General features: G+C 39.4%; 1 protein-coding gene, 1 long non-coding RNA gene and 1 pseudogene across 3 annotated transcripts; 2 read left to right on the top strand and 1 right to left on the bottom strand.

Moving 5' to 3' along the window:
* The first annotated feature begins 48,576 nt into the window (after positions 1-48,576).
* LOC141623287 (kinesin-like protein KIN-14E) lies at positions 48,577-61,548 on the top strand. The gene is made up of 23 exons (XM_074439380.1): positions 48,577-48,974; positions 50,025-50,227; positions 51,113-51,185; positions 51,342-51,473; positions 51,548-51,786; positions 52,140-52,467; positions 53,021-53,114; positions 53,212-53,393; positions 53,490-53,605; positions 53,717-53,819; positions 55,006-55,305; positions 55,430-55,624; positions 56,864-57,028; positions 57,272-57,376; positions 57,452-57,592; positions 57,930-58,124; positions 58,247-58,373; positions 58,785-58,987; positions 59,187-59,369; positions 59,471-59,566; positions 59,725-59,922; positions 60,068-60,339; positions 61,040-61,548. The coding sequence occupies exons 2-23, from the start codon at positions 50,082-50,084 to the stop codon at positions 61,233-61,235; spliced, it is 3,789 nt and encodes a 1,262-aa protein (XP_074295481.1). The 5' UTR covers positions 48,577-48,974; positions 50,025-50,081; the 3' UTR covers positions 61,236-61,548.
* Positions 61,549-62,044: 496 nt separating this feature from the next.
* Positions 62,045-128,708, top strand: LOC141617313 (putative L-type lectin-domain containing receptor kinase S.5; annotated as a pseudogene).
* Positions 63,866-67,354, bottom strand: LOC141623289 (uncharacterized). Of its 2 annotated transcripts, none has more exons than XR_012533284.1 (2): positions 67,223-67,337; positions 63,866-64,066 (listed from the first exon to the last, which is right to left on the bottom strand). It is a non-coding gene; the product is annotated as an uncharacterized LOC141623289 (long non-coding RNA). The 2 variants fall into 2 exon arrangements; XR_012533283.1 differs by lacking the exon at positions 63,866-64,066 and adding an exon at positions 65,387-65,580 and having other exon boundaries at positions 67,223-67,354.
* Positions 128,709-144,179: the final 15,471 nt, after the last annotated feature.

Genomic DNA, 144,179 nt, shown 5'->3' with positions numbered 1-144,179 from the left:
GTAAGTCGGGTTTTATACGGGTTTTGCCGGGTTTTGATAGCAATGCGTGAAATGATATATAAACTACCTACGTCAATTCTTTTTACTTTATTCTAAACCTTTTACAAAGAAAACAAAACTACGTTGAGTCCTTCTCTCGCATTGCTATCAAATCCAAGGGCTAGAGTGGCCGGATTGCAGAGTTCTTTATACTGTTAACACCATCATATTGTGGGTAATATCCTTGTACCGTTTTTATGTCGATTCGTTAGTTTTGGTTAAACCCTAATTGGGTAATTTGGGGGTGTTTGGGAGTATTGTTGATGGTGGTTTGTAATTTAATGATTATATCTGATAGGAAGTGATCTCGTAGAGGAACGCTTTTGATCTGCTGCTTGTGTTGATTTTGGTGATTGCATTCCAGGTAGGGTTTCCTACTCAGTTATTGTATACATGGTTATGAGATGGTTGTTGGTTGCTGGCATTTGATTATATCGTAACTGATTTGGTATTGTTGATATTATAATTGGTTGTGGTTGTTTGTCTGTGGTTCGCGAGGTGCTCCCTCAGCTGAGTGGTGTCACTTGCGGGAGTAGCCTCACGCCCTTGATTCGCCCATTGTGGAATCCGCCACAAGAGGGGATGTGCACATTAAGGAACATGGGTTTTTTCTCGTTAAAGATGAGCGGGGCTTAGGTGGGAATGGCTGCGGTCCCCCACTGGCGGAGTGGATTATTGGTTGCGACTGGTAGTCTGGCAGGGCTAGACCTTCAGGCTAGTCAGATGATTGGTGATGTGACGGTGTTGGAGAATTGTGATTGTGTATCTGTTGTTGTTATATCTTATATTGTTTATGCAGTAACTAACCCCATTTAAATGTTTTAAAAACTGTGGTGATCCATTCGGGGGTGGTGATCAATTGTCTAGCAGGTATAGTATGGATGCGCGCAGGATTAGCAAGGGATAGAGTCACCACGAGTCTAGTAGTAGTCTTCCGCTGTTGTGTCATGACATTTTATTTACTTTACTTGGTTTTTGTTTGGAACAGTTGTATCGTACTTTATAGTTTTGGTTTTTATGTAATCACTTTAAATTTATTTACTTAAAGTACGTTTCTTGATGGTCACTTTTGATTACTATGACTCGGGTAACCGAGATGGTAGCACTTCCATTTGCTAAGGCCTTAGTAAGGCACTTTGGTAGATGGGAATGTTACACGACTTCCCCCTGCCACATGTTGACATCTTGGTGAACAACACCGCCTAGCACGCCCTTTTATCATTCATGGACGGGTATGCTGGGTACAACCAAATCAAGATGGCTGAGGAAGACATGCACAAGACTGCATTCACTACATAGTGGGGTACGTATTGCTACACCATTATGCCCTTCGGTCTAATCGACGCCGGAGCAACCTACCAAAGAACTGCCACCATTCTCCTACACGACATGATGCACAAGGAAGTGGAAGTATATGTCAATGACATGATTGTCAAATCAAAGGAGCGGGACAGCTATATCAGCGCCCTTCAGAAATTCTTCGCTCGCCTTCAAAAATACAACATGAGACTAAATCCTCAGAAGTGTGCATTCGGGTTGATACGGTCTTTATGTACCAAAAATAAATACCTAAGTATAACTAATAGAAGCTAGCGATAAGTAGGGTCGATCTCCACAGGGAGGCTAAGTATCTATCTGTAAGTCCATCTATCTAGTCACAATTGAGGGTTAGTTGTTTTCTAAACTACTGAAGGCAAAGGTCACGAGAAGTAAAGATAAGAGCAGTAAAGCGAGAAAATAAAAGATATATGATCAGATAAAGGAGGTATGTCAGGATTTCGGTTCACAATGGCAGTTCATCGACTCAGTCATAAATATTCTAGACAATCTACTGTGAGAAGGGCAAAGGAAAGGTCCTTCCAGTCCGCTATCCACCCTAGATTACAACTAACTTAACTTCCGTCCTCATTAGAGTAGTCTACTGTTCATAGCAGGTCTGTTCATTCCAATCTTCCGATCCAGGAACGAAATTAACCAGGTTAAAGTTTTTTAGAAGCGTGCATTCAACTAAATATGTTACAGTTATATTGCTATAGTCACATATTCTCACAAAAAAATCGCCTATCCTATTCACAACATCGTCACTTTAGTACCATGGCTCCCCTAATCCTAATATAGAGAATTTAGCTACTCATGCTATCAGATTAAACAATAATAACAATGAATATGCTAAGAGACATGATAAAGCGATTATAAGGAAGAAGAATATACTAATAATGACAATAATAAAGCAAGAATTAAAGAACAAGGAATTAGAGCAATAAAGATTCGATTGAAGTTAAGAGTAAAGAAAGATTACAAAAGAGAGAATCCGGCAATAAGAGCAAAGTAGCAGCAGATATTAAGGGAGTAGAAAGTTATGTAAAACGTAATTAAGAGTGTCAAGAAGTGTTTATGACCTAATGACGACTTCCCTTATATAGGGAAGCGTTTTTATTAACAAAATAAACCTAACACGGAACAATTAACCCGTGTAATCTAGATAATCACTCGATCGAGGCTTTTTATTCCTCTAGATCGAGTGAATCTTCAGCAAAAACCGTTCGATCGAGCAACTGAGGCTCTCGATCGAACACTCCTAAGCTAGCTACCTTCGATCGAGCAAAGAAACTACTCGATCGACCTTCTGAAGCAGCCAAACCACTCGATCGACCATAAAATCCCCTCGATTGAGTGTCTTCCACAGATAACAGCATCAAACTCGTTTGGTTAGCCTTCCAAGGACCTCCCTTCATGCTTCCCGAGGTATGACTCCTGCTCTAAATCTCCGTCTCCTTAAAATGCATGCAAAGTGGGACGACTAAGGCACGATTCCACTACTTTTGGATCCATTTATGCAATTAAGACAAAACAAACCAAAATAGCCAATTCGGGGCATTTTGCAATACAAAACAACGTAAATGGCATAGAAATTCGTGCAATAAGAGGCTAAAACGTCTATATAAATTGCACGTATCAAATCTCCCCAAACCGAACCTTTACTCGTCCTCGAGTAAACTAAATGCAAACTAATGGAACGGATATGAAAACTCAGAGCTAGCTATAACTTGTCCACTTAAACTATTTAATGCAATCAAGAATTAACAGTTATAGCTACAGCAGTCAATACGCAAACGAGTTGTATGATGTCTATAAATAAGCTGACCTGTCGACCTTGCAAGACCATTAAAATCGGACTCTCACGGGTCACTCTTCTCTCACGAAGCAAAGGGTGAAAGTAAATGTATAAGAGAAGAAGAGGAAAACAGTCACTCACCTAAACTGCGACCTACATAACATGCATGCAACAAAAATGACAGACGACTCCAATCACCATACATACATTCCAACTAACAATGTCCGTCACAACCGAGGGCTTACAAATGATATGGGAGAGTGGTTACAGGTAAGAAAAGGCAAAACAGATTATGGAAATGTGGAGGTAAAGCGTCAAGCTAGCACCTAAACAGGACCATATAAGACTATCCAATTCTCAGCTGACTAGAAATCGAACACAAGTGCCCTTCTTTGGCACAAAACTCACTAACCAATACACAATCTCCTCAAAAAGATATAAATAAAAACGGAGGAGTAAGACCGTCACAAAATTCCCTTTTTTAATACGGTCTATTTTTCATTTCCAACTTCTCTTTTTTTTTTCTTGCTTTCTTCTTTTTTTTCTGTTTCTCACGTTTTTTCTCTTTTTTTTTCATTTTCTTTTTCTTTTTTTTTTCATTCTTTTCCATGCTTTTCTCATTTTCCTGCCCGCATTTCTTTCTTTTCTACCAACTCCATATAAATGAGAACAAACCAACTCGCAGCAATAAGAATATACCACAAAAATTACACTAAACTAGCTTGACTGGCAGGCTTAATTTGGGTGTAGTTAATGGGTCAAAAGGCTATTTTTGGTTAATGTGGAGCTAAATGGGAGATATTAAAGAAAGGGGAAATTGTAAGCACCTCCCTGCATGTGACACCGACCACAAACCCGAATATATGCAAGCAAAAGGCAATCGAATTTCATAAAAGTACAAATGTGATAAACATGCTATGCAAGGAGTACTACTCTCAATTCCTACATGAACTGGTCATGAATGACACCAGTTATACGGCTCTAAAAACTTAGAAATTATAAAGTAGTTTGCCAATTTTATCAGGGGTCACCTCCGGAAAACTCCTGGGACACGTCGTCAGCAAAAGGGGCATCGAAATCAATCCTACCAAGATCAAGGCTCTCCAACAAATGCCTCAGCCAAAGAACGAGAAGGAGATTCGAGGATTTTTCGGTCAAGTCCAATACATCAGCCGCTTCATAGCCAAGCTCACTATGATTTGTGAACCAATATTCAAGAATCTTCGCACCTCCGATCACACCGATTGGGACGACGATTGTCAAAAGGCCTTCAACTGTGTAAAGGAAATCATATCCAAGCCTCTTGTCCTCATGCCACCTCAGCAGGGAATTCCCTTATCCCCGTACATGACTGTCACCGACACAGCCATGGGAGCAATGCTAGCACAAACAGTCGACGACGAAGAACGATCCATCTACTACATCAGCAAAAAGTTCATCGAATACGAAACCAGATACACCCAACTGAAAAAGACATGCCTTGCCCTGGTTTGGTCGACAAAGAAGCTGCGACATTACATGCTCAGCTACACAGTTCACATCTACTCCAAGATGGACCTTGTCAAATACATCTTCGAAAAGCCCGTGCTAATTGGAAGGTTGTCCATGTGGACACTCATGCTATCCGAGTTTGAACTCAAATTCGTACCCCTCAAGGTTATCAAGGGAAGGGCAGTCGTCAATTTCCTAGCAGAAAACCCCGTCAACGAGGATTCAACGACCGACACATGGTCACTCCCTGACGAAGACATCCTTTGTGCCGATACTGACGCATGGGACCTATACTTCGACGGTGCATCAAACTTGAGAGGCGTCAGGGTAGGAGTCCTTTTAATATCACCAGAAGGGGAACATGTTCCGATCTCAGTCAAACTAAACTTCGCCGTCACCAACAATGCCGCCGAATATAAAGCATGGCTCATCGGCCTACAAGTAGCCATAACACTTGGCATCAAAAAGTTGAGGGTCCACGGCGATTCCTCACTCATCATCAACCAGGTGTCCGGATTATGGAAAATCCTGTGGGATTTATCTGTATGCATCCCTTTTACTTTAAGGATTATAACGAAATTTATAATGATGAAAACTAGTCATAAAATAAATTTCATAAACAAAAGTAGAGAAGAGATGAAGAATCAACCTTCAGTCCTAGAAAATTCGGCCTAAGAACAATATCGCAATGATATTCGCCTATTAGTTGCACCCAAGATGCTCCGAGAAATGCCCCTCAAATTGCTAGAATGAGATCCCCCATTTTCTGTAAAATATTAGGGTTTTTTTGTGTGTGAATTTTGATGAGAGAAATGATAGGAAAAATTGGGTTAGAAAATGAGTCCCCTCCTCTCTTAAAACCGTGTAGGTTAGAAAAAGTAGGGGGGGGGGATATTTTCTTCCCTTTTTTTAATCATGGCCGAAATATGGAGATTATTCTCCTTATTATTTTCGGTTTTTACAACTACCAAAATGAGGTGATTAAATCTCCTTATTTTTGGTAGTTTCCAAAATGTATATAAAGTGTATAAATTATAAATTGTCATTTAATTTATACCGTATTAATTAGTCTACACACAACAAATTTATAAATGACTTATTAATGCTGGTCTGTAATAATTTATAATGACAATATCGTATAATATATACTTCAATTATAAATATCGCATATTTACAATTAGCTAATTAAATATAACCGATTACATTTAATTACGAATTAACATATTAATTCGTCTAAGCTAACATTATATACATTAATTAAATATAACTTATTATATTCAATTTACGAATTGACAGTTAATTCGTCTCAGCTAATATTATTTAATCGGCATTAAATAATTGTCTCATCAACACGGGGACTAATTGTTTAGTCATGTAAGGCATCAATGTGATTACATTTCCATAATCAGATCTCTCAAACACATCCTTTAGGTGTGACTTTTAGGGACCAGTTGATCACCGCCATCTGTATGATAATAACGTCAAACTTTCTAGCAAGCCAACCGTTATTAGGTAATCGTTAATCAACTGATAAAATACGAAGTATACCCTTGTGAACCTGTAAGAGATTTACAAATGTTATAACACTAATTTGTGGAGGACACAAGCTCAAACAAACTCCCACTTGTCCTCACAAGTGTATGTGCGATAACCGATTCTCATATCCTAAAATTTCTCCCACTCAATGTAAAACAATTTGCAAAATCCGTATTCACAGAGGTCGTATTTTACAAGTGATCTGTATCAAGAGTGGTTTCCCCGACTAGAGAGTAACTTAACTGATAAACGAATCATCATTCGAGCATGGCCATGCATTTCGCCACAACTCCTCGAGTGGCCCTGAGAAATAACTATACCTGATAAAGGTTGGATATTTTCCTCAACTCGAATCCTGCAGATATAAGCACAGTATGAAATGACCCGGAAAAAATCTACTTAGCCTCCGATTCGGTAGACCGTGAGAAAGAAACCAAAGTCACCCAAAAAGGCCTTAATCTCAAGAGACAATCGATAGTCAAAAGAATCGACTCTAGGAACACAATGGATGTCCTATCCACGACCTGGCACCGAATGTTTTAAAGATTTAGGACTCCATTACGTTGTCACAAAAATTTGTCCTACGAGGTATCGTTATAATCTCGCATCTCGTGATCGATCGATCAACCGTTTGACTTATGGCTCGTTGAACCCACCATCAATCGATCGCACAATATAATAGCCGAGTTATCACTCATTAAGGCGATTACGGACCAAAACAAATATAATGTAATTCATTCACTTTGTATGCGTTCAAAGTTGTCAGTACAATCCACATGAAAAACAAAATATTATATTAAAACGATGAAGTTATAAATAGTATATGAAAAAGATGATGTATCAAATTCATAATCGACTATTACAACTTAGGAACACGTTTAATTCCCATGGAGATAACGTGCCCTTCATGCTTATCATAATTCAAAGAGTAGAATGCTACAACATCCTGTTTAGAATTCTTCCACTGACCGCAAAGACCATTAAGAGTGAAGACGAACCCGGATGAGATTTTGAATCATCTCGATCCGATTGAAGCTAGCATCTCGAATCGGTTGCGCATAGCTTAGTATCTCCTCCATAAGTCAATACCCAATCCTTAGTCCTTCGTAGGTACATAGATTCTTTTGGTACCGACTCGTCATACTCAATGCATATGCCACGTCTGGACGTGTGCATATCATGGCATACATGATTGATCCTATTGCAGATGCGCTCAATCCCTTCAGGCGTCGTGGGTGACTGAGACTTGCTCAACTGCATCCCAGACGTCATTGGAAGGTTCCCCTTCTTGGAGTTGGTCATGTTGAACTTCTCAAGAATCTTATCCAAATAAGACTCCTGACTAAGTGATAACGTCCGTCGTGATCTATCTCGGTAGATACGGATTCCCAATATGCGTTGTGCCTCACCCAGATCTTTCATCTGGAAATGGTTCTTCAACCATTCTTTAACCGAAGATAGGAGAGGAATGTCATTCCCAATCAAGAGTATGTCATCGACATACAATATCAAGAATACAATCTCTCACTCGACTTTATATATAAGCATGGTTCCTCGACTGATTGAGTGAAACCATGTTCTTTTATCACTTGGTCGAAACGATGATTCCAACTCCGAGAAGCTTGCTTAAGTCCATAAATGGAATGCTTAAGCTTGCATACTTTCTTAGGATGTTCAGGATCTATGAAACCTTCGGGTTGCACCATGTACAACTCTTCCTCCAAATAACCGTTTAAGAAGGTGGTTTTCACATCCATTTGCCAAATTTCATAGTCATGAAATGCGGAAATCGCTAAGGTTATCTGAATGGAACGTAGCATGACTACAGGTGCAAAAAAATCATCATAATGCAATCCGTGCACTTGAATGAAACCTCTTGCCACTAGTCGTGCCTTATAGGTATCTGGTTGCACATCTATAGAACGCTTTATTTTGTAAAGTCATTTGCACTATAGAGGTTTTACCTTATTAGGTAAATCAACAAGATCCCATACGTCATTCTCATACATGGAGTCCATCTCGGATTGCATGGCTTCGAGCCATAGCTTTGAGTCGGAACAGGTCATAGCACCTTTATAGGTAGCGGGTTCATTACTCTCTAGGAGTAAAACGTCATTCTCCTCGACCATACCAGTGTATCTGTCCGGAGGATTAGAGACTCTACCCGACCTCCTAGGTTCCTCAGGAATATTAACCGTATCATCAGTTGGAGGATCTACTTCCTCCATCTGTTCCTCGGTCGTTGGTTCTGGAATCTCCGACAGCTCGAAGTTTCTATTACTTGTCTTGTTCTCGAGAAATTCTTTCTCTAAGAACGTCGCACTAGCCGCAACAAAAACTCGATGTTCGGTAGGCGAATAGAAGTAATGACCAAATGTTCCTTTTGGATAACCTATAAAGTATGTCTTGACCGATCGCGGGCCGAGTTTATCCTCGTGTCTCCACTTGACATAAGCCTCGCAGCCCCAAACCCGAATAAAGGACAAGTTAGGGACCGTTCCCTTCCACATTTCATATGGAGTCTTGTCGACAGCTTTAGTCGGACTTCGGTTAAGTATAAGAGCAGCTGACAAAAGAGCAAAACCCCATAATGAATCAGACACTACCATGTGACTCATCATGGATCGAACCATGTCAAGTAAGGTTCGATTTCTCCATTCGGACACACCATTTTATTGAGGTGTTCCAGGTAGAGTTAACTGCAAAACGATTCCACAGTCTTTTGTTGGAATATGTGTCCTCCAACAATAATGCGATCACAACTGTTGATCATGATGATCACATGTTTAAGTCTCATTTTAAAGAATACAATTGGGAAGTAATATTTTATCACAATCGGTCCACACATATCGGTAATGATTGGTGACTAGAGTTTGACATTATCTTGTCGTGAGACGGTGGTGACCAGTTGATCCCCTTAGGTTATACCTAAAGGGTAACACTCTTAATTGATCATTTAATTGATCGTATGACGATACGGGTCAATTAAATTTCTTAAAAATTGACGGACGATTTTGGAAGTAAAATTTACGTATCTCATTATAATCTGATTAAATAAGATACGGTCTAAGTAATCGAATTGTTTCATTACTTGGATGAAATTATTGTTTAAGGAAACAATTGAAATTGAATGAATTATTATAAATACAAGTTATTGTGATTTATAAATTTGTAAAATATTTTGGTACAAGCAATTATGAATTTCTAGGTCGATTTTGTATATGACGTATTTTTATTAATACGTTGATTTTTAATATGTTAAAAATACATAACAAATTTATGTAACATATGACATGTGACATAAGACAAATTGACATTTTGACAAAGATAATATGGAGTCCATTTTATCTATGTAAACCGAAATTAAGGGGAGTATTAGGAAGAATTTGTGTTGATTATGTTAGTGGTAAACATAATCATTTCCTACAAAACTAGCCATGCAAACCTAGTGGTCATTGTGAAGACAAACTAGTGCATGCATTGGCTCCCTCTCTTCTCTCCTTCCACCGGTTTTGAGAAGACAATTATAGAGAGTTTTGCTCTATAATTTATCTTATACACTACCTCAAAAACCTAGTGCATTATCATTCATTTTTCATTCATCTAAAATAAGAATTTTAGAGAGATAAAAAGCTTCCTTTTTCTTCCTCCTCTCAACCGAAATATAGAGAGACAAAATAATATTTTGGGTCAATTTTTATACAAAATTAGTATTATTCTAGTAATAATAATATTAATTTATTAATATTGTTATCTTGGGTATTTTACTTTGGGAGGGATTCTACTCTTGGATCCTAGTTCATCCATTAAGGAGAGCACAAGAACAAGATAGAAGGAGAACTCTCTTGTGCCCATATAAACCGAAATACCAATATAAGATGAAGATTTCTTCTTTAAATTGTTTATTTTTTTGCATGCATAAGATCACCATTTAATTTTATGACTAAATTAACAAAAACATATATGAATATGTTAGTAAAGAGATCTAGATTTCTAACATCTTTAAGGTGTTGATCAAACGCATTTGAAAGATATTCGCCACCCCGATCTGAACGGAGTGCTTTAACCTTTCTACCCAGTTGGTTTTCAACCCTGTTCTGGTATTCCTTGAATTTCTCAAAGGACTCACTTTTATGCTTCATTAAGTAGACATATCCGTATCTACTCAAATCGTCCGTGAAAGTGATAAAATATCTATAGCCATCTCTAGCGGTAATTGACATAGGTCCACAAACATCAGTATGTATGAGTCCTAAAAGGTCACTAGCACGCATTCCAACACCTTTGAAGGAAATTCGAGTCATTTTGCCAATGAGACATGATTCACACGTGCCATATGTAGAAAATTCGAATGCGGGAATAGTCCCATTATCGACAAGTTTCTTTACGCATTTCTCATTTATGTGTCCCATTCGACAATGCCATAGATAGGTTTGATCTTTGTCACCAACCTTTAATTTCTTATTATTCACGTGTAATACTTCTGTGGTTTGATCTAAGATGTAAATTCCATTCATGGAAACTGCTTTGCAATAAATCATTTCATTGAAAGAGAAAATACAGCTATTATCCTTTATTGAAAATGCAAATCCGTCTTTATCGAGTACGGAAACGGAAATGATGTTCTTAGATAAACTAGGTACATAGTAACAGTTATTTAAAAATAACTCAAACCCACTAGGGAGCTGGATTACTTATGTTCCTTTGGAGACTGCAGCAACTCGTGCTCCATTTCCAACTCGCAGGTCCACATCACCCTTTCCGAGAGGTGTGATGTTCTTTAGGCCCTGCAAATGATTACACAGATGAGAACCACAACCAGTATCAAGTACCCAAGTTTCGAAACTTGCATGGTTAATCTCAATCATATGAATATAAGATGACATACCAACAGGAACGACGCGGCCTGCTTTTATGTCTGCACGGTACACGGGACAGTTACTCCTCCAATGTCCAGTCTTGTGACAATGGTGGCACTCAATGTCACCGCCCTTGCTCTTTGCCTTGCCATGTGAGCCACTAGTCTCACCGGACCCACTCTTACCGTTTCCTGGCTTCTTTAATTTTGGCTTACCTACAGTCAGGTCGCCTGGAGCTTTGCCCTTACCTTTACCCTTATTGGAAATCGTGAGAACATCCTACTTCATGCTCCCACTCAATTTCATATCCTTCTCGGTCTGTACGAGAAGGGAGTGTAGCTCATGAGGACTCTTTTTCAAGTCATTCATGTAGTAGTTCGCCCTGAAAAGGGCAAAACCATCGTGAAGAGAATGAAGCATTCGGTCAATGACAATGCTCTCACTGATTTTGCAATCAAGTGCCTCCAATTTCTCGACATTCTCAATCATGTTAAGAATGTGTGGGCTAACCGGTTGGCCCTTTTGGAGTTTCGCATCAAAGAAGCGACAGGTATGCTCATAAGTAACGATTCTCGGTGCTTTTGAGAACTCGTTAGTGAGCGTGGTGAAAATCTTGTTCGCACCTTGGGCAATGAAGCGTCTCTGCAAATTGGTTTCCATTGCAAAGATGAGTACGTTCTTTATCGCACCCACTTCCATAACGAAATCACTATAAGCAAGTGACTCGTTAACTCCCGCATTGGGGCCTGGGTTTACCGGTATTGGCTCAGTTAAGTATTTGAGCTTACCATCAGCAATGGCAGCATTCCGTAGTCTTTGCCTCCCGATCCCGCAAAGTTGGATCCATCATTCTTCAGTCGCGTGTACTGATTCATGTTGTCCATAAAAACTTTCAGCCAGGACTCGCGACCAAGTGTGGCACTTGGCATTGGGATTTCGTTATTTCCAGCCATTTGTTGTAACAGTAAAATAAACGTGTTCTACACTGCGAAAAGAAGAATAAATAATAAGCATGTGCATTGATTTTAATTTAAGTCTAATGTAATACTGTTATAACGCGAAGACTCATGCATTTATACAATTGACCTTCCTCAAGAATTATATAAATGATCCCAAGACTCAACTATCTGTAAATTGATAAGCCAACCTTTTGGCTAATTCTACTGTTAGAATTCTTGGTCGATAAATTTCTGTAAATTCTATCTTTAGTCCATCATAATCACGAGAAACTCTTCGGACTATAATGTTGAGATAAAATAAGTCAACACAAACTACTTACCCAACGTAGAAGGGGTCATATTATGCCTACCGACGAAGAAGGGATTCATAGTTGTTTGCCCTTATAAAGACTAGTCTCAATTTCCGTTTTAGAGGAAGATCCCATCAACTTTATTTTAATTCATTTAAGTGAACTAATATCTAGCATGCGTGAATGAATAAACTAAGGTGATGGCTTAATAACATGTGACATCTGTATGTCTATGAAAACTAACATACAACCTATATGTGTCAATTTTCATGCATTTTAGTAGTAGGTGGTTTGGTTTTAGGCGGAAAATGATGCATAAACTATCATGTGAATGAAAAGCAATAGGAATGAAAAACGTAAAAACAATAATAAAGTCCTAGTGTGGCCTATCCTATCAAAATGAACATTAAATACAAATTTGGAATCCATCCTTGGACCCGAGAAGCTTGTCTCGATGTTCCATCTTGATCCATGTAGCGGGAGTGAGCTCCAATCTCCATCTTTAGTCTTCTTTGAAATTACATTAAATAAATTACAAAATAAACCTATTTACATTCTAATTTCAAAACCCAAAAACTAAAGAAAAATAAAGGAGATTCGAGATCTCATAATTACATAAAAATTATGTTTCCTTCATTACGAAAACATAATTAACTAAGGCCACACTAAGTATTACAAATTACAACCGATTGCAAAAATACGTAAATAAATTCATTCAACGATTCATTCAACAAAAGAAAAGCATCAACTAAAAAAAATTAAACATGCAAGACATAATTCTTTAATTATGTAGATTAATTTTATCCAAACCACCTATTTCATTGATTAAATTAAGTGATAATTCCTCAATTACTCACTATAAATTTAATCTTAATTCACATTAAACTTGTAATATGAATTTAATCCATCAATATTTTAAACTTCTTTAAAATAATTAGGTATCTTAAAATTGTGAACCGTTTCACAACAATTAATCACACATTGTAAATGTAATGTATAATTAATATTGGCCAAAAACAACAAAGAAAAAATTTTCTTTAAAATTTATCTCGGTAAAAACCGAAACATCCAAAAAAAAACCTTTCTCGGTTTTTCAGCAAAAACCAAAAAAAAAAACATAAATTTTTTTATTTTTTTATTTTTATAATTCTGCCAGTACGTGAACAGTAACAGAAACAGAAAAAAAAATATTTTTTTTACGGCTAAAAAAAACGAACCCTAATGCCTCTTTTTTTTCTTTTGCGGCAAAAATGCCCTAAAACAAAAAAAAAACCCCCGATGAAGAAAATCGTTTATAGTTGCTATTAGAACATGATTAGCATATGAATTAATGAAACATGATTAACTGTATATGCTAAAAACTATATAGCAAAACCAATTTTTATATCATCAACATGACGATTCCATTTAAATTTTAACTTAATCTTCATTAAATCAAAATCTACCAATTCTTCATATGATAATTTTAACTGGTTAAAACAACAATATGAAAAACAAAAATGGAAATAGATCATCAAACAAAGGAAAAAACGAAAAACAGACGGCTTAAAAAAACCCTCTCGGCAAAAAAATTTTCAGCCGAAACCTATTTTTTTTTTCAAAATTCCTTTTATTGTTTACATCCATTTTTTTATGAAAATCATCAAAATAAAATTCGTGGCCTTAGCTCTGATACCACTTGTGGGATTTATCTGTATGCATCCCTTTTACTTTAAGGATTATAACGAAATTTATAATGATGAAAACTAGTCATAAAATAAATTGCATAAACAAAAGTAGAGAAGAGATGAAGAATCAACCTTCGGTCCTAGCAAATTCGGCCTAAGAACAATATCGCAATGATATTCGCCTATTAGTTGCACCCAAGATGCTCCGAGGAATGCCCCTCAAATTGCTAGAATGAGATCCCCCATTTTCTGTAAAATATTAGGGTTTTTTTTGTGTGAATTTTGATGAGAGAAATGATAGGAAAAATTGGGTTAGAAAATGAGTCCCCTCCTCTCTTAAAACCGTGTAGGTTAGAAAAAATAGGGGGAGATATTTTCTTCCCTTTTTTTAATCATGACCGAAATATGGAGATTATTCTCCTTATTATTTTCGGTTTTTACAACTACCAAAATGAGGTGATTAAATCTCCTTATTTTTGGTAGTTTCCAAAATGTATATAAAGTGTATAAATTATAAATTGTCATTTAATTTATACCGTATTAATTAGTCTACACACAACACTTGCGATGAATGACTTATTAATGCTTTGGTCTCAGTAATAATTTATAATGACAATATCGTATAATATATACTTCAATTATAAATATCGCATATTTACAATTAGCTAATTAAATATAACCGATTACATTTAATTACGAATTAACATATTAATTCGTCCAAGCTAACATATACATTAATTAAATATAACTTATTATATTCAATTTACGAATTGACAGTTAATTCGTCTCAGCTAATATTATTTAATCGGCATTAAATAATTGTCTCATCAACACGGTGACTAACTGTTTAGTCATGTAAGGCATCAATGTGATTACATTTCCATAATCAGATCTCTCAAACACATCCTTTCGGTGTGACTTTTAGGAACCAGTTGATCACCGCCATCTGTATGATAATAACGTCAAACTTTCTAGCAAACCAACCGTTATTAGGTAATCGTTAATCAATTGATAAAATACGAAGTATATCCTTGTGAACCTGTAAGAGATTTACAAATGTTATCACACTAATTTGTGGAGGACACAAGCTCCAACAAATCCGAAACGATAGCTTAACACCCTACCAAGCAAAAATCAATCAAGAGACCGAATTCTTCGACCAATTCGACTATTTCCACTTGCCACGGGAGGAAAACCAATTTGCTGATTCCTTAGCAAAACTTGTCGTGCTCGTCAACATACCCGACGACATGACATCAATGCCCCTATATGTCGAGACAAGGAGCGAGCCAGATCACATCTACGCCATCAACAACGACAAGGAAAACCATGTCGAACCTTGATACCAAGCCATCCTCAACTACAAAACCAAAAATAAATCCCTCCCAACTCTGATACAAGAGGACAAAGAGCCATCCGTTTACTTGCATCACAATTCGTGATAAACAAAGAACAACTACACAAAAGAACACCCTAGGGGATCCTTCTCCTTTGCATTGATCACCACAAAGCCAAAAAAGTCATGGGAGAGGTCCACGACGGAGAATGCGGCCCACACATGAGCGCAATGATGCTGGCCCGAAAAATCATGCGGTTAGGCTACTACTGGACCACCATGGAAGCTGATTACAGAAGCTACGTCAAATATTGCCACAATTGCCAAATCTTCGGCAACATCCAACACATACCACCATTCCTTTTATACACCATGACATCACTCTGGCCTTTCTCAACCTGGGGCATCGACATCATCGGAAAAGTCAACCCGATAGGCACCAAAGGACACTGCTTTATCCTCGTTGCAATTGACTACTTCACCAAATGAGTGGAAGCACAATCTTATGCAGTCTTTACCGCCAAACAAGTGGCCAAGTTCATCCAGGACAACATCATCTGCAGATATGGAGTACCCCATGAAATCATCAACGACCAAGGCTCCCACTTCCGGGCCGAAACACAAGCCTTGCTAGACAGATACAAAATCAAACGACACTGATCATCCCCCTATCGTCCCTAAATCAACGGAGCGGTAGAGGCAGCCAACAAAACACTTGTCACCATCATCAAAAAGATGCAAGACAATTACTGCGATTGGCCGAGCAAACTCCCATTCGCACTCTGGGGATACCGAACCTCCATTCGAAAACCAACAGGAGCAACGCCCTTCTACCTAGCATACGATATGGAGGCAGTATAACCAGTAGAGTTGGAGGTTCCATCTCTACGCATTCTACTAGAAAGTCAAGTCCCGGAGGCGGAATGGACAGGTCAAAGGTTTGAGCAACTCACACTCCTAGACGAACGGCGACTCAACGCCTTGCACAACGTCCAGTTATACCAACGACGTATACAACGGGCATTAGACAAAAAAGTCAAACCCAAAAATATCAAAGAAGGCGACTTGGTCCTCAAGTGGTTCGAGCACCATTACCCGTCGATCCGAGGGGGAAATTCAAACCCAATTAGGCCGGGCCATACCTGGTCAAGAAAATACTTTCGGGGGCGCAGTGAGATTGAGTAACCTAGACGGGGAGGATTTTACAAACCCGACCAGCCTAGACCAACTCAAGAAATACTACCCTTGAACCTTAGCAACCAACAAACCTTTTCCTAGTTTCACAACTAGTGACCACAATCTCCCTTTCAAGTCAATTCCGCAACACGTTCTGATTTGAAATTGCATGTTTTATCGAGTCTAAGTTACGGCACCTTGCCGTGTTTCAGTTAGCCTTTGATCTGTCAAAGGCAACATCCATTTGCACTCAAACACCTGAACTACGAGTATGGTTCGACTTCTCAAGTTACAAACTGACGCGTATTTTCGACCTACCGATCAAAAATACTAGCCATACACATTGTTTGGTACCGTCATCGTGCATTAAATCACTTGACCGACCATTTCGACCAACTACACAATCACTAAACAAAACAACACTCTTTACTTTGCTAAAACGGTTTTCAACCGAGCTTTCCGACCTAACAAGTTTTTACACTTCCGTCGATTTCTCGCCAACAATCTAGCATGTAAGTATGAGGGTGTAATTTAACCTCTTCTTTCATGTTCTTTTATTTGTTTTCATGACCTTAACATGCTTAAAACATGCATAACATGGGCCAAAATATGATTCGAATGAGCCAAACCGAGTTTTGACCTGAAACAGAAGCCCCTAGTCACAACTAGGTGGCTCGGACCTATACTGGCTGTCGAGGTCAGAACTCAAACGTGTTTGAGTTCATTCTTTCCATTTTCATTTCATTTTACAATCGGTTTTTACCGTTTCAAATCATTTTTATGATAAATATTTTTAACCATAAATTATGTTCACCCTTGGTTCCTTATACCATGACGGTTTAATCCGTGTTTTGGTGATAATATTTGGTTAATTACATTTTAAAGGGTATTTTAAAACCTTTTATTCATTTGTTTAAATTTTCAAAACAACCATATTAGTCATACATGCATAATCAACCTTGGTTCCACATACCATGTCGGTTTAATCCGAGTACGAAGATGAACATTGACTAATTACAAAACAATGAACTTAACACAATTAGTTTATAATAAACATTTTTGCATCTTTTCTTACAAAGCTATTCATGTAAAGCTTGCAAAACCAAACCCGACATCGAATATTATCAACATAATGATGATTATTCAAGTCCCGTTCTTCATATTAGCACAAAAGCGGTCTAAACGACCTTTTCAACAAAGACGGGTTCTAATACCCTTTTACAAACAATTTCATAAAAATTTTAAACAACCAGGAGACACCCCTTTGGGTCGCCTGCTGCCTCGCACCTAAACAGGCCCTCTGATGTCCAGTTTTTAAACCTGGGCAGGCTCTTTTCCATCGCCCTAAGGGTCGCACCTCAATAGGTTGTCTGATGCAGGTCCTGTTTCCTTTCCAGCACTCGTCTAGGACGATCCCGATTTCGGTTAACCCGAATACAGGATGGATCAGATTGACAAGTCCGCATTTTACTTTGCATTTACAAAACGCTTTCCAAGACAAATAGATCACGTTATGCACCATAAACCTAACTTGGTACATGGATGTTTAATTTCTGTCTTGCATGCAAATCAACACTAAATCCAACTTGACATCAATTACTTGATATTTGGATAAACAACCAACATATCAAACTTCACATGTTAGGTTTAAGCTTGTGGATGCGCATTCATACATTTACCCGTTTTATCAACTTTTGCATTCAACCAACCAAGATCGATCAGTAGAGGCCGCTACCGCGGGCAGGATTAGGTGTCCGATTAAAGAGCTTCCCAATACGTACCTTCACCTCTTACTCAGAAACTTTGGATATTGAACGACCTTATCCAGGGTGAACGAGAGTCATTCTAGAGATATGATGCTAAAGAGGGACAATTCCTTATCTTTAGTACCTATGTCAAACAACCATTTTTGCCTTAATTGACCTAGGTATAAAGTAGATTCGAATGGTTTCCAAGCATTCCACAATTGCTTGGTGGCGACTCCGAACATCTCTAACATCGTTTCGAGACCCTTGCTGAGACGAAACCGACCGATCTAAAATGATCCGGTCAAAAGCATCTAATACGCCACCGAGCGTGGCTTTCCGACTGCTGCACGTCCACAGATTGGCCTGGCGTGTAGGTGGCCCATGTCCACAAATGTTATAGATTTGGTTTTGGTTAGCAAGTGTAGCTGTGACTACCGTCTTAGCCTCACATATCCATACGTGCTTCGGCACAATCCATTTCTATACCCTCGCCCATCAACTACCTGTATTATCCTTGATACATGTACTTTTATCTATATTGTGAATGCGTATTAGTTGGAGAAATTTCTATCACATTAGATTGCATGCATGTTTCATAATTTGAGTGAGTGCTTCTATTTCTTTCTATCTTACTTAGGAAGCAAATCACAAGGAGACAAGGTAAATAAAAGTTCACTAAGCAGGGGACAAAAGCACATGGGCTTGTCCCATGTTTGGCTTACAGTTACAATGAGATGAAAAAAAGAGCGGAGCAAGAAGAGATGTAATAGCGCAATTTTCAGTCAGCAGTCCAGGCGACTCGTAGATTGACGCGTACGACTCGCCCGTGTGGCTGCAATTCGAGAGTCAACTTTGATGTCTTGTTTCCGTCTTTTCCTAATCTCATTATTCTATGATTATTTTATGATTATGATTATTATTATTATTATTATTATTATTATTATTATTATTATTATTATTATTATTATTATTATTATTATTATTATTATTATTATTATTATTATTATTATTATTAGGTGAAGTATTAAGTTCATATTATCATTCATACTATTATTCATTCAACTTGTAATTGGGAAAAGACTCTCTTAAAACCCTAATTGCTTTTACTTAGAAATTATGAGGTATTAATCCTCCCTTTCTTGGATCGATGAACTGAAGCGATCTTCAGATTAATTGTGAGATTGTTCTTTCTCTCTTTTATTTCTCAAGTATTGTTTATGTCCCTTGCTCTTATTTTATGATTATTGCTTCTCTTGCTAATCTGATCAATTAGTAATTGCTTTCATTAATCCATTGCAGGTTTAGATATTGAATCCTTAATTGTTCAATTAATCTAGACTAAAGTAGCTAACTTTACCCTAATAATTTGTATGTGTTTCACCATTATTAGGACGAAGTAGAGACTAGACATATAATTCGAATCGTTAACCGCGTGTGTTAAAGATCGTTATCTTTATTGCTTCCTTGGATTGTTAATGCTGCTGTTGGATTAAATCTAGATGCGTGGATTAGATTGTTCAATGATTAGGGTCTTCTAATATCGCGTTTCGAGTTAGTTGACTAAACTTAAGAGGGAGAAGGAAATTTGTATTTCCACTATAAAGTACTTGAAAGTAATTGAATTAAATACAATCGAAGACCAATTAGTTTGTTGATAGTGGATTTTTGTTGACTCAAGACCTTTTAATCAGCTAAATTCACCCATCTTTATTATTTGTTTAGTAGTTTATTGCTTATTCAATCTCAAAACCCTCAATATTATTGTTACTTGTACTCTTTACCTTCTACACATTAATTACATCGCCTTCCCTGCGGATTCGACACCCGACTTACCTCTACTATATAGTTAAGGTAATAGGACTTTATTACTTAAGTTTAGGAGCATACGACTTCGGCTCACTAAATTTTGGCGCCGTTGCCGGGGAAGGCAATAGTTTAATGTTTGTGTATTAGTGTAGAGTCTTTATTGTTTTTTAGTTATTTTATGCATCGTTCTTCTAGCCTAAACCTCGAGCCTTTCGACCAAGAGATTGAGCATAATCTTTTCAGGTTACGGAAGAACAAACGAGGTGCAATAGTGGCTATTCCTGAAGGCAGTAAGTTCGACGATCTGCATTCCGATTCTCACAATTCTGAAATTTTTGAAGAATCCGAAAAGTCTTTGAATATGGCTAGAGAGACCCGCACATTAAAGGAGCTCACAGCTCTAAATCTTGTTGTTCAACTACTATGCATCACTTTTCCAGCATTGGATGATGGAGTTACTTTTGAACTGAAATCTCGTTTGATACATCAATTACCAAGTTTCAGTGGGACGAGTATTGAGGATCCGAATAAGCATCTTTCAGACTTTCATATTGTGTGCACCGGTATGAAGCCAGTTGATGTCACAGATGAGCAATTGAAATTGAGAGCCTTTCCTTTCTCCTTGAAAGGCAATGCGAGAGACTGGTTAATAAACTACTTACCACCGGCGAGTATCACTACTTGGATAGGTATGAAGAAATCATTCTTGGAGAAGTATTTTCCTCCTTCTCGATCAGCTCAACTGAAAAGAGTCATCAGTAATATTGAGCAGCAAGACGGAGAGACTTTGTATGAGTACCGTGAAAAGTTTAAGCAGTTATGTGCCAGCTGCCCCTACCATGGTTATTCCGAACAGGATCTTATCATATTTTTGTGGTGGGCTGAACCAAGATGACCTCCATATGATTCATTCTGCTTGTGGAGGAAATATAGCCAAAAAGAATCCAGATGAAGCTTGGGAGGTTATCATAGAGCTAGCTGAGACCTCTAGACAGTTTGAGAGAAGACCTTCACGGAGTGGGGTGAGTGCTATGGGTTTTAATCCTGGCTTGGAGGAAAAGGTTGATAATATTGCTTCCACACTCCGTGATATGTTATCTGGCAGACAAATGGCTGTTATTTGTGGTATATGCTCTATTGAGGGTCATCCTAGCGATTTGTGCCCTCAAATACAAGAGGGTGGTTCTCAGACGGTGAATGGTGTATGTGAGAGTATTCTAAACAAGAAATGAGATCCATACTCTAATACTTATAATGAAGGATGGAAATATCATCCCAACTTCCGTTGGGGAAATTCTCAAGCTAGCCCATCATCTGGCCCTCCTAGAGGTCAGTTTATTCTGCGATCACAAGAGCAACCCTTTGTACCTCAGGCACCACCACAAGCTACACCAAGTTCATAAATGTCTACTAAGGATATGATTCGGGCTCTTACCATCAGTATCACTAAAGATAGAGCAGAAAATAAGCAAAATTTCAAGAATCTTGAGAATCAAGTGAGTCAATTAGCTACTGCGATGAATCGTTTGGAAGCTAAACAATCGGATGCTCTACCATCTCAAACAGTCCTGAATCCCAGGGAGAATGTGAGTGTCATGTCATTGAGAAATAGTAGGCAATTGGTGGAGATTGAAAAGCCAAAAGCTAAGCCTAAGGTGGTGATTATCCAAGAAGAAGAGGAGTTAGTGGTGGAAGATGATAAGCCAGTGAAAGATGGGGGGAAGAAGATGCATCTAATTCAAAGGAGGTGACACCATCCATGCCTTCATATGAGCATCTCCCACCTTTTCCCGAGGCTTTAAAAGATACCAAGAAGAAGGAGCATGACACGGATATTTACGAAACCTTTCGTAAATGCGAGGTAAATATTCCTTTACTTGAGTTGCTTAAGAGTGTTCCTAGGTACGCAAAGTTTTTAAAAGAACTTTGCACAATTAAAAGAAATCAAAAGGAACGTAGTTTGAAGAAGCCAAAGGGAAAAGCTAGTGAATTTGTGTCGGCTTTGTTTAAGAGTAAGACCCCTCCCAAGTGTAGTGATCCGGGTGTGTTCGCTATACCCTGCACCAGAGGTGATACACGGTTTAAAAGAGCCATGTTAGATCTAGGGGCGTCGATAAATGTCATTCCCTTCCATATTTATGAGTCTCTTAAACTTGGTCCTTTAAAGAGTACTAGGGTGGTAGTCCAACTTGCTAATAGGTCTAGTGTTCACCCTAGGGGAGTAGTAGAGAATGTAATGGTTAAGGTAGATCAGCTGGTTTTTCCAGCTGATTTCTATGTTTTGGATATGGCACAGGAGGTCGATGGAGTCCCAATTTTATCGGGTCGACCATTCTTAAAGACCCCAGGAACCCGAATTGATGTTCCAAATGGTTCCTTGACTATGGAGTTTAATGGGAGGGTGGTTAAATTTGAAATTAATCCACCTAATTTGACTAACTTTGCGGTTTATTCTCTTTGTGTTATTGCTACTAACCATAATTCTATGAGAAGCTGGAAACCACCACTTCCAAGCAAAACTTGTAAAATTTTGCAAGACTCTCTGCCTAAAGTGAAAAGGTGTATCCTTCTATGGGAGAATCTTAAGGATGCTGAGGCTGGTAAAAGAAAGGGTAAGACTTGGTTTGATAAACTAATTAGCCGGAAGGGCTCCGGTAAAGCAACACAAGTCATATATATCAAATCAAGTAGTGCTCACCCCGTTCCATTGGTAAGGTAACTTTCTAGACTCTTACTTAAGTTGGGTGGCTTACCACTCCGCGAGATGTTGAGCCAACAATATAAAACAACAGCGCTTCTGGGAGGCAACCCATAGATTTGTGTGTGCATCTTTAAAAAAAACGAAACAAAAAAAAGCAATCGGAACAACCTTGATTTATGGTGTTTGGCGACATAAAAAGGGAGACAAAGAAGGTCGGATGGGTAAGACATTGGCTAAGGTGTGGAGAAACCGCGGTGCGTTGTTGTGGGCACCTTGCTAATACGGTTAGATGGATTGTTGATTTGGTGTAGAGGAGATTAGGATTGACCATTTAAGCTCGGAGTTGTAGAAGTATTTTATTTATGTGCAATCTGTTGCTGGCACATATTTTATTAGAGCTAGTTGGTCCTTTGATTAGGAACGGAGTAATAAGGGGTGTAAGTCTTCTTTGGTTACTCTTGTCTTTTGTTGGCCTTGTTGTTATTGTACTTTATGGAGGATGCTAATGGCCAAGTGTGGGGAGGTGATGTGGTGCGTGGATTACTCTGTTCCATGGGGTGTTGAGAATTGACATGTCTATTGAGTCGTCTAGCGTTTTATCCATTGAGGTTTGTTCTCCTTTTCCCTTTATTGTGTCCTTACAACATTGAGGACAATGTTTCATTCAAGTGTGGGGAGGGTGAATCGTTCCGATTTGTAGTCATTTGTACTTGTGTGGTGTGTTTATTTCAGATATTTATTTCAGGCAAAAAAAACACCAAAAAGAAAAAAATTGAAAAAGAAAAAAGATGAAAAAGGAAAGAAAAGTATCCTGGCTAGGTGAAAACCTGAAAGGGCGCCTAGGCAAGATTGGGATGTGGCCGAGGATGGAGTGAAAACCCGAAAGGGCGCTCCGGGTAAAATGAAGAATCGAGTTGTGTGTCATTGAGAGTAGAGTGAGATGAAAAAAATGATAAGCTAGAGTGAAAACCCGCAAGGGCGGGCACTCTAGGCAAAATGAGAGATTTAGGTAAAGAAAAATTCTTTCGATACTATTTGATCTCTCGTTGCTATGTTGACGACCGTCTGGTACAAGCGTTGTAAGTCTTGTTACCTTCCTTATACTTCTGTGGATCGGTGTTGGTTTGAGCTTGTAATGAGTCCTTTGAGTTTACTCGAGGACGAGTAAAGATCTAAGTGTGGGGAAGTTGATAAGACGGGTTTAATACGATATAAGAGTGTTGATATAGGTGAATAATTGGTAGAAGAAGAGGACTTTTACATGCAATAATTATATAGCTTCTACTTTGTGGAGTATTCAGGAATAATTTGGTCAAGGGATAATTTTAGTAGTTGTTAAGAATTTGATGGGCTGAGAATGGGTTATTAGTTTTGTATGGATTTTGCGCAAGGCAAAATCAGGTCAGCGTAAGTCTAGGTGGGGTTAACTAGCTCTGATCAGTCTGTGAATCAGGTTGTCAGGGTATAATGTAAGAAAATTAAAGTACGATAAAAGAATAAAAATAAGACAAAGAATTTTGTACGTGGAAAACCCTTAAATGGGAAAAAACCACGGGCACCAAGCCAGGAGAGGATTTCACTATTATATGGAATATTTAGCACAAATGATCGTAATTAACTTAAGTATTGTAAGAGAATATTGTATGCTTGTCTATGTCTTGTTCTCCTCCTCGAATGATTTTCAAGTGCTCCTTATATAGTAGTGCTTAACGGCTTGATTATCTCATCATTAATGCCAAATATTCCGTCTTAATTGACCGTAATAATGTCCATTATTGCGTCCTTAATTCCTGCCTTTAATTGCAGAATCTTTCCAATTAATGTTGTTAATTACTGCGCGTATATTCTTCTTATAATATGACTTCCTGGTCGAATATCGTCCTGATATTTTGACCGTTGTCCTCTCCATGGTCTGGCGCCTATCTTCATGTGTCCTGGTAGCTTGACATCCTGACACCCTGGCAGTCAGGCCAAGATAAGATATTGATCAGGGATATCTGCGGATTTTCAGGCCCAACAATTGCCCCTTGTCTCCTTATTTTCGATGAGTCAAGACAAAAATAAGGAGATAACTTCCAACTATGGAAAACTGCTCAATGGTTGGACCGTGACTAATCAGTTTCTGTAACGGCTAGTTGATCAGTTTATGACGCATGTTGCACTTACTGCAACCTCTTCAATAACTACTCTTCCAAGTTGCGGTTGAAACCCTAGTTTCACCGACTATAAGTACTCTTTTACTTCATTGAATTGATCTTCACCAAAAAAATATGCTTTATTCTCTTCTAATAATCTTCTTTTTCAAGTTCCTTAATTTCCAATTTTTAATCTTCGATTAATTTTTAACAATCCTTCAACAATGGCCACAAAAAAAGAAATCTTCCAGGGGGCGGTGTCTCCTGGAACTCCACTTGTCCAAAACCCTGAAGAAACTACTTCTGAAAATCTCCCTTCATCTTCTGTTGCTCAACCTCCGGTGGTTGATAAACCGAATGATTCTCCTCTCGAGATGATTTCAATTTTCCATGGTGATTTCCAATTCAAACCCACAAAAGCTCTGAAAGATGATTAGTCTCTCTCAAATCGCCTGAAGCCTGAATTTGAAAAGGTGCTGAAAGACAAGGGAATTATTCCTGTTGATTCCGAAGTTTGGATCCATAAAAATTCTCCTATCAGAGCTGACTGGGCCTGTCCTGGTTGGTTCTGTATTCATGGCTGGGCCTTCAGGGCAGGTTGTAAGCTTCCTTTCTCTCCTCTTATGGTGGAGGTTATTAAAGAAATCGGTGTCCCTTCTTATCAACTGATGCATATGGTATGGAAAGTAGTCTGCTTTGTTGAGTATCTCTGCAAAAAAATACAATATTTCATTTTCCCTTGATGACCTGAAGACCTGTTATGCTGTCAAGACCAATAGCCCTGGCCATATAAGCTTCAAGGTCAGGCCTTCCACTAGTCCCCTTCTCAACAATCTGGATAGTGGGCATGACAAGAACTGGGCTGCTGGGTATATGTTTATTAGGACCAATTCTGTGGGCCCTGATCTGGCATATTTGAACTATGAAGCTTGCGTTGCTGGTGAGTACTCTGGATTTTCCTTTTATCCTGCATGTTTATTCGTTAGTAAAAAAATAAAATTATATTGAATCATACCTCCTTTGTGCGCAATTGATTATTGGGTTACTGAAACTGAGTACCCTACTACAAACATTCCCACTTTTCTTGTTATTCCTCTGTTTGAGAGGTCTTGGCCTCTCTGTTGCGGGGCTGGCCATCTTCCTCGCTGCCTAAAAGCTGATGGTGCTACCAGGGTGCCTAAGCCTTCGAAGGTTGTTAGTGCCTCTACTTTAGGCAGTAAGTCTATCTTGTTTTCTTTTTTCTTCCTACCTTTGGCTCTTCCATGATAGTTAGTTTTTATTGCTATGTAGTGTTTCGTATTATAGCCACCAGGTCATCTACTCGCCTTGCCAGATTTGGTATGGCTGATCTTTCAGCCATACTGGCTAAGATTAAGGAGGAAGGCTCCCAGGAAGGTGGTGATGCTGAGCCTGTTATTGATTTAACCGAGTTGTCTGATGCTCCCAAGGTTTCTACTGTTCCTGCTGCCTCTGCTGAGGTAGCTCAGAAGAGAAAAATAGAAGATGTTGATATGTTTGCCCCAGTTAGGGAAGTGAGAGCCAGGGTGGATAATGTGGAGGTTGCTAAAGTAAAAATCAGGGACTATGCTGCTTCCAAGTTAAATGTCATGCTCACCCTTGATGCTATTGAAACTGCTACTCAGGCAGTTGCTTCAGTAGATCATTTTGTCAGCCTTTTGGCAAGTGCCTTGGTTGCTATAAGGGAGGTACGCTATTTTTATTATTATGTATATTTCGTAATATGTGCTTTTTATTTGGAGGTTTTTATTATTATGACATAATATTTATACTATTCTTTTTGTTTTTGGTTAGGGTGTCGCGGCCTATCTCCACAATGCATATCAGGCTACTTCTCTGGTAGCCAGGATTGATCTTATGAGGTCCGATCATGATAAGCTGAAGTCTGAACTGGATTTTGCTCGGGCGAACCTGGCTGCTGATTTGGCGAAGGCGCAGACTGAGAGGGATGCTGCTAAGGCTGAGGCATGCTCAAACAAACAGTTTTTACAGGAGGCGTTGGACAGGAATGAAGATCTTACCCTGGAGAGGGATGATTTAGAGTTCAAGATTGATGATGCCTCCTTGTATTTTTATATTAAGGGTAGGGCAGCTGCTATGTCGGAGCCTGTGGAGGCTAAGGCGAATTGGAACCCTGAAGCTGAGATGGCCTTCGCTGCCTCTAAGTATCCTGATCTGCACAACATGGGCAATGAACAAGAGGTCGATTCTCCAGGGGAGCAGGATGTTGATGCTGAGGCTAGTCAGGCCAAGAGTAGGAGTGTTGATGTTGTTTCTAAGGAGAAGTAGTAATTTGAATTTTCTTTGCTGGTATTGGCCCATCCAGGGGGGATGTCCCTGGACAAACAATTTTATTATCTTTGTTTCTACGTGGGTCAGGGAGATTATCCCTGGCTTAATGAATATTTTGGTGCCTTTGCCCCAGGGGGTAAGGACTTTATTAATATGATAGTAATGGCCTTCCTTGGCTAATTTTGCTTATTTCCTGATATTTTGTTTGCTTTTGAATTTTTTGAACCTGTGAACTTTGTTTTTCCAATCCTGTGGACCTGTCAAAATTTTTATTTTGTTAACCTGTAAGACATTTTTGAACTTGTCCTGTCATTTGAACTATCGTGAGTAATTCAACCAAGTATGGTTTTTGCCATAGTGGTTGAAGGGGTGGGAAAACCGGCATGACAGGAGGGCTTATGTCCCCTGCCTGACCGGGGGGCTTGGTACTCGGCCTGACAGGAGGGCTTTTTAGACTGATGGTCGATGATACGTGCATTTTATATAGTCTTTTTTGGCCTATTTTATGCACGTATTTCTATGCTTTTATCGTAGTTTTATGCTACGAAATGCCCCGAATATGCTACTTTGGGTTATTTTGTCTTATTTGCAGGAATAAACCAGAAAGTAGTGAAATCGATCCATTTATCGTCCGTTTTGCATGCATTTGGAGGAAGAGTGAATTTGGAGCGGAATTATTGCTGTCTTGGGATGCGTGAAGCTGTTTCGGGAGCTAAAAGGACAATTCAAAGTCAAACTAACGAGAATTATGAGTTGCTGAAGTTAGTTTCACTCGATCGAGTACTTAACTGGTCGATCGAGTGGTTTTAGGTCAAATAATCAGTCGATCGAGTACTTTAGTTGGTCGATCGAACTGTTTCATATATGGATTTAGTCGATCGAGCACTTCTTTTGGTCGATCGAGCAGTTTGAGCCTGAGTTTGCTCGATCGAGTAGTTTAAAACCGCTCGATCGAGTAGTTTAACACCACTCGATCGAGTGGTTTATCCTACGGGCTTGGGCTTTTTAGGTTTATTTCCGTCATTAGGTTAAATAATTCCTATTTTCTTATAAATAGGAGAGTTAGGACGTCAGTTTAAGGGGGCTTCTCCTCTCCGATTATTTCGAATACACTGTTACTTTTGTTCTTCCTTATTTCCGGATCATTAATTCAGTAATTTAATCTTTCCCTTTACTCTTATTTAATGCTTACTTCTTCTCTCTTTATTATTTATGTTCTTTATTTAATTATGTTTAGCTAATTCCCTTAATATGTTAGGACTAGGGAAGCCGTGGTAGCAATATGTTAGGATTGACATGATTAGATTAGTTTTGCGATAAGAATTGTGTTAAGCAATATAATTGTTATTAGGTTGAATGAATGCATGCAGGAGACCGATTTATTCAGTTACCCCCGACCTGGATCGAAAGATTGGAAGGGAAGGCTTGCTTAATTACAATAGGTGATACCTAATTAGGGCGAAAGCTAAATTAGGGAGACCCTAGGGCGATTAGAGACCGAAAGGGTATAATCGTAGGTTTAAGGACCGAAAGGTGATGACCTCGCTCTTCTTATCAATAATTTAATCGACTCAGTTGACTCGATAGTGTAGCTGCCACGGTAGACCAATTCCTAGCATATTTCTCTCTTTTATCTGATTTACCCTTGCTTTACTTCATTATTTCCTCTTATTCATTTCTCTCTTGCTTTAATCTCTTTAGTCTAGTCAAAACATTTCAAACCCCCAGACTGTGACATTAGACAGATAGAATAGACAAGTAGATAGTAAACCGCCTCCCTGTGGAGATCGACCCTACTTACCGCTGACTTCTGTTAGTAGTAGCTAGGTATTTATTTTTGGTACAGAAACGACCGTATCAAATTTTGGCGCCGTTGCCGGGGAGGCAACTATTTATTTATTTATTTGTTTAATTCTGTCTGTTTTTAGCCTCAGGGGATTTTTCCCTTGAGGCCGTTCTAATCTTTTTCTTTAGTGCTGTTTTGATAGGCCTTACAGGTACTACCTAGACAGTTCTAGGTGAAAGATCGTCAAAGGGAAGGCTTGAGTACCTTTGACCCATCACCTATGTCCCATTATATGGCGCAACAGGTGATTTACTGCGGGAGATGTGGTTCTGCTGAGCACAATGCAGTTCTTTGTATGGCAGAAAATGACGCGGTCTACGAGTTCAAGCGTTGGGGACGTGTTAGCCATTCCCCTGTAGTTGTGCCGCCACATCTACCCCATCAATGGCCACCGCAACAAGATCCTCCTGATATACAGAAAGAAGAGATTGCGGAGCTGAAATCTCTGTTGGAGACACTTGCATTCCAAGCGCAAGAAAATGATAGACGCACCTTTTCGCTATTTTATAAGCTCAAGTCTGAAATAGCTCAGCTAGCTGCTGAGTCGGATAGTTGGCAACCAGAAGAGGTATACTTTACTGAGAGCGGTTTTTCCCATGAAGAAACCGTGTTGCCCAATGCTGAGGATGAATTTTATGACTCGGATGACGAATTTCTATCATATTTCAATAGTTTACACGAAGATTTCAGTGCTGTACAGAAAGAATCACTCGATCGAGTGACTTATATTAGTCGATCGAGTGAATTTCCAGAATAAAGTTCTCGATCGAGTGATATTTCTACTCGATCGAGTGAAATGCAGGAGGAAAGTACTCGATCGAGCAATAATTCTGCTCGATCGAGTGAGTTGGCCAGTGAGAGCATTGATACGTCACTTGGGTTCATTCTAGATGACGATTTTGATGGTGATAATGGTTACGGTGAATCACCCATTTTCAAGGCCGAGTTGGATGCACTTGAGGCTGAGATTTACGGGATGAAATCCACTGAGGAGGTTGACGAAGAAGCAGCTGAGTCGGTAATTGCTCCTAGCACGGAAGAGGTAATAAACTCTTTTATCTATGATTCCATCGTTGAGAGCAACCAACCGGAGGTAGTTAACGATAATTCCATTATTGTTTATTTGAATAATATAATGCCTCGTACTACTCATGCTTCGTATTTCAATAATATACCCTCTCCCAGATGGTTAATTAATTTAACTGTCTTTCACCGTACTTGTCATGTCAAAATTGCTAATCTGAATAGGGACCTTAATTTATCGTCTACTGCTCCCGCGCTCCTATATTTTGTGGATAAATTTAGGAGCTCTCATAGGAAATTTGTTAGACTTAAATGTTTATATACTTTTATTTCCTATGCTTGTATTCCACTTTGATGCTACTTATGCTTTTGTGTAGCACATGCGCAGATTTACGATCTCATGCTGCGCGCTTTGAGCTGTTTTGATTATGACTAATTAGAGAGGCTCGAAGAAAAAGAAGGTCGAGCTGGGACCTGACTAAAGTTAGCGCTACCCGGGAGGCAACCCGGAGTTTTTATTTTTCATTTTTATTTCATTTCAGTTGTAATAAATGGTTTTCATACCATAGACTATATCAGTTAGGCTTGTTTTTGTTAGTTTGCGGGCTGTTTTTATTGCGTTTTGCAGGAACACACTGAAGATCACTCGATCGAGTACTTTTTGTACTCGATCGAGCACTTTTGCTGCTACATCCACTCGATCGAGTGATTATTTTACTCGATCGAGCACCTGCAAAGAGAGAACTACTCGATCGACTGCTATTCTTATCGATCGAGCAGTTTTAGACGCCCAATTCACTCGATCGACCACTGTTCGACTGCTATCGAGTGTTTTTGACTTGGATTAGTTTCCTGTGATGGTATTCCGGGCCTTTAGCAACCTCCCATGTTCATGGTCGGTTTGGGGAGGTCCCTTATTCTCGCAATCTTGTAAACTTTCCGCATTTACTCTCTTTCTTCCTTTAGTTTGCATTTCTTTTCCATGTTTTGGTACAATGGGGGCATTGTACAGTTTGGTTTGGGGAGGTTATGCATCCATATCTGTGTCTGCATCTTGTTTTTATTTGCATTTCTGTTATCACGTTTAATTTTAGTATGCATTGTTGTTTATTTTTCATATAAAATTTAAAATTCCACAAAACTTAAAAAAAATTGAAAATTCAAAAAAAATTCACGTTTATTTTAGCATATAGGTTGAGTCGGAACGGTCGATTTCGATGATGATATTGCACTATAATTGTCTTTTTGCTTAAGCCTTGCAATAAACTATTATCTTTTAGCTTTGTCTTTTGCATATCTACGAGTTAATGTTAAAATTTAGCTGAACGAATAGACTTGACCTGAAATTTTGGCAACCTACTTATAATTTCTAAGGATTAGAGCCGTATAAACTGGTGTCATTTGTGACCGGTTTCATGTAGGATTATGAGTAGTTACTCCTTGCATAACATGTTCATTAATTTGCACGTATATGAAATTCAATTGCTTTTTGCCTGCATACATTCGGGTTAGTGGTTGGTGTCACATGCAGGGAGGTGCTTACAATTTCCTTTTCTTTCATTTTTACCCATTTAACTCCACATTAGCCAAATTTGCCTGTTGACCCTTAACTACATTCCAAATTCAGCCTGCCTTGTCAAGCTAGTTTAGTGTATGTTTTGCGGTATATATTCCATTGTGCCAAGTTTGGCTTGTATCTGTTGATTCGGAGTTGGTAATCTATGAAGAAAAGGAGGATGATGAAAAAAAACGTGAAAAAAGGAAAAGAAATGAAAAATGAAAAAAAAAAAAAAAAAAAATAGAAAAAAACGTGAAGAAAAAAAAAAGAAAAAGAATTTGAAAAAAAAGAAAAAAAGAAGAAACCGAAAAAAAAATAGAAGGAAAAAGAAAGAAAAAAAAAAAGATGTTGTTTGATGAGACGGTTTCACTCCTATGCTTTATCTATATCATTTGAGGAGTATCTTCAGTTCGGTTTGGTGAGTTATATGCCAAATGAAGGGCGCATGTGCTTAATTCTACAATTGCTTAAGAAATGGATGTTATCACATGGTTTTGTTTAGGTACTAGCTTGATCACCTATACCTCCACATTCCCATAACATGTTTTACCTTTTCTTACCCATTGCCTCACTTTACCATATTTTTGTAAGCCCTCGGCTGTGACAGGACCTTGTTTGGTTGGAATGTGTGTACGGTAGCTAGAATTGTCTATCATATTAGTTGCATGCATGTTTATGTGGGTCGTAGTTTAGGTGAGCGACTATTTTTCCTTCTCTCTTACATATATATGTGTTCACCCTTTGCTTCATGAGAGAAGAGTGACCCGTGAGAGTCCATTATTTAAGGTCTTGCAAGGTCGACGGTTCAGCTTTATTATAAACATCTTACAACTCGTTTGCATTTGACTGTTTTGCTATAAGTGTTAGTTTGCTTACATTAAATTGGTTTAAGTAGGCATTTGTAGCTAGCTCTGAGTTATCTTTTCCGTTCCATTAGTTTGCATTTAGTTTACTCGAGGACGAGTAAAGGTTTGGTTTGGGGAGATTTGATACGTGCATTTTATATAGTCATTTTTGGCCTATTTTATGCACGTATTTCTATGCTTTTATCGTAGTTTTATGCTACGAAATGCCCCGAATATGCTACTTTGGGTTACTTTGTCTTATTTGCAGGAATAAACCAGAAAGTAGTGAAATCGAGCCATTTATCGTCCGTTTTGCATGCATTTGGAGGAAGTGAATTTGGAGCGGAATTATTGTTGTCTTGGGATGCGTGAAGCTGTTTCGGGAGCTAAAAGGACAAGTCAAAGTCAAACTAACGAGAATTATGAGCTGCTGAAGTTAGTTTTCACTCGATCGAGTACTTAAGTGGTCGATCGAGTGGTGTTAGGTCAAATAATCAGTCGATCGAGTACTTTAGTTGGTCGATCGAACTGTTTCATATATGGGTTTAGTCGATCGAGCACTTCTTTTGGTCGATCGAGCCGTTTGAGCCTGAGTTTGCTCGATCGAGTAGTTTAAAACCACTCGATCGAGTGGTTTATCCTACGGGCTTGGGCTTTTTAGGTTTATTTCCGTCATTAGGTTAAATAATTCCTATTTTCTTATAAATAGGAGAGTTAGGACGTCAGTTTAAGGGGGCTTCTCCTCTCCGATTATTTCGAATACACTGTTACTTTTGTTCTTCCTTATTTCCGGATCATTAATTCAGTAATTTAATCTTTCCCTTTACTCTTATTTAATGCTTACTTCTTCTCTCTTTATTATTTATGTTCTTTATTTAATTATGTTTAGCTAATTCCCTTAATATGTTAGGACTAGGGAAGCCGTGGTAGCAATATGTTAGGATTGACATGATTAGATTAGTTTTGCGATAAGAATTGTGTTAAGCAATATAATTGTGATTAGGTTGAATGAATGCATGCAGGAGACCGATTTATTCAGTTACCTCCGACCTGGATCGAAAGATTGGAAGGGAAGGCTTGCTTAATTACAATAGGTGATACCTAATTAGGGCGAAAGCTAAGTTAGGGAGACCCTAGGGCGATTAGAGACCGAAAGGGTATATTCGTAGGTTTAAGGACCGAAAGGCGACGACCTCGCTCTTCTTATCAATAATTTAATCGACTCAGTTGACTCGATAGTGTAGCTGCCACGGTAGACCGATTCCTAGCATATTTCTCTCTTTTATCTGATTTACCCTTGCTTTACTTCATTATTTCCTCTTATTCATTTCTCTCTTGCTTTAATCTCTTTAGTCTAGTCAAAACATTTCAAACCCCCAGACTGTGACATTAGACAGATAGAATAGACAAGTAGATAGTAAACCGCCTCCCTGTGGAGATCGACCCTACTTACCGTTGACTTATGTTAGTAGTAGATAGGTATTTCTTTTTGGTACAGAAACGACCGTATCAGTCGGGATAGCACACCCTTCCACCGTCTTGCTGCGTCCAGCCGGTTGTAAATATGTGCAGTAAACCTAGTCAGGTCAGGCAATTATTTCATGCCTGATTGGTCCTGATATTTACTGTATCTGGTGATGGTTACCAACTCGTTAGGCACAATTAAGTGCAAAGTTTTGTTTCAGAAATTGATATATAGTAGAGTAGCCCTCAATCCTGAATATTTATGCATATAAACATTTATCATGTATAATTGTTCAGGATTCAAAAATAAGAGAAATTGGGTTAGTTAAATAGACATGGATTGCACATAGAGCATATGAATCACGTAATTTTTCAGATAACATGTCAGGTTGAATCACTGATAGTAAAGATAAAGTTTTTTACCTGATTTTGGCCTGACGTTGGTTTTATACCTGGAATAATTTCAAATGTGTTACATTCCAAGATCTTGGGATCATTTCTCCTTCTAATGTTTGGAGCCTGTATGCTCCTTGTCCAACGATTGAATCAATTAAGTAAGGGCCTTCCCATGTGGGGGCGAGCTTGCTCTTGATTTTTCTTTTTGTTTGGAAAAACTTTTCGTAGGACAAGGTCTCCTTCCCTGAAAACTCTAATTCTAACATTTTTGTTGTAAGTCCTGGCTACTGCTTGTTGGTATGATGCCATCCTGATTTTGGCAGCGTCTCTTAGTTCTTCTGTCAGGACCAAGTTGTCTTGCACCAGGTCTCTATTTGCTCCAATGTTGTTCAGGCTATATCTTGATGTTGGCACCCGTACTTCTGCAGGAATGACAGCTTCGCAGCCATACACCAAAGAATAGGGTGTTTGGTCTGTTGATGTCTTTGGAGTCGTCCTGTCTGCCCATAGCACTAATGGAAGTTCCTCAACCCATCTGCCTCGTCTTCTCTTTAGTTTCTTCTTTAGGCAGCTTATGACTACCTTGTTACTGGATTCAGCCTGGCCGTTAGCCTTTGGATATCTAGGAGTTGATGTTACCAGGTTGATATTCCATTCTTGGCAAAATGCTTTGGTCTTTTTCCCCACAAATTGGGTTCCATTGTCATATACTATTTCTGATGGGACTCCATATCTGCAAATAATATTCGTTCTGATGAAGGATATTACTTCTTTTTCTAAGGTTACTTGCACTCGAAAGAGTCGCTTCATCCATTTGGAGAAATAATCAGTCATAGCCAGCATGAATACTTTCTGTCCTGGAGCTACAGGCAACTTTCCTACAATATCCATGCCCCACTTCATGAATGGCCAGGTTGCAGAAATTGAGTGAAGGAGCTCAGATGGCTGATGTATTATTAGGGCATGAACTTGACAGGCTTCGCACTATGAAGAGTATTCCAGGCAGTCAGCCCTCAGTGTAGGCCAGTAGTAGCCTGTCCTGAGTAATTTACTTGCCAGGCTCTTTCCTCCTTTATGGTTACCACAATGTCCATCGTGTATTTCTTGAAGTACTTGTTTGGCTTCGTCAGGCTCCAAGCATCTCAAGTATGGTCTAGCCTGTGATCTCTTGAATAAAGTGCTATTGATAATAGCATAGGTTGAAGCTCTGATTTTAAAAGCCCTTGCTTCGTGTCTTCCCTGAGGTAGTATTCCTCGGAGAAACCAATCATAATAGGGTTTGGTCCAAGAATTACTATCCTGATTGACAGGGTTGACTTGTTCAGCCTTGTTGATAGCCGGCTCTAATAAATGAACAATTGGTATTTTATCGAAAACTGCGGGGGTAAAATTTGAACCTAGGCTGGCCAAAGCATCAGCCTGCGTGTTCAGGTCTCTTGATATTTGATCTAGTATATCAAATAAAGCAAATTTAGCGGTAAGGTTTTTTGCATATTCTAAATACGAAATAATTTTTGCATCCTTGGCCGTATAAATTCCCTTTATTTGATTAGCAATTAAAAGTGAATCAGTTTTTACCTTTAGGTTTTGAACACCGAGGTCTAGACATAACTTTAAGCCTGCTATCAGAGCTTCATATTCCGCTTCATTGTTAGTAGCTTTGAATTCACAGCTTATAGCCTGAGCTATCATGTCTCCCTGTCGTGATTTCAGCACTAATCCTAACCCTGTCCCCCTGGCATTAGATGCCCCATCTATGAACAAAGTCCATTCTTGGTCTGGGGTTTTGTTTTCTAATTAATTAACCTCTTTTATCAGGTCAGGTTCTAGGTTATGGCTGAAATCAGCCACAAAGTCTGCTAAGGCCTGCGATTTGATCGCTGTCCTGGGTTTGAAGGAAATATCATATGTACTAAGTTGAACTGACCACTTGGCCATCCTACCTGATAATTCAGGCTTGTGTAGGACAGATTTTATGGGTAAGTTGGTCCTAACTATAATGGGGTGGCTTTCAAAATAGGGACGTACCTTAGTACATGATATAATTAAAGCTAAGACATATTTTTCAAGTAGTCCATACCTCATCTCAGCATCCAGCAGGCTCTTACTTACATAATAGACAGGATGTTGTTGGCCTTCCTGTTCTTTTACAAGGACTGCACTGACTGTTGTGTCAGTGACAGATAAGTATACTGACAGAGGTTCTTCCTTCTCTGGTTTAGCCAGTAAGGGTGGAGATGATAGATAAGATTTTAGATCTTGAAAGGCTGCTTCATGTTCATTCGTCCATTGGAACTGCTTGTTTCTTCTGAGCAGATTGTAAAATGTTTTACACCTTTCAGAGGATCTTGATATGAACCGGTTCAGGGCGGTTACCCGGCCTGTCAATTTCTGAATATCTTTGACGAACTTGGGTGACTGGAGTTCCAGGATAGCTTTTATCTGTTCTGGGCTGGCTTCTATGCCTCTCTTCGTAACCATGTAACCAAGGAACTTACCTGCAGAGACTTCAAAGTGCCATTTTGCAGGGTTGAGCTTCATGTTGTATTTTTCCAATATTTGGAACGCTACTTCCAAATGCTTCACATGATCTTTTGCATTCTTAGATTTTACCACCATGTCGTCTATGTAGGCTTCCATGGTATCACCTATTTGATCTTTGAACATCACGTTGACCGACTGGCGTCAGATGTTGCCCCCCGCATTCTTCAGGCCGAAAGGCATGGGCGTATAACATATATGCCTCGATGCCTCAAATGAATGCAGTACTCTCCTGGTCAGCAGGGTGCATTTTTATTTGATTGAATCCACTAGAGGCATCCATGAATGTTAGCATCTCATGTCCTGCTGTTGCATCTACCATGGCATCAATATGAGGCAGGGGGAAAGGGTCTTTAGGGCAAGATTTGTTCAGGTCAGTGTAATCTACACAGACTCTCCATTTTCCATTCTTCTTCTGCACAACAACCACATTAGCCAGCCACTTAGGGTACATTACTTCCCTGATCATTCCCATATCCTGGAGTTTTTCCACTTCCTCGTTGATTATTGCATTTCTTTAAGCTGCAAATTTTCGTCTTTTCTGTTGTACAGGCTTAAAAGATGGATCAATATTAAGTTTGTGTGTAATTATATCAGCACTAATTCCGGTCATATCAAAATGAGACCAAGCAAACCAAGATGATTTATTTTTAAGGAATTTTACCAGTTCTGGCCTGATATAATCTGGAGCATCAGATCCTACTAAAACATACCTGTCAGGGTACTCCGGGTCTAAGATTACTTGATCTGTTTCCATTCTGGGAGGTGCCACATTGGTACTCCTGACAGTGTACAGTAATTGCTATGCGAGGGACTTACCTGCCTTGGAGGGTTTCAAGGCTGTTGTATAGCATTCTTGGGCTGTCTTGTGATCCCCTTTGATTATGGATATGCCCCAATCCGTTGGTATCTTAATACACTGGTGATAGGTCGATGGCACAGCTTTGACATTATGAATCCAGGGTCTGCTCAGAATTGCGTTGTAGGATGACAAGTAATCTAGGACTCCAAATTTCTCATAGGATGAGACTCCTTCAATGTAGGTTGGGAGATGGATTTCTCCCAATGTGCTTCTGGTTTCTCCACTGAATCCTACCAAAACGCTGAATTTTTTGGTGATTTGATCCTCATTGATTTTCATGGCTTTCAGCACGTCAAGCATGATTAAGTTCACTGAGCTGCCTCCATCTACTAGGATCCTTCTTACTGTGGCGGTTCCAATCTGCATAGAAATTACGAGGCCATCATGATGAACATCAGGAATGCCTACCAGGTCACAATCACTGAAAGTGATTGTTGGGAGGTGATCCGGTTTATAGGGTGATGCAATCCTGGGCGTCCTGGATATCTTTTTTGCTGCTGAATTGGTCAGGTCGCAAATTTCTGATCCACCAGATATGAACTTTACTTCATAGATTGGAGGTGGTGGAGGAAGGTTGTGATCCTGCTTATGCTCCTGGTTCTCTTTGCTCTAGTCTGCATTCCTGCCTTTCGTCGTGATCAGGTCTTTCAGGTACCCAGATTTCAGCAGGTAAGCCACTTCTTTCCTCAGGGTAAAGCAATCATCCGTCGTGTGTCCAACGTCCATGTGGAATTCGCACCATTTGGAGTTATCTCTCCTAGGGTTAGGATTTTCCACCTTTCTGGGCCATCTGACTACTGGTCCCATGTTGTCAAGCCTCTGGATTAACTGTGACACCCTCATTTATTGCGGAAAAGTAAACACATAATTCTAGATAAAAACTGCATGGATATGTTTGTAATAGGTTCATTTGGGTAAAAACCTGTAATTTTTAAAACCTGAACCTGTCATAAAAATATCCAAATGGGAAGGTGTCAAACATGCAAGGTCTAAAGTAAATCTCATAAATGAAACATCGCTAAAGTCGCGAAACGAAGTTATACAACCCAAATATGAAAAAGGGAGACATATGTCCCTAAAAAGTATATGACATAAAAAGTGTTTAAGGGTCACAATAAAATAAAGCCAATCTAGGTCCCAAGGTTACTTTGCTCGCTAGCTCGTCCATGTACCCCATATATGCATCACCTACCTGTCAATCGCATTTTTTACAAATACGAAAGCCACGGTCAGTGGGGAGTAACTCCGAGTTCTTCCAGCCACGAAATGTCATAATTAATATAACATGTAAACATAAGAATATGAATATGAATAACACATAGCCTTAACATATAGATGCTAGACAATCGTGCTTATCATGTGAACAACAATATAACAACACATAGTCCTAGCATGTGAATACTAGACCGACTCATACTACACTATCAGGTGAATCACATAACATCCAGGAATCCAAACTCTATCAACCATAGCCGGCTTGCATCTCACCTTCTATGATTCATAGAATCATCAAACAAGAAAGGACAATATATCTAGAGACAGGCATAAGTTCTTAGGACGGTCAATAGTCACTCTGTAACTCGAGTCTATACAACGAGGTAAGGTAAACACCCTAGTCCTAAACCTGCGCAGACCTAGCGACATGCGGAAAACTACCGCATCCAAGACCCATGATATCAACACATGAGTACCCCTAAGGAATCCACCAAAGGGTTGGCTAGTACTTAAGCTGACCACATACTTCTAAGAGTACGTCAGGAGGTCATGCCCTAACTTGGATATAAACCCACCAAGCTAAGACACAAAGGCTATTAAGCCGCAAACATACACTCGTCAAAAACTATAATGGCCTATCTATGACGAAGGCCGAAATACTCACCTAGGACCTAGTCCCAGCTTGAATACTTTAGCCCACGCCACACAAGACAAGCAGGACACCCAATTAACCATAAGAGGGGCAAAGAGTCCAAACTTGCACATACAAATGATCATACACACCCTAGCATATGAAAGGCTACGCAAGAGCATATTCAGCTGACAATCCAACAATATCTCCAATATCAATAATAATCCAAATTCCAGCTAACCAACGGTACCATAATCCATGAGAACAAGCTAAAATGGCAAAGAGGCAACAAGACTCAAGCATAAGGCATCCAAAGCATCCAACAACCAACATGTGAAATGATAATTACAAATATCAAGGCATAACGTAAAACATCCAATAACAACCAAACTCACCTCAAAGACAAACCTTCGACCCGAGTCCCGCGACGGGTCATTGGTCAAATCGAGGCTGACTGGTTTAAAACCTAGTTTGACCAAACTCATTCGGTCAAACTGGCCCAGCTCAGAGTCTTGGCCCATTTTGGCCCAAATCACAACATTCATTACAATATCATTCTCATGCAATATTCCAATTTCTATCATGTGAACACTATCAACATAAAGAAAACATTCCAACTCACAAAATAACTAATTCCACAAAATTCTCGCATAATAAAATAGCATAAATAACCGTCTCACACAAGGGTAAACTTTTCTATAAATTTTTAATCGATAAAACGACGCCATTTACTCATACGGACTCCGAATTGAGTGATTCAAGTGGCTAAACCACCTAATTTTTCGATGCCGTTCAATATGTCATATTTTTGGAAACATTGAAACCGTCTCGGTCCAAGATCTTGACGCGTTCAGCCAAAACACGGACTTGTCACAACACATAATTCCTCATCCAAATTTGTTCCAAACAATAATATACAAATGGGTAACATAAATTAAACATAAGCATACTCATCTTACTCCATTCATTCATTTATCAACAAGATCATCTCAAACAACAACAAACGACAACAAACAACAACAAACAACAAATACAACTACTAATGTGACATTAATTCGTCTAGTGACTCAGAATAGTTACCTTAAGCTAGAAAAGAGACAAGTAATAACTTGAGAAAGCTTCTAAAACCCAAAATTATGCATCATCTTCCACAATATATGAGTCTCCTAACTCATCTTCATATTCTTCACCTATAAGAACAACAAAAACACAATTATTAAGCTTAAATTTGAAAACCCTAAAAGATGAGTCTTAAAACAAAATTGGGGGAAATGAAAATAAAGCTTACTAGGAGATGGGGATTGAAGAGAGGATTCCAAATATATAATTTTTATGAGATTTGGTGGAGAAATGAAGGATTTATGGTGGATTTAGAGATTGTAAGGAGGATTTTTGAGATGAATTTGGTGTTTGATGAAAGGAAGAGAGAGAGTGAATTATGGAGGAAATGAGAATTGAAAGAGGGGACAAATGGGGGTAGGTGGTCGATCCAAATGGTGTGGGAAGGTGGTCAATTGTTTACGTTTTGGGTTCGCTTCGACGATAATTAGAAATATTCGTCGAACGCGATTTCCGAGAATATTAAAGTTCTTAAACACGATTTTACTAAAAGATTAAGTACTCATATGCCCAATATCTAAACTCGTTTACCCAACGACCGTAAGAAATGGGAAAATCTCAATTTTACGACTTTTATCCGAAACCTATTTTATCAAAGGAAAAAGGTTTAAATATAGTTTAAATCACTTTTAAACATTTCTAAACTATCAAAAATAATTACATTTCTTCAAAATAAAATAAGATTATATTTTATCAAATAAATTTTATTTCAAATAAATTAATATAAAATTAAAATAGATTTAAAATATTACTTTTAAAATATAATAAAGGTCTTCAAATTTACGGGGTGTTACATTAACCCTGCAATATCAACACTGAAGTTATGCTTAGAAATAGGTGGGAAAACTTTAGCCTTACCTTGATATTCATGTGCCAGGTTGACTTCTGAATGGTCCGGTCTGGAATATGGAGTAGGTCTGTAATTGTTTCCTTTGTTGCTTTTCCTATTGCTCTTTTCATAGTCCTTTGGTCCACTGGATGATTCGACTTTGTAGCTCTTGTCTTCTTCCAGCCTGATAAAAGCAAGAGTTTTGGCCTGGACATCTTCGAAGGTATGGCAGGGATACTTAGTGAGCTCATTGTATAAGTCACTATGAGGTAGTAACCCCGCTGAATGCCTCCACTTTCTTTGTTCCCAACGTCACACCTGGGAATAGACACTTTTTCTTTGTTGAATCTGGTGAGGAATGTCCTGAGAGTTTCATCAGGCTTCTATGTAATCCTGTAAAGATCACTGGATCGCTTCTCCAAATCCCTGCTACTCCCAAACTTCTGGTTGAAGTTGTTGATCAGGTTGGCAAAGGAATGGATGCTCCCAGTTGGCAGGTTGATGTACCATTGTAAAGCAGGTCCGGTCACGGTTATTCCAAATCCCTTACACATGCAAACTTGTCTGAACTCACTGGGAATGGATGTAGCTAACATTTTCTATTTGTAGAGGGCCACATGAATCTGTGGATCCGTAGTTCCATCATAGATTTTCATAGACGGAACCACAAACTTTTTTTTGGCAAGTCCACTTTTGCTATTTCGTCTATGAAAGGCGAATCAGCATAGCTGTCAGGGGCAACCTCTTCTAAACTGGCAGGTACTCCAGGTATCTTCTCGAATTTCTCATTTAGCTTCTTGATTTCCTGGACCACTGCCATCATGATGGTTGTTGCAGATTCATCCGGTTTTTCATTGTCATTTCTTGGCTCACCATCGTCATCAGCATTGACGAACTTAGAATCACTTGGGCTCCCAAAACTGAAAAAATCAATGTTTTTGATAATCGATGCAAATGGTGTTCCTGGCTGGAATCTGGAGCCTGCTCCCTGGGTTTTCTCCAATTTTTGTTTCAGAGCTGACTCAGATTCTCTTAACTGAAGGATTTCAGCCTCGGTTAGGGCTACTTTTTCTTTCAAGCTTTCCAACTCAGCTATTTGTTGGAGGGTTGCGTTCAATTGTTCTTCAATGGTAGGCTGGGACATTTTTGTAGGTTATTTGGATTTTTATAAGATGAGAAAAAAGATTTAAAGAGCTAGATGCCCCACGGTGGGCGCCAATTATTTTGTATGGATTTTGCGCAAGGCGAAATCAGGTCAGGGTAAGTCTAGGTGGGGTTAACTAGCTCTGATCAGTCTGTGAATCAGGTTGTTAGGGTATAATGTAAGAAAATTAAAGTACGATAAAAGAATAACAATAAGACAAAGAATTTTGTAGGTGGAAAACCTTTAAATGGGAAAAAACCACGGGCACCAAGCCAGGAGAGGATTTCACTCTTATATGGAATATTTAGCACAAATGATCGTAATTAGCTTAAGTATTGTAAGAGAATATTGTATGCTTGTCTATGTCTTGTTCTCCTCCTCGAATGATTTCCAAGTGCTCCTTATATAGTAGTGCTGGACGGCTAGATTATCTCATCATTAATGCCAAATATTTCGTCTTAATTGCCCGTAATAATGTCCATTATTGCATCCTTAATTCCTGCCTTTAATTGCAGAATCTTTCCAATTAATGCTGTTAATTACTGCGCGTATATTCTTCTTATAATATGACTTCCTGGTCGAATATCGTCCTGATATTTTGACCGTTGTCCTCTCCATGGCCTGGCGCCTATCTTCATGTGTCCTGGTAGCTTGACATCCTGACACCCTGGCAGTTAGACCAAGATAAGATATTGATCAGGGATATCTACGGATTTCCAGGCCCAACAGTAATCAAAGTTGGGTCGGAGTTATGAAGCCAGAATGGAGATAAATGAACTTAGGAAGCAAATTACAAGGAGACAAGGTAAGTAAAAGTCCACTTAGCAGGGGACAAAAGCACATGGGTTTGTCCCATGTTTGGCTTACAATTACAATGAGATGAAGAAAAGAGTGGAGCAAGAAGAGATGCAATAGCAGAGTTTTCAGTCAGCAGTCCAGGCGACTCGTAGATTGACGCGTGCGACTCGCCCGTGTGGCTGCAATTCAAGAGTCAACTTTGATGTCTTGTTTCCGTCTTTTCCTAATCTCACTATTCTATGATTATTTTATGATTATTATTGTTGTTATGATTATTATTATTATTAGGTGGAGTATTAAGTTCATATTATCATTGATACTATTATTCATTCAACTTGTAATTGGGAAAACTCTCTTAAAACCCTAATTGCTTTTACTTAGAAATTATGAGGAACTAATCCTCCCTTTCTTGGATCGATGAACTGGAGCTATCTTCAGATTAATTGTGAGATTGTTCTTTCTCTCTTTTATTTCTCAAGTATTGTTTATGTCTCTTGCTCTTATTTTATGATTATTGTTTCTCTTGCTAATCTGATCATTTAGTAATTGCTTTCATTAATCTATTGCAGGTTTAGATATTGAATCCGTAAATGTTCAATTATTCTAGACTAAATTAGCTAACTTTACCCTAATAATTTGTATGTGTTTCACCATTATTAGCACGAAGTAGAGACTAGACATATAATTCGAATCGTTAACCGCGTATGTTAAAGAACGTTATCTTTATTGCTTCCTTGGATTGTTAATGCTGCTGTTGGATTAAATCTGGACGCGTGGATTAGATTGTTCAATAATTAGGGTATTCTAATATCGCGTTTCGAGTTAGTTGACTAAACTTAAGAGGGAGAAGGAAATTTGTATTTCCACAATAAAGTACTTGAAAGTAATTGAATTAAAGACAATCGAAGACCAATTAGTTTGTTGATAGTGGATGTTTGTTGACTCAAGACCTTTTAATCAACTAAATTCACCCATATTTATTATTTGTTTTGTAGTTTATTGCTTATTCAATCTCAAAACCCTCAATATTATTGTTACTTGTACTCTTTACTTTCTACACATTAATTACATCGTCTTCCCTGCGGATTCGACACCCGACTTACCTCTACTATATAATTAAGGTAATAGGACTTTATTAATTATTTTTGGGAGCATATGACTTCGGCTCACCAGTATTCATTCAAATCTCTTTTAATATTCGTTATTTATCTCTTATGTCTTTAGATATGTTTGTTGTTCATATTATTGTTTTTGTTCATATTATTGTTGTTATTCCTTCTAGTATGCGTAGCTAATTTCCTTATCTAGGGTGAAAGGGGATCTAGGTTGTTAGAAGGGGGTTAATAATGAATTGATTGTTAAACTGCTCTTAATTGTTGTTCAATTGTGGTCTTACTTCTAATTGATTAATTACTGATCAGAATTAGTTAATTAGTCTTGCAAACTAGGTTTTTCACTAATCGGGCTAAGACTAGTATATGCTGCGACAATTGAATAGACTGCCTTAATGATATCGACCGCATATTAAGTTTAGATCTAAAGGACATAATAGAATCGACCGATCTTATGGCCTTAAACAATCTAATTGCTCAATCAATGAATTAAATCTCACCCCTGGATGACTGACCTAGTGAACCCGATCCCTAGACTCTTTAATATTATTGAATTTGTCTTTTAATTTATTGCAATTAGTTTAGAAATCAACAAACAAATCTCTTCAAGAAAATTGTTACCTTAAGACAGATTAATACATTAGCAAACTAGATAATTATCACCTCCCTGTGGATTCGACCCTTTCTTGTCATTAGCTACTAGTTAGTAGTAATTTAGGATTATTTTGATATAGGTCATACGACTAAATCCTTGTTATATGTTACGGCTTTATGTATCGCTATATATACGGTTGTATCATTTTCTTGGAAATCATCTAATACAATATAATCTATTCTCTCAATTCTTCATGGTATCATTGCCCTGGTAATTTTTTTTTTCCACGGCGGCCTCGATTCCTGATCCTCACGGGCCATCAAGCCCCTCCTCCAACTCAATTACTCCTCCGTCTCAAAACTCACCACCTCCAACTACCCTCAATGGAAACTCCAAGTTAACTCGATCCTCACCAGCTACTCCCTTGTGTCGTTCATAGATGGAACGCCGCCTCCATAGGAAACGATCGACACCGCTGACAAGAAAACTACTGCCAATCCGACCTATGGTACCTGATTCTTGCAGGACAAACTCCTTTTCGGATCTCTCGCAGGCACCCTTGACGATACAGTCGCTCCCCTCATCAGCAATACCCGTGTCGCCTGGGAATTGCTTGCGGACACTTTTGCACTTCCATCACGCAGTCACATCAAACAATTGTAATACCGTCTTAAATCCCTTCGCCTTGACATGTCCTCCATCTCAGATTACATGACCAAAATTTAAGACCCTCGCTGACAAAATTGTTAGCCTAGCCGCCCCAATAGATGTTGAGGACATTACTAACACGGCTATTGATGGCCTCGACTATAACAACCCGACCCGCACCGTCGTAACACAACCCCAATCAGATGTGATGTGTACTTTTGGGCCCATTACTTTGCCTCACTTAAGCCTAAAAGCACAAGGCCTTGTTACTCAGTGGTGGGTGAAATCCCTTATAAACATATCATAAGCACCATATTTTCCCGATATGGGAAAATATCCTCTCAATCTCTTGGGGTGTTACAAACTCCCCCACTTAAAGAACACAACGTCCTCATTGTGCCTCAAACTTAACCGCAGCCAAGCCCAAAATCCTCCCTGCTAGGTGGGTGACCCGGGTACGCCTGACCACAGACTCACCACATAGTCACAGAGTTGTTCTGATACCATTTATAACAACCTGACCCGCCACCGTTGTAACACAACCCCAATCAGATGAGATGTGTACTTTTGGGCCCATTACTTTGTCCTCACTTAAGCCCAAAAGCACAAGGCCTTGTTACTAAGTGGTGGGTGAAATCCCTTATAAACATATCATAAGCACCATATTTTCCCGATGTGGGACAAATATCCTCTCAATTTCTTGGGGTGTTACATTGAATCCCGTTACCACTCTGTCATCGAGGCTGTTCAAGCTCGTGACAACCCAATCTCTTTCCCCAAACTACATGAAAAACTAATTAATCGGGAACTTGCCATCCAAATTGAACAATCCACCACCATCCCTCTCTCCCCTACCGTGGCCATGGCCACCACCACTCGCTAATTCAGCCCCTTCACCAACCCTCGCCATGCACCTGCTTCCCAGTCATCAGCCTTTACCCAACCCGCCAACTCCACTCCTATAAAGGACGATGTCAGTGGTGTAATATCCCCGGCCATGTTCTTGGCGTTCAGGTTGTCCCCACCTCCAAAGGCCTCTTCTTGAAACAAAACCGCTACACTCTTGACCTCCTCCACCGTGCCCAGATGCTTGAAGCTCGTCCCGCCCTTACTCCCCTGGATGCCTATGAAAAGCTTAGACTCTCCGCTGGCACTCCACACTCAAAATGTCACTGAGCTTTGTGCTCTTGTTGGGTCATTCAGTAGTTGTCGTTGACTCGGCTTGATGTCGCATTTGCAGTAAACAAACTCTCTGAGTTTATGTACAAGCCCACTGATCTCCAATGGATGGCCCTCAAGCGTGTCCTTAGGTAATCTCGCTGGCACTCCCTCACATGGACTTGCCATTCATCGTGCTTCACCGCTCAATCTACATGCCTTCTCTGATTCAGATTAAGCTGGGGACGGTGACTCATATACGTCCACTTATGCCTATCTTGTCTACTTGGGCCATAATCTGATATCCTGGAGCTAAAAAAACAAAAGACAGTTGCTCGGTCCTCTACTGAAGCCGAATACCGTTCCATTGCTAATGCTGCGGCCGAACTCACCTAGCTCACTAACTTGCTTGGGAACTGCGTGTTCAACTTCCCGAGCCTCCTCATGTTTATTGTGATAACATTGGCGCCACTCAACTCAGTGCCAACCCGATGTTTCACTCTCGTATGAAACATGTTGCTCTCGTTTTCACTTTATTCGTGAGCGCGTCTAGTCCGGTACTCTTCATGTAATTCATGTTGATCAAGACGACCAACTTACCGACCTCCTCACTAAAGCTCTCCCTCGCCATCACTTCTGCTCTCCCCCGCCATCGCTTTTGCATGCTCCTTCCCAAGATCGGTCTCACTTCACCGTCGTCCGTCTTGTTGGGGATGATAAGATACGCAACCACCATAATATCTCGTAATCTTTGTATCTTATTACATTGCCCATATTTTCCTATTCTAGTCTTATTCTTAGCTTGTATGGTAAGGCTTTATGTATCGTTATATATACGGTTATATTATTGTATTGCAAATCATCTAATACAATATAATCTATTCTCTCATTTCTTCATTTACTAGCCCTCCAACTCGACTACTAAATACAACACACTCGATTATAGTTGTATTCAACATTCCAACATTGTAATATTACATTTTTAAAAGTAATAATTAAGCAATTTTTAATTTGCATGAAATGTATTTTTTTTAAAATTATCATTTATTTTTGGTGCAAATGAGGGGCGAATCCCGAAGCGTAATTAGCTATTACACGGGGAATAGCTACCCTGAGAATGTCTTCTCGTAAAATAGAACATGACTCCATAGATGGATGGTCACGATAGTAATATCAGTACTTGACACTACTCCTTGATTTGCTAGCCAATCTTGTCAGAAATAAGGGCTTTGCATTTGTTAACCAACCCACGAAGATAAAAGCAACCCAAATACCCATAACAAGCAAGCAACTACTCCGTACATTACATTTTATAGTGACAATTATGGAAAAAATCTCTTGACAATGGTGTTTTTAGGGGAAAAAAAAAAATTTACAATGACAACAAGAGTGTTGTCGGCTCCAAATTAGACATAGTAAATGGGTAAACCTGAGTTCGGGTTAGTCTATTCGGGGCAAGCTGATTCAGGTTTTGTCGAATTCGAGTCAAATTGGATTGAGTCATGTCATTTCGGGTTTGAGTTATTTTCGCATATGTTATTATCAAATTATTTGGAGATAATGGGTCGCGTAGAACAAATGAACAATAAACATTTAGATCGAGTCTTATTGATTGGGTGAATTCAAATTACAATTATGCTCGGTCCATATTCGAATGTCGGGATGAGTTTGGGTCGATTTGGGTCAACTTGGTGAGTTGTGGCTCCAAATCTTCAATTCCCATCTCTCCCTTCAAAATTCAGCAAAACACAAACAGTAGACCAAGTACAAAGTTGTTGATTGCAGTAAATTTTATACACAATTTCTCGTGAGTCGTGACTGTCACTCTTATTTGTGATTTCTCTATATCTCTCTTTTATTTTCCATTTTCCATTATTATTATTATTAATTATTTCCATATTTCATTCTTCTCTTCTTCATCTGCCGCCTGAATATTGTCAAAATCCCTCTTCTTTTATCGCCATTTTACAAAAGATTCAATCTTCCTCCACTATCTTCTTCTGCAATTGATCTGGTATTTAGGTACTTTTCAATTTTTGATCCTTACTTAGTTTCTTGTCATTTTTTTTTTGCATTTTCTCCTGTTTTTGTTATATGGGTCTGCCTCAATTTTTCATTATTGGTTCAAAGATCTGACCTTTTTTTAGTTTAACTCTGTGCCATTTTTGTTTGAGATTTGTTATGATATTGTGGAATGTGGATGTTGTTCATTGTTTTTTGTATTATTGTATTACTAGTCTTAAACCCGTGCATTTGATTATATACGTCTTTCTAAATATGTCAGTTGAGTTTTGTAAAATGTATACAATTAAATGGAAAATAGCACTTAGTTTGTTATTTCGGAATTTCGTATACAATCAATTGGAACAGAGGAAATATTAGTTTTGTTAGCTTCATGAAGCTATGATTTTAGCTCAGCTGGTTTTTAAATTGCTTCCCAAGCATTTGATTTTGATATTTATTAATTCGAGAAGTTTCCCTTGGAGTTGTGGTAATTTTTAGCTATTTGTTCAGTTTATTTTTTGTAACTTATTATTTTGATATTTAGAAATATTTGAAAATTGGAAGGGGGTTGCAAAATGCAATGTCGATTGTGGTCCATCAACATGGTAATTACCTTTAATGCTTTTGTGGGGTTCATTTCGAGCTACATGTCGTTCGTGTAGTATATCCACCCGTTCATGTTTTCTTTTACCATATGCTCACACAATTCCCAAATGTTTATGATGTAGTCATTTATTTGGTGTATTGATTGTAGGATTGCTTTTGTGATGCTATTGAGTTGACTTACACTTTCCGTTTTCATGTATTGTGCTCATAACCAATGCCTTGTTAATGTTAACAAGTTATTGTACGAGACCATTTCCTATGCGACATAGTCCTAGACTCCTAGTTACTCATGATCAAATGATGAATGTCAAATTGGGTTGGTTTCAAGGTGTGACGGTCTTGTACAAGGATGACCGATGAATGTTTTATTCTGTATTTATTTAGCTTGTGCAAATTATTGTTATTTTGACTTGGCGTTCTTTTGGATTATGACATAATTGAAGATGTTTTCTTGATTTTTAGCAAGTTGAGGCCATATACGAAGGTTTCCCCATCTAGCTTTTCGAACTTGATCATGAAATGACAATTGAGTTGATCTCGAATATGGCTCATAGTTCGAGATTTTCTTCAATTAGTGCTAATGGCAATGGGTCTCCTTCCCATTCAGAAGCCTATTCAAATGGAGACGACTATGATAGTGATGGTGCATCAAATTTCGCTCCACCGTGAGTTTCTTATTCTTCATTGACATTATGTCGCACTAGCATTGCAAGGTTTCTCTATGCGTGGGTGTAACCAATGTGAACCACCTCAGTTCATGTTAAATAAACTCAGTGATAGCATGGTTTTATATATAAAGCTGTGTATTGCATTGCATTAGATTGTGTGAAATTTTTGTGTATTTCCACTTGCACTGCCGCTTTTTGCCTCTAGCTTGAAGTAATAATGTAGAATATCATATCATGTCACAAGTCTTGCCGTGGAAGCTCTAATAACTTCGTCTGTATTTCCCATTGCTTCCTATCTAAAACGCTTTGTTTTTCCCAAATTTTTTACTAGAAGAATCCTTGTGCACTGCTACAAGGTTGTATTACTATGTTGTTCGTCCATCCTTTCTATCTTTGCCAACTCTTGAAATAGTAATTTGGTGTCTGACTTGTTATAGTTGTAAAGACTGGAGAACTGTTTTTCAACTTCTATGTGCACATTGATAATTTTTCAAAGCAATAAAAAATAAAATATTAAAATGTGTCTAAGTTGACATGTGGTTAATAATTTCACCAAGGCATTGTTAAATCAATTAAACTAGTTTCAACTGATTCGCCAGAATTCTTCAACTGATTTAATGGAGAACTTTTTATGTGTTGTAACTTGCAATCAAAAAATAGTTTGTTTAGTGATATCGGGGAAGGCATAACACGAAATTTTGATGTACAACAATTAGAATTGTTGTATTAATATATATCGTGCTCCAATATAAATTTCTGCTGTTTTGAGTGCCTGTCAAACTATTTCAAAAAATTATACTCTGTATATTTTACCGATTAAAAATGCAAGTATATATATCTCGTTTTGGTACTTCATGACTCTGATTCTTATAATATTGACAGCACACCGATGACCCTATCAATGTCGATTCCTGCTGAACTTGCAGGGGCGATTCCCTTGATTAATAAATTTCAGGTGAGATGATCTTTTTCCCACTATTTTTCTCTCTGTTATGACGATTTCAAATGAATATTTTTTGTTAGCTGATCTCAAAGCCCTATTCTTTCCTTTAGGAGGCTATACTTGTATAAATCTCTCTAAAATTTTGTCGATCATACTCGCCACTTTCAGGTAGAGGGATTTTTAAGAGCTATGCAGAAACAGATACAATCATCTGGGAAACGTGGCTTCTTTTCTAAAAAGCCCTCTGGTACTCAGGGTCGGGAAAAATTCACCTTTGAGGATATGCTTTGCTTTCAGAAGGTACCATGCTTATTTTTAGTGTATATTACTTAGCTTGCAAAGTCTTAGATTAAGACTCAACAAGAACTTGGCAGGATCCAATACCAACTTCACTACTGAAAATCAGTACTGATTTGGTAACTCGCGCTACAAAGCAATTCCAGACTATTTTGAAGTATATGGGAGTTGACTCTTCAGATAGAGTTGCGCCAACAAGCATAGACGAAAGAATTGAGCTGGTTGGCAAGTTATATAAGCACACACTGAAGCGCCCAGAGCTGCGAGACGAACTCTTTGTACAAATTTCAAAGCAAACCAGAAATAACCCAGACAGGTGCAAAAAACTTTTCCAATTGCTACCTCTCCTGTGCATTTCTTGTTAATAGTTACTCCCATCCAAATTTAGTATTTCGCTTTGACTTTCGTTGTCAAACAATGTCAACTTTGACCAATAATTTCTACAAACATATGTGGAGATAGAAACGTGAAATTAGTTACGTTTACTTTATTGAAACTACCGTTTTCATACTATCGATTTTTAGGTAGTTGTAAGTACCTATTGTATATTGGGAGAAAATAGCTGTCAAAGTCGACATTGTTTGGGAGCCAAGTCAAATATGGGACAACATGAATAGTATGAAGGGAGCACTTAAGTAGATTCTATCTTAACTTATCTTTGTATAACAGGCAGTATCTAATCAAAGCGTGGGAATTGATGTACTTATGTGCATCCTCTATGCCCCCAAGCAAAGAAATAGGCGGGTATTTATCTGAATATGTCCATAACGTAGCTTACAGTGCAAGTATAGACTCTGAAATCCAGTTACTAGCTCAAAATACTTTAAATGCCTTAAAGAGCTCTATCAAGGCTGGACCCCGGCAAATCGTTCCTGGTCGAGAAGAAATAGAAGCTCTGTTGACAGGTAGAAGGCTTACGACGATTGTCTTCTTCTTGGATGAAACTTTTGAAGAGATCACATATGACATGTCAACAACTGTAGCAGATGCAGTTGAGGTATGTCTGAAAATCCAATGTTTTCATACGTTCCATTTCTGGTCATATCAGATATATGAACTTGAGATTGAGAAAGAGTAATGCTTACATGCACATACTAGGCTTTTCAGATACTGGTCATATTTTGACGGAGTATGCAATGGTATTAAATAACATAGAGGATGTTTCAGCTCGACCCATGATGAAAACTGCCATGAGACTTGCATCAAGTGATTTCTATTTCACAATAAAAAAGAAGTGAACCATCTAATGAGCCTCTTTATTTATTCAACTTAATCCAAACCAAAGAATAGTGAGTCTTCGTCTCCATTAGAAGGAATATTACTATTTTGTTGCTTGATACTCTTGTGCAGCCCCCCTTTGCCCCGTAATCTGCGAGAGCCTTTGAGGCTCTTGGTTAATTTTGTTGTTGCTATTGACTTATTGCTACATACCCTAGTGCGAGAAACAAAATCTTTTTAATGAATATTTGGATCTATAAAGTGGCTCAAATAAATTAAACTTAGAATATTGCCTCGACTAACGAATGTAACGATGTTCTTACGTACTTCAGGAACTTGCTGGAATCATTAAACTGTCTGCTTATTGTAGCTTCAGTTTGTTCGAATTTCGCAAAGTTGTCACTGCTGCTAAATCAAATGATCTTGGTATGGGTGCATGCTCTTTTTTGGTTTCCTGTACTCGTGTTTCATTATTTGGTTTTCCTTTAGTTGCTAATCTTCCTTTATCCATGCTGTCAAACAGAGGAGTACATTGGTTTAGATGAAAACAAATATATCGGTGATCTTCTGACTGAATTCAAGGCTTCAAAAGAGCGTAGTAAAGGGGAGATTTTGCACTGTAAATTGGTGTTCAAGAAAAAGTTGTTTCGGGAGTCAGATGATGCTGTAACTGACCCCATGTTTGTCCAGCTGTCATATGTTCAAGTAATTGTCCAAGTTCATGTTATGTCAGACTTTTATTATAATGTCGTTACTATTATGTTCTTGTGATTCTTATATGTGCCGTGTGAACTTTCGTAGTTGCAACATGATTACATATTGGGCAACTATCCAGTTGGGAGGGACGATGCTGTGCAGTTGTCTGCATTACAAATTTTGGTTGAAATTGGTTTTGTTAGCCATCCGCAAATGTGTGCGTAAGTATACTATTCTCCTAAAGATCTGGACACCTTACTCCAAGCCATTTAAATGTCTAAATGAGTATCAATTTTTTAAATAAAATTTCTTGATTGACAATGTACTTTCAGTGATTGGATTTCCCTCTTGGAGAGATTCTTACCAAGACAGATTGCGATAAGTCGGGCACAGCAGGATTGGGAGGAGGATATTGTTTCTCGATATCAGTTAATGGTATAATCTAGATTTCAATTTCATTAGTTAGGAGCGAGTCACATATGAAAATCAATCCATGTTTTACCCTGTAAATAACAAGTTATAAGAAAATGTTCTCCTTTATATAGATTTCAAGTTTCCATAATCGCTTGACCGCTCCTTTGCTTATGCTTTTCCAAATAAAAATGTAAACAACTAGTTGAATAGGAGAGAGTATTTGATTTTGTTCATGGAGTCCTTTTTATCTGATTTACTATTAATGTTGAAGTCTATAGGATCTGTACTCTGTAGTGGAACAATAAAAAGTATTTGTGTTAATTTTAGTAGACATGATGGATGTTGTTTCATTAAAACAATTTTGATTATAAACAAAATTTTGTGTAACAAAACCTGGATACATTTTTCTAGCTGCATCTTGGGTACAATGCATGTACATGACGTGTTTTGAGTTTTTTTGGCAAATGTCTGAGCGTGCCTTTTAAAACTAAGCTAAGGGGGAGTTTTGTTTACGTAAGGGAAAGAGAATGAAATTAAAAAAGGGAAACAAGGGTAAAAGAAATGGATTACTGACAGTAAACTCTAATACAGTATTTGGTTCAAAATCAGGAGGGAAAGAGAATCATCATCATTCATTCACTGCTCTCCAAACCAATATCCACCACATACATCCATCAGCAACGACACAAACCACCTTCTGCCACACCCACAGGCCTCCAAAAGCGTCGCTGGCGCCTCACTTCATCGGGGATCCTATCTCTGCATCCCGTCGCACAACCACTTACACGAACCTAAACAACACACCTGCACTAGGGAAACCCACCCCCACCCCCGAAACCTCCTCCCCCACTCCCACAAACACCTATGTTTTTTGGAGGTGTGGGAGGAGGTTTCGGGGGTGGTGGCGGTGGTTTGGATTTGGGGTTTGTGAGTTAGGTAGTGTTAGATGGTGGTAGTGAAAGTGAGGGTGAGTGTAAGGAAAAATAGACTAAACAACACCAACAAGGGAATGAAAAGCTTTGATTCCCTTATCCTTGGACCCCCAATCAAACAACCCAGGAGTAGAAATGAAATAAATATCTCAGATTTGTACTTTTCTAGTTACTTTTTCAAAATGATTTCATTAATTTGTTTTCCTGTTATCATAGCTAACAATTCAAGATAATTATTTGTTTAATTCTTTAAAATTATTTCCGTTTTGTTGTAGGAAAAGTTGACTAAGGAGGATGCTAGGCAGCAATTTCTTAGGATCTTGAGACTGCTTCCATATGGCAACTCCGTTTTTTTCGGTGTCCGCAAGATTGATGATCCCATTGGTCTCCTTCCTGGGAAGGTCAATCTTGGCATAAACAAGCGTGGAGTTCATTTTTTCCGACCAGTCCCCAAAGAGTATTTGCATTCTGCAGAGCTAAGGGACATAATGCAGTTTGGCAGCAGTAACACTGCTGTATTCTTTAAAATGAGAGTTGCCGGTGTACTCCATATCTTTCAGTTTGAGACTAAACAGGTTAATCCCCAACTTATCGTTGTAATCTTGTGTGTATAAAAATGAGGCTTGTTATAAAAGTACTTCACATTATGGAACTATCCTGATAACTTTGAGAACACTAACTTTTTTTTTGTGCCTTTAGGGGGAGGAAATCTGTGTTGCTCTTCAAACACACATAAATGATGTCATGTTGCGCCGCTATTCTAAAGCAAAAGCTATTGCCACCAATGGAGATCTTCCGAATAATTCAAAGCCAATGCCTCCTGTAGAAGTTAATGAGAAGCGTGTTCAAGATTTGTATAAAGCTGCTGAAGATTCACAGAAACAAATTGATCGAGTAAGTGATTGTATTTAGTTCCTTTAGAAATGGAAAGAAAATGTATAGTGACAGAAAAAAAAAAATGCAAGTAATTTAAAGCACAATGGAAACTTGTCTATTTAAGCACTTCTCTGCTTTAATTAAGAAACTGTGAAGGCTGTTAAATTTCACTCATCTTGCAGTTGATAGCCCCATTGATAATGTGTTTTTTTAGAAAACTTCGTAATCTATGATAATTTACTATGTAATCTCAGTATTTAACAAATAATTTATACTGTTTTAAAGTTAAGAAGATACTATTGTCATAGAAATCTTCATGCTCAAAGTTCATCGATATCATTGTCATCTGACCGTGGGAGTAAGGAGATAAAGCTCTTTACTAGTGTTTCGAAGTTACATGTCATTCTTGAGGCTTGCTTGGGATGAGAGTAATTATTAAGGGAGTAATGGGAGCTAAAATAAGAAGAAATGGGAGGAGATTGGTGCGTTGTGGTGGTTGTGAGGGTGGAAAGAGGCGGTGAGGGAGGAATTATTACCTCCCTAGGGAGGTAATGCATTACTTGAGGGGGAGGTAGGTAACAATTACTCCCTTAATGGAGGGACTTTTACACTATATTTTCCCATTTCTATCTCCAACCCCCATCCCCCCTCCCTCCATTTTTTAGTTCATTTTAGCTCTATTACTCCCTTAATAATTACTCCCATCCCATGCAAGCCCTTAAAAGGGAAAAAATGGCACATAAGCATAAATATATGTACCACGAGATTGACATTTCTCTTCTGTTGGCTAAATTAGCGGTAATGATTGATTATCATGAGTCGCTTTTGGAGTCTAACAACTTTTTGCTCTTGCTCGAAAATTTGTAAAACACCCAATTTACCTTGTCTTAGACACTTAGAGTTACGTCTTTAAGTTTAATCCACCATTTTGAAAAGCTGTTCTCAGAATGGATGCTAAGAAAACTGTCAAAGTCCCATCTTTCTATATAGATGCACTTAAACATGCTGATGACATTCTATTATGAAGGCTATATATCGGTAGACTATAACTTTCGCAAATTTTGTATTCACATTTTATCTTTTATTCACATTCTTCGGAAATTTGCATGCCAATATATAATAAGACTTTCAGTATTTTATATTCACATAAAATACTCACATTCCATTACTGATAACTAATGCAACTATATCTTATACTCCATCTTTTATCGTTTCTGCCAGCTACCGCGGACTAATTAATTTGCTTTTTTCATTTAGTTATTGGAGGAGTTGCAGGAAAAGCAAAAGTTGGAAGACAAGTTGCAAAAAGAGTTGGAGGCATTGAAAGAGTCTACAATGGATGAGAAACACAGTTTGAGAACAGCTACAGACGAGCGTGACAGACTACGGTCATTGCTTGATGAAAAGGAATATGCTCTTCAGGTGGGCAGTTTGATGTGATTTGATCCATGACCATTTGTTCTGAAATTACTCAATCCAAACTCATTTTCGAAACGATCCAATAATAATGTACCCAAACCCCAAGTAAACCCGATCCACTCAACCTAGAGCAAGTAATATTTAAAAACGACCTCGACCCACACTCGGCTTAATTGGCCCATTTTCCAGAATTATTTGTATATACATTTTTTAGTTTTAAATTCTGCAAGTTTTTGAACTTTTCAGGCTACTTTGTCGGAAAAAAATAGCCTAGAAGCAAGACTGTCAAAACTGAATGATCAGATACCTGAGCAAAATACCAAGAGAGACTTGTCTGATGCAAATACTCAGGTTATATACTAACTATAGTTACAAGTTGCTTTCTCTCATCCTGTGCTTATTAATAAACCTATTAAATCATAGCAGGCATTGCGCAAGATACAAGATGAGTTGAGAGTGCGGAGTGAAGAATTGCATTCTGCTGAACAAACAGTGAAACAACTAGTTGAAGAAAAGCTGACATTGGAACAAACTATTCGAAGGCTGGAAAGAAAACATTTAGAAGAGGTGATATTTTTGGTGTGATTATTCCACATGTCCGAACTTATTATTTGAATATTGGATACTGTCATACTGATTATTATCACTCTCAATAGTTTGAATTACCTTTTTTCGGGTGTAAATATCAGTTTCATTTTCTTAACAAATATTTTCACATTTTATGATTTTCTTCACTTTATTTATATATTGAATCCAACTCCGTATTTGTTATCATATTTTCTTCCTTTTTTCTTCAGTATTTTATCTGTCATTGACGATTCATGTCAACAGACAAATAGACAATTCAGGATCAAGACTCTTTCGCTGTTGTTGCATTCTGACTTTATGTTTGTATTGGATGTAGATGGGTAATGCGGGTAAAGATTTAGATAAAGAACGGCATACCCTAAAGCTTCGCATATGTGATCTTGAGAAGACATTGGAAACAGTAAGAAAAGATTTGGCTATCACCGAGGCTAAACTTGCCGCCAAGGAGTCACATATGTCGTCACTGCAAAGTAGTTTGAATGAGTTAGACGAACTGAGGGAAATGAAAGCAGTAAGTACTGAATTCCATTGACTAGATAATGTGCCCTCGAATGTTTTTCAAGTTAGGAATTTTGCAACTCTATCTCTGCTAGAAAAATTCGTTTCGTGTAAATTTGTATTACTCGGTTTCAGGATATTGACAGGAAGAACGAGCAAACTGCAAGTATATTGAAGATGCAAGCCACTCAATTGGCTGAGTTAGAGGTCCTTTATAAGGAGGAACAGTCATTAAGGAAAAAATACTTTAACATGATACAAGGTTGGTTTTTTCGACTATCGAGAAATCATGCACATCTAAATCATCACTCCCTTCACAAAGATTTTCGTTTTTGGCAACATCATAGTGATTTTACCCCATCATTCATTTCCTCCTTTTGTAAAAGTAATGTAAAATATTGTCCTAATTACAATTCTGATATTAATAAAAATTGTTATTTGATAGCCGACTTATCTTACTTGACTCATCTTACTTGCTCGAATATTTTGTTCTATTAATCTCAATGTACAAATATTGTTTCAATGTTGTATTTCGTAAATCTTTTGCAAAATCAATATAAATCATTGTAAAGGGGATGAAGTAGTTTCTAAAAGTGGAATTCATTTTCTTCTAAAATTATTATTCTTTACTAGTGGTTTGAGAAACTAATGTGCCATTTTACTTGTCTTGTAGATATGAAAGGCAAGATTAGGGTGTATTGTCGTATACGACCTTTAAGTGATAAAGAAATGACTGAGAATGAACGAAACATAGTTATAAGTGCTGATGAGTTTACAATTGAACATCCATGGAAGGATGATAAAGCTAAGAAACATGTCTATGATCATGTTTTTGACGGAACTACGTCCCAAGAAGAAGTATTTGAAGACACGAAGGTAGGTTTGATTATCTATAATTGTAAGCTAGCAATAGTTGATCAAAAGTCATTAATTGGCGAAACTCGTCAGTATCAAACAATCTTTGCACCTCCTTTTACAAAAAGAAAAGAAAGATAAAGGAAACATTTTCTGCATTCATATTCCTATTAAGTATCAAATCCATGTCATTAATTTAATGATGTTTTCATTTGTACAGTATTTGGTGCAATCTGCCGTTGATGGCTATAATGTTTGCATATTTGCTTATGGTCAAACCGGTTCAGGAAAGACATACACCATTTATGGTAATGAACGTAATCCTGGACTTACACCACGTGCCACATCAGAACTATTCAAGATTCTTAAGAGAGATAATAAGAAATATTCATTTTCATTGAAGGTATAGTCTTGTAGTAAACTTGTAATAGTTTTAGTAAAATTTGCATTTAATATACTATTTTTAATTTATGTTGCTACTAATATTTATTTTGATAATTACAGGTTTATATGCTCGAATTATATCAAGATACATTAATGGACCTTTTATTACCCAAAAATGCAAAGAGATTGAAACTAGACATAAAGAAAGATTCGAAGGTGAATTTACTAAGAATCAATATTGTTGAATGTTTTGTTTATTTATGTAGGAATGCGTGTAGCCAAGATATTATCTTTAATTAATTTGTTGAAACAATCATTTTTCATTGTGTTTTGATTTTCATTTATGACTAATAGTCGGATGATGTTGATGCTAGGGAATGGTTACGGTTGAAAATGCAACTATTGTGCATATTTCCACTATTGAGGAATTGAGAAGCGTTATTCAAAAAGGATCTGAGCAAAGGCATATATCCGGGACTCAAATGAATGAAGAAAGTTCTAGATCGCATTTGATACTTTCAATTGTTATTGAAAGTACTAATCTTCAAACACAATCATTTGCAAGAGGCAAGGTATGTTTTTAATTAGTTAAACATGGTTATTTATTTTTGTAGTTGACATAATTAAGTTATTAAAGTTACAGCTATGTATCGCTTACCCTAGATTACTAGAATAAATTATAATTCTTCTCTTATAATGTTTTGTATACCAACGCAGTTGAGTTTTGTGGATTTAGCGGGTTCAGAACGGGTGAAAAAGTCCGGTTCTGCTGGTAGTCAATTAAAGGAAGCACAAAGCATTAACAAATCACTTTCAGCCCTTGGGGATGTAATAAGTGCCCTATCAACTGGAGGACAACATATACCATATAGGAATCATAAATTGACAATGCTTATGAGTGATTCTCTAGGCGGCAACGCTAAGACTCTTATGTTCGTGAACGTGTCTCCCGCTGAATCAAATTTGGATGAAACCTACAACTCATTAACGTATGTGTCACCTTTATTATTCTCTTTGATTTGCACTGTTCGTATTTGAGCGTCTTTGAGCCATATTTTAGCATGCATCAAAGTGAAAATAGCATCACCCAGTGTCTCCATGGTTCTCGCTTATGGTTAGCTAAGGAGTAAAATGTACGCTGCCTTATCATTTTGTGAATAACACTGAGGTCCCACAAAACTACTGATGAAAGTTTTGTTGCGACGAATATTTCACAATAAAAACAGAGAAAAAAGTTTAATAAAAGCCAGTCATTCTTGGAACGATAAGACAGTGACAAAGTATTTCATGTTGGAATACCTGAGTGGTGAAACCTTTGTAGATTTACTCACTGTCCATGGTGTTTGTAGACATTTGATAGGGAAATTTAGTAGGGAATCTAGGGTTGGATGCATAAATTTAGTGTACGAGGCTGACATTTAACCGGGAAAACCCATTGGACTGTTGTTCACTGTCTATGGTGTTTGTAGTTGGACAAAAACATATGCGAGAACGAGACACTTACATGTAGAGACTAACTCATTAAAGATTTCTATAATTAGACAAGGAATAATATGGATATGGTTGGTGCTCACACATGAGACCGTCTGATCATAAGGAAATGCTTTGTGGAAATGTGGCATCTTCTTGTTCCTGGTTGTTTCTCCATTTGAGAACCTTGTGTACTAAATTTATGAGTTTCATTTCTAGATATGCATCAAGGGTCCGATCTATCGTCAATGACCCAAACAAAAACGTGTCCTCAAAAGAAGTTGCTCGTTTGAAAAAGCTCGTCTCTTATTGGAAGGAGCAAGCCGGGAGAAAAGGTGATGATGAAGATCTCGAGGAGATCCAAGAAGAAAGGCCTCCAACTAGGGATAAATCCGATGGTCGTCATTCTATGTAGGCTCATATTTTGTTATTTATTGAAGGTGTTTCTAGTCCCTGGTGGTGCATTAAAAAGCCTAGGTTTGTAACAGCACAAAATCCACGTGGTTGAAACCCGTTGAACAGCCACTCTTCAGAAGTTCACGGTAACAATGGTAGTTTTGTGGATGGTCGGCTTGTATGGGCAGAAAATGAATACTTGTGTACATGGTATTTACTCCACAATTTTCATTTACTAGATACTGTACTGTCTGTACCTTTGATATCGCTTATGTTATGTAGAACAAGTTCCTATCTAGTAAATGAGGACGAACACACGCAAAGTTGAATGATGTTTTCAGATAGTTATGTTTGAGAAGACTTGCCTATAAAGTATGTCTATCAAATGAAAGACGCGGTAGCAGGATGCCAAATTGTCTTGTAGATGATGTATTTATTAAGTGGTTGAATAAGTCATTATGTCCGGATCAGTTGTCTAATCTATACTTCATGAATTCCTCTGTTCATTACATACATACATACATACTCCAATTTAGCACACTGATTGCAAAACTGATGACTTCGCCATGGGCAAGATACATTTGTCCAGTTTTCTCCCTTCCTATTTTCTTCGCTGCAATAATATCCGCCATAACGGCCGATGAGAAAACCAAATACTCAAATTATACGTTTGGATTTCCCTTTGACCAAACACTTGCTATAACCGTTTTACGGTTAAGTACCCGGCAATGATAAGCAATGTGGTCATAAAAATAACCCCAGACTAGGCCGGAAACTACTCTTTAGTGAACCGGTCCGGTCGAGCTGTTTTAAACGAACCTTTCCTATTATGGTTCGAAAGTCGCCTCGTTCAACACGACTTTCATAGTAAACTTCTACCGCATCAACAACTCTGACTACACTCCGATAACTCCAGGAGAAGGCATAGCTTTTGTTATCCTCGCCAAACCTTGATGTACCTCCGGCGAGTTACAGTGAGTTTCTCGGGCTCTCTAACGCCACGACCGATGGTAAAGTGTCTAACAAGTTTCTCGCAATTGAGCTCGATTCGTACAAAAATGGAGAATTCGATCCGGATTCGAACCATATCGGACTCAATATCAACTCGATTAAGTCGAATAAAACGGTGAGCCTTTCAGAATTCAACATCACGCTTGTGCCTAAACTACAAGGTGTGGATAAACTACAACGGTGGAGAAAGAAAGCAGCTCACCGTGTACATCACTGATCGCTGATTGATACGCAGCGGCAATTATGCCTCAAACGCCGTTGATGAACGTATCAGGCATCGATTTAAGCAAAATCGTGAACCAGAAGTCGTACTTCGATTTTTCGGCGTCCACAGAAAGTTCGACCGCGGAGCTTCACTGTGTATTGAGCTGGAATCTCACTGTCGAAGTAATTGGAAACCATGACGCCACCGTGAGCACCGCCGTGTACGTCGGCCTTGGAGTTGCTGCGGGGGTTCTTGTGTTGATAATAGGGATGGTGAGCAGGTGGTATTGGAAGAGGAGAAAATACGCGTCCCAATCTGACCCGAATATATTAGGGGCATTAAAGAGTTTACCGGGTCAGCCTAGGGAATTCGAATATAAAGAATTGAGAAAGGCGACGAATAATTTTGATGAGAAGCATAAGTTAGGACAAGGAGGGTATGGGACGGTCTATAAGGCCGAGTGAAAATGTGGAGGTTGCACTTCAGAAGTTTTCGAGGGATGAAATCAAGACTAAAGATGATTTCTTGGCTGAGCTTACCATAATCAATAAGTTGCGACATCGAAATCTTGTCAAGTTTTTAGGTATGTATGTGTTTATATCAATTTTGATTCGATTTTTGAACCTGATATCCAAATGCTAAAGGATTTTAAGTGTCATAGTCTAATAGGAATCCGACTTCATCTGAAAATGTTTACGGTTTTTTCCTATGATACCCCCGAACTTTGGCGGATTACACATGGTACCCCTCCATTTAGCTTTCTACATATGGTGCCCATTAATTTGACTTTTTCCTTCCCCAAATGTCCTTACTATGCTTGCCGTCATAACGCCATGAGTGTATTTCATTTGGCGCCAACAACATAACCAACACACACCCTTATTTGTCTTTATTCTACCCTAAACACATACTAAAAACCTAAATTTCATTCTCTCATCATCCTAAATAAAACCTGTTCATCTTCCCAAACAAAATCCCTAATTTCCCCCCAAATTATCCCAGTAAATTTTCCAAAACCCTAACCCCAAACAAAATCCCTAATTTTACCCCGATATCCGAAAGTAATCTCCTCTTTCAAGCTTCATCTGCGGATTTTCGTCCTTTAAAAGTTCAAAGGTAATATCTTTAAAAATTATCTTTATTTTTCAATTACCTTCATAAAAATTGTTTATTTAGATTCAGTTAAGTTATATGAAGCAGTAATATGTGTTGCATGTTAGTATTTATCAAATTTTTTTTCATGAAATTAGGGTTTTGTGTTATATTTTTGATTAACTTTCATCATTGTGTCTAATTATAGGATGGATCCTGCAATATGGTTGGAATTTAACTATGGGGGTAAGTGTAACACCCCCATATTCCAAGTGCCTACCAGGACCACTTAAGGCACGAGAATGCTACCATCTCGGTTTTCCGAGTCAATGTATATCAAATAGATAATAACGAAACGTACTTTAATAAATAAATTTAAAGTGATACACAATACCAAAACTGTTAAAGAAAATACAACTGTTCCAAAAATGCCAAATCAACTAAGTAAATAGATGTTTAACGACACAGCGGAAGACTTCTAGACATCTCGTGATGACTCAACCCAGCTATCCATGTGCGTCCATCTCATACCTGCTCAATAACTGCTCGCCACCCCCGAATGGATCACCACAGTTTTCAAAACATTTAAATGGGGTCAGTTACTGATTATACAAAAACAATACAACAGAAACAATACACAATTATCCAATCTCCATCATAACTCCACATACCTAACTACACACTAAAGTGTGTAGTCTTGCCAGAATACTCATCGCAACAAGTATTCCACACTGCCAGTGAGAGACCGTAGCCGTACCCACCTAAGCCCCGCTCATCTCATCCGAGCGATAACCCATGTTCCTTAATGTGCATATCCCCTCATGTGGCAGGTTCCACAGAGGGCGAATCAAGGGCGTGAAACCACTCCCGTAAGTGACTCCACTCAGCCGAGGACGCACCTCGAGAACCACAGACAAACAATCACAACCAACCACATTATACAACAACAATTACCAATAACCAATTCCAACACGATATAAATCAACAACAATAAACAACCATCAACAACACTATGTAATCAATAACCGAGTAGGGAAACCCTACCCGGAATAGGCAACCACAAGACCATCACAAGCAGCTAATCAGTAATGCTCCTCTACGAAACCTCCTCCTATAATCACATATTCATACAATTACCATCTAATCAACATAATACTCCCAAAAACCCCAATTCTACCCAATTAGGGTTTTAAACAAAATCAACAAAACAATATAAAAACTATACAAGGATCTTACCCTTGACACGACGAGCTCAACGGCGTAAAGAACACGACAATCCGACAACCGTAGCCTTTGGGATTTGATAATAACGCGAAGAACAATGCAACATAACTCTTTTCTCTCTTTGAAAGTTTTTAGAAAAGTAATCTTTGAAAGTTTTTAGAAAAGTAAAAATGATTAAGAAAGATGACGGAACCCTTAAATACTAATCACGCGTTATTAACAAAACCCGGCTAAAACAACCCCTAAGACCAACTTACTCGATCGAGTAAGTGACTTACTCGATCGAGTGCCCCTTACTCGATCGAGTGTCACACGTACTCGATCGAGTACCCATCATGCAGACTACTGTTTCGAATAAAAACATACTTACTCGACAGAGTAAACCCTACTCGTTAGAGTACCTATAGACATAGAAAACCGTAGTATTACAGTCTTCCCTTCTTAAAACGAACTTCGTCCCCAAAATTCAAACCCAGCCCATAAAACATGAACTCTTAACACCAACTCCACCAACTATGCCTACCTCCACAACATGGCTCACGATATCATATCCACCTTATTATAGTCTGTCGACACTAACTCCATATGTAACACCCCTGATTTTCGGCTAAATTAAAACTAACTTTTACATATAAAACTCGCCGAAATACAGAGATATTATAATTAATATACAAAGTTTTTCTTACAAAATGTCTCTTAAAAATAAAAGAACACAAAATGGAACCGAAACTTTATAAAGTCTTTAATAAAAATCTTCTCTTGAAATAAAATCCTTTTTGAACTGCAACGGAAGACCTGAAAGCAAAACCAGAAGACAGAAATGACTACCCCCCTGACGAGTAGCCCAGAAGGGAGAAAACACGTCAGCCGGAAAGCTGAGTAACAGATAATACCTCAATATAAACAGCTTAATTTTGGTCATGGCGTGGAAACACAGACATGTAAAAATAAAATTAAACAGAGAGAATAATAAAAACACTCCCCGTTAACTCATCTTATACTCAAACCTACTCCATAATATAATACACTCTCTCGTCCTAATAATTAACCAAGTTTCATCTCATTGCTCCGTCTCACTCATTACTCCGTCTCATAATATAATACTCCAACTGCCTCATATCGCATTCTCATCGTCGATCCTAAGACCAGGACAAGGGATGAGTGAACTGGCGGTGAAACCGCGAAACAATATTTCCATCTCAATGTCAATTTCAATCTCAGAACATAACTCAATAACCATGGTCGCACTGGACCATAAAAATAACTCAGCTCAAAGGCCCCATAACTCATAACTCAATACCAGGGGCGGATCCAGGATTAAAATTTACGGTGGGCTAACAAATTTACTCGTTGGAAAAATTTTAACGTATTTTTCGTGATATTTGAAGCAACAATAATTTTAAAATTATGAGATTTTTAAGACATTATACTACGGATTACTTTAATTTTTGTGCATTAAATAAAGTAACTATGATTATGGGGTACTGGGGTGGACATTTTGTATAAGAAGTATAAAAACCTCTAGCCCAAGTAGCAAAAAATGTAAGGATACCGTCATACAACTACTACACTCTACAACAAAAAATAAGTGTAAAAATAAGATAGGTATAAATACAAACAAAAAAGTTGGAAATTTCTCCGAGTTGGGTTTCGAACCTTCAATCAAAAGAATAGGAGACAAGTATTCTACCACAAAACCAAGTGTATCTTCATGCTTTTATGTTACACCTTGTTATATATATTTTTATTTCTTCAGAAATGAGGTTGGGCTCCAGCCCATATAGCCCTTGGGCTGGATCCGCCCCTGCTCAATACTAGTAACCAATTTTCATCTCAATTTCAATATCAATATTGTCAAATATTCCATTAAAGGAACTGCTCAACACTTAAATACAAGACTTTAAGCTACTCACCCACTAGACCTGATCAAAGGGAACAACAATTCGAACACAATATAATCCAAATATAAAGCCTCGATATAACCATGATCACGATTCACTACTAAAGGCCAGTGAGATTCTTCGCATACAATTACCAGTAACCACCATTATTCCATCATACCATTGCTAATTCAACATCACGCTGCACACTAGAGATTACTAATTCAATGGATTCATTTATTGTGTCATAAGCCTATACACACGCTACATGAGTACCATACAATCATCTTGCTCATAATTAGCCATATAACACGACCAAAATTGCCATATTGCCCACAACTATTTTAATTCCTCCGTAATTAGCATAACTTGGACTTTCATTACTCATCCCAAACCTTTTAAACCAAAAAAAAAGACCTACCTCACAGACGATAGTTATAACAACATAAAATATATTCACTTATATTATAAGTAATAATAGACATCACAATTTGCCATCAATTATCAATTTAACAATTAAAACCAAAATAAATGCATATTGACATATAACCCCGAATAATAATAGTAATAATAGGATCGGTAGAATAGTGTTACCTTAGATGAAGGGCAAATTGACGAACAAGTCACATAACTACGAAGAGAAGTGGAAAGGAATGACCAATATGAAGTAATGGCACACAAATATAGGAAAGCCACTAGATAATTATTGATCAATTCAGTGAGAGTTTATGATGATCCCTGATGGCAAAGTGATAAGTTTTGGCCGCACAAAGGAATAACAGAAGGGGATGATTGGCTAGATATTAGGTTTAACTAGTATGATTAGAAAAGAAGGGAACAGTTGAGCTTTTATAATCATGTTAAGGCTTCGGCCCAATTTGGATATGATTGTTCTCAAAATAAAATCAAATAAGTGCCTAATAGAAATAAAACCGAAAGATTTAAAAATTAGATTAAAGAAGTAAATTAAATTATAAGAAAATATATAAATATTTGGGGTGTTATAATCTTCCCCTCTTAAAATGAACTTCGTCTCCAAAGTTCGAATTTATAAAATAAAACAAAGTTAGAAATTTGACTAGTATTACATTCCATCTTATTGGGGTTGTGTTACGACGGTGATGGGTCGGATTGTTATACCATACACTTCCAAATACCATCCACCAACGTCGCTAGCTTCGTCTCACTACATATTATCCACTCTCATAAACATCAAACGGAATGTTACATTCTACCACCCTTAAAAGAAACATTGTCCTCGAAGTTTACTCCCACTCATGACATCATCATCCAACTGTCAACACTATCGAAGTATTCTCACACTCCTAAACATCACACTAGTACAAGCACGACCATGACCTTTTAACAATATCAATCACAATACAAATCCATTCTTTATTCTCCTCCAAGACCCCAACTTCCAAATCTACTACAACATGTACAACCATCGAACTCTCTTTGCCGCATCCTACTCCTCTTAAGATAAATGTTACGTCCTCGTAACTCACTAATACTAGATCCTTAGCTATATCTTCTCATTATTCTCATCACCACCGCATGTCAAAGATAACCGCCTATAACCTCAACAACTATAACCATTCCTATTTTCAAGGCTCTCTTACTTAAACAGTTCTCATACCTCAATTCATTCGGCACACCACCTAACCTATACCACAAAATCCTTAGCATAACCAATCCTCCAATTCTTCCACATTACCGTAAAACGACATACTCCTCTATACAAAGCACCTATCTCCAAAGGCAAAACTCACAATCCACACTTATTACACACACTCACACTAGATTCTCAAGTTCTCTCTTTTACTACCACAAACTCATCCACAACTTAACATGATACTAATTTCCAACACCTTATACTCACTGTCCCAATAAAAATTATGAACCATTTTCAGCTTCAGATCAGTACAACACATGTCCCACTAATCACTTGCCATTACTATGTCAACCAATGCCTCGTCTAAAAGAACACCACAAGTCCTCCAACAACCTCTCGCAACTGTGTCCCATCAATAGGATATAACTATACCATGACAACAACGGAAACATACACAAATCTCTTCCATATCATACTCTACCCTCACTCCCAGGCTGAAACTGGTAAGAAACATCAATAAACAAAACAATAGTCTATACGTCCAAACGAAACTCACAAGAAACAGCAGTAAACAAAACAACAATCTATATAACTTGTATACTCTTTCGAAAACGTAATCATCCCACCTACTCCACCACAACCGATGACGGCATCGCAACACCGCCACCAACAGCCACACCGCAGCGCGAAAATACCCGCATCACAACACGAAGTACCGTTCCCGGATCACCACCCGAGATACAAAAACCACATAACCACTGACTCATATAACTTCCTGGATAAGAAAACTTACTCAAAACCGCTTTACTAGATCACAACGCAACATATTACACGGATTAAACAAATAAGAACCTCATGAATATCATCCCTACCATTTCACGGAATAAACATATATCATGAATACATATACAAGTATAACTAGCCATGTCAAATCACCTAAACTATCACTTTTGAATAGGGATGTCAATGGATCGGGTTCGGGTCGGGTGAAGCTTCACCCCCATCCATCCATCACATTAAAAACATCATCCAACTCATCCATCATCCGCGAAACATATCATCCATCACCCGTTCATCCATAATCCGCGGATGAAACGGGTGGATTTTGTGATAAATGGATGATGATTTAATTGTGTTTATAAGCCTAAAAATTTATTAAATATTATCTCACTTAAAAATATGTAAGGTAAATTAGTACTCCCTCTGTCCCGGTCATTTGTTGTCCTTTTCAATTTTTGGGTGTCTCAGTCAATTGTTGTCCTTTCTATTTTAGGATTGCATTTGATGAACAATTTGGTCATTCACACTCAATTTCATCTGCATGTCATTTAGTAATTGACCCTCTGCTCTTTCCTTGGTCTTTGTGCCAAAACCAAAGAACAACAAATGACCGGGACGGAGGGAGTATTATATTAAGTGCTTTAGAAATATTGTAACTTAATGTTTGCTTGAATAATATAAAAAGTAAGTAGATTAACATTGACTATCTTAAATTTTATATAAATATGTATTTTTTTCCAAGAAAGGAAGAATATCGGGTGGCGGATGGATGACGGGTTGGATTTAGCTTCATCCATCATCCATTTATTTCATCCATCAACCATCCATCATCCATTTATTTCGGGTTTTCGTCCATCCATTTAAATCGGGTGGATGGATATTTAGCGGGTGCGGGTGAGATTGACATCCCTACTTTTGAATATCATTCCATTAGGTTACCGTACCCAACATATATTAAAGAACATTCAGATGATAACTTTATAACTATCACACCATACCACTTCTCGTGAGATCAGAACCTCACACAAACATTTATACCCATCATAGACCCGTAATCACATCCAACTAGTCAATCCTGATCACATAAGTTACCACTTGATAAAGGTTACCTCTCGCCCGAGCTTAACTCGTATGCCCCTCATAACACATTCTACCATTCGCATAACCATCACCTCTTACCCAATCTAATCATACAACTAATTATACTTAACTAATAGTAACCGCCTCCTATGACTACATCTTATACTTCCTCACAACCGTACATATCAATCCAGCTTCTACAAAATCAACCTCTTTACAATTGCTATCTTTCTTATCTATCGTCACCCTTAACCACTAGTGACAACACCCCAACACCACCACTGTTCGTATAACAAATCTCTTACACTCACCTCTAAATATAACAGTTCCTTTCCTATCTTTGGTTAACATTCCAAATAACAAACATCAAACCCACCAACAAAATTTACCTCAACATTCTTCCCAATACTATCCTTAATTGTATCGTCATCTAACTCTCCACCAAAATCTCATATCGTGCAGATACTCTACCAACTTCTTACTCCCTTGATTCCTCGAAACTCGTGACTAACATGTTGTCCTGAAACTCCTATATACCCATTAACTCTCATCCTTATGATAGTATCATAAATCTCGACGATTCCTTACTTCTATATCACATAACTACGGTCAACATTCTCCTAGTTTACTCCCCTCATTCTTTTCCTTTTATACTCGACAAAATCAATTAACAATTCAACTCCTTATTGCTTCTACTTAACTCTTTAGTGCTCCAGTTACCTTCTCATTTCTCCAAGACTCAAATCCTTTTATTTCATATCAGTACCACCTCACTCTTTCTTACCATGGATCTTCTCTCATCATGCTATCACTCACACTTGTCACCAATCCGTCCACACAAGCAAAGTTTACTCTTATTTTTTTTTCCTAGAAACTAAAACTCATTTCGTACCGTTAATTGCCCAAGGAAATCACACACTAGTTTCACCTCTTAATCAACCAAATTCCCCAAACTCACTCACTATCTACAAATCCACGTCACGACATAACTCAATCTAAGCTCTTTATACATCATTATTTTCCATCTATCTTCAACGACCTTTCCATTACTTATATACTTAACCAACCCAGTTATAACTACCTTCATAATCCTTAAACATCCCAAGTTACCACCATTTGCATCCCTCATTTCAATCTTTTCATTCTCACATTCCCTAAACTTACATCACCCCTTGCCCATATACACTTACCTCATATTATCCAAACTCGCAATTATATCACTCACCACATCTCACAAAACATTCTCCCTGTCTCGATAAGCTCATCCATCTTCCTTTCTTTTTCCACTATTCATCACAACCATATATAACTCATGTCTTCCCCACCAAACTCATACCCATTATAAGGTGCCACTCCCCTCATCATAAGATTGGGTAACTTATGCATCAGGACCAACACATATGTAAAAAAATGCATAAAGAAGCAAAAGGGCAACTTTCAATTAAACATGATATGCGACGAAGTCAAAAGATAAGCATATGACCCAAAACAGGGGTCACTAGATCGAGTACAGCCTACTCGATCGAGTAGGTGAAGGTCAGAAGCACGTATAATAAATTACCAGGGCTACACGATCGAGTAAAGGGTACTCGATCGAGTAACAAGAGGTGCACTCGATCGAGTAAGGGCCACTCGATCGAGTACCCTACGCGTTTCTCAACACTGTCTAGTTTTCGTAAAACAGTCATATCTCACTCGTTTCTTGGTCATTTTGGGCGTGTGACCTGTCGTTAGAATTTTAAAAGAATACGCTATCACCTCCAAGTAGAATCACATCAAAATCATATATACATCTCAAGTTATAACAGTTTAAAGACAACTTCTTTGTATTCGGACAACATAAATACTTCATTCTTTCTTCCAAACAACTTAAACAACAACAAAGTAAACAAAAACAACTCAATACTCATAAAACCAATATCCCTAACCACATGTTACTATTTAAAAAAGCCAAACAATAATATCCATCATGATCATATAGTATTCAACTTACCAATCATGTATTACCCGCATGTTTTTATTCTATAACTGATACCCGTCGTTGTGAGCACCAAAAATAAAATTTATAATTCCTATTAAAACTAACCTAGGCTAGTGGTAACAGGGTCGAACAACAAGGAGGCGAATGTAATTAAAAGTTGTCTAAATTTAATCTAAGGTAACAAGTGTTGGGGGTTGATTCGATTTGGTCTATAGCTAATAACAATAAAAATTAAACTAAAGAAATATATTAAATCAAATATAAAGAAGGGTACTAGGATGGTCGGTTCACTATAGTTTCGGCGGCAGCAAACTAAGTCGGTCTAAATCAAACACATGAGGCGGGAAACAAGAGGTCCTCTCGGTCCACTCCTTACAGATAGCATCTTTCGATCTCGCTATAAGTCCCTAATATCACTAATACTGACTCTCGTCCTGAAAAGTGACTAATAATCTAAACTTTACCTATCTTTCGATCTCAGCATAGTTTAGTCATTTTAATTGGCGGTCAATCAACTGTCCCTATCTCTCGATCTAATGGGACAGTCACATCCTAAACATTCAACTAGTCGTGTGCACTCGATTCGTCGAATAAAGAATTAAAACAATTAAAACGAAGGTAAAACCTCACGTGGTCAGTCGATCGACCAGGTATGGCAGTCGATCGACTGACACGCGATTCAGGCCGTGTTCATTCTACGCCGCCTACACTATAATTCCCCTACATCCTAGCACGAATAAATTAGCTACTCACACTAAGACTGATAACAACAATAAGATTGACTAAATAAACAGAAGAATTCATGCTTGAAATAAAAGAGCAAACGATTAACATAAAACGAGGATTACGGTTTCGGGAAACTAACTAGCAATTTCTATACTATCAACGCAATAAAGATGAACTGAAATAAGAGTAAGGGAATACCGAAATTGCAGAAGGATTGTAACGGAATGATTGAAAGCACAACGAAAATCCAATGCGAAATAATATCCCGAACCCTAATTATTTTATTAACTAAAACTCAATGTAAAACGAGGTAAAAACTAGATAGATATTCTGAAAACTCATGCTACGTTATATAAGAAAAGTACGCAGCTATTATTCCTAAACCTAATAACTCATGGGCTTGATAAATCTCGATCTTTTAATTCTCGTCTGGTAGCGGCTGGTCGATCGACCGAGGTAACCGGTCGATCGATCGCTCTAAGCTGAACAAGAGCTTCGATCCTCGGGGATGGTCGATCGACTAAGGGTGCCACGATCGATCGCTTTAATGGTACTTGACTTCTATAATCTCGTGGATTTGTCTTTTGGGCCTTGAAATGCGCACCAAGCTCGTTCCTTAAGTGAATACTTCACGTCAAATGCAATGCGCAGATACTCGGGACGGATTTAGCTTGATTTCCGTTGAATTCTTCACATTTCTGCAATAATGTACAAAAACACGAAAGTAGACGGAAATAGGGGAAATGGTAGCTTAAACTACACAAATGAGCTCTGAAATGCGTGTAAAACAGGATGTAAAACATCATATAAATGACACGCATCAAACTTCCCCAAACCAAACCCTTGCTTGTCCCCAAGCAAGAACTAGACTCGATCTAATGACCTAATGGAACGAGTTCAATCTCATAGCGAATTACAACATGTAAAGCCTAAACCATTTTAATGAAATAACCAACAATCAATTAGCAATTATGAATCATGCAACCGAGTTATGAAGTCGTTAAAAAACTGCTGAACCATCAACTATAGAGACTTATCAAATTGGACTCTCACGGGTCGCTCATATCACACATAAGAACGGGTGAATATATAAGAGGATAGAAAGAATTCATTTTGTAAAGACTCTCACCTAACTACGACCTATAAGAACATGCCTGCAATCTAATATGAAAACAATCTCTATAACCGTACATATGCATTCCAACCAACAAATGACCATGACACATGTCGAGGTAAATATGGATAATGTGAGGTATGGGTAAGAAGAGGCAAAACATTTATGGGAAAGTGGAGGTACAGGTGATCAAGCTAGTACCAAAACGGAACCATATGGCAACATCCTTCTTCTGTCTCATAATCAAACGAAACGGTGCTATAGCAAGCACAAAACTCACAATCTCCAGTATAAAAGTAATCAACTAACTCCCCATAAGATACTAATGCAACACGGGAGCAAAAATCGCCATAAGATAAGGATTTTGAATTTATGCGAATTGATTTCTTCTTTTCTTTCGAATCTCAGTCGATCGACCAGAATTGGCAGTCGATCGACTGCTTTGAACAGTACAAAACTCTTTTTTCTTTTCCCGAATCATTTTTTTTCTTTTTGTTTCTTTTTCTTTCCTTTCAACTTCTTTCCTCCTTCATTTCATCTTCCCAACAAAATCTCAAATAAGAGCAAATGCTACCAAAAACTAAGTAACAATCCCAAGGACATAGACTACTAGCTTGACAAAGGACAGGCTAAGTGTAGGATGTAGTAATGTGACAAAAAGGCTGTTTTTGGCAGTGTGAAGCTTATGGGCAAAATGAATAAAGGGAAACCTCTACCACATGTGTCAACAAACCACAAATCGAATGCACACAGGTATTAAGCAGATTAAGTTCATATTTATGCAAATTTATGTAACATGTCTCATAAGGAGTACTACTCACATCCTAGATAAACTGGTCATAGATGTCACCAGTTATAAGCTCTAAACCTCAGAAAATGATGTAGTTTGCCAAAAATCAAAGTCAAGTCTCAAGCTCAGCAAGAAATTTAACGAAAACTCGTAGATTATGCATATGTGATTCTACTAATAACATGTTAATTAAGCACGACTTAGACAAAAACAGCTGAAATTGCAATGTCATCATTGAAATACTACCGTTCTGACTCGACCTAAATGCTAAAATAAACGTGCATTTTTTGAAATTTTGATGAAATTTTTCAATTTTTTTGGTATTTTGTATATGTATGAAATGAAATAAACAATGCAAAACAAAATGTAAACGTGAATGCAAGCAAATAACATGCGACGCAAAACCCTTCCCCAAACCAAATCGCACAATGTCCCCATTGTGCAAAATCATGTAATGAAGAAAAGAGAAACGAGAAATTGCGAGAAAACAAATGAATACGACAAGAAGTAAAGACTTAGAAACTCACAAGACTTTAAGCGCAGCAAAGGAAACCTCCCCAAACCAGCGTAAGCTAGGAGGTTTCAGTAGGCAGCAGTGGTACCAATAAGTACCTGAAAGACAAACAAAAACCACGCATAAAATCGAGAAGACAATAATGAAGCGGCAATTACGTGCACAATTAAGAAAAATAGAAGAAATAAATAATTTGACGGAAGATAAAGTGGAGTAGAAAACTCCCTCAAGTCCGCAAATCGACCAAACACAGCAGGGGAGAGGTCGTGAACAAGTACAAAAGAAGCAGGGGTGGTCGATCGACCATATCACTCGATCGATCGACCAAGGCGAAAGGAACAAAGAGCTCCTGGAACTGGCACACGGTCGATCGACCACATAGACCCGATCGATCGACTGAAATATCGTAAATTCGATTTCTTCGTATTTGCTTGATTACTTGAGCTAATGAGGTCTAAAAACCTGTAAATGCACAATAATAAGCGCCCAAAATTGCGCAAAACCCAAAGTAAAGTCTAAAGTACTTAAAAATCCTAAGCAACAAAATAAATGCGAAGTCTCGCGCACACAAAAGCAATAAAAAAGAGAGTTTGAAAAAAACAATAAAATGTTGGTAAGGCATGTGATCAACTAATAGTTGATCAAGAACGGCCACGGTATGGCCCACTTCGTCAGCTTCTGGCTACAAGAGGTAGCCTCAACGGTGCTCATCTTCTCAGCTGCACCTTTCTCAACTTCAAGATCCGTAGAGCTTGACGGATCAACACTTTGTCATCTCCCAATCAATGACCTCTTCCGCTCATCAAAATCCAAGTCGGATCGTCTCACTTTGGTGCTCATCTTCAAGCTCCTCATCAGTGCCATAACTCAGGCATCCAAGACCGCCTCTCGAAACGATTTGCTCCTTCACAGCTGGAGCAACCCGTGGCTCTTCCTTCCCCAAACCAGTTCATGCAATGTCTAAAACAATAGAATCTTCCTCCTTCTTGCTCCCAGTCTGGGGCGAAGGTGTTATAACAGGAGTAGGAATAGAGACAGGCATATCAGGAAGCACAAAGTATGATTTCTTTTCAGAAACCGTATTACAGGTGACAGGCCACATGGGGTCTTTCTTCCTAGCTGTTTGGGAGAAGACAATATAGAATGCTTCCCCACTTTGAAGGTCAGGGTCCCAGAACCAACATCAATAACTGCACCAGCAGTGTGCAGAAATGGCCTACCTAGAATGATAGGTATGTGGGCATCCTCAGGCATATCTAGGACTACAAAGTCTACAGGGAAGAAAAACTTCCCTATTTGCACAGGGATGTCCTCTAGGACTCCTATAGGCTGGACCACAGATCGGTCAGCCATCTGAACGGTCATGTTCGTAACTGCAAACTTATTCAATTTTAACTTTCTAGCGAGACTCAAGGGCATGACGCTAATACTCGCTCCTAGGTCACATAATGCCTTCTCAATGGAGAAGGTACCTATATTACAAGGAACGGAAAAGCTACCCGGGTCCTCTAGCTTATGGGGTGCAGTGTGAGTCAAATAAGAACATGACTCTTTAGTGAGTGCGACAGTATGCACGGTTTCAAGTGACCTCTTTTTAGAAAGCAATTGCTTCATGAACTTCATATAAGCGGGCACTTGATTCACTAATTCAAGGAAAGGTACTTGTACGTTAAGACTACGAACAACATTTTCAAATTTATTGAAAGATACCTGTTCCTTTGTCGGCACTAGTCTCTCTGGATATGGGGCTGTAAGAAGTAGCTTAGCCCTTTCCTCTAAATCACGCATGCCGACATCCGTGGACTTAGGCTGAAAGTCCACCACCTTCTCCTTATTGAAGCTTGAACCCTCTTCAGACCATCTCAAATGTGAGCCATTGACCGACATTGGGTTGTACTTCGGAATCGGGACGGACCCATCAGCACTCGGGTCTTGCCTCAACACTTTCGGAGTTGTCGAACCCTGAAATAAATGATCCCTCAAGTTGTCGGGCATTGGAGGACGAAATTTCTCAATATCAGCAGCGGCCTCAGTCGATCGACCACCTTGCTCAATCGATCGACTGAGGTCTACAGTTCCAGAAGCTCCTGTAACCCGCACTTCAGTCGATCGACCGGGTATATCAGTCGATCGACTGATATACCTAGTAGACGCCTTTTTCTTTGTATTACTCGTTATAGCTTTATTCTGACTCGGTTTTGCCTCATCTTTTGCAGGGGCATCCTCGACCATGGCAGGACCCTCCAGGGTAGACCCACTCCTCAAAGTAATGGCATTTAGGGTCTATTTATGGTCAGTTTGAGTCGGTAAGTGTCCCGGAGCTCGAGTGGTAATCTTGCTAGCCAATTGAGCAATTTGGCTTTCTAAAAGTTTCATTCCGGCCTCTCTAGCTTGGGACTCCTTTTGCAACATATTCTTTAACTCAGCAAAGTCAGAATTTTGAGATTGTTGCTGCTGCGGCACATAGGGAGGTTTTTGATATTGTTGTTGCTTATGATGAGGGGGCACATAAGCTTGCTGCTGCTGCTGCTGCTGCTGCGGAGGTGGAGTTGGATTTAGGACATTCTGGCTACTCCACCTCAAGTTGGGATGAACATTAGGCTCATAGTAGGTGTTTGTCTGCCTATAATGTTGAAAGGCAGCGTAAGACTCGAAGGGACTGGGACAATTTTCTGAGACATGTCCCTCGGCTCCACATCTTCTGATTTAAAGGACCGTCGACACAAAGATTTACTTGGTAAATACCTCCTTTTGAAGCTCCTCCCGCCATACTTGTCAAATCTCGCAGTGAGAGCTTCAAGTGCGGCTACTGAAGGAGATTCAAGACTCCTCCTTTGATTCCCCCGGGAATTCCCATACTCAACCTTGTGGGTGGCTAAGTCATCAATGATCTTCCACCCCTTAGTCTCTCCCATATTCTCAAAAATCGGCCATTGGTCAAAAGATCCAAAATAGCCCTCGATCGTCATACACCCGTTATAGAACCGATTGCAAAGACTCCATTTTTCGAACCCATGGTGCGGTATGGTTCGCACCAACTTCTTGAAACGGACCCATGCTTCATGAAAATTCTCATCCGGCCCTTGTTTAAAGCTCGTGATCCGAGCTCTAATGGCATTCGTCTTCGAGGCGAGAAGTACTTCTTGTAAAATGCCGGGCTAAGGAATTCCGTCGGTGATCCCATGAGCGGCTCGGTCCGGATCTCCGTACCACTCCCTTGCACAAGATCTCGGAGTGAGAATATAAACATAGTCTCCTTTATCTGGTCTTAGGTCACACCGGTTGATGGGGGTATAGCAAATGAGTGAATCGATAAATATCTCCATATGCTTAGCCGCATCTTCATTTGCAGCTCCCAATCGAATCGTTCCTCTCAACTAAGTTGATATAGGAAGGCTTCGGTTCGAATTTCCTATCGGCTCCGGTAATTCGAATCCCTTTTAAAGATTTTTGGTCATCGGCTCGAATGACTTGCTATAGTTGCTTCTTCACCATGACCGGAATTTCGGAGAAGTGACTGTCTCAGCTGAAGAAATAGAAGCAGGAGATGTAGGTGGATCTTCTTCGAACAGAGCGTTCTCGTAGTAACTTGACAGAGTACTCAGCTCTTCCTCTGTCGGCAACACCCTTGATGATCGTCTCAACTCGCGCAAGGATTTCTCAATCTCAGGATTGAACGGTACTAGTTCACCACCCTGTGACCTGCGCATAAGAAGAAACTACAAAAAGAATATAAGAAAAGTTTAAGGAACAGATGTCCCTTAAACTAAGAAAGACTAAAAATAAACAACTAAAAATTAGAACAATTGCCTCCCCGGCAACGGCGCCAAAATTTGATACCCGTCGTTGTGAGCACCAAAAATAAAATTTATAATTCCTATTAAAACTAACCTAGGCTAGTGGTAACAGGGTCGAACCACAAGGAGGCGAATGTAATTAAAAGTTGTCTAAATTTAATCTAAGGTAACAAGTGTTGGGGGTTGATTCGATTTGGTCTATAGCTAATAACAATAAAAATTAAACTAAAGAAATATATTAAATCAAATATAAAGAAGGGTACTAGGATGGTCGGTTCACTATAGTTTCGGCGGCATCAAACTAAGTCGGTCTAAATCAAACACATGAGGCGGGAAACAAGAGGTCCTCTCGGTCCACTCCTTACAGATAGCATCTTTCGATCTCGCTATAAGTCCCTAATATCACTAATACTGACTCTCGTCCTGAAAAGTGACTAATAATCTAAACTTTACCTATCTTTCGATCTCAGCATAGTTTAGTCATTTTAATTGGCGGTCAATCAACTGTCCCTATCTCTCGATCTAAGGGGTCAATCACATCCTAAACATTCAACTAGTCGTGTGCACTCGTTCGTCGAATAAAGAATTAAAACAATTAAAACGAAGGTAAAACCTCACGTGGTCAGTCGATCGACCAGGTATGGTAGTCGATCGACTGACACGCGCTTCAGGCCGTGTTCATTCTACGCCGCCTACACTATAATTCCCCTACATCCTAGCACGAATAAATTAGCTACTCATACTAAGACTGATAACAACAATAAGATTGACTAAATAAACAGAAGAATTCATGCTTGAAATAAAAGAGCAAGCGATTAACATAAAACGAGGATTACGGTTTCGGGAAACTAACTAGCAATTTCTATACTATCAACGCAATAAAGATGAACTGAAATAAGAGTAAGGGAATACCGAAATTGCAGAAGGATTGTAACGGAATGATTGAAAGCACAACGAAAATCCAATGCGAAATAATATCCCGAACCCTAATTATTTTATCAACTAAAACTCAATGTAAAACGAGGTAAAAACTAGATAGATATTCTGAAAACTCATGCTACGTTATATAAGAAAAGTACGCAGCTACTATTCCTAAACCTAATAACTCATGGGCTTGATAAATCTCAATCTTTTAATTCTCGTCTGAAGTAGCGGCTTGGTCGATCGACTGAGGTAACCGGTCGATCGACTGCTCTGAGCTGAACAGTAGCTTCTGGATCCCGTGGGATGGTCGATCGACTAAGGGTGCCAGTCGATCGACGGCTTTAGTTGGTACTTGACTTCTATAATCTCGTGGATTTGTCTTTTGGGCCTTGAAATGCGCACCAAGCTCGTTCCTTAAGTGAATACTTCACGTCAAATGCAATACAGGATACTCGGGGACGGATTTAGCTTGATTTCCGTTGAATTCTTCACATTTCTGTAATAATGTACAAAAACACGAAAGTAGACGGAAATAGGGGAAATGGTAGCTTAAACTACACAAATGAGCTCTGAAATGCGTGTAAAACAGGATGTAAAACATCATATAAATGACACGCATCAATAACTTTACGTAAACAAAATCACAAATATATAACATCAAGTCCCCTATTCACAGGTTACTAACATAACAACAATATAAAATCACTTCCATCATACAACATGCTTAATCATAAATCATATTATCATGGAACGAATATTCATCTTTTTCCACCAATTCATTCATCATATCACATATTCATCCACCATATTCGTTCAACAAATTCATCCAACATATGCATCCAACCTATTCACCCAACATATTCATCCAATCTATTCACCCAACATATGCATAAGAACAATAGTAAACATATAGTGATCCCTATGACACCCCATAGTGACCGGTTCAAATTATTAGGGCGAGTTCGCGACTTTAGGACGTCTCCCAAGACTTTGCATTAGCTCCTAACAACTCCTACCCGGGTTCATTTTATTTTGACTCCCTAAATTCATTGGGTTCATTAGTTACAGGTTCCAAAATCGTCGCTCTAATACCACTTTGTAACACCCCCATATTTCAAGTGCCTTACCAGGACCACTTAAGGCATGAGAATGCTACCATCTCGGTTTTCCGAGGCAATGTATATCAAATCGACAATAACGAAATGTACTTTAATAAATAAATTTAAAGTGATACATGTCCAATACCAAAACTGTTAAAGAAAATACAACTGTTCCAAAAATGCCAAACCAACTAAGTAAATAGATGTTTAACGACACAGCAGAAGACTTCTAGAAATCTCGTGATGATTCAACCCAGCTATCCATGTGCGTCCATCTCATACCTGCTAAATAACTGCTCACCACCCCCGAATGGATCACCACAATTTTCAAAACATTTAAACGGGGTCAGTTACTGATTACACAAAAGCAATACAACAGAAACACTACACAATTATCCAATCTCCATCATAACTCCACACACCTGAATACACACTAAAGTGTGTAGTCCTGCCAGAATACTCATCGCAACAAGTATTCCACACCTAGGCCCCGCTCATCTCATCCGAGTGATAACCCATGTTCCTTAATGTGCACGTACCCACCTAAGCCCCGCTCATCTCATCCGAGCGATAACCCATGTTCCTTAATGTGCACATCCCCTCCTGTGGCGGGTTCCACAGAGGGAGAATCAAGGGCGTGAAGCCACTCCCGCAAGTGACTCCACTCAGCCGAAGACGCACCTCGAGAACCACAGACAAAAAATCACAACCAACCACATTATACAACAACAATTACCAATCACCAATTCCAACACGATATAAATCAACAAAAATAAACAACCATCAACAACACTATATAATCAATAACCGAGTAGGGAAACCCTACCTGGAATAGGCAACCACGAGACCGTCACAAGCAGCTAATCAGTAATGCTCCTCTACGAAACCTCCTCCTATAATCACATATTCATACAATTACCATCTAATCAACATAATACTCCCAAAACCCCCAATTCTACCCAATTAGGGTTTTAAACAAAATCAACAAAACAATATGAAAACTATACAAGGATCTTACCCTTGACATGACGAACTCAACGGCGCAAAGAACACGACGATCCGACAACCTTAGCCTTTGGGATTTGATAATAACGCTAAGAACAATGCAACGTAACTCTTTTCTTTCTTTAAAAGGTTTTTAGAAAAGTAAAAATGATTAAGAAAGATGACGAAACCCTTAAATACTAATCACGCGTTATTAACAAAACCCGGCTAAAATAACCCGTAAGACCAACTTACTCGATCGAGTAAGTGACTTACTCGATCGAGTGCCCCTTAATCGATCGATTGTCACACGTACTCGATCGAGTACCCATCAGGCAGACTACTGTTTCGAATAAAAACATACTTACTCGACAGAGTAAGCCCCACTCGATAGAGTACCCATAGACATAGAAAACCGTAGTATTACAGTAAGTGTTTTGATTATCCAGTATATGATGTTGATTTAATGCAATTACTGGATATAATTGGTGAGCTTGGGGATATGAGTTTGAAGCAGAATGTACTCATACCATCAGTTTACGACTTGTTTTATAAAAATGCTAGGGGTCAGAAAATATATATAAGAAATGATAATGATTTCTTGAGCATGTTTGCTCATTTTGTAGGGAACAATGTTATTAAGGTTTGGTTGGAGCACACTGAACATCCTATTAGTTTGTTTAGGTTGGCCGAGGGATTGAAAAAGGTACAAAGAGAGGCCGAAGAGAAAAAACAGAGGGAAGAAGAAGAGAGGTCTAGAAGGCAGAGGAGGCAATAGAAGTGGAGCATTTGAGCATTGAAGTGCCTGTGGTGGACGTAGATACTAATGACACTGAGTATGTAAGAATTTACACCTCCCAAGAACTTGCTGATGAAGTACCACTAACCCAACCCACTGATCAACAATCTACTCCACATTCATAACCTACTCCTAAATCTCCTCCACAACCTACACTTAAATCTCCTCCTACACAGCCTACACCCAAATCTCCTCCACAACCTACTCCCAACTCTCCTCCAAAACCTACTCCCAACTCTCCCAAACCTGTAACACAAATAACTCAATCATCACAATATCCCACTTCTGATAGATTCCATTCACAACCATCACAACCTGTTTCTATGTCAGTCCCAAGAAGGAGTCAGCAAACATCAAATAAAAAGACCCTCTCCAGAACCTGTAACACAAACAACTCAATCATCACAATGTCCCACTTATGATAGATTCCATTCACAACCATCACAACCTGTTTCTAAGTCAGTCCCAAGAAGGAGTCACCAAACATCAAATAAAAAGATACCTAAAACCTCTGCCAAGAGGAAAGGGGTATATGCTCCAAAGGCTAAGCAGGGGACCCCTACTGAGGTTGATGGTGTTGAAGACATGCCTAGAAGGAATAGAGTACCTCATTCATCTATGGAGGTGGAGGATGACACTGATGAGGACTATTATTGCAGTGATGGTGAGGATAATAGTGACAGTGATAACATTGCAATAATTGAAGAGCAAGAGATTGAGGAGTTGGATCATAATGAGGCTGTTCATTGATTTGATGTTGGGATCAGTGTTGGACTTAATGAAGAGGATGAAGAAGATAATGAGCAGAGTTTGAAAATGTACAAGAATGGAAGGATGTATACACCAGCTGGATGGGGTCAGATTGTGTTAAAGCCATGGCTAATGTTCATGTCTAAGGGGGAGTTTCTGTCAGTGCTCTCTGATTACCGTGTACAAGAGGGCTTCAGTGTCATTGTGTTAAAATATGATAAAAGAAGATATACAACTGAATGCAGTGGGAAGTTGTATACTTGGAAGCTTTATAGCGCATGTTTGCCTGACTCTGTTACATGGGCTATTAAGACTCTGACAGAGAACCATAAAGAGTGCTTTAACTTGAAAAGGAATCCTATGGCTACTGTTCCTTGGATGGCTAAAACGTTAGAGACTGAATTGAGAGCTCATCCTGAGATGCCAGTTAAGTCTATGGCAGATTTGTTAATGAAGGGTTATGGCATTGATGTATGCCTAAGGACAATGTATAAGGTCAGAATTGCTGTGGCTAAAATGGTGTATGGGGGATTTGAGGAGAGTTACAATAGCTTCGCAGCTTATGGAGAGGTGATAAAACAGACTAATCCAGGTTCTTGGGCTTTAATTACCTGGCATAACCCTCAAACCGGTCAGACTGGTGGTCAAACTAGTGGTCCAGTTCACTTCAAAGCTATGTTTGTGAAAACTTTTGAGAGGTTGTGGGCCCATCATTGGTGTTGATGGGTGTCATCTGAATGGGAGGTATATGGGGATGCTGTTATCTGCTATGAGTTTAGATGCCAACAATAATCTGTATTGTATTGCATATGCAATTGTGGGGAAGGAGAGCACTGAATCTTGGAGTTATTTTTTCAGAATTATAAGGTTTGCATTTCAGAGTGTTGGATGTTCCAAATGGGATTGGACATTTATTAGTGACAGAATGAAGGGAGTTGAGAGGCCACTTGAAAAAGAGTTTCCTCAGTGCACCAAGAGGATTTGTGCACAACATTTATATTCCAACTTCAAGCTAAAATGGGGAGGGCCTGCATTCCATGACCTGTTTTGGAGGGCAGCCAATGGAACCTCAACTCATGCATTTTACAAAGCAATTGAGGAGATAAATAAGTTGTCCAGGCCAGCTACTGATTATTTGTTAAGTGTTGAGGACCAATGGTCAAAATCACAGTTTAACCCAGCCATTGCTTGTGACCATAACACCTCCAATTTTGTGGAGTCATTCAATGCATTTATAAATGATTTAAGGGAGAAGCCTATGATGACCCTTATGGAAGGAATCAGAACTGATTTCATGGAAAAGATGGCTGAAAGGATGGAAGTGGCAGATGGCTTGCAAATGCATGAGCCAACACCTTATGCTATGGAGATATTGGAGTACAATATCCATGGGAGTAACCAGTGTATAGTTATTAAAGCATGCGGTGGGGAGTTTGAGGTGCTGTAGATACCTCATTTCTGCACCTCCCGCAAACCACCCGGTGATGATTGGGTCGCATGTTTGGTATACGGAACGATTTGTGACAGTTCGTAAGTTTATCGTCAAGTGATCACTCAAACACTTGTGTCTACCTATTAATTGTTATCTACGTGCCGATACGGTCGTTTTGGCAGTAATTAGAGTACATTTGGAGTCCGGGTCAAAAACCGTCTTCATTTTCTAATAACCGAGTCAGAATGTTCTGGAATGTTCCAGATATTTCTATTCCATATTTTCCAATCTTTTAATCTTTGGTAAAATATCTCCCGTAATATTCACACAAAATATTAAGGAAACGAGATTAATCCGCTATTCCATAGTAGAAACGCGTAAATCTTTCTTCCGCAGGAGGAAACCACTGAGGAAAGGACGCAGCAAGTGCTGCGCCTCTTCCAACAGACGAAGTGCCTGCCGCGCCTCTTCCTCAGTCCTTTTCTGCGTATTTTCCGTATCTTTTCGAGATTCTTTTCCAAAGTTTCTCCGAAAACCCTACTTCCTCCATGTGATTAGTATAAATAGAGACCTTCGGTCTCACATATTTCTCACGCGAGTGTCCGCCCTTCTCTTCTCCCTTTGCATTCTAGACCACGTTCTTACTTTTTGGCGTCTACTTGTTTGAACTTTCGACCACGTAAGCTCGGATCTTTCTGAGTACCAGCCTCGTTTTGCATGACCGACCAATTTGACCAACTCCACATCAATCAACATTAATCAATCTTATTCGTTTTCCTCTTAGAGGGCACTTTCGTCGTACATTCGAGTCGAACATCACTAAACGTTAACTTAGTTCATCTCGTTTCGTCAAACATGTAAGTCCGAGGGTGTAAATCCTTCTTTTGTTTATTGTTCTTTATTATCATAATCAATATTGTAAGATTTATGTCGAAAGTATTCTTAAAACCGATTTGTAAAACCTTGTTTAAAAACCCTTTTTACGGATTATCAGAGGACAACCGTCGAGAAAGGACGCAGCAACTGCTGCGCCTCTTCGAAGGGACGCAGTACCTGCCGCGCCTCTTCGTGAGGCTGCCGCAGTTCCTGCTTCCTTTCTTTTTCCTTCGTCTTTTGATAATTCGATTGTTTTGTTTCGTTTTCAATTGTTCATCTTTCTTTTAATCCGATAATTTGAACATAATAATTTTAACATGTAAATAAATTATCATTAATTAATCCATCATTAAATCCCGACTTAAATCCCTTATAATTCATATTTTGCGGGTTTTCATCATTGAAATTAATTCGGGTTTTAGAGGTTCGATTTACTCATATTGAATCTCTGGAATTCATCTTTGATATACTTGTATCTGTTATTTACCGTCACAATCGTTAATTCATCATTAATATCCTGTTTAACCTAATTAATTTGATTAGTTTGTTAATTTGTAATTAATAATCTTATTAATCTTGTAATATTTCGTTCTAATTAGTTTCATTCATGCTTTATCGTTTTTATGACCTCATTCACATGTAAATAATATGTTAATCACTTTCATCCGAGTAAATTATCCATTAATCAAGAATTAAAATCACCAATGAGCATTAACGAGTTGCGGTTCCGGCTTCACAGCCAGAACTCAACCCAGGAACAGACGCAGCGACTGCTGCGCCTCTTCCAAGAGACGTAGCTCTGCTGCGCCTGTTCCCGGTTGACTTCTGTCTCTGAATTCCCGTTTCTGCTTTGACCTAGTTTATTAATTACGTGTTTAATTTAACTATTACTCGTATTATCACCAATATCTGTTCGTTTATTCATTTATTCTTTCTTTTTTAAAATTATCCGTTTTAAATGTATTTTCGACATAAATCATTAAATCCGATGTAATTATTGTAATTTTCCTTTATTGTATTTTTAATGTATTTGTTTTATTATATTGCTTATATGCTTCACATGCAATAGATCTAAATCTCTACCCCGACATTAATTGTATTTTAAATTACATGTTAACCGACTTAGTTAATTCTCACATGCTAGGATTAATTTATTGGATGTTGCATAGCATGCATATAATCGACAATATATCGAGTATAGATAATTTCCTTAATCATTAGTAGAGGCCGCTATCAAGGCGGGCGGGATTAGGTGTTCGATCAAAAGAGCTTCCTAATACGTACCCTCACCCCTTACTCCAGATCTCTGTGAACATCCGTGTTCATTGGCATCCACGAGAGTCATTCTAGACATAGAATGCTAAGGGTGACGAGTGCTTAGTGTTCATGTCATTACTTTGTGTCTTGACATGACACGAGGTATTCGAACGGTTTCCAATTTTCCACAATAAATTTGTGGCGACTCCACAAATGAAAACAAACCAAGAGAGGAAAAGCTTGCTTCGCTTTTCACCCCCGTGGGCTCGCGTCCACAGTTTGGCGACTCCGCTGGGGATAATACACTTACGTGTAGCCAAAAGGGTGAAACTTGAACAAGGTTAGGGAATAGTTTGTACAAGACAATTGTCGGTTTTCATAACTCGGTCTCCCTAGATCGTTTTATTCGGCCTTCCTAGGCCCAACCCCACCCATTCGACCAATCGTCCCGTCTAAATGGTCCTAATTCTTATTTGGGCCTAAGGATGGATCGCGATTGATGTCATCAATACCATTGTACTTACTCTTGTTTGTATCAAGGACTTTCACTACTTGAGGAAATGGACTAGGAATCGGTCTTACTCTTGTTTGGTACGAGCCTCTCCACAGACCCCGAGTTTGATTGTTCGGTATGGCAACCCACCCTTTAAAGCCAAAACCCTTCTAAATGCACTCAGCATCCCATTAATGCTTGTATAATGTTTGTACCATATGTGATCACCATTTCTAAACAAAACCATGACGATTTTTGTAAAATCAAAATCCCTTTTAAAATGTAAATTTTTTCGAAACATAGGCCTAATATTAGCGCAAAACCAGTTGAAACTCTGTCCAATTGTCGAGTCAAAATTCGGGCCTCAAAACCCATTTCAAAACCTCACTTCGAGTCCACTCCAACAACTACACTAAAGTTGACTAGGACCAACATCTTCAAAATTTGTCATTTCGTCAAAACTCAATTGACACAAGTGGCACACTCCCACTTCACGAGTCAAAACATTTCTTTTCGAGTAAGTGTGCTAGAATGGTCGATCGTGTTTTGATTCGTCGTCGATCTCTTATCCAGTTTCCAAGATGCCTGAAACAAGCGACGTGAACTTCAACCAACTCCAGAAGGTTAATGATCAAATCCTAGCCGCACTAGCTCGTCTCCAAGTCACTCAAGACCAAGTGTATGATCGCCTTGAGTCAATCGAAGGCCGAATATATGCCGTGGAAATGAGGATGACTCCTCGAGAAAGTGAAGTGTCTGATGAATTTGTGAATAACTTCGGGCACGAAAACCCTCCCATAGGTATGACTACAGCTGAGAAACGACTCCAATACTTGAAGGAACAATTGATGTATCTCAAAGGGGATGACATTTGTAGGGAAAATAATCGTAAATATGAAGCCGTGAGTTCCAAGTTGCTAACCAACTCAAACATGACGGATATCCCTAAATTCAAGGGGCATAAAAACCCTTTGCACCATATCCGTGCTTTCAAGGATTACATGTCTAACAAAGGCATTAAACCCGAGATTTTCTTAAGGAGCTTTCCTTCATCTCTTGACACCATCCCAAAACAATGGTTCTATTCTCTAGAGCATAAGAAGATCGCTACCTGGGACGATGCCGCAATTGAATTCGCCAAGCAATATGCGAATAATGCTGAAATCCAAGTCAACATGCGCACTTTAGAGGTTCTTACCCAAAATGACAAAGAAGGTTTCACCGACTTCCTAAGTTGGTGGAGGAAGACTAGTACTCAACTTGTTGAACGTCCAAATGAAGCTGCCCTCGTGGAGAAGTTTGTGGACAACCTAAAGCCCATCTATGCAAGTCATTTGAGGTACCAAAACATTAAGACCTTCAAAGACTTAACCGTACTAGGAACAAGGATCAAAGATGACATCCGCAAAGGGCTCTTGTCCAAAACGGTAGGTCGTGAATATCAAGGCTCAACAAGTCATTCTTACGGCTCTACTTGCAAAACTGATGATGTTAACCTTCTGACGTGACCATAGTTTGAGCATATTTAGTCCCCGAATTAGCCTTGTTCCCATGCTTTTTAGTGCATATTTGGGTCATTTATTGTCTTTAGTCCTTTGTTTTGCATATTCTTTGAGGTTTTGATCCCTTGGTAGGAAAGGAGTGCAAACCTTGCATTTTCATGGCAAAATGGAGCTAAATTGATTGAATTCAATGACCAAGCATCAAAGAGAAGACAAGACTAGAAGGTCTTTGTACATACTATAGTAGATGGGCAATGATGAGAAAAGAACCTTGCATCCCCGAGGAAATCCTCAAGGATTTTATGAAGAGAAAGGAAGAAAAGAAGAAAGGAAGAAGCTGACAGAGAATCCGAGCGGATTGACCACAATCCGCCCGTCCAGCACATGCAATCCGAGCGTCTTCCTCAGCTGGACGCCCGTCCAGAACCACCACAATCCGCTCGTCCACCCCGCGAATCCGCTCGTCCAAAACACCCACAATCCGCCCGTTCCGTGCCCTAGACGCTCGGATTGTGTGACAACTAAATTCGTCTTCTACTTGTTCAATGAAGGATGCGCATATTTTTCAAAGACCGGCGAAAAGGAGACCTGAGTCTCTCTTGAGACCGGCGATTCCTCAAGGACTTAATCGTCATTTAAGCCCTTAGTAAACCCTAATTTATGTACCTAATTCCCACAATAAATACCCCATTAGTCTAATTAGATTATCATGTTCTTTTTAGCAATCTCTAGTGTAGTTTATATCAATCAAATCTCTCTTTAATCTTGTAATCAACTTTTAATCAAGCTTTAATACAAATCTCATTTCCTTAATCTCTCTTTTGTTCATCTTTCGTTTTGGGTAATTGAAGATTATTTGGGTTATTATTGGAAGATTGACAACCTTCCAATCAATCATCAACTACGTCTATTATTCTTTGTTTTATTATTGGAATCATTAGTAGATATAATTCTCTTAATCCCTTTTTAATTATTGTTAATTATCTTCATTTATTCATCATGTTTTACTTTGTTGGTATGATTGACAACCTTGCTAACATGTTCAACATGATAATGAGTGAGTAGTTTCCTTAGTTAGGGTTAGTGGGTAATTAGGGGAAACCTACATGGGGGATGATTCATGCTTAAATTAATATGCTTAAATTTAAATTTTTGTGAAACCGTCTACTTGGGAAGCTTGACAAGTGTATATAGGCCCTAGTAGATGCTTTTTCTTCTTAAGACTTTGCTTGTTAGAATACTTGTAAAACACCCTAGGATGTGTCATGCTAGTATCCTTTGACCCATGGATTAAGGCCTAGTCAAAAGTACCTTGTGGTGTGATAACTCCTTGGCTACCGTTTATTCCAAGGTGACCCTTGAAACCATGCATCCAGCATCTATGTTCTACCACATTTTTATCATCAAAGGGAATGGGCACAAAAAGAAATTGATTTGAGTTCAATGAAATGAAAAGTGAAAGAAAGTTTGCAAAATGCATCAAAAGAAAAGAGGAGTAACAAAAATGAAAACTCATATGCTTCAAATATAAGCCACCTTCACTACATATGGGGTGACTTTGAAAATGTTCAAAAAGAAATGCAAAAAGTTGAAAAGTTGTCAAGTATCGAAATGCCAAAAATCAAAAGAATTGGCAAAAGAAAATGTTCTCAAATATTATATGCCACAAGAAATTGGGGGGAAAACAAACAACAAAAGCAAACTCCCAAAATGAAACTCGAATACTATCGATCCCTTTATCTATCGTATCCATTTTTGTGCATGGTAGAGAGGGGACGACCCTTCTTCTTGTCTAGGCAAGAGGGGGAATTCCGCGATCCTCCAGTGTATCTAACACCATAGGGAGTCCACTCTTGACAAAAGCATTTAACGATTGAGGACAAAGGCACCCTAGCTTGACACGATTTGGACGTGATTTATTGGTATCCTTCTAGGCTTAGTAGTTTGAAGAAATTGCATCTATGAAGGAGTGTGTACCCTTGAATTGCTTCCCCTTTAGATAATTTTCGCCACTTAGATGAGGAAAGTGGCTATTCTTTTGTAGATGCATCCATTACTTGATTTTATGAGCTTTAAGGCAAGACCACCTTGCCTTGCAAGAAGGCATCCTACCTCATGGTTGTCTTGTTGTGAGTTGAAGGGGCGAAGTGAGACCCGCTAATTATCTCATATCGGCTATGCTATTAGGCTAGTTTAAATAATGGTCCTAGTCTTTATCACCTCTTTACTCGGGACGAGCAAATGTTCGGTTTGGGGATATTTGATGTGACCATAATTTGAGCATATTTAGTCCCCGAATTAGCCTTGTTCCCATGCTTTTTAGTGCATATTTGGGTCATTTATTATCTTTAGTCCTTTGTTTTGCATATTCTTTGAGGTTTTGATCCCTTGATAGGAAAGGAGTGCAAACCTTGCATTTTCATGGCAAAATAGAGCTAAATTGATTGAATTCAATGACCAAGCATCAAAGAGAAGACAAGACTAGAAGGCCTTTGTACATACTATAGTAGATGGGCAATGATGAGAAAAGATCCTTGCATCCCCGAGGAAATCCTCAAGGATTTTATGAAGAGAAAGGAATAAAGGAAGAAAAGAAGAAAGGAAGAAGCTGACAGAGAATCCGAGCGGATTGACCACAATCCGCCCGTCCAGCACATGCAATCCGAGCGTCTTCCTCAGCTGGACGCCCGTCCAGAACCACCACAATCCGCCCGTCCACCCCGCAAATCCGCTCGTCCAAAACACCCACAATCCGCCCGTCCTGTGCCCTGGACGCTCGGATTGTGTGACAGCTAAATCCGTCTTCTACTTGTTCAATGAAGGATGCGCATATTTTTCAAAGACCGGCGAAAAGGAGGCCAGAGTCTCTCTTGAGACCGGCGATTCCTCAAGGACTTAATCGTCATTTAAGCCCTTAGTAAACCCTAGTTTATGTACCTAATCCCCACTATAAATACCCCATTAGTCTAATTAGATTATCATGTTCTTTTTAGCAATCTCTAGTGTAGTTTATATCAATCAAATCTCTCTTTAATCTTGTAATCAACTTTTAATCAAGCTTTAATACAAATCTCATTTCCTTAATCTCTCTTTTGATCATCTTTCGTTTTGGGTAATTGAAGATTATTTGGGTTATTATTGGGAGATTGACAACCTTCCAATCAATCATCAAGTACTTCTATTATTCTTTGCTTTATTATTGGAATCATTAGTAGGTATAATTCTCTTAATCCCTTTTTAATTATTGTTATTTATCTTCATTTATTCATCATGTTTTACTTTGTTGGTATGATTGACAACCTTGCTAGCATGTTCAACATGATAATGAGTGAGTAGTTTCCTTAACTAGGGTTAATGGGTAATTAGGGGAAACCTACATGGGGGATGATTCATGCTTAAATTAATATGTTTTCATATTTTATTTGCTTGCTTGTTGTGATCTCAACTTATGCACATGTTATGTTTGATGAAATGCGAGCCTATGAATCCTTGCATTTTTTACCCATCACCTGTCTTTTCAATGAGACTTGTAAGACAAAAACCAACTCGAGTCTCATTAGACCATGCATATAGTTGAGTAGGGAAGATTAATTCGACTTATAGGTGTTGTACAATCTAATCGATTCGGCTCCGGGACCCAAACTTTCCTAGGATTGTAAGATATAAACCAACTCGATCCATCACAACAATAATTGCTTGCTTATAATTCGAGAATATGTTTGTATGATCAATTCCCATGAATCCCCTATGACCCCATGACACCCTAGTGCCTTTTATCAATTGTTTACATCCCTTTTTAATCATCTTGCTTGTTTACTTTTATTGCTATTTAGTTTAGTGATCTTCTACTTCAAACTCCAAATTGTGACACCCCTAGACACCACTAGTTGCAATTGAAAATCTCATCTCAATTCCCGTCCCTTGGGATCCGACCTTTACTTGCCTCTTTACTAATTGTAGAGTTATTTGTGGAGTTATAAATTGTGTTTTGGTCTAGGTGCTCCTAACGACAAGTACCGAAAACTAAACCTCCAAGTGAGTCCGACCAAAAATGGCGCCGTTGCCGGGGACGGTGTTAATTTGATTTAGATTTTCTTAAATTGTTATTAGTTGTGTCTTTCTTTACTTTGAGGAAGTAAAACTCCTCAAGGTTTATTCTAACTATTTTCACGTTGTTCGATATTTTGCAAGATAGAACTTATAGATTGTTTTGTAGAGGACCACTTAAGTATACCTTTTTTCAAAGACCCCATGCAAGCATTGGAAGCCTTGGAAGCAAGTGAGGCTAAAAATATGTATTGGGAATTGGAGGTAGATCTTTTTGAGGCCGCTCTAGCCAACAAAAAACTTACTCATGAGAAATCCAAATTAGTACATAACATCCTTGTGGAAGCATACCAACCTATAGAAAATGAGGAATCCATCCTAGAAGACATCTTACAAGCTCAAGAACAAGAAGAATTCGTCATGGAATTCGAGTGTGATGAGATTGATGAGAACGAAGAACAAGTTGAATATGCTATGAGAATGGAGTGTCTAATGGAAATGGAGAAAATTCTCAATGAACCTTCAAAGGAGGAAAGTGAGGTACAAACCCCTACTTTAAAACCCCTTCCTTCAAATTTGAAATATGCTTACCTTGATGAATCAAAGACCAAACCCGTGATTGTTAATGATAGACTTGATGAAAACAAATTAGGAAAATTGCTTGATGTGTTAAAACAACATAAAAAGGCTATAGGTTATAGTCTAGATGACCTTAAGGGGATAAGTCCCAACTTTTGTATGCATAGAATTCATCTAGAAGAGGACCATAGACCTACCATCCAATCTCAAAGGAGATTAAACCCCCACATGCAAGAAGTTATCAAGGGAGAGGTTATGAAATTACTTGATGCGGGAATCATATATCCCATATCGGATTCTTTGTGGGTTAGCCCCGTTCAAGTGGTACCTAAGAAAGGAGGTACCACGGTGGTGACAAACGAAAAGAATGAGCTAATACCCACAAGGAAGATCACCGGTTGGCGTATGTGCATTGACTATCGAAAATTGAATTCCGCAACAAGAAAGGATCATTTCCCCCTACCATTCATTGACCAAATGCTTGAGAGGTTAGCCTCCAACAAATTCTTTTGTTACCTTGACGGGTATTTGGGATTCTTCCAAATCCCCATACACCCGGATGACCAACATAAGACCACCTTCACATGCCCTTATGGTACTTTTGCATATAGGAGGATGCCTTTTGGCCTATGTAATGCCCCCGCCACTTTCCAAAGATGCATGATGAGTGTCTTCTCCGACTACCAAGAGACCATAATGGAAGTTTTTATGGATGGTTTTAGCGTTTATGGAAAGGACTTTGACTCATGTTTGCATAATCTTTCTCTTGTATTGCAAAAATGTGAAGATGTTAGTCTTGTTTTAAATTGGGAAAAGTGTCACTTCATGGTCAATGAAGGAATTGTCTTGGGTCATTTAATCTTGGAAAAGGGCATCGAGGTCCATAAAGCTAAGGTTGAGGTGATAGAGAAACTCCCACCTCCCGTGAATGTTAGAGGGGTGAGAAGTTTTCTCGGTCACGCGGGTTTCTATCGCCGTTTCATAAAAGATTTTTCAAAAATAGCGAAACCCCTCACTCAACTCTTATTTAAAGATGCCCAATTCCATTTCACTGATGAGTGTGTTGAAGCCTTTAATAGAATCAAGGAAGCACTAATCTCGGCACCGATCATTCAACCTCCAAATTGGGACCTATCGTTCGAGATTATGTGTGATGCTAGTAACTACGCCGTTGGAGCGGTTCTTGGCCAACAGGTAGGAAGAGCTCTTCATGCCATCTATTATATAAGCAAGACTCTTGATCCCTCCCAAGTGAACTATGATACCACCGAGAAAGAGCTTCTTGCCATTGTCTATGCTTTGGACAAATTTCGTTCCTACTTGCTTGGATCCAAAGTGATTGTCTTTTCGGATCACCGTGCTCTCCGACACCTCTTGATAAAGAAGGAGGCAAAACCAAGGTTGTTGAGATGGATTTTGCTTCTTCAAGAATTCGACTTGGAGATAAGAGACAAGAAATGAGCCGAAAATGTAGTGGCGGATCACTTGTCAAGGATCCGGTTTTATGATGAACCAGGAGAAACGCCGATCAATGACTCATTTCCCGACGATATCTTGATGGCCATTCAAACACAACTTGAAAGGCACATCACCCCATGGTTCGCCGATTATTCCAACTATATTGTTGGAAGAGTACTCCCTCCAAACTTGAACTACAACCAAAGGAAGAGGTTCTTATTCGAAGTAAAAAGGTACTTTTGGATGACCCAAATCTCTACAAAGAGTGTAGTGATGGGCTCTACCGGAGGTGCATCCCTCAATGGGAAGTCCAAGGAATCTTGGAAGGATGCCACTCATCACCCTACGGTGGGCACCATGGAGCAAGGAGAACCATTGCAAAAATTCTTCAATCGGGTTTCTATTGGCCTACGATGTTCCAAGACACAAGGGAATTCATCATTCATTGTGATGCTTGTCAAAGGACGGGGAATATCTCTTGGAGAAATGAAATGCCATAAAGGGGCATACTAGAGGTGGAGATCTTCGATGTTTGGGGGATCGACTTCCAAGGGCCGTTTGTGACATCCAATGGGAATAAGTATATCCTTGTGGCTGTAGACTACGTCTCAAAGTGGGTGGAGGCAATTGCCACTCCAAACGATGATGCAAAGACGGTCACCAAGCTCTTCAAGAAAATAATCTTCCCAAGATTCGGAGTTCCTAGAGCAATCATAAGTGATGGAGGAATGCATTTTCATGAAAAGAAACTCGCATCCCTTTTGACCAAGTATGGTGTTCAACATAGAACCGGCTTAGGATATCATCCTCAAACAAGCGGTCAAGTTGAAGTTTCGAATAGAGAGATCAAGCAAATTCTTGAGAAAGTTGTAAACAAGACCCGAAAAGATTGGAGCACAAAGCTTGATGACGCTCTTTGGGCTTATAGGACGGCCTATAAGACTCCCATAGGAGCCTCCCCTTACAAGCTTGTCTATGGAAAAGCATGCCACTTGCCAATTGAATTGGAGTACAAAGCTTTTTGGGCAATCCGAGCCCTTAACCTTGATCTCAAATTAAGTGGTCAAAAGAGGATGATACAAATTCAAGAGTTGGAGGAATTCCGACTACAATCTTATGAGAATGCCAAGATCTACAAGGAAAGGACAAGATTGCTCCATGACAAGAGGATCAAGCAAAAAGCCTTGCACAAAGGGGATAAAGTCCTTCTACTCAATTCCCGCTATCGACTCTTTTCAGGAAAATTGAACTCTAGATGGATGGGTCCCTATGTGATCACCGAGGTTGGGAAATATGGGGATTTTGAAATCAAGGCGGAAGATGGAAGTAAATTCAAGGTAAATGGTTAAAGATTGAAGCCATATTATGAGGGAGCATTTGTTGGAGAGGTCGAGGTCACCTACCTCGGGCCTCCTCATCCTTGAAGGAATCATCAAAGGGAGAGTTTGGTGGAGTCCTCCCTAAACCACCACTTGTAAATATACTAACCCCTCTAACTTGTATTTATAATTTTGTTGCATTCCTTTTATCATAAACATAAATTCTTTCCATGAGAGTAAGTGAGGGAGGGTCACTAATGATTTTTGATGAAGGAAGGAACTAATTTTCAAGTGTGGGGAAGCTTTTATCGGAGTTAAGGAAATCAAAGGGAATCCGCAGCAAGGAACCCGAGCGTCCGAAGAGAGAATCCGCTCGGTTTGTACAAAGACGACGGTCTTGTTGAGAATACGCTCGTCCGGCAGGAATCCCAGCGTCTGAAGATGAATCCGCTTGTCTTTTTGCTGCAACATCTTAAGAAAAGTTCCTGTAACAGAATCCGCTTGGCTCTGAGAAAAGACGCTCGTCTTTCTCCAGAAAAGACGCTCGTCTTGTGCTCGATCCGCTCGTCTTGGCTGCGTGAAATTTTTGCAAAAATTTCGCTGTAAGAGAATCCGAGCGTCTTCCCTGGAATCCGCTCGTCCCAGAATAGAATGACAGAATCTGAGCGTCCCGAGCCCGAGTCCGCTCGTCTTTCTGCGGTCTTCACCCCCGATTTTCCCATCCCAATTTTATTCCTCCCCACCACACAATTTGTGACACATCACCCTTCCTTCCACTTGTATTATAAAAACCCACCTCCTTATGACTTCAAAGCATATCCCAAACACTTTTTTATTCCACAAAATCAAAAAGCCCCAATTTCTAGTGTTTCAAAAGCAACATTCAATCCACAAAGAGCATCTTCATACTTTGACAAATCAAAAAAAAATCCAACTTAACAATAAAAGAATGGGACCAAAGGGATCTTCCTTTAGGGATAGAAGAAGACCAAGAGTAAGGGGAAGCTCTTCTACCTCCCACATCAACACTCTAAGGAGGGAGCATGAAGAAATTGTGGATCTTACAAGGCTTGATGACTTCTCAAATGTTGAATTCGTCAATGATGTGCAAAGGCTCGTTTTTCACCGGCTTCTTCATAAGAACATTCTCCCTACCAAGTTTTTATGTCATAGAACTTTAAGGAAGCTTGGGATTTACCATCAAATGGAAGCCCTTTTTGAGTTGTTTAGTCTCTCTACCCTATTCCACATGCACGAGCAAACTTACCGATCCCTTGTTCTTGAATTTTTAAGCTTCTCGAAAATCACAACCTTGAATAGAACGATATGCATAGAATTTAGGTTGGAGAGTGTTTCAAGAATGATGACTCTAGTGGAATTTGCTAATGTGATTGGTCTCGATGTCTCGCCTACCCGGACATCAAAACCGAAGAGATATATTGTTGCACCCCTATGGAGGGCCATGACCGGCCGAGATTTCATGTACATCAAGGAGTGTCTAGCTTTCCACATTCAAAATCCTATTTTGAGACTTACTTACCGGTTCCTTTCCGGCACCCTCCTTGCTCGCCGAGACCCGACAATAGTGAACGAACTCGACCTTGTGTTCATAGAGTCTTACCTCGATATCCAAGGAAGGGGTGGGTACCACTTTAATACGCCTCTTGTGCTATTCGAGAAGTGGGCCAAGTTCAGAAACGGTGATGATGATGGGATGAAACACATTGTTAATGGAGGGCTCATTACAAAGATTGCAAAGCATTTCAATCCAAAATTTAATGAGAATAATGAGCACACTCCTCTTTTCGGGAATACAAGGATAAATGAAGACCTTCTTCTTGTGCATCATCATTGGATAACCCTTGAGGGGGTTGATAAAAGGATCAAGTGGATAACAAAAGGAAGTGATCCAATCTACCTACCAATGATCGGACTACCAAGAATCTCACCAAGAAGGGGACCTTTATCACCAATCCCATCCTACCTCATCCCTACAAACCCATACCAAGCAAGGCAAGCACCACCACCTCCAAATCCCCAACAACAACAAGAGCAACAACCTCAAGATGAGAAAATCAAGATACCTCCCTACCTTTTTCAATATCAACCGTACAGCCACCCTAACCCCTTTATCCTCCCCCGTGATGACTTTGTAACGAGAATTCTTCAAGATTTGCACTTCCGACAATATGAAGCTACCGTGGACAATTATTATGCACTTTACCCTCAATACCACGATATGATTCAAAGGGGGAAGATTAGTGAGGAGGGATCATTTCCCTCTTGGGCACAAATGGATATACTCTTTCCCAATTCGGATAGAGCAAATGAAGGGGCAAATGGGCGACAAGATGAAGGGAGCGACAAATCTTGCGGTGGGGACACGGTGGAGCTTGGTAGCGAAGAGGATGAGTTCATGGACCCTAATACAAGTGATGCATCCAAGGAAATATGGGATAGTGACCTAGAGGGAGATGACGATGATCTCTAGAGGATCTCTTCATAGCTAGATGGAGCGGGCATGAGGCACCCATCTCAAGCTTAAGTGAAGTTTCCTCATCTCCTCTCTTTATTTTCAATTTTTCATGAAAGAAGTTTATATTTTGTTAACTTGTACAATATTTGACTTTGACTTGGTTGGAGAGTCCTAGCAACATGAGGACTAACACCCCGGCCCCATTGAGGTGTTCTTTTATTGTTCCCGTTTGAAAAATCCAAAATGACATTATTAGTTTCATGCATTGCATCTTGTGTGCATGAACTACCCCATAATTCAAGACATTAGAAATAATGTCTATCTCGGTTTGGGGAAGTACATGCATACGCAACGGGAGGTAATCTAAATTACGCTCTCCGTCATAAACAAAAACCCATGCATCATATAGTGTAGCTTAGTATAGCTTGCATTTAGTATAGAATTCATGCATCATACTTGCATAATTTCCTATCATATTGGCCATTGAGGACAATGCCCATATTAGTGTGGGGATGGGAAATTCTAACTTAACTTTTATTCAAAAAATTCGAAAAAATCAAAAAATTTGAAAAATTTGAAAATCCAAAAACAAGTTCATTTCCTTTGTAGTGTAGACTTGTATATATTGTTGTATATATTGTGTTTGTTCTATCTTTGTTCACATTGATTGACTACGCCACATCCGAGACATGAGGATATTGAAGACCGCATGGTATGATCTTTCCAATCTCCTTTTCCTCTCTATGTTAATGACTATGTGGCTTTATTTTGATTGATGCGGTATAAACAATGTGAATTTAGGATTACATTTAGATTATTTGGCATACTAGTTGGTAGAATCATATGCATTAGGATGTATAAATGTTAGTTGCATCATGGCATGTAGTTTGCATGTTAGAAATTATTTTTTGTGAAACCGTCTACTTGGGAAGCTTCACAAGTGTATATAGGCCCTAGTAGATGCTTTTTCTTCTTAAGACTTTGCTTGTTAGAATACTTGTAAAACACCCTAGGATGTGTCATGCTAGTATCCTTTGACCCATGGATTAAGGCCTAGTCAAGAGTACCTTGTGGTGTGATAACTCCTTGGCTACCGTTTATTCCAAGGTGACCCTTGAAACCATGCATCCATCATCCATGTTCTACCACATTTTTATCATCAAAGGGAATGAGCACAAAAAGAAATTGATTTGAGTTCAATGAAATGAAAAGTGAAAGAAAGTTTGCAAAATGCATCAAAAGAAAAGAGGAGTAACAAAAATGAAAACTCATATGCTTCAAATATAAGCCACCCTCACTACATATGGGGTGACTTTGAAAATGTTCAAAAAGAAATCCAAAAAGTTTAAAAGTTGTCAAGTATTGAAATGCCAAAAATCAAAAGAATTGGCAAAAGAAAATGTTCTCAAATGTTATATGCCACAAGAAATTGGGGGGAAAAGCAAACAACAAAAGCAAACTCCCAAAATGAAACTCGAATACTATCGATCCCTTTATCCATCGTATCCATTTTTGTGCATGGTAGAGAGGGGACGACCCTTCTTCTTGTCTAGGAAAGAGGGGGAATTCCGCGATCCTCCAGTGTTTCTAACACCATAGGGAGTCCACTCTTGACAAAAGCATTTAACGATTGAGGACAAAGGTACCCTAGCTTGACACGATTTGGAGGTGATTTATTGGTATCCTTCTAGGCTTAGTAGTTTGAAGAAATTGTATCTATGAAGGAGTGTGTACCCTTGAATTGCTTCCCCTTTAGATAATTTCCGCCACTTAGATGAGGAAAGTGGCTATTCTTTTGTAGATGCATCCATTACTTGATTTTATGAGCTTTAATGTTTGGATGTGTCGCCATTTTGGCAAGACCCACCTTGCCTTGCAAGAAAGCATCCTACCTCATGGTTGTCTTGTTGTGAGTTGAAGGGGCGGTGTGAGACCCGCTAATTGTCTCATATCAGCTATGCTATTAGGCTAGTTTAAATAACGGTCCTAGTCTTTGTCACCTCTTTACTCGGGACGAGCAAAGGTTCAGTTTGGGGATATTTGATGTGACCATAATTTGAGCATATTTAGTCCCCGAATTAGCCTTGTTCTCATGCTTTTTAGTGCATATTTGGGTCATTTATTGTCTTTAGTCCTTTGTTTTGCATATTCTTTGAGGTTTTGATCCCTCGGTAGGAAAGGAGTGCAAACCTTGCATTTTCATGGCAAAATGGAGCAAAATTGATTGAATTCAATGACCAAGCATCAAAGAGAAGACAAGACTAGAAGGCCTTTGTACATACTATAGTAGATGGGCAATGATGAGAAAAGATCCTTGCATCCCCGTGAAAATCCTCAAGGATTTTATGAAGAGAAAGGAATAAAGGAAGAAAAGAAGAAAGGAAGAAGCTGACAGAGAATCCGAGCGGATTGACCACAATCCGCCCGTCCAGCACATGAAATCCGAGCTTCTTCCTCAGCTGGACGCCCGTCTAGAACCACCACAATCCACCCGTCCACCCCGCGAATCTGCTCGTCCAAAACACCCACAATCCGCCCGACCCGTGCCCTGGACGCTCGGATTGTGTGACAGCTAAATCCGTCTTCTACTTGTTCAATGAAGGATGCGCATATTTTTCAAAGACCGGCGAAAAGGAGACCGGAGTCTCTCTTGAGACCGGCGATTCCTCAAGGACTTAATCGTCATTTAAGCCCTTAGTAAACCCTAATTTATGTACCTAATCCCCACTATAAATACCCCATTAGTCTAATTAGATTATCATGTTCTTTTTAGCAATCTCTAGTGTAGTTTATATCAATCAAATCTCTCTTTAATCCTTTAATCAACTTTTAATCAAGCTTTAATACAAATCTCATTTCCTTAATCTCTCTTTTGATCATCTTTCGTTTTGGGTAATTGAAGATTATTTGGGTTATTATTGGGAGATTGACAACCTTCCAATCAATCATATAGTACTTCTATTATTCTTTGCTTTATTATTGGAATCATTAGTAGGTATAATTCTCTTAATCCCTTTTTAATTATTGTTATTTATCTTCATTTATTCATCATGTTTTACTTTGTTGGTATGATTGACAACCTTGCTAGTATGTTCAACATGATAATGAGTGAGTAGTTTCCTTAGCTAGGGTTAATGGGTAATTAGGGGAAACCTACATGGGGGATGATTCATGCTTAAATTAATATGTTTTCATAGTTTATTTGCTTGCTTGTTGTGATCTCAACTTATGCACATGTTATGTTTGACGAAATGCGAGCCTATGAATCCTTGCATTTTTTACCCATCACCTATCTTTTCAATGAGATTTGTAAGACATAAACCAACTCGAGTCTCATTAGACCATGCATATAGTTGAGTAGGGAAGATTAAGTCGACTTGTAGGTGTTGTACAATCTAATCGATTCGGCTCCGGGACCCAAACTTTCCTAGGATTGTAAGATATAAACCAACTCGATCCATCACAACAATAATTGCTTGCTTATAATTTGAGAATATGTTTGTATGATCAATTCCCATGAATCCCCTATGACCCCATGACACCCTAGTACCTTTTATCAATTGTTTACATCCCTTTTTAATCATCTTGCTTGTTTACTTTTATTGCTATTTAGTTTAGTGATCTTCTACTTCAAACCCCAAATTGTGACACCCCTAGACACCACTAGTTGCAATTGAAAATCTCATCTCAATTCCCGTCCCTTGGGATCCGACCGTTACTTGCCTCTTTACTAATTGTAGAGTTGTTTGTGGAGTTATAAATTGTGTTTTGGTCTAGGTGCTCCTAACGACAAGTACCGAAAACTAAATCTCCAAGTGAGTCCGACCACCTTCTCGAGCCATCTAAGAAGAGTACCCCACCAAGGAAATTCACAAATCTTGGGGACATATATTCCAATGCTCTAAAAAGGTTGATGAAACTGGGTAAACTTCAACCCATAGGCCCTACATCTGAACCAGAAAAGAAATCCAAGTTCTGGGATGAAAATTTGTACTGCGAATACCGTAGAGACAAGGGACATGATACAGAAAAATGCTACGAACTGAAAAATGTACTTCAAGACATGATTGAAGACGGTCGCCTACCAATACCACCTGGAGGTAAGCCTAACAACACTCAGAATCCTCTTGGAATTCTAGTGATTACAAGTGAAGAATCTATCATAGGTTGTTCACACCTCATTTCTCCAGTCGAAGATGAAATTCATGCAATAGAGAATGAAGAGAACTACTCTACCATTTCCCCAACCATCACCGATTTCATTGCATGGGCATAAAGTGTGAATAGGCAAGTCATGGAACTAGAGAGTGCAGTGGCAACCATACGTGATCCCAACGCAACATCTAAAGAACGTGCACCACTAGTCTTCTCTCAAAACACTACAATGCAAGAAGTAGTAGCCGTGGTTGATGAACTACTCGACCAAATTATCCAATTGGAGGCCGAAATCATAAGAATGAGGGAACTTGCTACTGTCAATGGAATATGGGATGATGATGATGAAGATGAGTATCTCACTGAACACTACCTAGTCAAAATCAGTGAGCAAATAGTCCAAAATCGTGAAGATCAAGATGTAGACCACCTTACTCGTTCGGGACGCCCATACCAAAACACTTCTCAAAATGGTCCCGTAGCGAACGGTCCAACCAATATGGTCACACCAAATGATAATAAAAATGGCTCCACCGACCATTTGCTAAAGCAACTACAGAAGACAAAGGCTGATCTTTCAATCTGGCAACTAGTGGCAAGCTCATTCCCACATCGCCAAGCTTTACTGCAAGCCTTGGCCAAACTAAATGTGGCACATAACTCCACACCTGATGACGTAGTCAACTTGGTCTTCCAAGAATCACCAAAGCTAAGTAATTCTATTACTTTCTCGGATAAGGATTTGCCACCCTTTGATGCTAGTCATAACTTGGCTCTTTATATCACTGTCATTTGCTTAAAGAAGAATGTGCCAATGACTTTGGTAGATGATGGCTCCGCAGTCAATGTCATACCCTTGAAAACGGCATACAAGTTGGGCATGAAAGATTCGGATCGGACCCCTACGAACCAAGGTGTTCGCGAATATGATGGTACACGACGAAAGGTATTAGGACTTGTTAACCTAACCATAGCCACAAGGCCGATTGAACGAAAAGTTAACTTCCAAATAGTGGACATTGAAGCATCCTTTAACATACTTCTGGGAAGACCTTGGATTCACGCTTCCAAAGCGGTAACATCCACCCTCCAGTAGCAAATCAAAATCCCACTACATGGTAAAGTGGTGACGATCACTTCGTCACCCATCAAGGCAATAATCGAAAAGAAGTCAAGTAATCAAGTCCTTGCGGATCCAGCACATGAACTTGGGGGCTTCCATATCATAAATTTCATAGAAAGTGAGTTGGAACCCTTATACTTCAATCCCTACTCCAACTTGGTGGTCAACCACATACTCAAATCCCAGGGATACTTCTCGAGAATGCCTTTAAATCCTATTCGAAGGAACACTTTTTCACCCTAAAAAGAAGGCAACTCACAAAGAATACCCCTTGGACTAGGATACAAACCCACTAAAGAGGAAGTTCTCGAGATGCTCGCTCAAGTTCAAAGCCGTAAGAATGTGGGAATCCAAATGCGACCCTACCTCCCACCCTAAATGGATACATCGTTAGGGAAGGAAGTCAAGATATCTTTCACGGATTTCCCGAACCTTGGCACTATCTCGAAAGGAAGCTAGCCGGAATCGAGATCTTTCACGATTGCCACTTCATTCCACCAGAAACGGTTCCTACCATCAAGACTCGTCTAGCACCTTGTTTATACGAACAAGCTGTTAGTCTAGTATTTGGAGAAGATCGATTCGTTAGAGCCACGCAGGATAAGATCATTACCATGATACTTCAAGACGATCACTTCAACCTTACCGCGTTAATCACAGAAACCAACACCAATCAGCAGAAAGGATGGAGAAATTCGATCAAGTGGACAAACAAACAAGGAAGACTCTTCAAGCTCACCACTGGAGAAGGAGATATGTTCAAAGGAGAACTGGAAGACGATGAATTCGAGTCAGAGTCAGAGTCAGAGTCTAGATAAGTTCCTAGAGAGTCTCCTCCTGTCGTCATTCCCACTCCCCTTGTTTCTCCTAGCTTAGTATAGAGTAGTAATAGTAGTTCGGGAAATGTCCCAACGGCTGTCCCTTTACCGCCACTGACTTCTTTGTTTCAACTGTTCTCAAATTTTAATATGAATAAATCAAGTTTTGCTTACTCTTCGTGTTATCTTGAATGCAATTCTGTTTACGATGATACTGAGGATGACCCAGACCCAGACTCGATCGAGATACCTCCCCACATAGCCAAAGAAATACTACAAGAGGGGGAAGGGGGACCTGTAATAGAAAACACTGAACCCATCAACGTAGGAACCGAACTAGAACCCCAAGAACTTAGGATATGGACGACCTTGAGCCCTACCGAAAGGGCCAGTTTCATAGACCTCCTGCACGAGTTCAAAGACATTTTTGCTTGGTCCTACAAAGACATGCCATGGATCGACAGGGACATCGTAGAGCATAGAATCCCAATCAAAACAGGTTTCAAACCCATGAAACAGAAGCTTCGTCGAATGAGGACAGAATGGGCTCTCAAGCAAACAAGAAGTCGATAAACAGTTCAAAGCCGGGTTCATCAAAGTTTCCGAGTACTCAGTCTGGGTAGCTAACATAGTACCTGTACCCAAAAAGGATGGGAGAATCCGTGTTTGTGTTGATTTTAGAGACTTAAACAAAGCAAGTCCTAAGGATGACTTTCCTCTACCACATATCGACATATTGGTGGATAATACAGCAGATCACGCGTTACTATCCTTCATGGATGGATATGCAGGATATAACCAGATCAAGATGGCCATAGAATATATGCATAAGACCGCCTTCGTCACTCAATGGGGAACCTATTGCTAACGGTTATGCCGTTTGGGTTAATTAACGCCGAAGCTACATACCAACGCACCGCAACTACGCTCTTACATGACATGATGCATAAGGAAGTTGAGGTATACGTAGATGATATGATTGTCAAGTCCAAGGATAGAGAGGGGCACATTGCGAACCTTCACAAATTCTTCTCAAGGCTACGGAAGTATAACATGAGGCTCAATCCCCAGAAATGCGCACTCGGAGTAACATCTGGTAAACTCCTGGGATACGTTGTTAGCCAACGAGGAATAGAAATAGACCCTTTGAAGATCAAAGCTCTAATCGAAATGCCGTAACCTCAAACGGAGAAAGAAGTTAGAGGATTCCTAGGCAAGGTGCAATACATAAGTCGATTCATATCGAAACTCACCATGATCTGCGAACCTATCTTCAAGAAGTTAAAGAAAACAGATCACACCATGTGGGATGATGACTGTTAGAAGGCTTTTGACCGAATCAAGGAAATATTAGCCAAACCACCAGTGCTCATGCCACCTCAACGAGATCAACCTCTTGGTTTATATCTCACGATAATCAAAATGGCCATGGGCGCCATGCTAGCTCAAACCGTAGGGAAATAAGAAAGAGCTATCTACTACCTAAGTAAGAAGTTCTTGGAGTACGAGTGCAGATACACGCCACTCGAGAAGACATGCCTCGCTCTTGTGTGGGCAAGGAAGAAGCTACGCCATTACATGCTTAGCTACTCCGTCAAAATATACTCCAAAATGGATCCTGTCAAATACCTCTTCGAGAAACCCGTTCTCAATGGACGCTTAGCAAGATGGACTTTGATGCTCTCAGAGTTCGATCTCAAGTATGTACGTCTGAAAGTTATAAAGGGGCGCGCCGTTGCCGAATTCTTTGCAGAAAATCCCATTAATGATACACAAACGATAGACACCTGGTCGTTTCCGGATGAAGATATACACCAAACCGATGTAGACTCCTGGGACCTTTATTTTGATGGAGCATCGAACTTAAAAGGATTTGGAATAGGAGTGTTGCTCATTTCTCCTGAAGGCAAGCATACACCAATCTCTGTCAAACTCGACTTCGAGGTGACAAATAATGCTGCAGAATACGAGGCTTGTCTCATTGGATTGTAAGCGGCAGTAGGTTTAGGCATCAAGAATCTTCGAGTGCATGGGGATTCATCTTTGATCATCAACCAAATTACGGGATCTTGGAAAATCCGAAGTGAAAGCTTAGCACCTTATCAAGCCAGAATAGACCAAGTAGCCCAATTCTTCGATCAAGTAACCTACCTACACCTACCTCGAGAGGAGAATCAATTTGCAGATGCTCTTGCAAAACTTGCATTTTTTATTAATATGCCGGATAGCATGGTAGAAATGCCTTTATGCATCGAACGACGGTCAGAGCCAGCTTATGTGCACCAAATCACCGATGAAGAGGTTTTCTTACCTAATAAAAAAAAAATCACCGATGAAGAAGAAATCACAGAGGAACTTTGGTTCCAAGCGATCCTAAACTTCAAACTCAACGGCACCTATCCACCGGATATGGACAAAAGGGGACAACGTGCCATACGCTTACTAGCTTTCCAATACGTTCTCATTCAAGGAGAGTTATACAAAAGAACACCTCTTGGTGTAATCCTAAGCTGCCTTGATCATTCATAGGCACGGAAAGTGATGGAAGAAGTCCATGATGGAAAATGTGGCCCTCACATGAGTGGACCCATGATGGCAAAGAAAATCACACGTTTGGGGTATTATTGGACCACAATGGAATCTGATTACATCAAATATGTAAGACATTGCCACAATTGCCAAATCTTCGGGAATGTGCAACATGTCTCTCCTTCATTGCTTTACACCATGACATCTCCCTGGCCATCTCTGCTTGGGGAATTGACATCATCGGCAAGATCACTCCAGCCGGAACAGGAGGTCACTATATCATCCTAGTAGCAATCGATTCCTTGACCAAGTGGGTAGAAGCGGCTTCCTATACCAGTCTTACAGCCAAGAACGTGGCAAAGTTCATACAAACCAACATCATCTGTCGATACGGTTGCCCACATGAGATCATCAGTGACAATCGATCACATTTCCAAGCTGAGACTGAGAAATTGCAAGCCAAGTACAAAATCAAACATCACCACTCCTCGCCATATAGACCACAAACTAATGGCGCGGTAGAGGCGGCAAACAAAAACGTTGTCACGATTCTCAAGAAAATGATTGACAACTATCGAGATTGGCCAAGCAAGATACCCTTTGCTTTATGGGGATACCGTACATCTTCCAGGATGCCCACTGGGGCCAACCCTTTTTATTTGACCTCGGCATGGAAGTTGTACAACCAGTCGAGCTAGAAATACCATCCTTGCGTATTTTACTCGAAAGTCAAATCCCAGAAGCCGATTGGAAGAGGGATAGATATGAAGAACTCATCCTCCTGGATGAACGAAGATTGCGTGCATTACACAATGTGCAAACATATCAGACACGTATCAAACGAGCCTTCAACAATAGGGTTAAGCCAAGGAACATCAAAGAAGGATACTTGGTCCTCAAATCAATTAGAGATCTTTTATCTGTCAATCCACGAGGAAAATTCAAACCCAATTGGACCGGGCCATTTCTAGTCAAGTCCATACTTCCAGGGGGTACGGTTAGGATAACAGACTTAGATGGGAACGAATTTTCCAACCCGACAAACCTCGACCAACTGAAACGTTACTATGCCTATAATAGGAGCAAAAACGCGCCTCGCGTAACCTCACGTGTCGCTCTTGTGGCACGAAATAAACGGCCCTGGCCAAGCTGAATTAAGCTAATGTCATCTTGCTCTTGCATTTTGATAATTTGTCATCCTAGTATCATCAAATAAACTGAAATGCATTTTAGGAGTAAGTAAAAGCTCATGCTTATTTTCTAAGTTCATTACAAGCTCTTGCTTAGAACAATTATTCTTTTACATTTACTTGAACTACGCGCAAGGGTTTGATTTCATTTTTAAATGAATACGTAGGCAATCTTTCACAGGATACAACCCATTAATTACTTTAAATGTAAATAGAAGGACATTTGCAAATGCATTTGGAATTTGACAAGAATAATGATAGAAAATCGTAACGGTTTCATAACCAATCAACCTCTTTTATTTCATTTCTTTCAATAATAATACGCTACATAATAAATGATTTAAAAATAAAATAGGCTTGGATTCTAAAACCCCCACCTTCTTATTACAATAATAATAATAATAATAATAATAATAATAATAATAAATAGTAATAAAGACTTAAGCTATTCTTCCATTTTCCCTTTGCCTTTGTCGTTTTTATGATATTTTTTGTCCCGACCTCGAGTCGGACGCTCTTGCGCTACTTCCGACCTAATCACCAATGGTCTCTCTCGTGGTCTAGCTTTGCCATTCTTGTCAACCACCATCTCGACGGCAGGAGAAGTCCTCGGTTTCTTCGAAGGATGAACAACTCGAAACCCCGCTTCTTCCTCTCCCTCAATCAGATGCTTCTCTTTCTCCTTTTCTACATCACGAACCTTGTAGTCAATAGGCCCGCGTTTCCTCAATCTCTCGCGCTCCTCCGGAGTAGTAGCTTTCCTCCACCGCAGATAGGAATCCGACACCCATAGAGCACTAACAGAAGAGTTCAAGAACCACATATTTCTTTGAGCCCATTTGATGGCCCATTCTCTTCGACTCTCAGTAGTAAGCGCCACGGCAGTCTGCGGGACAATGTCAAGCTTCGGAATCATCTGCTTCAATCCAACCCGCCTCATCAACCTCTCCAGGAAGATGCATATCATAAACTCCAAGCCAGGAATGCGCACAAACCGGGTAGGATCCAAGGATGATACTCCAGTGACAGATTTGAGATGCCACCATGGTACGATCCATCTAATCAAGGGGCCATCGTCACTCTTCAATTTGTTTTCCCAATAGTTGCAGACTCGAGTGAAGTCCACCATGTAGAGCCTGGTCCTCATTGCAATTGAGCGAGCATGATAAGCAGGAACATTAACTGGGGGCTCGATCAATCGAAGACGCTCCATAAGCCAGACCTACCAAAAGCAGGTATAAAAAAAAAACAAAAACAAAAAAAACAAAAAAAAAAAGAAAACGAAAAAAAAAAGAAAAAATTCTTTTACCTGCAAAATAATGGGACTTCCCAGATAAGGAAGGACACGGTTGGCTTTCCTATTATCTAACCCCAACAGGATCTCTCCTAAGCACAGGCAAGCCGGGCTCCTACGCAGCTCCATTTGCTCAATCAAGCTCAAATAACGAGGATCACCTCTCAAATCCTCATCAACATGCCCTTGAAGGACATATACATGTAGTAGGAAAAACGCGAATGCCCTTCGCCTGGCAACATAAGAGATAGTGGGATCGGCCCTATTGATGAATCGATCAATGAAGTCCAACATTCACACTCCCTTTGAGGTCACAAGACGGTCCACCTCAGCTCTTGTCAACCCAAGCAAGTCCCTAAACTTGTTCTTATATCCTTGAGAACTAGAGGGAATAGCAGGCAAATGTTCCGGGTCCCAACTACCAATCGCAGCAATTTCTTCGGGAAACGGGCAAATGTCGCCTCCGGGGAAGGCAAATACGTGATAATTCGGGTCCCAATAATCAAGATAAGCATCTAGGAATGGTTTGACCACATTGATCAACTTCAAGCTCAAAAGTGATCCAAAATTATAAGCACCCATGTCATGTTTCTCCATATTAGAGAACTCATTTGTCCATTCTTTTAGACGAATTTCGAGAGTATTCATGATGTATGCTTATTTTGAGAGCTTTATGTAAGAAGATAAAGGAAAGACGGAAGAATTATGTGAATAAAACCTCCCTCGACGTCTCTATTTATACCAAAAACTGTTTCCTAAAATCCGTCAGGACGGATACACTAGGGAACAGGCGCAGCACCCGTTGCGCCTCTTCAAAGGGACGCAGCTCTTGCTGCGCCTCTTCCTCAGCCTTCTTTCTGTGTTTTTTCCGCGTTGGATCTTTCCTAATTCCTCAAATAGTAATTCCCTATTCATACGGGTTATTATTTTGGTAAATCCGTCAAATTGCCATGTTTCGTGTTTCCTAATTCCACGGGCACGCATTTCGAGGCGATATCGATATTTTCGTCATCTTAGCACGCTTATCCATTTCTTTTTTTATTTTCTTTTGGGGAATCATTTCACCAATTTAATTTATTGATTTTCAAACTTATACATTTCCTTTTTTAATTTTCTTTTTGGGGAATTATTTCACTCTCGTTCCACATTACATTTCAAACTTATATGTTTCTATTTTTTTCCTTTTTTAGGGGGTAGCCCTCCCTACCGTCCGGTCATTTCCAGCAAATTTTTTGCAGTTCCGAGTCGTTGTTTTGCGCTAACTTAGGCCATGTGTACAAATATATATTCTATGTGAATTTCCGTGTAAATTTCGGCAGCATGACGACATAAACCGTCATCTACCAAACCTATTCAAAGCTAACCTACAGGTACAAACAAAGCAACCCAGCAGCAAAGGCACTCAGGCCATCATATATACAATCAAAAGGGGATATGTACACCAAACTGGGGGCTCGAGCACCAAAACAAAGTCCGAATGTCCAAAATGTGGGTCTTAAAAATGTGCAAAATACAGCCAAAGACAAAAAAAAAACAACAAGCAAACTACTGCTAGTCGTCGCCTAGCTCAGCAACTCTCGCCTCGAGAGCAACAACCTCGGCGTCGCGGACCTCGAGCTCCCTTAGCAGGCGAGCTGTCTCCTCCCGGGACTGGGCAAGCTCTCGCTCCAGCTCACGCTCCCTCTGCAAACATCAAGAAGTGGCTCATGTCAATCATTTCAAACATGAGGAAAGTTAGAAAATTCGAAAATGAAGTAAACGGAAGGTTCATACCTGACATCCTCGGCCGCCAACAAGTGTCTCGACGGCAGTAGCCCGCAGCCGGTTGGCTACCCTCCACAAAGCCACGAACCGGGATGGCGCAACTTGCATTTCAAAAGAAGAGATTCTTAAACGATTGGACAGACTCAAGCAAATGTGTTCTTACACAAAATTATACAAGTTAGGAGATTCACCCTCCGAATCAGATGCTGCCACTCGTCCAAGCCAGCATCTCTCACCGCCTTATCAAAGTCGCGCAACTCGGAGATCGTCGTCATCCCCGTCGCGTCACTGTACTCAAGGGTCTTGGGGTACTCTGGGGGCTCGATGCCCGCCGCCTCGACCTCCTATAAAGTCAAATGATTTCCGTTAACCGATGATCATTCATCGTGTTCTCAAAATGATCAAAAGAAAGAGTAACACACTTACCACGACCGGCCAGTACGCCAGCCTCCCGTAGAGGAACGCCGAGTAGTCCTCACCAGGAAGAAGGAGGGCGTCACCACCAACGCCTGCCAGGTCAGCCTCCCTCTCAGCCTCAGAAGGCTCCCTGAACATCGTCCGAGGAGGATCGATGGGAACTGTCAAGACATCCCGAGAGCACTGACGAGCCAAACGCTCGCCCAAGTACCACATAGGACCCATCGACGTCCTAAGCAGCAATCGGCTTAAGCTCCTAGGTCGAAGGACCTCAGCCACAAAGGGAGGAACGCCAGCGTAGTCCACCCAAGGCCTGGGCACCCACTAAGAAAATCAAATGAAGGGCCATTCTTATGATCAGTTCTAAAAGTAAGAGGGAAAGACAAACAAACGCAAGGTGAAGTACTCACGCCGTCCAACTGAAGAGCGTTCGCCTCCCGTCGACAGACGTCATGAAAGGAACGCCGGCTCCTCGTACGGCATATCACCCAATCCCTCACAACGGGATATGCCCTCTCCATCGGCTCCGTCCTCTTGGGCGCGAGGCTCGGAAAGTAGGAGTACACCCACGCCTGTAAAACAAGATAGTCAACAACGATCTTTCGTGGTTCGATAAGAAAAGGAAATGATCTTTCATGAAATAAGATGAAGGTTTATACCTCCAACAGCAGTCCACGGCCAATAGCGGCAGGAGAAGTCCCCTTCTCCATCAACTCCAGACAAACCATGACCCTCATAAAGCGAATGAGGACCGAAAAACCAGCAGTGACCCAGTCCCAACGGCCTAGGTCGCTCAGGTCAGAAAGAAAGGGAAGGAGCTTCGTCAATAGCCTCTCTCCCTTGTCTCCGAGGTAGATCGAAGATAGGAACCACCAGAGCCACAAACGGACTCTCTGCTCTGCAGTACAGGGAGGAGGAGCCGTCTCCCTCCCCTCGATCACCACCGACATCGGGGTCTTTCCCGCAAAATAGTCCCGGACGTAAGAACTAGGCACCAATCCAGGCACCGCAGCAGCCTTCGGCATCAAGTTTCAGCCGATCAATCTCCTAGCCTCAGCCGAGTCTACCCTCATGGCTGTCTCCGGCCACTCCACCACTTCAGTCCCACACGGCAAACCAGAAATCAAGCCGTAGTCCTCCAACGTGACCCCCACCTCACCAAAAGGCATATGAAATGTGGAGGTCGTATCCCAAAACCGGTCCAAGAAAGCTCGGACCAGGCTGAGGTTAGCCCAAAGCTTCCTTCTCGTGATATCCCTCCAAGCCTGCACCAAAGCATCGAACGCTCCCCGCTCGATGATGGCTCGCTCCTCAGCCGACAGCCTCTCGTAGCACCCCATCGCCGTCGTGTAGCCCGAGAACGATCTGATGTTCCCGACCTCCTATTTTGGTTCAAAACAAAAGCTATCTTTAGCTTGAATGAAGAAGAAAAGGAATAACAAAAATGAATGAAAGAAGATGAATGAAGAGTGATGAATTCGATTTACCAAGCTCTTCACCGTCCTGTAGGACATGTGACCCTCTGCAGCCCAAAGTAGGTGCCTGCTGTCCCAAGTCTCAGCCCACGCAGGTGCTCCCCTCAGCTGGCGGCCACCCCGTCCAATGTTGGCCCATCTCGGGGCCTCCTCCTCCTCCTCCTCAAGAACCTCCTCCTTAGCAGCCGTCACCGCAGCAGTAAAAGCCTGCTCTAACGCCTTCTCAAGCGAACAAGAAGGGTCAATAGCAGTATCCACGTCCATGGGAGCTCTCCCTGACGTAGAAGCCTCATCACCTGCAAAATTAAAGTGAATTTAGGCCGCGTCAAGTGACGTCAAGCCTTAATTAGAGGATTTTCGAGTTTTCGGAGCTCTGAAAATCGCTTCTTTCTCGCCATCTTTGGCAATTTTCCCACAAGCCTGGCCGCTCATGTGGTAATTTGGGTCAAGTAAAGCCTAAGTTGAAGCCTAGTCATGGGTTCGAGTCGGAATTTCGACAGCATTTCGTTATAACGACGCTTATGCTCTAGAAAGTGTCCTGAAAAAGCCGTCACAAATCAAAATTCCGAGATGATAGGAAGTTTACTCATCATACAAGGATTCCAAATATCAAGTTTCGTCGCAAATGGGTAAAATTAAAGCTATTTTCAAAGCGATTTACGGTTTAGCTATGAGACCCTCTCAATTTCACCCAAATGCTCAAAACTCAACGAAAATTCGAAACAAATACATGGTTATGAACCTTATACTACCAATTAGCCATTTACAAGGTTAATTTTGCAAGGCAAAATCATTTGGGGGAAAAGCCCCAAATTTTCGACAGAATTAGGGTTGAAACCCTGATTTTGTCGGTCCAATTTGATCAATTATAGAAGATTAATGCAAGAACAATACACATACCTCGATTAGTCATGGTAAATGCGAGTTTTTGATCAAATTTTGACGAAAAATAGTTGTAATTTGAGAGAGTAATTAGAGAATTATGTTTCGAAATTATGAAATAAAACCTCTGTTTCATCGGGTTTTTACCCAGAAAAGCCACGTTAGGAAAAACGCAGCAGGTGCTGCGCCTCTTCCAAGGGACGCAACTCTTGCTGCGCCTCTTCCTCAGTTTCCCTCCATACGAATTTTCGAACATTCGTTATAAGTTCGTTATTTTGTGGGCCCATCTTTGGTGCGCCTCTTCCTCGATGTCATATCGCATATTTGGTCCGTTTGACATTTATTCTTCGCCCGGACCCGTGTTTACACGCTAGCTGCGAACTGTCGCCATATTTTTTACCAAGACCTTGCTTGTCACAACGAGCGAATATTCTCTGACAGGTGTTTCGACATACCTTTATTATGTTCCCCCAGCGAGAATACAAGGACAGACATTCCCTCTCGAGACATGGAGATCAGTTCCCGATTATGTTCCCCCAGCGAGAGTTCACGGACAGGCAATCGTCCCTCTCGAGACATGGAGATCAACATCGACCCCAAACTCTTCGGAAGTTTGTTTGAAGCCGACACAAGCAGATTTCTCCCAGCAGTTCCTGACTACGACCTGCTGCCTCCTCCCAATATCGCGTTTTGTTTCCCCTGGAGTTTCAAGGAATTTCAGGTATGGTCTCTTCTTATGGCTGGCGAGCCTCCTTACGTAATCTAATGGACTTTAAACGACCCTCCCCGATAGTCGACAGACACTAAAATATTCCCGACGATAGGTCCTTGGCTCAAACCCCTTGAGCCGCCTCGCATCGCCATAGTCGTAAGGTTGTAATATTCGATTGACCTGATGGCTATACTTTGACTTTTTCCTTGTCCAAGCCTCAGTCAAAGTGGGGGCTCTGTATATACCTCATTTCTGCACCTCCCGCAAACCACCCGGTGATGATTGGGCCGCATGTTTGGTATACGGAACGATTTGTGACAGTTCGTAAGTTTATCGTCAAGTGATCGCTCAAACACTTGTGCTACCTCTTAATTGTCATCTACATGCCGATACGGTCATTTTGGCAGTAATTAGAGTACATTTGGAGTCCGGGTAAAAAACCGTCTTCATTTTCTAATAACCGAGTCAGAATGTTCTGCAATGTTCCGGATATTTCTATTCCATATTTTCCAATCTTTTAATATTTGGTAAAATACCTCCCGTAATATTCACACAAAATATTAAGGAAATGAGATTAATCCGCTATTCCATAATAGAAACGCGGAAATCTTTCTTCCGCAGGAGGAAACCACTGAGGAAAGTGTAATGCCCCGTAATTTGATAATAATTTATATAAATAATTTACGTAATTCGAATAATTAAATAATTAATTAATCGTGTTTATTTAGCATTTTGCAAGTGAGTCGGGAATTATTAATAATAAGCGAGACGGGTATATAGTAAGTAATTAGAAAAGGAGCGGGTTTCGTAAATGGGTCGGATCCGATTAAACCTAGACTATAAAAAGGAAAAAAAAAACAAACAAAGAAAACCCTAAACCTAAACCTACGTCGTTCGTGCGTGAGTTGCGATTCCGTCAGCCAGAAACCGTCACAAGGTAATCTCGTAACTACTCGCCTTAAATCGATTGTAACTTGTTAATTAGACCGCTAGATGACGAACCTAGGGTACCGTTGTGACCGTGGGACATCGGAGATTGTCGAGGACCCATCATTGACCGGAGTTAACTGCGGTGGTGGTGGTTGTGGCCGTGTTTTGGTGGCTGCGGGGATGGGTGTTCGAAAAGGGTAATTGGGGGTTTCGACCTAGAAATCGTGACTAATAGGACCTGGGTTTGGGTTAAGATGGTCTATGGGAAAGGGTCGACCATCAGGGTGGTTAGGTGGTGGTCGTTGGTGGCAAATGGTGGTTGCAATCACGAGTTTTGAACCCGACGGGAACAGGGGCGGTTTTGAGACAATTCGAACCCATTTCACGACACGACTTGACCTGGGTTGGTATTGGGTGGTTAGGGCGACCCAAGGGAGGACAGTGTGGCGGTTGATAGTGGTGGTTTGTGTCAGGGTGGCCGGAAAGTCGCAAAACAGGGCAGCTTGCCGGGGATTCGCGTGGTCGTCTTAAGACGACCACAGTACCTTCGTTAGTGGACCATAGAGCGTGTAGGGACCACCTTTGGGATCACCCTGCATCGGTGGTGGCAAGGGTGGCAACCATCAGTGGCGGTGGTGAACGGGGTGGCCGTGGGGAGTGGTTATTTAGGCGGTGGTTGTTGTTAATGTAGCGTGAGCAGGCGTCTTAAAACGCCGTCGTATCGTGGTGGTTTGACCACCACATAGGGTTCTGATGGGTGGGAGTTGATGACCCATCATCAGTGGTTCCACCGTGGGTCAGTGGTGATGACGGTGGTGACTGGTGGTGGCAGAAATGTGTGGTTTAAGACGGTCGCGTAAGTGTTCGATGAAATGTCAACATATGTTTTAAAAACTATGGAATTGTTTACGAGGACCTGTTTTGGGGACGCGTGTTTGGGCTAGTGGTTGACCTATGGGGCCGGTGGTTTGACCACCTGGGACCACCGTGGACCAGGGTAGCTAACCATGGTGGCGACGTGGCGGTAGGACCTTACGAGGGCATAGTAAAACACGGGTTAAAGAGCCTTGTCGAGGACATTGTATTAATTATTTTGAAACGGCTTTTCGTTATTGAGACGGTTATATATTATTAAATAATATAAATAAACATCGTAAATAATCATTTTATTTATATAATCTATAAAGAATAATTTATATATAAGTTATAAATAATTAATTTATGATACGGACAATTAGTAATTATATATGTGGTTATTATATTTTAATTAGGTGACGGAGTTGTGAAGCATTGACAGTCAGATCTGTTGCTTTATTGTTTGGACTGTTTGAGCTGCTTAATTGGATTTGCTGGCACTTTGAGGTAGGGAAATACACTTGTCCTATTATCGTCATAGTTGAATTGTGTTGACTTGATTCCTGGTTGTTGATTTACTTATCATTTATATTCGGAAAGGTGATTGACTGATTTGATCGTATTGAGTATGATATCACAACATCGGGTAACTGGCATGACTTTATGATTTAGCGATTGATGATTTATATACATATTGCATCGCATTAATTCTTATTGAGCATTTCATATGCATTGGAGTTGGAGGATGATGTGGTAGTGACGGTGTTGAGATACGATGTGATGTTGTGATAAGGCCCAGGGCGGGTTCTGCAGACTTGCCCTGGTGTCCTCACCGTTGAGTGGCGATCGGCTTCGGTCGATATATAGTCTACCGGGGATCGGTATGGTCAAGGGTTGTCCGGGATATGAGATATGAGATTGAGTTGAGATGGCGATGGAGGTGGCGGAGTATCATGCATATCATATTTATTGTTTTATTGTTTTCCCTACTCAACCTCGTGGTTGACCCTGTGTATTCGTGAACACCTGTGATGAACCGTTTTATGGGGAGCAGACTTGACAGGTTTAAGAGATAGGACGGGAGCTTGATGGGCGTGAGACACTGGATCAGACGACCTAGTAGCTAGATCATCATCTAGAAGACTTCACTTTTATTTACGTCAGTTCTTGTAATTTAATTTGAAAAGAGAATTTGTAATAATTAAGTTAAAATATTATATAAATTGCCTTGGAGTTTAATTTGTTATTCACTACCTCGAAACCGAGATGGTAACGATCCGTTTTATGAGGGAATGTCTTGACGAGGACTTCTTTTATAAACCGGGGTGTTACAAAGTGGTATCAGAGCGAACGATCCTCAGGCCTAAACCAATGAACCCAATGAATGTAGGATGTGTCTAAATAAAATGAACCCCTGGGTAGAAACTGTTAGGAGCTCAAAGTACGGTTAAGAAGGGGCCCTTAATTCGTGCTCTTTAGCCCTCTCAGTTTTGGACCAGGTAACCCGAGAGAAAACGAGAGAATGGGATTGTTAGAAGTGCCTGTTGCCAAACGAGGACAGTGATTGTCATCGAGTAGAATTAATTCTTGCAATGTGATGTTGTGATCGTGATAGAAACCTGTTAGTGATAAGTAAGGATTTGATAAGCAGAAAACCTTGAAATGTGTGACATGTGCATATTGAGACTGTGGCCTGATTGTTGAACATTGGTTGAATATATGTGAATGTCTGAGGATAGAATTCGTGCTTAAGTATATGCGGAATATGAATCCCGAAACCATGTTAGCTTAATACTCTTGAGATCATGAAAAGTGTTATCGAATTGCATGTTTTATTTATGATGATTCTGATAAGGAGTAAGTTGGAATGTGATATATGCCTAAGTACGTATTAAATTAGGCAAGTGATCAGTTAGGATGAATAGATAGGAGTAGTATGTTTATATGAGAATGAGCTATCGTAAAAGTAGACTGTGCCGAAATATTGTTCTGTCTCGATTTCTATTCTTAATCTATTGTGGCTGCTAATTATTCTCTGTTGTTACCTATAAATAGAACTTATGTGAAATCACCTACTGAGTTAGCTTTCTTCTGATGTTGGTTACATGCAAATAGGATATACGGTTTAGGAATAATGATGTTTAGTAATCAGTAGATAGAAAGTTTTGTGCTAGATGTTTCGATAAATAATTTGTAGAATTTCACATCTAATCACAATTTCCGTTAAATTCAACTTCGCTTATTAGCATTCACTTATGCATCAAATCGTGGAATCATGAGAACTTTGTTGTTTTAGTATCTAATAGCGATTTTTGTAAATTGGCCGAAATTTAGAAGATTTTATTTAATCCCTGCTTGAACAAATTAAGTTGAGAAATTCGCCGTACATTTAAACTTGATGAATTGAATCTCGTTAATTTTCTTATACGCATTAAACTCTTTAAATTTTGTGAAAAGTATTATAACTCGAGCTTTACTTGGGAAGTTATTTAATTGTGAATTCTTTTGAAATAACCCAAGAATTTTAAATTAAAAATATAGTTCTATTTCAACTTTTCTTACAATAGCTACATAATTCATGAGTCTTATTAGTCCGACCTGACAATGTTCTTACAAGATGATAATAACATGTACATTAGATAAGCGTCTTGACGATTGTTAACATGAAAGTTTATCTGGATTAACGTGTTGATCTGAAAGTTAAGGGACTAAATGTGATTGAGGGTTACATGAATTCCATTGTAATGTATTCCATATGTTTAAAGCATTGTAGGTATCTCGTGTGCTCATGATGTTTGTAATGAACGAAAATGCGTAATTATAAAATTTTATTGCCATGATCATTAAAGTCGGATAAGAACGTGTTAAAAAATTTTAATCTCCTAACATATGTTTTTGATCGAAGTTGGAATCTTAAATTTTCTAATCCATGTTTAGTGATCGATTTTCTAATTTTAAACGTTCTAATCCATGATAATCAAACTTAAATTCCCTATGGTTAATTTTATAAATTTTGCTATCGGTGTTTTCTTGAGGGAATAAAATATGCATAGGGATAGTACATAAATTCACGGCTAGTTCTGAATGTAATATGTTACGTTGTTCTAAATGTTTCCCATGTAATTATGTGTTTCTATATTTGTATTTATTGCCTTCCAGGTGTTATTTGATTTCAGTTGAATTATAAGCTATGTTAGAATATGAAGAATGACGTTGTTAATAATTCATGAATAAATATATGCAATTAAATTGATATGAAATGCTAAAGTGATCGCGACGGTTATTCATCTTGATTGAATCTAAAATACTAGCTTAAATAATTATGACAACTGAAATATATTTTCTGTTGCTAATTATTTTGCTTCCATGTATTATGTCAAGTAGGCTGGATATTAATATGAGATTGCCACTGTTGATACACAAGTTACTGATGTGTGTTCATGATAGTCATTACAGACATGCTAAATTACTTGACAATGTTGGTCACATGCTAGGTATATATGTAGAAGTAATAATGGAAATTGGTTGTGACTAGAAAGGACTGCAGTAATTACTTTTTCTGAATTATATGGTAAATGTTCATTAATCTTGTGATGGGTGTCAACTCTTGCAAATCGCGTGGCTGCTTATGTGGTAATTGTCATCTATTTCTGTGCTATCATCTTTATGCAAGCATATCTATATATATATATATATTTATAAACCATTATTTTATTTACCTGGTTTGTGAGACGGGATGAATTGTGAGATGAGTTAGTTATCTATAAGTGTTGTTGAAGTTTTGAAATTTGTTAAAGGATGATGTAATATACGGAGTATATTGGTTTGGATGTAGTAGAAATTGTGAGCTAGTACTGAGATTGGTTGGGATAGTTATCTAAGAGACTGATTTGTGAATACGGATTGTGAGTTGTCTGATATGGAAAGATAAGGATTGAAGGTTTTGGGTATGATAGATGATTGTTGGCAAGTATAATGGAGAGGAGTTATTGGGGTAAGAGAGTTTATGATTTCATGGAAATAGAGTGAATAGAGTTTGGTTGTGTTTTGAGGAGACCTTAGAAGATGAAGTAGAGATTGTGAAGGTAGTGATATTTGGAGCGGTAGTACCAAGGATTGGATGGATTCGTTGAGGAGATCGACTCGAAAGGTGACTGAGTAATTGCCATCTAGGGCCAACCTATGTAGATGTATCTCTAGTTACTAGAAGTCGTTAGTTCTTGATAATGTGTTGCGTTGGGTTTAGGAAGTGACACCTTATTGATTGGAATAATGTAAGCCTGTCGGATGTGGTGATTCTAATTGTTGTAGGATGTGTGAGTTTCAATTTGGGTTTAGTGATCTTTTCTATGGTTATCAAATTCGCAATGGCGATTATAATGTTATGTGACAAGGATATTTGGTAAAGGTTACGAGGACGTAACCATGTTTTTAGGTGGAGAGGATTGTAAAATCTTGTATTCTTATCTAGTAATTCTTATCTGGTATTAGGATCTAATTGCTGTGTTAAACTCGTTGTGAAAGGATGTGGTTGTGTTTAAACTTCGAGACGAAGTTTGTCTTTAGGAGGGTGGAATGTGACACTCGAATTTTCATTCTTTTGGTTGGTTAAACTTGTGTGGGTAATTCGGTGATGTTTGAACGCTGTTGTTGTTGAGACTCTAAGTACTGACTCGTTGTGGGTAATTCGAGTGAACTTGGGACGAAGTTCATTTTAAGGGGGGAAGATTGTAATGCCCCGTAATTTGATAATAATTTATATAAATAATTTACGTAATTCGAATAATTAAATAATTAATTAATCGTGTTTATTTAGCATTTTGCAAGTGAGTCGGGAATTATTAATAATAAGCGAGACGGGTATATAGTAAGTAATTAGAAAAGGAGCGGGTTTCGTAAATGGGTCGGATCCGTTTAAACCTAGACTATAAAAAGGAAAAAAAAAAAACAAACAAAGAAAACCCTAAACCTAAACCTACGTCGTTCGTGCGTGAGTTGCGATTCCGTCAGCCAGAAACCGTCACAAGGTAATCTCGTAACTACTCGCCTTAAATCGATTGTAACTTGTTAATTAGACCGCTAGATGACGAACCTAGGGTACCGTTGTGACCGTGGGACATCGGAGATTGTCGAGGACCCATCATTGACCGGAGTTAATCTGCGGTGGTGGTGGTTGTGGCCGTGTTTTGGTGGTCGGGATGGGTGTTCGAAAAGGGTAATTGGGGGTTTCGACCTAGAAATCGTGACTAAGAGGACCTGGGTTTGGGTTAAGATGGTCTATGGGAAAGGGTCGACCATCAGGGTGGTTAGGTGGTGGTCGTTGGTGGCAAATGGTGGTTGCAATCACGAGTTTTGAACCCGACGGGAACAGGGGCGGTTTTGAGACAATTCGAACCCATTTCACGACACGACTTGACCTGGGTTGGTATTGGGTGGTTAGGGCGACCCAAGGGAGGACAGTGTGTGGCGGTTGATAGTGGTGGTTTGTGTCGGGGTGGCCGGAAAGTCGCAAAACAGGCGACTTGCGGGGATTCGCGTGGTCGTCTTAAGACGACCACAGTACCTTCGTTAGTGGACCATAGAGCGTGTAGGGACCACCTTTGGGATCACCCTGCATCGGTGGTGGCAAGGGTGGCAACCATCAGTGGCGGTGGTGAACGGGGTGGCCGTGGGGAGTGGTTATTTAGGCGGTGGTTGTTGTTAATGTAGCGTGAGCGACGTCTTAAAACGCCGTCGTATCGTGGTGGTTTGACCACCACATAGGGTTCTGATGGGTGGGAGTTGATGACCCATCATCGTGGTTCCACCGTGGGTCGTGGTGATGACGGTGGTGACTGGTGGTGGCGAAAATGTGTGGTTTAAGACGGTCGCGTAAGTGTTCGATGAAATGTCAACATATGTTTTAAAAACTATGGAATTGTTTACGAGGACCTGTTTTGGGGACGCGTGTTTGGGCTAGTGGTTGACCTATGGGGCCGGTGGTTTGACCACCTGGGACCACCGTGGACCAGGGTAGCTAACCATGGTGGCGACGTGGCGGTAGGACCTTACGAGGGCATAGTAAAACACGGGTTAAAGAGCCTTGTCGAGGACATTGTATTAATTATTTTGAAACGGCTTTTCGTTATTGAGACGGTTATATATTATTAAATAATATAAATAAACATCGTAAATAATCATTTTATTTATATAATCTATAAAGAATAATTTATATATAAGTTATAAATAATTAATTTATGATACGGACAATTAGTAATTATATATGTGGTTATTATATTTTAATTAGGTGACGGAGTTGTGAAGCATTGACAATCGGATCTGTTGCTTTATTGTTTGACTTTGTTTGAGCCGCTTAATTGGATTTGCTGGCACTTTGAGGTAGGGAAATACACTTGTCCTATTATCGTCATAGTTGAATTGTGTTGACTTGATTCCTGGTTGTTGATTTTCTTATCATTTATATTCGGAAAGGTGATTGACTGATTTGATCGTATTGAGTATGATATCACAACATCGGGTAACTGGCATGACTTTATGATTTAGCGATTCATGATTTATATACATATTGCATCGCATTAATTCTTGTTGAGCATTTCATATGCATTGGAGTTGGAGGATGATGTGGTAGTGACGGTGTTGAGATACGATGTGATGTTGTGATAAGGCCCAGGCGGGTTCTGCGGACTTGCCCTGGTGTCCTCATTGTTGAGTGGCAGATCGGCTTCGGTCGATATATAGTCTACCGGGATCGGTATGGTCTGGGTTGTCCGGATATGAGATATGAGATTGAGTTGAGATGGCGATGGAGGTGGCGGAGTATCATGCATATCATATTTATTGTTTTATTGTTTTCCCTACTCAACCTCGTGGTTGACCCTGTGTATTCGTGAACACCTGTGATGAACCGTTTTATGGGGAGCAGACTTGACAGGTTTAAGAGATAGGACGGGAGCTTGATGGGCGTGAGACACTGGATCAGACGACCTAGTAGCTAGATCATCATCTAGAAGACTTCACTTTTATTTACGTCAGTTCTTGTAATTTAATTTGAAAAGAGAATTTGTAATAATTAAGTTAAAATATTATATAAATTGCCTTGGAGTTTAATTTGTTATTCACTACCTCGGGAAACCGAGATGGTAACAGTCCGTTTTATGAGGGAATGTCTTGACGAGGACTTCTTTTATAAACCGGGGTGTTACAGAAAGGACGCAGCAAGTGCTGCGCCTCTTCCAACAGACGCATTGCCTGCTGCGCCTCTTCCTCAGTCCTTTTCTGCGTATTTTCCGTATCTTTTCGAGATTCACTTCCAAAGTTTCTCCGAAAACCCTACTTCCTCCATGTGATTAGTATAAATAGAGACCTTCGGTCTCACATATTTCTCACGAGAGTGTCCGCCCTTCTCTTCTCCCTTTGCATTCTAGACCACGTTCTTACTTTTTGGCGTCTACGTGCTTGAACTTTCGACCACGTAAGCTCGGATCTTTCTGAGTACCAGCCTCGTTTTGCATGACCGACCAATTTGACCAACTCCACATCAATCAACATTAATCAATCATATTCGTATTCCTCTTAGAGGGCACTTTCGTCGTACATTCGAGTCGAGCATCACTAAACGTTAACTTAGTTCATCTCGTTTCGTCAAACATGTAAGTTTGAGGGTGTAAATCCTTCTTTTGTTTATTGTTCTTTATTATCGTAATCAATATTGTAAGATTTATGTCGAAAGTATTCTTAAAACCGATTTGTAAAACCTTGTTTAAAAACCCTTTTTACGGATTATCAGAGGACAACCGTCGAGAAAGGACGCAGCAACTGCCGCGCCTCTTCGTGAGGCTGCCGCAGTTCCTGCTTCCTTTCTTCTTCCTTCGTCTTTTGATAATTTGATTGTTTTGTTTCGTTTTCAATTGTTCATCTTTCTTTTAATCCGATAATTTGAACATAATAATTTTAACATGTAAATAAATCATCATTAATTAATCCATCATTAAATCCCGACTTAAATCCCTTATAATTTATATTTGCGGGTTTTCGTCATTGAAATCAATTCGGGTTTTAGAGGTTCGATTTACTCATATTGAATCTCTGGAATTCATCTTTGATATACTTGTATCTGTTATTTACCGTCACCATCATTAATTCATCATTAATATCATGTTTAACCTAATTAATTTGATTAGTTTGATAATTTGTAATTAATAATCTTATTAATCTTGTAATATTTTGTTCTAATTAGTTTCATTCATGTTTTATCGTTTTTATGACCTCATTCACATTTAAAAAATATGTTAATCACTCATCCGAGTTAATTATCCATTAATCAAGAATTAAAATCACCAATGAGCATTAACGAGTTGCGGTTCCGGCTTCACAGCCAGAACTCAACCCAGGAACAGACGCAGCGACTGCTGTGCCTCTTCCAAGGGACGCAGCTCTGCTGCGCCTGTTCCCGGTTGACTTCTGTCTCTGAATTCCCGTTTCTGTTTTGACCTAGTTTATTAATTACGTGTTTAATTTAACTATTACTCGTATTATCACCTAATATCTGTTCGTTTATTCATTTATTCTTTCTTTTCTAAAATTATCCGTTTTAAATGTATTTTCGACATAAATCATTAAATCCGATGCAATTATTGTAATTTTCCTTTATTGTATTTTTATTGTATTTCTTTTATTATATTGCTTGTATGCTTTCACATGCAATCGATCTAAATCTCTACCTCGACATTAATTGTATGTTAAATTACGTGTTAACCGACTTAGTTAATTCTCACATGCTAGGATTAATTTATTGGATGTTGCATAGCATGCATATAATCGACAATATATCGAGTATAGATAATTTCCCTAATCATTAGTAGAGGCCGCTATCGAGGCGGGCGGGATTAGGTGTTCGATCAAAAGAGCTTCCTAATACGTACCCTCACCCCTTACTCTAGATCTCTGTGAACATCCGTGTTCATTGGCATCCACGAGAGTCATTCTAGACATAGAATGCTAAGGGTGACGAGTGCTTAGTGTTCATGTCATTACTTTGTGTCTTGACATGACACGAGGTATTCGAACGGTTTCCAATTTTCCACAATAAATTGGTGGCGACTCCACAAATGCAAACAACCAAAGAGAGGAAAAGCTTGCTTTGCTTTTCGCCCCCGTGGGCCCGCGTCCACAGGTGCTTGAGGGTACTAAACCTCATCCAGTGGACATTCTCAAGGGGACATGCTTATGTGGGGGGTGGCAGATAACTGGAATCCCATGTAAGCATGTATGTAGAGCCATTTTTTTACAATAGGGAGCAACCAATGGACTATGTGGATGGATTCTATAGGGGTCAATGTTACAAGCTCACCTATGGAGAACATATGCATCCTTTACCTGATCAAGATGCATGGCCAACCTTCCAATTCCCTCAAGTTTTACCCCCTATTCCAGAGAGGAGCATAGGAAGACCTGCAAGGCAAAGAAAGAGGAAACCAGACGAGCCCAAAAAAAAAGGTAAAAGATCAACAATTATTACATGCTCAATATGCAAAACTGTTGGACACAATGCAAGATCATGTAAAGGAGGTCCAACAGCAAAACAGAGGAACACTAGTGGTGGTGGTGGCAGTCAGAAAAAAAGGGTAAGAAAGATGGAGCTTCAATAAGCAAGGGTTAAGTATGTTTCTGAAAAGACACTCATTTTTTGGCTAAGCTAGGTTGTTAACTAAGTTAGTTGCCATATTTTGTTGTAGTGATTTATCAGCTTATATTTTATGCATTTGGTAAACTGTTATGGGTATATTTTGTGCAGTTTCTTAACTGTGTTGCAGCTTTTGGTGATTTGTATATCACACAATCAGCAAATTTTTGGTGATTTATAAATTAAAGGAACAACCTTTGTATAATTAACAACAATGATCAATGCTAGCATTGCAAGTTTTAATCTTATCAATTGCATTTGATTCTATTACAGTTGTTGCATATTACATAGTTCTCTTATCAACTTCTTAGGTTCATCACGACATATAACAGAAACATGTACATAAAAATGGCTATTTTTATGCTAAGTTGTAGTAGCTTTGACATATCATCCATTTTTGCCTTCAAGAAATAAAGCATCTCAGCTTATTCCTTCATATTCTTCGTCACTTCATGTAGACTATGCATTTGTTCTTCTTCTTCTTCTTCTTCTTCTTCTTCTTCTTCTTCTTCTTCTTCTTCTTCTTCTTCTTCTTCTTCTTCATGTTGATTGCCTTTTACTATTTTAGCTTTGCACCATTAAAACCAACCACAATCATCATACTTGTAATATAGCTTCATTGGATTTGCGGCAGTAGGCCCCGAGGACCTTATGTTTGATCTTTTATTGCATCTTGGGCATTGTTTGTTTTCTACTTGAATTCCTCTTGAATAAGAACTTGCATTAGATATATAAGACATTATTGAGTTTCCTTATGTATTGATACTTGTTTTAATTGTAAATGAGGGAGATTTGCCTTTTAAAGCAAGAGATTCCAACGGCTACATCAATATAGCCGTTATTTTTGTCCTGTTCTAGAAATTGGGTACATTGGGCAAAAGTTTGAAACACAGGGGTACCATGGGTAAAAAGTATACAATTAAAACTAACTTTCCCACCAAAAACTGAAAACCTAACTGCCGTTAAGAAAACTAAACAGTCGTTTGTCAATGGGCAGTTTGGGAAGGAAAAAGTCAAACTAATGGGTACCTTATGTAAAAAGTTAATTTGAGGGGTACCATGTGTAATCTGCCAAAGTTCGAGGGTAACATGGGAAATTTCAAATGTTTAATTGATCTCAGGATGGTGCCATCAGAGCATGATGCTTCTTCTGGTGTACGAGTACATGCCAAATGGAAGCCTAGACAATCACATTTTCTGTGATGAAGGTGAGACGCCATTAAGCTAGGAGCTTCGATACAAAGCCGTAAAAGGGGTAGCATTCGCCCTACACTACCTCCACTATGAGTGCGACGAAAAGGTCATCCACCGAGATCTCAAGGGCAGCAACATCATGCTTGACAACAACTTCAATGCCCGCCTTGGCGACTTTGGTCTAGCTCGTGTTGTGGAACATGAAAAAACCTCTTATGCTGCAATGGAAAGCGTACATGGCACTATGGGGTACATTGCCCCAGAGTGTTTCCACACAGGCAAGGCAACTAGGGAATCCGATATGTACGGCTTCGGTGCAGATCTTCTCGAGGTAGCATGTGGACATCGCCCCTGGGTCAAGAAGGGCGGGTATCACAACCTTGTCGATTGGGTCTGGTCGAAGCATCGCGAAGGGCCCCTTATAGATGTCGTTGACGAGAAGCTAGAAAATGAGTATGTGAAGGAGGATGCGGGGCGGGTTTTACTATTGAGCTTGGCCTGTTCTCACCCAATTTCAAGTGAACGGCCCAAGACACAGGCAATACTTGAGATTTTTTCAGGATCAGTACCTGGCCCAGTTGTATCGCCTTCCAAACTTGTCTTCATCTGGCCCTCGACGGAGCCAATGGGCAATATAATCTCTGAGTTTTCAACACTACCCCTATGAAATCCTCGCAGAACAATCGGTCAGGGTCGACCCCCACTGTTGGTTAGCCCGCGAAGTCCATTCACCAATGGTCTGGAAGTCTGAAACTTTGTATTGCCATTTTGTCAGTGTATATTATGATGGTGGACTTTGTAGTTGTAATATCATTTTCATTTCTTCCAGTAATCATTTCTTAAACTACAAATTTGTAACAAAAGTTTGATTGCAGACAATTTTTTTGGCAACGTTCAAGAAAAGGTAGCTTACATAGCTCTAACCCAACTCTCAAGTTTAGTTAATAGTTTGTGATCAGTCGAGGACATAATCCCCTATTTACTAAAAGAATAGGAAAAGTCAATATTTTCCACCTAAAATATATTTTCTAGAATAGAGGTTGGTATTTTTTTAGCATGTATTATAGGTATGGTGAGTTATAAATAGACATACTTTTAGATTTAAATATTTATAACATTCAATATTTCACCCTCTCCATAAATCTATCTCTTGGTGTTAAGATAAAGATTTTTTTTTCGGTTTTTTCCCATGGTACCCTCGAACTTTACCAGATTACACATGGTACCCCTCATTTTAAGTTTTTCCATATGGTACCCCTGTGTTTACCTTTTTCTTTCCCAAAATACCCTTTAGCAGTCTTCCGTCATAACTCCGTTAATACTTTGACTAATGGCTTTTTTTTGTTATTTAATACACTAATCCTCATATCTAATACACTAATCCTAATTTTATACAATAAACTAACTTTAAAATCTAAATCCCCAAACCACATTATCATCATCTTCTTCAACATCACCCCAAAAAACCTCCTTTCTTACCCAACACCATACGAACCACCATCATCATGGTTTAACAAATCAATCACCCGAAACAATCCTCAATCCCGCCGCTGCAATCTGCATTATTATCCGGCGTTGACGGGATGAGCGTTGTCAGGGAGAAACCCACCATTGATTTACAAATCGATCAATTGAAAGCCACCTACCTCGCACCTCCGTCGACGGCAAATGACGTGGCAACGGCGACGACAACAAATTGTTTCTCACACCTCCGTCTCCTTCTTAACAAACCCGCAACCACCTTGACGACTACATTATGTACCTTTTCCTCCTGCTTAGCCACCGCTGTTAATGATTTCGACAAATTGTGACGGACGATGGCAAGACGGTGTATGAGAGGTGGCAGAGTACAGTGGTGGATCGAGAGGAGTCTAGCCATGATTCTGATTAAGCCTATCCAGCCACCTCGGTCTTGGGATCGGGAGCGGATTTCAAGGAGGGTGGGACAGGTAGTTGTAGTTAAGAAGAAGATGATGATGGTTAGTATGGTGGTGGGTGAAAGAGGGGTTTTTGTTGGGGTGATTTTGAAGAAGATGATGATAATGGATGGTTTGAGAATTTAGAATTAAAGTTAGTTTATTGTATAAAATTAGGATTAATGTATTAGATGAGGAGCATTAGTGTATTAAATAACAAAATAAGGGTCATTAGTTAAAAGGGCTAACGGAATGATGACGGAAGTTTGAGAAAGGGTATATTGGGAAAGAAAAAGGTAAATACGAGGGTACCATATGTAGAAACTTAAAATGAGGGGTATCATGTGTAATCTGCCAAAATTCGAGGGTACCATGGAAAATTTCCGTTTTTTTTACAGAACTTTATGATAAAAATTCATTGATTTTTAATGATAAAAAATTGCGGCTAAAAATATGTTATTAGTAATCATTAATTTCATTAAAATACTCATTTCATAATTTATTACGATTTTAATTTTTATTTCTCAAATCAAAATTCAAGGATGAGAAACATGTAAAATAAATGAACTATTAAATTAAATTTCATAAATAATACACTAAATAAAATAAAACTCTATAAATACCGTATGTTTTGCACGGGTGTATACTAGTACTAATTAAGCCAAGAATTTAAAAGACGACCTTTGATTAAGTTATATGGAGACATGGGGTCGTTAATGATCAACATCAACAAACATCCATGTCTATGTAGGATTTTTGATACACTTCTGTTATGTAATATGCAGAGCATTGTTTAGTAGTTGAGGAAGTACAAAATGAAGGTTGCACTAGGTTTTAGGTAAGGCGCCATCGGGTACCCCTTTAATAAAGAATGCATGTGAGAGGGTGACGCCGAGATTGGGTGCCACCCGATGGCCCCAACTCATTCCATTTAAATAAGAACTAGTTTTGTAGCCTGTGAAAATCACGGGATCGTTAATAATTGACTGTGTTTAAATGTTTATTTTGTGAATAACTTATATGGAGTAGTCCCTCTCTCTCAATCATTTATTTAATTTTAATTAAAAAAACCACCCACAAATAATTAAAAAAAAAAGGTAAATAAATGAACACAACTGGGGGAGCGGTATTTTAAAACAAAAGTTTAATACACTCCAAATTTTGATTCGGGATGATAGGCAAACCAAAATGTGAATAGCTTGGTTGTTTTGAAGCGAGGACACAATCCGTCAAATTGAACTTTTGGGTACTTGTGGTCTTACGGACAATCTTGACGCCATAGAAGTATTGGAACATGAATTTGCGCTCCATTGTGGTCCCCTGTTTTCAAAGGATTTAAAAATATGGGTATAAATTGCTACCAATAAAACAAAACATTAAAAGAAGTCACCCTTTCATATATGAACAAATTGCATTGAAATTTATTTTCTACTCCATATGAAGTTAAAAACCTCCTAACTTCGAAATATATAGCGTGATTACTTTTCATTCATTATCGTTTCTTTGTGTACAAAAATATAACCTTCTTATTACTTCACTTATAGTAAGTACACATACAGATATAGAATTTAAATAACGGAAAATTTACGCAGTACCCCTAAACTTTGCCACTTTGCACGTGGTACCCAACTTTTAAGTTTGTGTACATGATGCACTTGAAGTTTGATTTTCAAGCACGATGTGCTTCTTTTTTTTATCGTTCTTAAAATCTTCAATTGAACATAAATCATAGACCGGAAATCAGAATTGGCCAATTTTTTTTTTTTTCAAATTGGTTATCTTAACGAGATCTCTAAACTGATAACAAAAAAAAGGTCATTCGGAATTTAAGATTGAAGTTATGGTTGATTTGAGATATTCGTAAAAAAACAAATTATAGAAAACGTCGGTCGGCAATTTTTTTTCTCAAACCGCAGATTGTGACCAGAGAATCATTTTAGAACAAACCTTGGTTGATTACGAATTCCGATCTAATAGTTATGCTAAATTCAAATTTTTTTATAACGATAAAAATGGTACGTTGTGCATGAAAATCAAATATGAAGGGTATCATGTACACAGTGTTAAATAATTGGGTACCACGTGAAAAGTTGCAAAGTTTAAGGGTACCACGTGAATTTTCCGTTTAAATAAATACTCTCGTTAAAATCCTAAAACTCGTACAATATGGATAATTATGTTAGTCTCATAAAAATATTTCTTATTGGGTATGCAAAATAATTACGCGAAGTTCAAAGCACATCCATGTTAGGATCGCATTAAAATATACATACTTCCTACACTAACATCATTAATTAAATTATCGATTTAAGTAATTGAATTGGCACCTCCAATTAAGACTATTAAATATAAATACATGAACAAAAAGAAAAGGAAAAAGGAGACACAAAATTCCTGTTGGAGTTAGTGTCCTCCATAATAGTGCGTCAACATAATAAATCTCATTAATGGAATATCATCAGATATTTAATTACTTGATCCTCGTCAGTTGATTAACGTAAATCGATAACGGTTGGCTGACTAGAGTTTGACGTTATTGTCGTGAGACGGCAGTGATCAACTGACCCCTTTCGGTCACACCTATAGGAACGAACCCCAATTGATAACTAATTAATTGTATGAGATACAATTTATTTAGTCCCTTGATTTAAAGACTAAAAAGTTAGTCGATTATTTTTAGAGAGATTTCGAGTTGCGAACTCGAGGAGCGGCAGTTATTATTTAGTTATGCGATAATTGAATAATAAGTTTTGGGAGACGGGTTTTAGTTAATTAATTGTTAACTCACTAAAATTGTACTAATTGATTAATGTGATTAATATTGGTACGTAAATAATATGTGTAGCGTTACACGTATATTTACGAAGTCATTTGGACGAAATTAATTGGAAGTATTTAAACATGAAGCGATGTTTAAATAATATTTACACGTACTTGTGCGACAAATATAAGAAACAATATGGACCCGTAAATGGGTAATTGGACCGTGTAAAATAGAGTGTAGTGAATGATCATTACACTTTGCTTATTTTTCTTCCATAATTGTCATATGATCATTATGTGTCATAATGCATTGGACAATTAAAAAAATAAGAAAAACTACTCCCTCACTCCACCTCCACCTACCCGGCCCTATTCCTCCTTTATACTCCATCTATTGTTCATTTTTACATACTACCTCACTTTACATTTTGCATGTGAACAATTTTTGTATATCTCTCTAAAAATAATTATTCATCACTACTAAGATTGTTAGTATACATACATTTTATTACTAAGACTTGTTAGTAATATTATAAATAATATCAAGGGTTCAATATTAACAAGTTCTAGTTCAATACTTGTTATTATTTTTGGGTAAGTTCTTGGGTGCAACAAGAAGGAGATCTTCTCTTTGAAGATTAGTAAGGAGGATCATCCATTTGGAATAAGCTCAAGAACAAGCTAGTAAGGTGAACTAGTTTGTGCCCTTTTTACCACAAAATCAATGTAAGGAAATTGTTTTTCCTTATACTTTCATTTTTATGCTTTCATATTAGCATGCATGTTACATAGATCACCTAAATGACAAATTATGAGATAATTTATTTTTTATTAGAGAGTCTAATATGGATCTATGATCTTTCAATTCCAATAAAATACTATAAATTACAGAGAAAAAAAAAAACTGACTTTTGTAAGGACGGGTAATGTTGGTTTGGACAACCTGGTATCAAATACGACAATATGAATTGGTATTTGGATGAGATTTTATAGAAATAAAATCAATGACTCTTGATTTTCTCGTTTGAGTTGCTAATGATTTTTCAATTGCCTCTTTAATTAATGGTTTTTCAATTGTTTTTCCTTATACTTTCATTTTTATGCTTTCATATTAGCATGCATGTTACATAAATCACCTAAATGACAAATTATGAGATAATTTAATTTTTATTAGAGAGTCTAATATGGATCTATGATCTTTCAAGTGGTATCAGAGCTTAGGCTTGTAATTTGCATGTTGATTTTAAGCATTTTAATGAATTATGAGATAATTTATAAAAACTCAAAAATTGTGTTAAAAGAGGTTTTAGCACGAAATTTTTGGGACATGCATACCTACTGATCTCAAAAGGTTTGTGGTATTTTTTGGTGATTTTTGAAGTTTTTTTTGCTATTTTTCATGATTTTTGGTAGAAAACCGAGTCAAAATGCCGTATTTTACTTAAAAATTGACTAAAAATAGTTAAAAGTTGATTCGGTATATGGATTTTTTTATGGTATTTCATGCATGTTTTCTACTAATTGTATGCAAAAAGTTGAAGGTTGGTTCGAATTTTTTGCATGTTTATTGATTTGATGAGATAAAAGTCGATAAAAGTGAAATTAATTAATCATAATTTTGAAACATTTGATTCTGCCCATGATAAATTTATATACATTTAAAAATATTATTTAAATGTTAAAAGTGATTTTTCATGTGTGTTTTCACTTTGTTTTGATGTTTATTGGTTTTAGTGGTTAAAAACCGATAAATATCGATCTTTTTCTTTATAAAATTTATCCGGAATTTTTGGGCAATTTTTTTGACATTTTGGTATTCTTGGGAGTGTTACAGAATATGAAAAAAATTTGTTTCAATTTTTTGGGTAATTTTTCAATTATTTTTGATTTTTACTTAAATATTATGATTTTGTCGATTAAACTAGCAAAATATCACCAAATCAAACTAATTATTTATCATAAAATTAGTAATTTTGAGGTTCAAAATAGTTTGGACAATTAGTTTGGACTTAAATGAGATTTAAGAGTTGATTATTTATTTTTACATGTTAAAAATCGATTAAATCCACAAAAACCGAGATGGATACCAACGAATGATAGATATGGCGATTTTGGCATCATTTTTACAGCATTTTAAGCATATTTATTTAAGTTGAATGAATAATTGTCATTTATTTAAAGTATTTATCTTGTTGTACCTAGTATGACCTAGTTAATTTTAATCGTTATTATCCGAAATGAATGAGAATATCGATTTGTTTGTAATTAAATACGATCTCGTATCGTCGGTTTGTAATTAACTAATAGTTTTATTTATTTTATTAATTAATGTATAATAGGAATAGCTATGTAATTTAATTATAATAGTTATTTTTACCGGCGTTTCCAAAAGACGGATTACAACGAGTCGGAGTCTATTTTTGGAAGGTGTTCCAAATCCCACAAGGAAGAGCCACTTATGGAATGAAGAGGCAAGGGACCAAGGAGTTGGTTTCCGAAATGTAATAGACTAGTTTTTATTAACTATGTGACCATACTAGGATTTATTCATATGCTTAGATGTTTGCTTGTTTTATTTTCGCGCATGCCAAAATCGCCATTCACATGCATTTTATTTTCGCGGTTGTCAATTCACGTCATTTACATTCACTAAATTAATTCACTTATAAGGAATTTATGACTAAATTGACAAGATCTCTCACATAACTAAAATTGAGATTAGCCTTACCAATTAGTAACACCTATGAATCTCTTGTTCATTAGAGCCACGCTCGCCCAAGTGAGGTGTTCTCTTTTTACCTTGGGTAAGTAGGATGGTAAACGGTTATCACACGCTAAAATTGGTTGGACTCAACGGGATATAAGACGGTCTTGTGTTCCGGGGCTAGTAGATGAATTTGAGGAAATTCGTCGACCAAGAGTTCTAGAGGTCGAATTAGTCAACGTGACTTACCGAATTTAAGCAGTTATGGGATGTTTCGCCCAAGCGATGCTCATTTTTTTTAATATTTGGGTCTTGGAATCATTTATATAATTTAGTGGGGAGTCATTATATAAATGCTAAAACTTGCTAAACATGTTTTTACAAGTAATTTTTAAAACAATGAATGTTAATTTTTCCATTTTGTTGTAGCATTTTAATTCGCAATGGCAACTTCATCAACTCCATCGACTACTTCACTAGGCAAAGATTCATGGCTAAGGTCCGTAATGGACAAATGTATTTTAAAATATGACGGTAGTAACTTTCTAGAATGGGAATCCAACATCAAAAGTGTCGCGTTGTCCGACAATGTGCTCACTTACTTGATCGATGCTCCTCCAATCAAGCCCGGTGCAAGAGCTTCATCGGCGGTGCGGACCGCCTATGATGACTATGTGAGGATGTTGAATGATATCAAGAATGTGTTGATATGGTCAATATCCCCAAAGCTCAAGCTATCATTCATTTCTTTAAATGCGTACGAGATTTTCACTCATATGATCACTATGTTTTCAGAAACACCAAAAGTCCGTCAATACGATGCGGCGGCACTCTTCTTTGAAGCTAAGCTTGAGAGGGGCCAAAAGATTGGTCCCCATGTACTCAAAATGGTCGAATATGTTGACATCCTAGAGCGTTTAGGGTGTAAGATTCCTAAGACTCTTGTGGTGGATCGTATCCTCCACTCACTCCCCACAAAGTTTGCCCACTTTAGGGTAAAATACAACATGAATGACATGTATAAGAGTTACCATGAAATTCATGCACTCCTCACCCTAGCGGAGAGGGATATGGAGGCTAGTGGGAGTGAAAAAGGAGATGTTTTAACCATGAAGTTAAAGAACATGTCCCTTGGAGTCATGAAAGGAAAAAGGAAGGAAAAGTCCTAATTCAAGAAATCGTCAAAGAAAAATGACAAGGGAAAGGGGAAGACCGTTGAGAATGGAAATCCCAAGGCAAAAAGTGTCAAGCTCTCCGAGGCCGAATGTTTCCATTGTAATGGGAAGGGGCATTATAGGAGGTGTTGTCCCAAATACTTGGAGGATCTCAAGGAAGGGCGTGTGACGCCTATTGGTATGATTTCCTCTTTCTATGTGATAGACGTTAATTATGCTTGTACTTCCACTTGGGTACTTGATACCGGATGTGGCTCTCACCTTTGTAACCATTTTCAGGATTTAAGGGACGTGCAAGCACTAGCAAAAGGTGATGTGGACCTCCGCATGGGCAATGGAGCTAGAGTAGCCGCTGTTTCCGTGGGGACCTATGTGCTCACTTTAACTAGTGGTTTAGAGTTGTATTTAAATAATTGTTATTTTGTACCAACTTTAACTAAGAACATCATCTCCATTTCCGCGTTAGACGCGGAAGGCTTTTGTTTTATGATTAAAGATAAGTGTTGTACTTTTTCTTTTAATGATGTGGTTTATGGCAAGGCCATTTCAATTGGAGGCATTTATGTTTTAAATGATGTTAATGACGTTTATCATGTGGAAACTAAAAAGCTCAAAACGGGTGATCCAAACGAATCCTACCTTTGGCATTGTCGTTTAGGCCACATAAACGAAAGACGCATTAAGAGACTTGCTTCATCAAAAGTGCTCAAACCATTTGGTTTCGAAACTTATGGTACATGCGAGTCTTGCCTTCTAGGCAAGATGACTCATGCACCTTTTGCGGGAAAAGGGACACGAGCTAGTGAGGTTTTGGCTCTCATACATACGGATGTGTGTGGACCATTAACCATCACCGCTAGAGGAGGTTTTCACTACTTCATTACTTTTACTGATGACTTAAGTAGATATGAGTATGTCTACTTAATGAAGAACAAGAGTGAAGCCTTTGACAAGTTCAAAGAGTTCCAAAATGAAGTAGAGAACCAATTGAATAAAAGGATAAAGACCCTACGGTCCGACCGTGGTGGTGAGTATTTAAATAATGAATTTGATTCACACATAAAAGATTGTGGTATAGAATCACAATGGACTCCTCCTGGCACACCGCAATTGAATGGTGTGTCCAAAAGGAGAAACCGAACTTTACTTGATATGGTTCGGTCTATGATGAGTCTAACTGAGCTTCCTAGTTCATTTTGGGGTTTTGCCCTCTTGTCTGCAGTATTTTCACTAAATTGAAGCCCGACTAAAGCGACCGATAAGACTCCATATGAGATATGGACAGGGAAAGTCTCTCATTTGTCATTCATGCGTATTTGGGGTTGCGAAGTGTACGTTAAGATCAAGTCTGACAATAAGCTTGCACCTAGGTCTGACAAATGTCTTTTTGTAGGATATCCAAGGGAAACACGTGGCTATTACTTCTACAATAAACACGAGAACAAAGTGTTTGTGGCTCGTGATGCTGTCTTCCTAAAAAAGGAGTTTATTTCTAGGAGACGGAGTGGGAGAAAATTTGAACTTGAAGAAGTTCTAGAGCCACAAACCGAGAATGAGGTAGAGGAGAACGTGGAGGATAGCATTCCCTCTTCCTCTGAAACGGTAATTATTCCTAGAAAGTCAAGTAGGATTTCTAATCCACCTGATCGCTACCTTGGTAACATCGAAGAGGATGGTGTTTTGTTACTTTTTGAAAGTGATGAACCCACTACCTACAAATCGGCCATGTCTAGTCCCGACTCCTCGCTTTGGCTAGAAGCCATGTGGTCCGAAATGGATTCCATGTACGAGAACCAAGTATGGGACTTGGTGGATTTACCTGAGGGAGTGCGGCCCGTTCAGTGTAAATGGATATGTAAAATTAAGCTCGGCGTGGATAAACATGTGGATGTTTACAAAGCTAGATTGGTGGCAAAAAGTTTCACCCAAGTTGGTTTACACTATGACGAAACCTTCGCTCCAATCGCGAGGCTTAGGTCCATCAGGATAATCTTAGCGGTTGCCACATTTCATGATTATGAGATTTGGCAAATGGATGTCAAAACCGCCTTCTTGAATCAGATTCTAGAAGAAGAGGTGTACATGATACAACTTGAAGGTTTTGTTGATACTTCTAACCTTAAGAAGGTGTGTAAGCTTAAAAGGTCCATCTATGGTCTTAAGCAAACATCTAGGAGTTGGAATCATCACTTTGATCATGTTATTAAACAATGTGGTTTCACTAGAAGTCTGGAAGAACCGTGTTTATACATGAAGTTTAGTGGGAGTAAGGTTGCATTCCTTGTCCTATATGTGGATGACATATTGCTCATTGGGAATGATGTTCCATCACTCACTTCCGTTAAGGAGTGGCTAGGGAAACACTTCCAAATTAAGGACTTGGGAGAGGCACAACGAATCTTAGGTATCCGGATCTATAGGGATAGGTCCAAGAGGATACTAGCATTGAGTCAAGAAGCTTATATTGACAAAGGTTGATGCGTGTCTTTTATATGATGTTTTACATCCCATTTTACACGCATTTCAGAGCTCATTCATGTAGTTTATGCTACATTTCTCCCTATTTCCGTCTACTTCCGTATTTTTGTACATTATTGCAGAAATGTGAAGAATCCAGCGGAAATCGAGCTAAATCCGTCCCCGAGTATCCTGCATTGCATATGACGTGAAGTATTCACCCGAGGAACGAGCTTGGTGCGCAATTCAAGGCCCAAAAGACAAGTCCACGAGTTTATAGAAGTCAAGTAGCAGCTTTCGGGCATCGATCGACCACGCGCCATCGATCGATCGACCAACCATCGGGTTCGAAGCTATGTTCATTGCTATTCATCGATCGACCATCCTAGCGATCGATCGACCAAATTGCTATTCCGGCGAGAATTAAAAACCGTGAATCTTGAAGCCCAAAGTTATGTTAGGTTTAGGAAATAAAGTTACGTTAGTTGCTATATAACGTAACCTAGAAACATCAGTTTAGCATTCAGTTTTACATCGAAGTTTTTATCATTCAGTTTTACTAGTTCAATAATCAGTAATTTAGGGTTCTTAATATTGTTCTATATTCAATACAAAATCGGGTTTCGGATCTTTCTTCTGCAATTTCGTTCGGTACTATTCTGTTCTTATTTCAGTTTATTGCTTTATTATTGTTCATAGATATAGAATTGCTAGTTAGTATCCCTAAAGCCAATTTATCATTTTATGTTATTTGTTTATCTTACCGCATTAATCATGAATTCAGTAATTTTATGCCCTAATTTTATTGTTGTTATCGTTCTTAGTATGAGTAACTAATTTATTCGTGCTAGGATGTAGGGGAATTATAGTGTAGGCGGCGTAGAATGAACACGATCGAATCGCGTGTCGGTCGATCGACCGACATACTTGGTCGATCGATCGACCTCGTGGGGTTTTACTATCGTTTTAATTGTTTTAATTCTTTATTCGACGAATCGAGTGCACACGACTAGTTGAATGTTTAGGATGTGACTGACCCATAAGATCGAGAGATAGGGACGTTGTTAGATCACCAATTAAAATGACTAAACTATCTTTGAGATCGAAAGATAGGTAAAGTTTAGATTATTAGTCACTTTTCAGGACGAGAGTCAGTATTAGTGATATTAGGGACTTATAGCGAGATCGAAAGATGCTATTCGTTAAGAGTGGACCGAGAGGACCTCTTGTTTCCCGCCTCACTTGTGTTCGATTTAGACCTGTTTAGTATGCTGCCGCCGAAACTGTAATGAACCAACCATCCTAGTACCCCTCCTTTATATGTTTAATCCGTCTTTTTCGTTTACTGTCTTTATTTATTCTTAGCTATAGACCAATTCAACTCAACCACCACAATCGTTACTAATGGGGCATATTCTGCACCGCTGACCAAGTCAACATACTGAGCAAGGTCAAAGATGTCCACAGCAAGTCAACGACTTAGACAACCTAGCCGATGCCGCCCATCGGCCTGTCAACCTGGGTCCCGGCATGTCAACCTGCCAGCCGGGACACATATCCGCGTACTCATATCCAAGACCCCTCGGCGGCGGGTCACCAGCGCCCGCCGGCCATCCATAGGTCCCTCGGCCGAGGTGTAGATCAGTCTTTCCACCTGCTAGCCACTTGGCCACTTGGCCACTACGTGACAAAAGGTGAAGTCTATAAATACTCCTCAACCTTCATTGAGGAAAAGATCCAATCCAGAAATACACAACTTGACCTAAATACACTATTCATCCGGTATAATCTTCCTTATCTCTCTACAATATATTCCTAGCCAATTAGCATACAACCTATACATCTGAGTTTACTGACTTGGGCGTCGGAGTGAGTACGCTTGGCACCAAGCCAAGCCCTCAGTTCGTTCATTGTTGCAGGAGAGGCCGGGAGGAACGATTAAGACCAAGAGAGAATCCAACTCAAGACATCATTCAATAAGCCACGGGTGGTAACTATACTTGCTCTGGAATTACACCCGGAACAATTGGCGCCGTCTGTGGGGAGATACACTAGAAGCTAGTCACATTCATTCCCAAACAAAAAAAAAAACAACAAAAACCCACCCAAAAAGCTAAGAAGATGTCAAAAGAACAAGAGGTGTTCGTAACCGACGAGCCCCTCCACCCCATTCTTCAATGTTTTGAAAGGGAATAAAGACTTCAGCTGGGGGGAGGAGCAGAGCACGGCCTTCAAGCAGTTAAAAGCTCATCTTCAGACTCTCCCAACTCTGTCCAGGCCGATCTTTGGGGAGACGCTATACCTATACATAGCGATTACCTCGGCCACGGTCGGTGCAGATCATCGTGAAGAAGACAAACAAAGAACACCCAATCTACTTTGTCACCATACACTGTTGTTCCGCCGAGAGAAATTACCCACTAATTGAAAAAGCAGCCTTCGCCGTAGTCGTTGCCACGAGGAAGTTAAAACCCTACTTCGACGCGCACCCCGTGACGGTCCTAACCGATCAGCCGTTAGAGAAAGCTTTGGAAAAATTCGAGCAATCCGGCAGCTCATCAAGTGGGCGTGGAACTCTCGGCTTCGGCATTCAACAAAACCAAGACCTTCGATAAAGAGGCAAGCACTTGCAGATTTCCTGGCCGAATGCACGTATCAAGAAGAGCCAAACCCAGGCGTATGGGAGGTCTACACCGACGGCTCCTCCACGACGAACAGCTCAGGAGCCGGCATCCTCATCATCAGCCCAAACGGGGACGAGTTCGAGTACGCCTTGAAATTCACCTTCTCGGCCTCGAACAACGAATCCGAATACGAGGCGGTGATAACCGGGGTCGAGCTAGCTAGGGCTGCCGGAGCAGAGCACATTGTGTTGAAGACAGACTCACTGTTGGTTACTAACCAAATCAGAGGGGAGTTTGAGGCTCGGGACGACGGAATGGTAAGGTACCTAGAAAGGGTAAAGGCCGACATAGCGAAATTGAAGTCTTTCCGAATCCAATGCGTTCCCGCATCCGAGAACAACCGGCCGACGCTCTCTCCAAACTTGCCAGCTCAACCATCAAGAACGTCAGCCGAACCGTGCTGGTAGATATCCGGAATGCGAAGAGCATCACTGAGACCGACGGCATGGTGGGCAACGTAGAGGCCGAGACAACATGGATGACTCCGATAATGAAATACAAACTTACAGGTGAATTACGGAGGGCCGCAATCCTCGGCCAAAATGAAACGGATCGCGCCAGTACTTAGTGTTCGAAGGAGAACGTACGGAAGGTCCGTAATAAGACCACTTTTGAAGTGTGTCGGTCCAGTAACGCAGAGCTAATCTTGACAGAGATTCACGAAGGCATCTCGTGGACACCACATGGGGGCAAGAACGCTTAGCCCACAAAGCTCTACGAGCCGTCTACTTCGCCCACCATGCTTCAAGAATCCGAACAAAGACCAGAAGTGCACGAACCGGATGCATGCCCCGTGAATACACGCTCCCTCCGGGGACCTACAACCGGTGCTCGGCCCTCTTCCCTTCGCACATGGGGGATGGACATGCTAGGACCATTCCCAACAAACCTCCCGGAGGAAGGAAGTTCTTGATCGTCGCTGTTGATTACTTCACCAAATGGGTTGAAGCCGTAGCGATGCGGCGAAGACCACAGGCGTCGTCGAAAGGTAATCTGGAAAATGTTATAACTCGTTTCGGATTACCCCAAGTTATAGTATTTGACCACGGCCGAGAGTTCGGAGTGACCGATAATGAATTGGTTAGAAGAGCTTGGTATCAAGTTTGCATACTCCTCCGTCTGCCACCCACAGAGCAACGGACAGGCGGAGGCGGCCAACAAAACGATCCTCAACGGTTTAAAGAAGACAGTCGAAGACCTTAAGGGAAGATGGGCCGATGAACTACCCGGCGTCCTATGGTCCCTTCGAACCACGGAGAAAGAAGCAACGGGGTACACCCCTTTCCACCTAGTCTACGGTTCCGAAGCAGTCCTACCGATTGAAGCAACGGTGCCAACATTCAGAACGGCTACCTTCAGCCCAGTTGAAAACGAGGATGGCCTGAAAGCATCCTTAGACCTGGTCGAAGAAAGCCGAGATACAGCACGCCTCAACTTGGCAGTATATCAAAGCCGGATGAAAAGAGCCTACAACAGAAGAGTCCACAAGAGGGATTTAAAAGTGGGAGACCTAGTCCTAAGGAAGTCGGCTGCCACCAACAAAGGAAATATTCATGGTAAACTGACGGCCAACTGGGAGGGTCCCTACAAGGTGATTGAAGAGATGAGACCGGGCACATACCGGCTGACAGACATGGGAGGTGTGCCTTTGATGAGCCATTGGAACACCGACAACTTGAGGAAATACTTTGTATAGCGGCGGAGGTGTCCAAACCCATTGTGGACACCCCAACGCATGATCATAGCAAACGAATGAATCACCCAACTTTTCCGTCGAAGTGTTTGTCACTCAAAGAGAAGAATCGCTACCGAGCCATTAACCCCGATTACCTCGGCCAAAGCCGAGAGCGACGGGGACACAATGACCGGTACCCTAGAAGAATCGCTATCGAGCCATAACCCCGATTACCTCGGCCCTAACCGAGAGCGACGGGGACACAATGACCGGTAAGCGCTATCGAGCCGTAACCCCGATTACCTCGGCCAAAGCCGAGAGCGACGGGGACATAACGACCGATATGCTAGAAGAAACGTATACTCAGTGCAGTTGAGACGCAAGTCTGGCGGTCAATATGCCCACAGTTACGAATGCTATCGAGCCATAACCCCGATTACCTCGGCCTTAGCCGAGAGCGACGGGGACACAATGACCGATACGCGCTATCGAGCCGTAACCCCGATTACCTCGGCCAAAGCCGAGAGCGACGGGGACACAACGACCGATATGCTAGAAGAAACGTATACTCAGTGCAGTTGAGACGCGAGTCTGGCGGTCAATATGCCTACAGTTACGAGTGCTATCGAGCCATAACCCCGATTACCTCGGCCCTAGCCGAGAGCGACGGGGACACAATGACCGGTACGCTAGAGTAAATACTAAAGACGTTAACACAGTTGTGATGCGCGCACTAACTGCCTCGGCCATGCCGACGGTAAAAA

This window comes from Silene latifolia, chromosome X (genome assembly GCF_048544455.1).
Source record: "Silene latifolia isolate original U9 population chromosome X, ASM4854445v1, whole genome shotgun sequence".
NCBI classification, from domain to species: domain Eukaryota; kingdom Viridiplantae; phylum Streptophyta; class Magnoliopsida; order Caryophyllales; family Caryophyllaceae; genus Silene; species Silene latifolia.
Note: the sequence above shows the minus strand (reverse complement) of the source record. Positions and strands in the feature narration are given on the sequence as shown.

Bases quoted from the DNA above. Each gene is read 5' to 3' on its own strand.
- LOC141623287 (XM_074439380.1), top strand. From the start codon at position 50,082: ATGACAATTGAGTTGATCTCGAATATGGCTCATAGTTCGAGATTTTCT. The intron at 55,306-55,429 runs GTTAATCCCCAA...TTGTGCCTTTAG, and splicing joins TTCAGTTTGAGACTAAACAG to GGGGAGGAAATCTGTGTTGC. The intron at 59,923-60,067 runs GTATGTTTTTAA...ATACCAACGCAG, and splicing joins AATCATTTGCAAGAGGCAAG to TTGAGTTTTGTGGATTTAGC.